Source organism: Megascapheus bottae, chromosome 10 (genome assembly GCF_031878675.1).
Source record: "Megascapheus bottae isolate mThoBot1 chromosome 10, mThoBot2.hap1, whole genome shotgun sequence".
In the NCBI taxonomy this organism is placed as follows: domain Eukaryota; kingdom Metazoa; phylum Chordata; class Mammalia; order Rodentia; family Geomyidae; genus Megascapheus; species Megascapheus bottae.
The window spans coordinates 31,242,002-31,385,255 of record NC_143518.1 but is presented as its reverse complement, the minus strand read 5'-3'; the positions used below and the strand labels follow the sequence as shown (position 1 = coordinate 31,385,255).

The following is a 143,254-nucleotide window of genomic DNA, read 5'->3' as shown; positions in this document are numbered from 1 at the left end:
GAGGAACAAATTAGGGTAGGAATGGACCTGCCTCCTCTGAGGTTTGAATACTCCAAAGCAGGACCTTTCTATATCCAAGTATATGTTTATAGAGAGGTGAAGGATAGAGAATAGGAGAGAACAGCAGCTCAAAGTGATTCATTCTTACCGCAGGCCAAAGCCGGAGCTGATTTCCAGCAAGCAATCTGGAAGGGGTAGTTCCATGCTCCTATCCCCACACAGACCCCAAGTGGTTCTCTTCTAGTGTAGCCAAAGGATCCACCTTGGAGCTGGATGTGTTCACCTAAGGGGAAAACAGAGGAGAAAGTAGGATATGGCCTGTAGGAGGAAGGCATGGTAGCCCATGCCTATAATCCCAGCACCGAGTTAGATTTGGGAGAAACTCAAGTCCAAGGGATGGCCTGAATCCAAAAAAAAGTCCTGTTTTAAAAGAAGACAGGCTTAGTAGAGTGCTTACCCAACATGCACAAAGCATTGGATTCAATTCCTCAGTACTATACACAGAAAAAACTGGAAGTGGCGTTGTGGTTCAAGTAGTAGAGTACTAGTCTTGAGCAAAAGAAGCTCAGGGACAGTGTCCACGCCTGAGTTCAAGCTCTGGGACTAACAAAAATAAATAAGTATAAGATCAACAGCCACAAAAAAAAAGAAGAAAGAAAAAGAATTCAGGTCCATGCTCCAGAAGATTTTTACCATCACATGTTTACCTTGAACTCAGGGATTAAGTGCTATCCCTTGCTTTTTGGCTCAAGGCTGGCTCTCTACCACTTAATCCATAATTCCACTTCCAGCTTTTGGTTGGTTAATTAGAGATAAGAGTCACAGACTTTTCTTTCAAGATTGGCTTCAAATTGCAATCCTCAGCTCTCAACCTCCAGAGTGGCTAGGCATAAGGCCCTGGCACCTGGATTTCATTACTCAATTCCCCAAAAAAGTTTCCAGGGCTTCTTTTGTATAAGTTAAATGAAATAAAATGAAAACAAGGAAAAGACTCAGCAGCAAAGAAGTGTGGCGACAATAAAATGTTGAACTTCTGGCCCAGCTGGGTCCTACTAACCATCAAATATGAATTGCTTTCTAAGCTATGAAGGTCTTTTGCTAATCCATAAAAACAAGCACATACGACACACTCTTTCTTGCCCACACATGTACATGCTAGGTGGTTTAAATGTAATAGCTCATTTAGTCCTTAAAACATCCCAAGAGGTATAGGGTATGCTCTCTAGATAAGACAAGATAAAGTAGATCCTGAGCACCCAAGTAGAAAGCAGTGACCCCTACATTTTAACCCAGGCCTGTGTTAATTCAAAGATGCTTGCTCTTCATGACTAGGCTCTGCACCTCCACATCCTTATGAGCAGAGTTTCAGGCAAAGGCTTACCAGCCATGGATCCAGCCAAGCCTGCAAAATATTCCAGGGTCTGCCAGCAATTTTCAATGTCTAAGCGGGCCTCAAAGATAGACTTCCCGTTGTTGATGGTCTCCACATTGGCAATTTCATTTGTCCGCTCCTTTGAGTAAAATAGAAGAGTAGATATAAGACACATTAACACACATGTAATGCTTACATAAAATACACTATTTGATTTCTAAAAACAGCTTGCATTTTAAGTGAAAACAAAAGTGCTTAGGGATGTGGCTCAGTGATAGAGCACCTGCCTAGCAAGTGCAAGGGCCTTTTATTTTTTTATTTATTTATTTTTACCAGTCCTGGGCTTAAAGCTCAGGGCCTGAGCACTGTCCTTAAGACTTTTTCAAGGCTAGAGCTCTGCCACTTGAGCCTCAGCATTACTTCCGGCTTTTTTCTATGTATGTGGTACCGAGGAACTGAACCCAGGTCTTTGTGCATGCTAGGCAAGCACTCTACCACTAAGCCAAACTCCTGGCCCCGACCTTCTATTTTTTAAGGAAAAAATATGATTGAATTGCATTTGTAACAGATAAAACTGATTTTTCCAGAGGAGCCCTGTTCTTAAACAGGGCTTGAACTTAGGACCTGTGTACTCTCCGAGCTTTTACTCAAGGCTAGTACTCTACCACTTTGAGCCACAGGATCACTTCTGGTTTTCTGGTGATTAATTGGATCTCAGCCTCGTGAATAGCTAGGATTACAAGCCTGAGCCACCAGGCCCAGCTTCCTTTTAGATTTTTGAACCTGTAGTTCTAGCTGACTTTAAACATATGATCATTATACAAAGATGCTGGGATTAGAGGTATGTACTACTGTGCCTGTCATGGGAAAGTTCTGAAGAGGACATGACCACCCTAAATGCTCATGGAAGGTAAAAATAATAAAGGACAGATTAAAATTATTACCTTAGAATGATCACTTTTTCCCTATCAAACTAAAAACAATTTCTTGGCAGTACTAAGGTTTGAACTCAGGGCCTTGTGCTTGCAGAGGCTAGCTTCAGACCATGACCATCCTACAAATGTCTCCCATGCAGCTGGGAATCACCATGCCTGCCTGTGCTTAAACTGCAAACCTCATTGTTACTTCTGGAGTAGTTGGGATCACAGACACGAACCTCTACACTTCCACAATTTAATACAGAGGTTCCTCAAAAGACTGACCCCGCCATACAACTCTTGGACATACATCCAAAGGAGAATGAATCAATATACCAGACAGACACCTGCATATTTCATGTTTATTGCAGCACTGTTCACAATTACCAAATGATGAAATCAGCAAAGGTGCCCAACAATAACTGGGTAAAGAAAATGTGGCATGTGAACATATGTTCAAATCTAGCCTAAGCAATAAAGTCAGTCAGACTAGCTCCAAATTAACCACCAAAAAAAAAAAAAAAAAAAGCTGGAAGTAGGGCCATGGATCAAGTGGTAGAGTGCTAGCCTTGAGCAGAAATGGTGAGACAGTACCCATGCCTAATTCAAGACCCAGGACTGACACAAAACAAACAAACATGCTATCATTTTTTCACTTTTGCATATTCACTTGACCTTGCTTAGGAGGCATCATGTGCTTCCTGGAAGCAAATTACAACAAGGAAAGACTTAGAAGATCATATAATTACAACCCAACTGACAATAACAGAGGGCTTTGTGCTCTCACCTTTTTTACTCATGGATGATATATTACCACTTAAGGCATCAAAACAATGTAAGAGGAGTTTTCTGGAAGGTACAATATTAATACACACCCTTATTATCCTGGCAGCTTCCAAAAGGATTCGGGACCTCTCCATACCAGATTTTTTACTCCATATTTTAAAGGCAGCCTTTGCATTTTCAACAGCCAAATTAACTTCCTTTTCTCCAGAGCATGTGAAAGTAGCTATCACTCGACCTATTAAAAAAAAAAAAGGAGAAGCAGTTTTAGCTCAAATTATTGCAACCCATTTAATTAAGATCACTATAAATCAACATATATAAGCATATATATATATATATGCTCCCTTTATATATATATATATATATTTTTTTTTTTTTTTTTTTTTGCCAGTCCCAGAGCCAGAGCATTGTCCCTGAACTTTTGTGCTCAAGGCTAGCACTTTACCACTTGAGCCATAGCTCCACTTCTGGCTTTCTGTGGTTAACTGGAAATCAGAGTCTCATGGACTTTCTAGTCCAGGCTGGCTTCAAACCACAAATAATCCTTACATCTCAGCCTCATGAGTAGCAAAGATTATAAGCATGAGCCACTGGTGCTTGACTACTTTCCTCCTTTTTTAAGTATACTGAATTGCCAGCGGGGGAGGGGGGAAAGCCATGTGTTAAAAGTCCCAGTACCAACTCACACAAAAAAGGTATGGTCTGGGGGCCGGGAGTTTGGCCTAGTGGTTAAAGTGCTTGCCTAGCATGCACAAAGACCCGGGTTCAATTCCTCGGTACCACATACTTAGAAAAAGCCAGAAGTGGTGCTGAGGCTCAAGTGGTAAAGTTCTAGCCTTGAGAAAAATCCAAGGACAGTGCTTAGGCCCTGAGCTTAAGCCCAGGACTGGCAAAAAAAAAAGGTATGGTCTGATTTAGTGACCATATTAGACCATAAGTTCTTAAATCTGTATGTGTGTCTGTGTGTGTGTGCCCGTTCATTTTGAACTATGATCCACAGATCTCAGCCTCCTGAGTAGCAAGGATTACAGGCGAGAGCCCAGCTCTGAACTGTTGATTTTAAATCTCTTTTCTATGTTGTAAGTTATGCCATACTGCTAATACTAATAAGCAAAGGCAGCAGGAAAAAAAAGGACTCTAAAAGAAAATCCTTTTCTCAAATTAAAAAACAAAAATTGTTTCTTCAACTTTATGCCCTATTTCTACCATTTAACAAAATATAAAAAGATGTTTTTCTAGTCCTATATCCCAAGAATTTTAAACAAAACCAACTCCATCAACAGAAATGCAATACTTAAAAAAAAAAAGAAATGGGGGGTGTGGGGGGGAGGGAAACAGGTACCAAGACATGTGAAAGGGTATCAATGTATGTGAATTAATGCACCTTCTATCTGGCAAATATCATGTAACCCTTTTACTAATTATAATAAAAAAAAGTAAAAAAAAAAAAAAGAATATTTGCCAAGCACAGTGGCTCACTCACGCCTGTAATCCTAGCTATTCAGGATGCTGAGATCTGAGGATTGGGGTTCAAAGCCAGTGTGGGCAATACAAAGCTGAGAGACTCTTATCTCCAGTTAATCATTAGAAAATGGGAAGTGGGGCTGTGGCTCAGGGGTAGCTGAAGAGCTCAGGGACAGCACCCAGGTCCAGAGTTCAAGCCCCACAACAGATAAAAAAAAAACCAAGAATATTTGTCTTTAAGGAGTTATACAAAGTGTAGGAATTCTGAAGTCGAGCTATGAGACCTGGAAAGGGTTAAGATGGAAGGCCATCTCAAACAGCTCTCAGGAGGCTGGTTGCTGTGCCCTGGAAAAGTCAAGTAGTCAAGGCACAGCAGATGTATAAGTTACTACCCTAGGTATGTTTAAGTTAGAGCAGTTTGGATTCTAAAAGACTGCCAGGTGCTGGTTACTCATGCCTGTAATCTTAATTACTCAGGAAGCTGAGATCTGAGGATCATGGTTCAAAGCCAGTCAAGGCAGGAAAGTCCATGAGACTCTTAGCTCCAAATAATCACAGAAAAAGCCAGAAATAACACTGTGGCTCAAGTAGTAGAGTGCTACTCTGCACAAAAAGAACTAAGGGAGGGGGCCAGGAGTTTGGCCTAGTGGTTAAAGTGCTTGCCTAGCATGCATGAAGACCCGGGTTCGATTCCTCGGTACCACATACATAGAAAAAAGCTGGAAGTGGTGCTGAGGCTCAAGTGGTAGAGCTCTAGCCTTGAGAAAGTCCAAGGCCAGTGCTCAGGCCCTGAGCTCAAGCCCAGGACTGGCAAAAAAAAAAAAAAAAAAAAAAAAAAAAGAACTAAGGGACAGTGCCCAGGCCCAGAGTTCAAGCCCCAAGACTGGCAAAACAAACAAACAAACAAAACTTAAGACCTTAGAGGTAAGATCAATGTCTGTGTTATGGCTGGAATGTTTATTGCTCCTTTACAATAAGGGAGTCAATTATCACTATGTATACAAACTATACTTCAGGTTAATTGTAACCTCAAGATAGATTGATGCCCTAGTTTGTGCATACACCTGTAGCCACCCCCTCCCCCATATTAAACTGAATAAAAAGCTTGTTAGGCAGGATCTTTGGATTCAGAAGCCAGGGATGAGCTTTTGTGTCCCCTGGCGCCCTCTATATATCTCAGTTCTTCTGACCCATAACCGGTCTTCATCACAGTGTTCCAGATTGCAGCTAGTGATAACAAAGGGTTTTTTTTTTTAAATCAGCTTATAAGTACAGTGTATCTTGACCAAGTACAAGTATATAAATACAAACCATCTTGACTTCCCCAGCCCACACTTCGTTTTCACAAGAACTCCCAGAGAAATGTCACAAAACTACCACTTCTGTTATCAAATGGACTAAGTACTTGGTAAAGACAGTAAACAAAAGGCTACACCATACTATGGGTAATTAAAACAAAAAGCAACTTTTGGGGGTGAGGTTCCTGTCACTTGGCTTTCTCCACTCAAGGCTATGCCCTATCACTTGAGCACAGTTGGCTGGTTTATTGGAGGAAAGTCTTGCCCAGTCTGGTTTCAAATGGTTAATTCTCAGATCTCTCTTGAATTACTAGAATTATACTCGAAAGCCACCTATGCACCCTGCCAAGTTCCCTTGAGGAACTTGGAATATGGAAGGGAAGGCAGAGAGGAGTGGACTCCTCTCACCAAAGGAAAGCTATCCTGGACGCTGAACTGTGGCTGGGTGCACAAGGTCAATGGGAAACTGCACAGCCCCCTCTGCAGCCCGTGATTGCTCTGACAACACACGCCCTTCTCGCTTGCACCAAACGCCATTTTTCTGCCCAAAATATTCCATAAAAGTCCGCCAAACAATCCCCAAAGGCAAATAAAGCCACTCCTCAGTTTAAGCACACCTTCTCTGCCCTGAGTGAAGAGGCTCCCGTTATACAGAATGAGTCCACTGTGGAGAACTAATTAACAACCACACAACACTGTCTGGTATATTAATCTGCGCAGAGCTCTATCAAGAGCTGGCGACCTGTGAAGAGGGGATCGCCGACTGTGGCAGGAACTTCGCCAGGTCCACCTACATGGACACGTTCACACTCCACATTTTCACCAAGGCCCCAGACAAGCTTGGGGCGGGAGGGGGCGCGCTGAACTTTCGTGGGTTGGTTTGTTTTTCATTTCTCTCCCCAATTTCTAATCCACGTACAGACGGGGGTACACTGGCGAGGTGGGATTCGTGCCCGCTCGGCCCCCCCCCCGGGCGCCCTGCACACGCATCTCACGTCATCGCCGCCCCCCCTGCCGTCCCCCCCCCCCGTGGAACTGCCTCCCGTGCTCCCAGCGGACGGCGGGCCCCGCACCGCACCCCGACTACGGGCTCCGCCCAGACAGTGCGACGGGTACCCGAGAGCATGCCGTGCATCCAACAGGACACCCCGTGCACCCCCCGCTTTGCTCCCCGGGCCCGAGTGAACGCAAGGCCCAGGCCCGCCGGGCGCACGGAGTGCAGGGGCCGGGAAGGAACCTCTCCACCAACTCTATCCGGTTACCGGTGGCCGGCTCGAACGCCTTCTCCGTGCCCGAGGAGTCTGCCGGCTCCACGCGGACTCCGCCGCGGTAATTGAGCGGCTGCGACACGACGAAGCTGCCAGTGCTCATGGCGGAAGCGAGAACCCTGTGGAGCAGACGCGGAGCGGGCGCCACTAGCGCCGGGAGATTCATAAGGGGGGCCTTGGCGGGTCGGGGGCGTGAGTCGCGAGTTGGCTGGCCGCGAGGGGCGGGGTCGTGACGTGTAGGGAGGCGGGAAGAGAGCCCAGGATTGGCTGGCCACGAGGGGCGGGGTGGGGCCTGCGGGGGCGGGGTCATATATGCCGGGAATGGAGTGGAGGATATGCAGGCCAGCTCCGAGCCTCCACGCTGGGGGCGGGGAGGGGGAGGGTCATTGGGTCTCTGGGTGCAGATCAGTGTGGCTTCGAGAGGGTGGATCTGAATACTAGGGTCTTCAAAGCACACAAAGCCCCCGCTCCCCAAAGAATGAGAGGAATGTAAAACAGGTCCTGTCTAGAGTGGGGGATGGATACTAGTGGAGACTGGAGATGTGAAAGACAGAAAATATAGTCCAAATACTTCATGTACACTTGAGAAAACAGAACAAAGCTTGTTGAGGTTGATCTAGGAAAAGAGGGTAAGGGTTGGAGTGAGTGCACAAGGGGTGAAGCTAATCGAACGACTTTGTATGTATATATGACCATATCAAGATTTAACCCCCTGTACAACTGATGCTAATTAAAAATGTAAAAAAGGGGGGGGAGGGCATTTACCCAAATGTTCAGAAACAAGGACATACTAAAGCCACTAGCACAACAATGTTCATTGAAGCACTATTTACCATAGCAAAGATATGGAACTAACCCAGATGCCCCTCAGTAGATGATTGGATCAACAAGATGTGGTATTTATACACACATACATACGGAATTCTATGCTGCCATCAGAAAGAATGACATTGCCCCATTTGTAAGGAAATGGAAAACAATCCTATTAAGTGAAGTAAGCCAGACTCAAAGGAACATAGGCTCAATGGTTTCCCTCATTTGTAATAATTAGTACACATCTTGGACTCTCCTAGCTGAGGATTACAATAGCACAAAACCGAGGTACATAAAGTTATGTGAGATTAAATGAAAGAAACTCTAGGATGTGGAAACAGGAGCTTTATCTTGTATGATTGTTGTTCTTAATATTCTATGATATTTCTCTTCTCTTTTGTTGCCCTTTGGTTAATCTCATACTGTACAGAATCTGACTTTGCTACCTGGTATCGTGTATATCCATTTATTTGTTTATTTGAAATAGGGAGTGGGAAAAACAAGATGACTGGGGGGGGGAGAAATGGGAACAAAAACATGAGAAGGGGTATCAATGTGTGAGAAGTAATGCACCTACTACCTGGCAAATGTAACTGTACATTACCCCAACAGTAGTGTAACTATACATTACCCCAACAATAAAAAATGAGGGGGAGGGGCATGTGGCCTAGTGCAAAAGAGTGCTTGCCTAGCATACATGAAGACCTGAGTTTGATTCCTTGGTACCACATACATAGAAAAAGCCAAAAGTGGTGCTGTGGCTCAAGTGGTAGAGTTCTATCCTTGAGAAAGTCCAAGGACAGTTTTCAGGCCCAGAGTTCAAGCCTGGGGACTGGCAAAAACAACAAAAAAAAGCAAATGCTAAAAACAAAACAGGCAGGCAGGAGAGGGAGGGCATATCATTACTGGATCCTATTGGAAGGAATTTAAAGCTAGAAGGAATTCAAAGCCTTCACTTAATTGCACAAATGATTTCCCCTAGGTCCAGGTCAGTCTGATCTAGCAGAAATAGTTTCCACACCAGGGTCCTTGACATTTGCACTTCTCCATCCCCTAGGAGTTGGTGGAAAATGGATGAGACTCCCTTCTTTTGGGTCAATATTTGAATATTACTTCCTGTCCTCTCCAGAATCCAGGGAACTCAAAACCTTCCATTTGTCAGGCAAGTTTCCTACCACTAAGCTATGTTTCAGCAGTGCATAATACTTTAAAATCATTTTCAGGGATGCATTATTGCATTCAAACATCCTAGGATCCCACTCTGAATGTTACCACCTAAACAGAGCTGGAAGATTAATAAGTCAACTTTCGGTGGTTATTCCACTCTTTAGCTATATATATGCCAGGCACCAAAGGCTCATGCCTGTTAGCCTAGCTTCTCAGGAGACTGAGATCTGAGAATCATGATCCAAAGCCAGCCTGGGCAGAAAAAGTCAGTGACACTCTGTGTGTGTGTGTGTGTGTGTGTGTGTGTGTGTGTGTGTGTGTGTGCCAGTCCTGGGGCTTGAACTCAAGGCCTGGGCACTGTCCTTGAGCTTCTCAAGGCTAGCACTCTACTACTTGAGCCACAACACCATTTCTAGCTTTTTCTGTATATGTGCACCCAGGGCTTTGTGTATGCTAGGCAAGCACTCTACCTCTAGGCTGTACTCCTGACCCTCAGTGAGACTCTTCCCTCCACTAAACAACCAAAAAAAAAAGTAAAAAAGCAGAAGTGGAACTATGTCTCAAGTGTTAGAGCACTAGCCTGAGCAAAAGAAGCTCAGGGACAACGCCCAGGCCTTAAGTTCAAGCCTCAGAATTAGCATGTGCACGCGCACACACACACACACACACACACACACTCACATCTGTATAAAGCAGTACTGTGAAAATCAAAGGAAGGACTGTCAAGGAGATATAGGTTGTGTCTTTTAAGTTCTCAAAGAACAGTGGGAATGCTATTAGTGTCAAACTGGTATGAACAGAAGCCTTATTTCTGCATAGGATATAAAAAGAGGCCACAAAAACAGTATAGGCTATGAAGCCACCATAACAGAAAACTGCCAGCCAAGATGTCTGGAAACAGAGGTGGTCTTGTTCATTCTTCCTGAACTCCCAAGAATCTGCCATAATAAAGTTTATGACTACAAATTCATCTTCAATTTGGATGCTTATCACAGCCTTGTTTCTTCTGGCATGACTGACATGGTCCCTCCTCGTCTCTACCAGCCTACCTGCACCACATTAGGGAATATGGATTTAGAGTAGAAGAAAACTGCCTTGGTCAATGTTATCTGTTCTTCATACCAACTCCTTGGTCCTCTCTGTACTATTTTTGAGCCTCCTTAGAGTCTGTAATATTTCAAAATTAGTAGTAAAAATTAAACTAGCCAGAGCTATTTCTTATATCTGTAATCCGAGCTACTCAGGAGATGGTTATTAGGGCGTCTAGGAAGATCAAAGTTCAAGGCCAATCTGGAACAAACATTGCTTTAAAAAAATAAAACAATAAAATCTGGGTGTGGTAGCTGAACTGTGTGGTCTAGGCATGGCCTGAGTGTAAAAGGACTAGGGCTATGGCTCAAGTGGCATAGCAAGTAGCAGGTCCCAGATTCAATTTCCAGTATAAAATAATTGTATTGCTCGCTCTCTCTCCCTCTTATTCTCTCTCTCTCTCTCCCTCTCTCTCTTTCTCTCTCTCCACAGGGATGCTATAGGAATCACATTCTTCTTCTTTTTTTTTTTTTTAATGTGCCAGTCCTGGTGCTTAAACTCAGGGCCTGAGAACAGTCTCTGAGCTTCTTTTGATCAAGGACAGTACTCTTACCCCTTGAGCCACAGCACGACTTCTGGCTTTTTTTGTTTAATGTGGAACTGAGAAATTGAACCCAGGGCTTCGTGCATGCTAGGCAAGCATTCTACCACTAAGCCACATTAGCAGCCCAGGAATCATATTCAAATTTGAGGGCTCTGTTTCCTTTAGCAACTTATTGCTATAGCCAGGAGGCAAGTTCTAGACAACAAGAATTTCACAGGTCTCCCATTTAAGAGTTCCTTGAGCTAGACATAATTCTTCCCTAGGTAGGATGGTCAGATCCACAGAAAACTGCTGTGCCTGCACATTTAGAGTCCCAGCAGCCTGTTCTGGCACTTCTACTCTATGGCTCTTCTACTGAGCTTCTTCACTGCCAGACATCTAGAGCAGCTGCCCTCTGGTGGTCTCAGCTGCCTCTAATGGTGGCTTCTGCCAGATAGATGCTGGTGGCTCATGCCCACAATACTAGCTACTTAGGAGACTGAGATCTGAGGTACACAGTCTGAAACCAACCAGCGCAGGAAAGTCTGTGAAGCTCTTATCTCATTCTTATTGTGATGATAACTTATTGTACTCAAAGTCTTTCAATTATAAATATTTCTCATATCTAAAGAAATGCCTGGGGGGAGGGAAATGGGGACCATGACATGAGAAAGGTTATCAATGTTTGTGAAGTGATACACCTTCTATCTGGTGAATATAATGTAACCCTTCTATTAATCACAATAAAAAATATATGAAAAAAAAGAAATGCCTGCACATCGACATTTAGAGCATTTGGTCTAATCAAGCTGACATGTGAAAAGAGGCATCACAGATACCAAGTGTTAAGTGGTCACCTTTTGGAACAGGAAGAAAGAGAAAAGTCAGGATAGCATAAGGTAAAGAATCATAGATTTTAAAATTTTATACCTAAATATCATAGACTTTTAAATTTTTATATCTAAATATTTGTATTTTTACTGTGTGTGTACATATTATTTTTTTAAAAAGAATTTTTGTTGTTTTTGTGTTGATCCTGGGGCTTGAATACAGGACCTGAGTGCTGTCTCTGAGCTTTTGTGCTTAAGGCTAGCACTCTACCCCCGAGCTCCACTTCCAGCTTTTTGGTAGTTAATTGGAGGTAAGAGTCTCACATACTTTCCTGCCCAGGCTGGCTTCTGGCTTCTATCTGCCATTCTCAGGTCTTAGCCTGAGTAGGTAGGGTTACAAGAGGGAACTACTGATATCCAGCTAAAGCACTTACTCTAAAGAAAGAGCTAAAATGTTACATACTGGCAATATCAGGCTGAAAAGACAAGATAATGGGAAGCTAAGAGCGTATCAGTCCTGCTGCTTGGTCCTTAGGGAAGGAGCAGCTTTGCTCACAAGGGCTGTGACTGCCATGTACCAGTGACTCATGTCTGTAATCCTAGCTTCTCTGGAAGCTGAGATCTGAGGATTGTGGTTCAAAGCTAGACCTGGTAGGAAAATATATGAGACTCTTATCTCCATAACCACCAAAAGCCAGAAGTGGGAGCCCTAAGTTCAAGCGCCTAGGACTCTGATTCTCTCTCTCTCTCCTCTCTCCTCTCTCCTCTCTCTCTCTCTCTCTCTCTCTCTCTCTCTCTCTCTCTCTCTCTCTCTCTCTCTCTCTCTCTCTCTCTCTCACACACACACACACACACACACACACACACACACACACGGTGATGGGGATATGTATGGGGATTGATGAGTATGCCAGAGGGAGAGAAAGATCTTCCCAAGTCTACTTATTCTTTTTCACATGTGATTGAGGTTCAAAGCCAACCTGGACAGGATAGTCTGTGAGACTCTTCTCTCCAATTAACCACCAGAAAACTAGAAGTGACACTGTGCTTCAAGTAGTAAAGTCAGCAAAACGAAGTCAAGGACAGCACCCAGTTTAAGCCCTGTGATCGACAAAAAGAAAAAGAAAAGAAAAAGCAGACCAATATAAGAAAAAAAATTGAGGCTGGTCTGTGGTAGTGGCAAAAAGAAATATCCCTGCACCAGGTGGCAGCAAATGGCAAGATACGGTGAAATAGAAGTTGACAAACCATAGGAGCCACAGGCCTAATTATCCCTCAGGTGGCCAACTTCCACCTGGAATGGCCTACACCATTTGTCCATACCCTTTTCTATCTGTATTCTACCTTAAAGTCATTCCTACCATTCCCCAAGACCACAGAACCCCAATTCTAATACAGCTGAGGGAGATAGCCAATGAGATACCTAATGGGCTGTTTTTATTCCCCTTACCAGGGTTACACCTATGACTCAGACATAGCCAAATTAGCAGTGGAAACACTGGACATCTTCTAGGAATAGATTTTTTTCTTTTTCTTTTTCTTTTTTTTGTCAGTTCTGGGACTTGAACTCAGGGCCTGAGCACTGTCCTTGGGCTTTCTCAAGGCTAGGGCTCTATTACTTGAACCAATGCACCACTTCCAGCTTTTTCTATGTATGTGATACTGAGAAATTGAACCCAGGTCTTCATGCAAGCACTTTACCACTAGGTCAAACTCCCAGCCCCTAGGAATAGACTTCTTAGCTCTTAAAAAGTCCTAGGGTTAACAGGTGCCAGAAGCACATGCCTGCCTATACAGTAATCCTAGCTACTCAGAAGGCTCTGATCTGAGGATTATGGCTGGAAGCCAGATTGAGCAAGTATGTCTATGAGTCTTATCTCTAATTAGCCAGCAAAAAGCTGGAAGTGAAGTAAAAACTCGAATGTTAGAGTGCCAACCTTGAGTGAAAATCTAAGGGAGAGGGAAAGGGGGGCAAAAACATGAGAAGGGATATCAATGTGCGAGAAGTAATGTTACCTGGTGAATGTAATTGTAACCCCTCTATACATTACCCCGACAATAAAATAAAATAATCCACACACACAAAAAAGAAAAAGCTAAGGGACAGCACCCAGATCCTGAGTTCAAGCACGCACACACACACACACACACACACACACACACACACACACACACACACACACACACATTCCTAGCACTGGACATATATCTCAGTGGCATTACTCATGCTACACAAGTACAAGGACCTAGGCTCAATCCCTAATATCAAAAGTTACAACAAAAAGCTCAAATAAAACAGCAGGAACTTTCTTTTTTCTTTCTTTCTTTCTTTTTTTTTTTTTTTTTTGCTGGTCCTGGGGCTCAAACTTGGCCTGGATGCTGTCCCTGAGCTCCTTTTTGCTCAAGGCTAGAACTCTATCACTCAAAGGACAGTGCCACTTGCAGCTCCTGAGTAGTAGCTAGCTAGGATTACAGGTGTGAGCCACCAGCATCCCATGTCCTTTTTTCTTTTTTGTATGATACATCTTGTTATTTAACTCAGGCTAGCATTGGACCAAGATCCTCCTGCGTCTGCTTTTGAAAGGCTCAGGCTACAAGCATGCACACCTACCTGCTGTGCTGATGTGTTGCTGTGCTTGCTCCTTCTCTAGTGCTGAGGAATTGTTCTGACATTGCTGAAAAACCAGCACAGTATGGAAGTGACCGTGCTGAAACATTCCAGGATTAGGTCAGATCAGAATCATGTAATCATAATCTCCAAACCATCACGTACTTTTTGAAAACAGAATGATTGTATTCCTGTTATTTAAAGACTTCTAATTGTTTTGATCTTTCTTTGTTCATCAGTAAATGGTATCTACTAAAATAAATAGGAATGGGTTTTATTATTTTTCATTGGAGGAAAAGATAAATTTTGTTTGTTTGAATTCAGAGCCTGGACACTGTCCTTGGGCTTTCTCAAGGCTAGAGCTCTATCCCTTGAAGCCATGTCATCACTTCTGGCTTTTTTTTCAATGTATGTGGTACGGTAGAATCAAACACAGGTCTTCGTGCATGTTAGGCAAGCACTCTATCACGAGGCAAACTCCTGGGAAAGATAAGTTTTTTTAAATTAAATGGTTTACTTTAAATTTTTCAGTGAACACAATCCAATAAAGACCAGAATGAAATTTGTTTATCCACAAGTCTTAACACTTTATCAATAACATTTTACAAGATAAAGCTTTCAGAAAATATATTTTAGAAAGATAGCTGGGCACGGTTGCTCATGACTGTAATCCTAGCTACTTAAAAGGCTGAGATCTGAAGATCAAGGTTCAAAGCGAGCCCAGGCACTAAAAGAACTGAGACTCTTATCTCCAATTAACTTATAGAAAATGGGAAGTGGGGCTTGGTTCAAGGGTAGGGTGGTAGACTTGAGCTGAAGAGCTCAGGGACAGCACCCAGGTAGAGTTCAAACCCCATGACCCACAAAAAAAAAAATCATGTTATTATTGAACCAACCCAAAGAACAAGAAATATCAGATTCCAATAAAACATATCCAATTCCAAAGAGTGCTGACATATACCTGGAAAAGAATAAGAAGACGGGGAGTTTGGCCTAGTGGTAGAGTGCTTTCCTAGCATGCATGAAGACCTGGGTTCAATTCTTTGGTACCACATACATAGAAAAGAAACCAGAAGTGGTGCTGTGGTTCAAGTGGCAGAGTGCTAGCCTTGAGAAAGCCCAAGCTGAGGACTGGCAAAAAAAAAAAGTTAAGAAGACAGTGACCTTGATACAGCATATGCCATTTCAAGAACAATTCCATTTCAATACAGAATGATCCTTCAGTGTCTCTTCTTGGAGTTGTATCTGCTTTATTGCTAGTGCCCATCTGAATCCATAGGGCAACAGGACAGTTTTGCCTTTGTTTCTTGGCCAGGAATCATTTGATTCTGTGTCTTTGTGAGAAGTCATGGCAAGAGATGGAGAAAAACCCTAAGGTAGGTTTTTAAGTATCTGGGTCACTCCAGGAACTATCACCCCTGCCTGCTAAATGAGAAAAGATTTCTGAGCACAGATTTCTACTTAATTCACTTCTGTGTCTGTAGTGCCCCAAGCCCCAAGGCTTGGCACAAAGGTGGTACTAAGTGTGCTTGTTGCATGGGTGACTGAGTGTATGCAATTATACCTTTATATCATGTTAAGTTCTTAAAATATTCTGGTCTTCTAGATAGTATATTCCAAGCAGAGTGCTGGCTGCTCACAACTATATTCCTAACTACTCAGAAGACTGAGATCTGAGGATCACAGTTTGAAGCCAGCCTAGGCAGGAAAGTCCATGAGACTCTTATCTCCAATAAAACATGAAGAAAAAGCCAGAAGTGGTTCTGTGGCTCAAGTGGTAGAGCATTAGCCTTGAGCAAAAGAAGCTCAGGGGCAGCACCTAGACTTTGAGTTCGAGCCCCAGGACCAGCAAAAAAAAAAAAAAAGTATATTCCAGCATGTTTCCTGGAAGATGGTCATATTTCTTGCTAGTCAATGCCTTTCTAGATGGTTCCATCTTGCATTAGAATATAATCCTTTCCCAGAATGGAACAATCTTACATCAGATCAAGCAGGTTTCAGTTTTTTCTTTTCTGTTTTTTTCCTTTCTTCTTCTTTTGCTGGTTCTTGGGCTTGAACTCTGGACCAACACTGTCTCTGAGCTCCTTTTCCTCAAGGCTAGCACTTTACTACTTGAGATAAAGCTCCACTTCTGGCTTTTTCTGTGATGAATTAGAGATGAGAGTCTCACAGACTTTTCTGCCTAGGTTGATTTGAACCATGATCCTCAAATCTCAGCCTCCTGAGTAGCTAAGGTTACAGACATAAGCCACCAGCACCTGGTCTTTTCAACTTTCTTGATATGACATCTGTTTAAGATCAAATTGACTTCAGAAAATGGTTAGAATAATTATAAATCAAAAAGTCATTTATGTTTTTAAAAATAAGGCCTTTGATAATTACACTGAAGGAGTTCTTGAGCAGCCAAATGCATGTTGGATCCAAATACAAGCTTTGAATGAGTTTAGCTTCCATCTGCAGAAGGCAGCCATTTGAAATACCTTAGTGGACCTTTTTGCCCTCTTCCTTCCCCATTTGGTAACAGCTGAGTTTTATATTTATTCTAAGATTTGAAATATCTTCTTAATATAAACTTAGTGATACAGAAATGAGGGGTTTTGGTAAATGGAATAGAGAAAGTGACAGTCATTTAGTCCTTATAAACTAGTATTTATTTTAAACACATTTTACATGTGGGCTGACAGGTCCCAATAGTTTTACATTGTAGACACCAATGGAGTCAGATTTCTTTGGAAAATTCTTTCAAATCTTGCACAAAATGTACTTGAAAGCCCTGGACTCACCTTATAGCACCTAGGAAGGATAATACAGAGACAGCTAGGGTGATAGGGTAATTCAAGTGTATTTGGGAGTCAAATTAAGGCACTAAGCCAAACTATTGTCAATACTGTCAAACAGTAGTGAGCAGGGACTTTGTCCCTGAAGGCTTTCATCTGCCTGCCATCTTAGGCTCCATCTCCAGGCTCAATCTCCTTTGCTTAGTGGCCTCAGTTGTTCCATGCAGCCTCTGTCACCTGTGACATGTTAGTACCATGGCAGAGGATCCACAGAGAGGACATCTTTTAGTCTAACATCCTAGAAGCCAATATATGGTTGTTCGATTTTTTGTTGTTTTGTTTTGTGTATGTTTTATCGGCTTTTGTTGTTATTGTTTTGTGTATGTTTCATCAGCTTTTTTTTTTTGGTCAGGGTATTATGTATAGAGGTGTTATGGTTACACTCGCCAGGTAGTGGGTGCATTACTTCTCGCACATTGATACTCCTTTTTCATTCATCAGCTTTTTTTTTTTTTTTTTTTTTTGCCAGTCCTTGGCCTTGAGCTCAGGGCCTGGGCACTGTACTGTCCTTGGGCTTTCTTTTTTTTTTGCCAGTCCTGGGCTTGAGCTCAGGGCCTGAGCACTGTCCTTGGACTTTCTCAAGGCTAGAGCTCTACCACTTGAGCCTCAGCACCACTTCCGGCTTTTTTGTACGTATGTGGTACCGAGGAATCGAACCCGGGTCTTCATGCATGCTAGGCAAGCACTTTAACCACTAGGCCGAACTCCTGACCCCTGTCCTTGGGCTTTCTTAAGGCTTCAGCTCTACCACTTGAGCCACGGCACCATTTCTAGTTTTTTTCTACGTATGTGGTACCGAGGAATTGAACCCTGGTCTTCATACATGCTAGGCAACCACTCTACCACTAGGCCAAACTCCCAGCCCCTCATCAACTTTTTTAAAGCTCCTGTTGTGTCCTCCTGGCTCATGTCAAAAAGACAAGAGGGGGCCAGGTGCCTGTGGCTCACCCCTGTCATCCTAGCTACTCAGGAGGCTAAGACTGGAGGATGGAGCTTCAAAGCCAATGCTAGGCACTAAAGTCAGTGAGACTCTTATCTCCAATTAACCACTAGGAAACTGGAAGTAGTACTGTGTAGATATTTATTGATAGAATTATTAGTCCACAAAGGCCTTCTAATTCCATTGATTATAGGAGGAAGATTGCAGGGTAAAAATTAAAGGTCTTTGTGACTCAAAGGAAGTTATGCCAGATTAACTGCACATAACTACAATCTCAGAACAATCACAGAATGCAGCAGATTGTAAAAAAAATGAAAGGAACTACCGAGATTTTTCTTTTATTTTTTTTGCCAGTCCTGGGCTTGAGCTCTGGGCCTGAGCACTGTCCTTGGACTTACTCAAGGCTAGAGCTCTACCACTTGAGCCTCAGCACCACTTCTGGCTTTTTTTTTTTTCTTTCTATGTATGTGGTACCAAGGAATCAACCCCGGGTCTTCATGCATGCTAGGCAAGCACTTTAACCACTAGACCAAACTCCCGGCCCCCGAGGTTTTTATTTTTTAACTCCTGAGTCATTACTTTCCTTGGTTCTCTTGCCTTCCGACTTCTACACTGGGATAACCATCATTTGTACACATGAGAACGTATTAGTACTAGTAAAGAAATCCACTGAATGTTTCGATTCTTCTTGGCTAACTCTTATCTTGATATTCAGATTAATGAGAACATGTACTTTAAAACAATATAAAACATGATGTGCACATCATGGATGACATGATTAAGCGGGCCCTGGATTTCCCAGAGAGCAAGGAGGCGGAGCCCCACCCACTGTGGGAGTACCCCTGTCACAGCCTCTCTGCACCCCAGCGGATCCTGACCTTTGATTTTCAGCAGCCTATCCCCCAGCAATCTGTGCATGCTGAGGGCTACTTGGAGCTGAAGATGCCTGGAAAGAGCCACGGGGCTGTTCTTTGGATGGAATACCATCTGACACCAGACAGCACAGTCAGCACTGGCCTCCTGGAACCTTTGGAAGACAAGGGGGACTGTTGCTGGAACCCCCATTGCAAGCAGGCCGTGTACTTCCTTAACACCACCCTGGATCCTAGAGTGCCGCTGGATGGCCCTGAGACAGTCAGCTATATGGTGGGGTTTCACCCTCACACTGGAGATGTCACCATGGAGTTCAGGCTCACTCCACCTCCGATCTGACACCCCCAATCCCCTAATTGAGAAATAAATTCTGTGGGCTCTGAAAAAAAAAATAACAATATAAAACAGATATCTTTGTAGATGAAATAGCTAAAAATTTGTCTCTTTATTGATCTCAATTAATATATTTTGCTTTAAAAAAAAACACAACAAATAGTTCTAATTAAGTTTAGTTACACAAACTAAATTGTTCTCCAAGCTCTCTTAATTGCGCATAAGGGCCAACTTCCATGGCACATAGCATATACATATTGCCTTGAGTGTCAGTCCCACAGAAAACACGTAAGAGAAACAAGAAAGATACTTGTTTTTGATTATGTAAAAAAATTAACAGAACTTAAGTATTCAATCCACCTACAAAAAAAAAAAGTCTATGACTTTTTTGTTGGTGCCATTCTCATTATATCCAAAATGCTGAGAAATAATTCAAAACTAGAAAACAGCCCAAGTACTTTTGCTGCCCATGGCTGTTGCTACGAAATAGTTGCCAGTCTGAATTGAGGGACTAAAAAGAATGAAAAGAATTAAACAATTCTTCTGTGTGAGGTCAAGAGAACTTCCCAGAAGGAGGTGGTGGGCCAAGAAATCCACCAGCCTGCTTGGTGGCAGCTCGTGAAGGGGCAAGACCGAGAATCTTCTGGATGTTCTGTGAAGAAAACATAGTAAGAGTTTTATTTTAAAATGAGATTTAAAAAAAAGTGCACAAATTAAAAGTACTATTATGATATACAACAGGATGACTGTTTTATTATAGTTTTTTTTTAATCCTACAGCCTGTGATGGCTCATGCCTGTGATCCTAGCTACTCAGGAGGCTGAGATCTGAGGATCAAGGTTCAAAGCCAGACCAGGCACAAAAAACCTGAGACTCTTATCTCCAATTAACCTCCAGAAAATGGGAAGTAGGGCTTGTCTCAAGGGTAGGGTGGTACCCAGGCCCAGGGATAAGGCAGTAGCCTTGAGCTGAAGAGCTCAGGGACAGCACCCAGCCCCATGACACCCAGACCAAAACCAGACACCAGACACCAGAACCAAAAAAAGCACTTTTAACTTGATGGGATCTTGTGCCTACTAATCAAAGCTGATTTGTTAAAGTGGCAAATTATTAACAGAGTATTTTATGTATGCTTTTTAATTGTTTTAATTTTTCTTTATTTCGTAGTACTGAGGATATAGACAAAACCTAGCGCCTTGTTCAAACATTCTACCACTAAGCTGTAACTTCAGATTCCAAGTAAAAGTTTTCTTAAAAAGGGGGAAGGGGCTATGAATGTGGCTCAGTGGTAGAGTGCTTGTTTAGCATGCATGAAGCCCTAGGTTTGATTCCTTGGCACCATATACATAGAAAAAGCTGGAAGTGGCCCTGTAGCTCAAATGGTAGAGTGCTAGCCCTAAACCAAAGAAGCTCAGATACAGTGCCTAGGCCCTGAGTTCAAGCAACAGGACTGGAAAAAAGAAAAAAAGAAAGTATGTGGTGGGGAGAGAGGGAGAGGGAGAGTGAGAGAGAAGAAGAAGAAGAAGAAGGAGGGAGGAGGAGGAGGAGGAAGAGGAGGAGGAGGAGGAGGGAGGAGGGAAGAGGAAGAAGAGGGAGGAGGGAGGAGGGAAGAGGGAGGAGGAGAAAAAGCTGAGCACCAGTAGCTCACATGTATAAGCCTAAATAATCAGGAGGCTGAAATTTGAGGATTGAAGTTTGAAGCTAGCCCAGGCAGGAGTCTGTGTGACTCTTATCTCCAATTAACCACCAGAAAGCTGGAAGTGGAGCTGTGGCCAAAGTGGTAGAGAGCTAGTCTTGAGCAAAAGAGCTCTAGACAGCACCCCAGCTATGAGTTTAAGCCCCAAGACTGACAAGACAAAAAACAAAAAAGGAAACAACTCATTAGGCATATAAAGTATATTCATTTGTTATTTCTTGTATTATGTGCCTTCTGGACAGATTTAGTCCACAATGCTCAGACTAAACTTCTTTAGAGTGCTAAAAGAACCTGAAGGGCCGGGAGTTTGGCCTAGTGGTTAAAGTGCTTGCCTAGCATGCATGAAGACCCGGGTTCGATTCCTCGGTACCACATACATAGAAAAAAGCCAGAAGTGGTGCTGAGGCTCAAGTGGTAGAGCTCTAGCCTTGAGAAAGTCCAAGGACAGTGCTCAGGCCCTGAGCTCAAGCCCAGGACTGGCAAAAAAAAAAAAAGAACCTGAAGACTATCAAAGCAACTAGATCCAGAATCCTTATAGATTTTTAAGGTATTCCCATTCCCTCATCTTTTTTTTTGGTTGTTGTTTAACTTATATCTAATCCAATAATATAACTTACTTTTTTATTAAAGAATTTATTAACATTGATTTTTACATCATATTTCAAATGACAAGTTTAACAAACAAGTGTACCTTTTTTTTCTTTTTTGTCAGTACTAAGGCTCGAACACTGGGCCCGGGTACTTTCTCTGGGCTCCTTTTGCTCAGTGTTAGTACTCTACCACTTGAGACACAGCACCTCGTCTGTCTTTTTCTGTGATTTAATTGGAGGTAAGAGTTTCACAGAATTTCCTGCCAGGGCTGGCTTTGAACCACAATCCTCAGATCTCTGCCTCCTGAATAGCTAGGATTACAGACATGAACCATTGGCGCCTGTTTTTGTTGTTTGTCTTTGTTTTATTTGTATAGAGGCTTCAAACTCTGGGCCTCTGGGCTCCTTTTGCGCAAGGCTAGCACACTACCACTTGACCCACAGCTCTAAGTGTTTATAGACTTTCCTGCCTGGACTGGCTTCCAACCACGATCCTTAGCTCTCCTCCTCCTGGATAGCTAGGATTACAGACATGAGCCACTGCACCGAACTAGACAACTTGCCTTTATTTTTTTTCTTAATTTTTGTAGCTTTTATAAAATGACTATTTTTGTCCTCTGCTTTCAATGGTTAATGTAACATTTAGTTAAATCACACAATTACAATAACGAGTAAAACCAACATAAACAGTTTTGAACAAAAACAATGACTTGGAAGGTAATGACACTGGTGGGAGCAGACAGGCGTGGGTGTACTAAAGAGCACTCATGTAAACAGTGTGACGGGGCATCCATGGGCACACGCTTTAAAGAAGATGGAGTAGGTTCAGAAATGTGCAAAGGTTAAGTAAAGGCCAATTCTTAAAAATTTACATGCCTGTAATCCTAGCTACTCAGGAAACTGAGATGTGAGGAACAAGGGTCAAAGCCAGCCAGGGCACAAAAGAACCTGAGACTCTTATCTCCAATTAACCTCTACAAAATGAAAAGTAGGGCTTGGCTCAAGGATAGGGTGGTAGCCTTGAGCTAAAGAGCTCAAGGACTGCGCCCAGGCTGTTTGTGGGCCCCATGACCCCACAAAAAAAAAAAAAACAAAAAAAAAAAAAAAAAAACTTTACACCGCATTTTAAAACAAAGACCTGAGATTGTCTGATTACTCTTACTCTATCCCTTAATTTTCAAATTGAGAAAACTAAAACTTAGAAATAATATAATGGGGCCAGGCCCTGGTGGCTCACATCTATAATCCTAGCTACTCAGAGGAGGCTGAGATCTGAGAATCATAGTTCAAAGCCAGCCCAGTAACTAAAAAGTGCAAGAGACTCTTATCTCGAAAAAAATCACCAGAAAACTGGAAGTGGCACTGTGGCCCAAAGGTAAGAGCAGTAGCCTTGAGCTGAAGAGCTTAGGACAGTGTCCTGAGTTCAAGTCCCATGCTGACGTAAATAAATAAATAAAGTAAGTAATATAATGCGGGCCAGAAGTGTGGCCTAGTGGTAGAGAGCTTGTCTAGCACGCACGAAGCCCTGGACTCGATTCCTTGGTACCACAGACACAGAAAAAGTTGGAAGTGGAGCTATGGCTCAAGTGGTAGAAATTCAAGGACAATGCCACAGCTCCACTTCCAGCTTTCTGATGATTAACTGAAGACCATGATTCTCAGATCTGAGCCTCCTGAATAGCTAGGATTACAGGTATGAGCCTGGCTGAGCTATCTTTATAACAAAAATGGCTCACTCTTGCCATCTCTAAAAACTCTAATTGTACAGAACAGTAAGAAAGCCATTTCCAATCTTTTAAATTTTTCAACAAGTATTTCTTGAGCATCTACAGCACATTTAGTACTAAGTTGAAGATTATGGAAAATAAGAATAAGTCTGAAATAAGGCATTACCAAATGTATGATGATAAATCTATTTGTCCGCTTAACAAATATAATAATATATAATCAGGACAAAACATGCAAAGGATCCTTGCTTAACTATTCTACAGAGATGTGTCAATCAATTACCCTTTTAGAAATTTTAAACCATTAAAAAAAATCTCTGATGTCTTTTAAATTGTAGGTTTACTGTAACTTAAACCAGGAAACTGAAAGGAAAATAAATAAAAATAGTCTTGTGGTGCTGTGGCTCAAATGGTAGAGCATTAGCCTTGAGCTGAAACGATCAGGCACATGACCCAGGCTTAGAATTCAAACCCCACAACTGGGTGGGGTAGGAAGGCCTGAAGACACAACACTGGACTGCTGAGAGTTTCCTATTAACTTGAAGCATATAAATGTCTATTGCATGTAAGCTACAGCCTAACTGCAAATAACTTGAACAGCAACTAAAGAAATGTTAAAACTGAAGCCAGAGTCAGGCACAGTGGTTCATGCCTGTAATCCTAGCTACTCAGGAGGCAGAGATCTTAGGATCTCATTTCAAAGCCAGTCTGGGCACTAAAGAACCTAAAGCACATGAGACTCTTATCTATAATTAACCACTAGAAAACGGGAAGTGTGGCTGTGGCTCAAGGGTAGCCTTGAGCTGAAGAGCTCAGGGACAGTACCCAGACCCCATGACCTAAAAAACCAAACCAAACCAAACCACAACAACAATAACAACAACAACAACAAAAACACAAAAAACTGAAGCCAGGGCCAAGAGTGTGACTTAGTGGTGGAATTCTGGCCTAGTCTGCATGAAACCCTGGGTATCACATACACAGAAAAAGGCAGAAGAGGTGCTGTGGCTCAAGTGGTAGAGTCCTACCTTTGAGAAAGCTCAAGGACAGTGCCTAGGCCCTGACTTCAAGTCCCAAGACTGGCCAAAACAAAAACCAAAAAACTGAAGCCAGATGCCAGTTGCCCGTGCCTGTAATCCTAGCTACTCAGGAGGCTAGGATCTGAAGATCACAGTTCTAAGCCAGCCTGGGCAGAAAATAAGAATAAAGTCATACTATCTTCATTCAGTTAGCCAGCAAAAAGCTGGAAGTGGAACAAAGGAATAACAGCACATCCACAACACATTTAAACAACAATAAAAATCAACACTGATTCTCTACAACTGCCAAGACATAATAATAATAATAAGCTAGCTATATCAGGAAACAGGAAGAAAGCTGTATGCAGTTGTATATACCTGTAATCCCACAGTAATCAGAGGCAGGTAGATTTTGAGCTTACAGCAGGCCTAGGCGAAATTACCAGACTGTCTCAAAAACAGACAATTCTCTTCCACCCCTACGCACTGAAAACAGTACTCATACTTAGAATGGGACACAGTCCAAATTCTAAATTTAGAATTAGCACACTATGTATTTAAAGCAGCTAAATAACTATGCCTGAGTACATAAAATAAAATATAATAAACAGATAAGAAATCACAACAGAGGAAAGAAAACACACACACACACACACACACACAGCCTGAACAAAAAAATCTCAGAACTGAAAAATATAAGGTCTGAAATTTTAAAATCATTGTATGGGTTTAAGGCTAACAGATATTGCAGAGAATTTCTATACAATATAAAGACTAAAATCAATCTTTACCAATGACAGAGAATTAGTCTCTAGTGCCTTGAAGCAATACACACAGCCAGAAGCTGCCCAAGTAATGCATTTTGGGATTAGTAGCCTTACTTCCTAAGCCACATACATCCTTCAAGTAGTATGAAGCTTGAAACAAACAAACAACAACAACAAAACACATGTTTGTAAACTACAGACACTGGTGCTGCTTTTTTTTTTTTCTTTCAAACTTGTTTAGCATCCACAAAACTCGGTGCCCTAGGAAAGCCATAAAATAAAATTTCTTTTTTTCAGGGCACCAGTGGCTTAATACTTGTAATCCTAGATACTCAGAAAGATTACATGTGAAAAAATTAGTTACCAAAAAAAGCCAGAAGTGGCAGGGTACCAATGGCTTACATCTGTAATCCTAGCTGCTCAAGAGACTAAGACCTAAGGATCGCAGTTCAAAGCCAGCCAGGGCAGGAAAATCAGTGAGACTCTTCAACAAACTGCTCAGAAAAAGCTGGTAGTAGTGCTATGGGTCAAGTGGTAGAGTGCTAGCGTTGGATACAAAGAAGCTCAGGGACGGTGCCAGGCCCTTGAGTTCAAGCCCTAGAATCGCACATGCATGTGCGCGCACACACACACACACACACACAATTTTTCAGTGTCCTTATCACATATACATCTCCAGTAGACAGTGACTCCCTAAGCATTTTCAGGGTATACACATATATACTAAATGTGTGATAGGGCTGAAAATGTGGCTTACTGGTATAGTGTTTACTTAGAATGGGTTCAGTTCCTCAGTACCACATAAACAGAAAAAGCCAGAAGTGGCGCTGTGGCTCAAGTGGTAGAGTGCTAGTCCTGAGTAAAAGAAGCTCAGGGACAGTGCCCAGGCCCTGAGTTCCAGCCCCAGAACTGGCAAAAAAATAAATTAAGAAGTATAATCAAAGAAAAAAGATAGGCCGGGAGTTTGGCCTAGTGGTTAAAGTGCTTGCCTAGCATGCATGAAGACCCGGGTTCGATTCCTCGGTACCACATACATAGAAAAAAGCTGGAAGTGGTGCTGAGGCTCAAGTGGTAGAGCTCTAGCCTTGAGAAAGTCCAAGGACAGTGCTCAGGCCCTGAGCTCAAGCCCAGGACTGGCAAAAAAAAAAAAAAAGAAAAAAAAGAAAAAAGATAAACTCTTTCTTTGACTTTTCCTCAGAATCATTTACTAACCCTTTTTTACTTTCAAAAAAAGAATTCTGCTCATTGCTCTAACAGTCATAAACCAATTTTAATAGACCAGTTTTCCCTTACGTGTTACCTAGTAAACTGGCTGGGTTTACTAAAGTTTAGACCACCCATACAGAGAAGGTTACCATATATTCAATCTACTACTGATTCAAAATAAAGGGGAATTTTGTTTTTTTTCTTTTTGAGATAGTCTTGCTGGGATTGTAGACATAAATTACTACACTGGCTTCCTTGTATTCTTTAATTCCACCCCTACCTTGATCTAATTTAACACTTCTGGAGGAAGCCACTACAAAATTACATGGAGGAAACAGCTGTGGTGTGAAGGTCAAGGTAGCTAATTACTAAACATTAAGGAAGTAAACAAAAGTTAAAGAGAAAGATAAAATAAGAGATAATTACACTTATTTTTAGTTGATAAAACATGTTTTCAGCCTTAAAAAGAAATTGCTCCTATCTGGGGATGGAAAATAGTTCTAATATTAAAGTACAACCTGAAGGCTAATAATTACTGTTTGCATTCATTGTTACCCTCATTAATGTAACATGGTAAGATTATATATCAATCTTCTTTTCAGCCTTAATTATAAAATTAAGACTAAGAGAGGTCATCTTGACTTTCTAAAGGATACTCAGTCAAGAAGAGGGCACTGGAGGCTCATGGAAGCCTAGTTTAGATCTCAAAGAGCTGAGATACCAAGGATGCAAATTAAAAGTTAGTCCTAAACCAGGCACAGGTGGCTCATGCCTGTAATCCTAACGACTCAGGAGGCTAAGATCTGAGAATTACAGTTCAAAGCCTGCCCAGGCAGGAAAGTATGTGACACGCTTATCTCCAATTCATCACAGAAAAAGTCAGAAATGATGCTGTGGCTCAGGGGTAAAACACTAGCCTTCATCAAAAAGAAGCTCAGAGACAGTGCCCTGCCCCAGAGTGAAAGCCCTAGTACTGGCAAATACAATTAAATAAATAAATGTTAGCCCAGAAAAGTCCTTGAGACTCCATCTCCAGTTAACTAGCAAAATGCTAGACTGGAGATGTGGCTCAAGTGGTAGAGTGCCAGGCCTGAGCAAAACAATTGAGAGCCAGTTGTCCTGAATTTAAGCTGCAGTACTTGCAGAGGAAAGAAAAAAAAAAGCAAGGGGATTCATATCTAGGAATTTATTTTCTTTTTGGCCAGTACTGGGGGTTGAACTCAGGGCCTGGGCACTATCCCTGAACTTCTTTTGCTCAAGGATAGAACTCTACCCCTTAGTCACAGCGCCACTTCCGGCGTTTTCTGTTTATGTGGCTCTGAGGAATCAAACCCAGGGTTTTATGTATGCTAACCCACATTCCCAGCCACTCTAGGATTTTTTTTTTAAATCTCCAACTATTGTGTTTCCTCAACCTCAAATCATATTCTTTTCATTAGTGTTTTACCCTTCTTCTTCTCTTTTCACCATTTTAAGATATCTGAAATAGGAGTGAGTCTGTCAACTTTATAATCAGTGAAATATTGACATCATATTTTTATTATCTTTGGATAGTTGTATAAAGGAGTTATCATTCAACAAATCAGTGTATGGACACCATTGTAGCCATGTCACCTCCGTGTCTTTCCAGCTTAACCCCTCTCCTCAATTTTCCTAGAATAATATGGATTATTATGACTGCATTCTCCCCACTTTCTCTTCCACTCCTACACTGAAAACACTATCCATACTTAGAATGGGATACAGTCCACTTTCTCTTTATTCATTTACCTCTGTTTCCTTGACTTCCCCTGCACTTTTCAAGTATCCATTAGTGGAATATTACTTCTGCTTTGCCTTGAACGCTCTTAAGTCATTGGCATGTATATAATCTATAACATCATAGACATGGAAAAACATAAAGGAAGAAACACATAATACCAGGTGCTAGTGGCTCACACCTGTAATCCTAGCTACTCAAGAGTCTGAGATCTAAATATTGTGATTTTTAGCCAATTCAGGCCTTAAAAACTATGAGGCTTTTATCTGCAATTAACTACCAAAATAACTAAAGTGGAGCTGCAAGCTCAAGTGATAGAGTGTAACCATTGAGAGGCAAAAAAAAAAGCTCAGGTTCAGTACCCAGGTTGAGTTCAAGCCTGAGATAGACACACAAATAAAGAAACTGGGAATGTGGCTTAGTGATAGACTGTTTGCCTAGCATGCATAGAGTCCTGGGTGGATTCCTCAGTAACAGATATACAGAAAAAGCCAGAATTAGTGCTGTGGCTCAAGTGGAAGAATGCTAGCCTTGATCAAAAGAAGCTCAGGTATAGTGCCCAGCCCCTGAGTTCAAGCTCTAGGACTGGCAAACAAAAAAGAAATACATAATAGGTGATAACCAGACTCTTATGCTTATATGAATTAGCAATACTTACAATGCTTATAAGAATTAGTAATAAAAATGGTTTTAGTTTAGGGTTAAAGTTTAATATGCTTTAACAAAAAGACATTTTGGTACTAGAGTTTAATAATAATTGCTAAGCAAAGCACTCTACCACTGAGCCATATTTCTTTTTTTTTTTTTTTGCCAGTCCCGGGCTTGGGCTCAGGGCCTGAGCACTGTCCTTGGACTTTCTCAAGGCTAGAGCTCTACCACTTGAGCCTCAGCACCACTTCCAGCTTTTTTCTATGTACATGGTACCGAGGAATCGAACCCGGGTCTTGGTGCATGCTAGGCAAGCACTTTAACCACTAGGCCAAACTCCCGGCCCCACCATATTTCTTTTTTATGGGTCATGGAGCTTGAACTTGGCCTGGGCACTGTCCCTGAGCTGTTCAGCTCAAGGCTACCACCCTACCCTAGAGCCACAGCCCCACTTCCTGTTTTCTAGAGGTTAATTGGAGGTAAGAGGCTCAGTCCTTTTTTTTTTTTTGCCAGTCCTGGGCTTGAGCTCAGGGCCTGAGCACTGTCCTTGGACTTTCTCAAGGCTAGAGCTCTACCACTTGAGCCTCAGCACCACTTCTGACTTTTTTTTCTATGTATGTGGTACCGAGGAATCGAACCCGGGTCTTCATGCATGCTAGGCAAGCACTTTAACCACTAGGCCAAACTCCCGGCCCCCCTTTTTTTTTTTTTTTTTTGTGGGTCATGGGGCTTGATCTTGGCCTGGGCATTGTCTCTGAGCTCTTCAGCTACCACCCTACCCAGCCTGAACCATATTTTTAGTCATTTTTAGCACTGTTTTTGTGGGTCATGGGGCTTGAACTTGGCTTAGGTAGTCCCTGAGCTCTTCAGCTCAAGGCTACCACCCTACTCTTGAGCTAAGCCCCACTTCCCATTTTCTGGAGGTTAATTGAAGATAAGAGTCTCAGTTCCGGGGCCGGGAGTTTGGCCTAGTGGTTAAAGTGCTTGCCTAGCATGCATGAAGACCCGGGTTCGATTCCTCAGTACCACATACATAGAAAAAAGCCAGAAGTGGTGCTGAGGCTCAAGTGGTAGAGCTCTAGCCTTGAGAAAGTCCAAGGACAGTGCTCAGGCCCTGAGCTCAAGCCCAGGACTGGCAAAAAAAAAAAAAAAAAAAAGAGTCTCAGTTCCTTTTGTGCCCATGCTGGCTTTGAACCTTGATCTTCAGATCTCAACCTCCTGAGTAGCAAAGATTTACAGGCGTGAACCACCACGCCCAGCTAGCACTGGTTATTTTTGAGATGCGGGTAATCCACCTATTTTTTACTTCCTAGCTAGTATGATAGTCTTGTGCTACCCCACCCAGCTTCCTAATAAGAGATGAGGTCTCCTGGATCTTTCGGCCTGGACTGACTAAACCTGTAATCCTCCTGATCTCAACCTCCCAAATAGCCAGGATTAAAAACGTGAGTCACCACGTATTCCTTTCACTTCTGAAGTTTTATCTTATCCATCTTATTTTAAGTAATACATGCCTGTATTCCCTACTGCTCAAGAAGATGAAGTGAAATGGGGACCATGACATGTGAAAGGGTTTCAATGTGTGGAAATTAAGGCACCATTTATCTGGCAAATATCATGTAACCCTTCTATTAATTACAATAAAAATATATTTAAAAAAAAAAAAGAAGATGAAGTGAGAAGATTGCTGGAGCCCAAAAATGTGAGACCAGCCTGGGCAATACAAATGAGATTCTTTCTCCAAATGAACATTCATCTCAAAGGCCACTTAATTTCATTTCCTTTGGCTTTTCGCTGTTAATGTCCAGGATTTGTCTCAACTGTAAATAACCTTAAAATACCATTGGTGCTCCTGAACTGCAAAAGGACCCTGGTGTATAATGAAAAATATGATGCTGGGAAATGCAAATTCACTCTATTTTTTGTAACTTTAGGTAGATGCAATGAACAAGGAACCTGTGAGCTCTATGAGCAGAGTATGAAAATCATATCTGAGCCAGACACCAATGGTTCACTCCTCTAATCCTTGCTACTTAGGTGGCTGAGATCTGAGGATGATAGTTTAAAACTAGCCCAGACAGAAAAGTCCCTGTGACACTAGGCACAGTGGCACACGTCTCGTAATCCTAGCTACTCAGGAGGCTGAGATCTAAGGATCTCAGTTCAAAGCCAGCCTGGGCACTAAAGAATGCAAGACTCTTATCTCCAATTAACTATAAGAAAAACAGGAACTGAAGAGCAAGCTCAGGGACAGCCCCCAGGCCCAGAGTTCAAGCACCATGATCCCCCCACCAAAAAAGAGAGAAAGGAAGAATGAAAAAAAGAAAGGGACTTTTATCTCCAATAAATTACTCAAAAAGCCAGAAGTGGCATTGTGGCCATCCTTGAGCACAAAGAGGCCGAGGGACAGTACAAAAAAAAGAGAGAGAGAGAAAGAGAAAGAGAGAGAGAGAGAGAGAGAGAGAGAGAGAGAGAGAGAGAGAGAGAGAGAGAGAGAGAAAGAAAGAAAGAAAGAAAGAAAGAAAGAAAGAAAGAAAGAAAGGAAGAAAGAAAATCATACTTGGTTTTATATCACTTCTCTTCCCTAAGGATGAGAGTTGCCTGTGTTTAAAATAGTTTTGGGATAATCTCTAGAATTCTAAAAGTAACTGAAAGGCTTCAGTAACAATAGAAAACATTTCCAGTATTAGGGAAGGAAAAGCTAAATTTAGGTATAAGTACAGGAAGTATACACATATTAAATATTAAATAATAGGGGGCCAGGAGTTTGGCCTAGTGGTAGAGTGCTTGCCTAGCATGCACTAAGGCCCAGGTTCAATTCCTTGGTACCACATATATAGAAAAAAGCCAGAATTGGTGCTGAGGCTCAAGTGGTAGAGCTCTAGCCTTGAGAAAGTCCAAGGACAGTGCTCAGGCCCTGAGCTCAAGCCTGGGACTGGCAAAAAAAAAAAAAAGAAATTAAATAATAGATACTCACTTGACGAATTGACATAGTGCACAGAATGTACAGGAAGATGAAGGAGCAGTCTGTGGTGTCATCTCCCAATAGGTTTCGGTGAGACAGGCCTTGAATGTAGGAGAGTGGGGTGAAAGGGAGCTTTGCCACCACTCTACCATCAAATCTAAGAAAAGCGGAATGAAAAAAAAAAATTGTTATTTACTGACACGTCTAATGTAATACATATTGAGAGCTATAACTACACTAGCAAAAGCTTTTAGATAAGATCGCAATAATTTGTCAATATGTGAAGTCTTTATATCAGAAGGATTGGGAAGCACCAATTAAGAGATTGGTAGGGGTCCAGGAATTTGGCCTTGTGGTAAAAGTGCTTGCCTAGCATGCACCAAGGTCCTCAGGGTTTGATTCCTACCGGTACCATATACATAGGAAAAAGCTGGAGGTGGTGCTGTGGCTCAAGTGTAGGTAGGGATCTAGCTTTGAAAAAGCCCAAGGACAGTGCTCAGGCCCGGTTCAGTCCCCACAACTGGCAAAAAAAAAAAAAAAAAAGAGAATGGTGGGGTTGGACCCGGGAGCATATCCTAGTGGTAGAGTGCTCACCTAGCATGCATGAAGCCCTGAGTTTGATTCCTTGGTACCACATACACAGAAAAAGATGGAAGTGACACTGTGGTTCAAGTGGCAGAGCGCTAGCCTTGAGCAAATAGTGTCCAAGAACAGTGCCCAGGCTCTGAGTTCAAGTCCCAGGACTAGCAAAAAAAAAAAAAAAGAGAGAGAGGTGGGGTTAATCTAGGCCCATTACTGTCACTATCCTTCAGGTTCATGATAGTTTAGCATATCACCCTTCCTTGTTATTCGGAGATCAAGGGTATTGAAGTTCTACTTATGTTCCAGATTCTTCTCTAAAAGTCAGAGGCTTGCCAGTTTTCCAATAAATAACAATTTTTTGAGAGGTGTTTTGGACTTGAAAGACTTCCCGAACAGATTTGCAGAAAAACTCAAACTATATTTTGAGAAGTACTGTTCTAAACTATAACATTAAATGACTTTTTCTTTATGGCCATATTAGCATTTGAACTCAGGGCTTTGTGCCTGCTACAGGCATTCAATCACTTAAGCCATTTTTTAGCCTTGTTTTGCTTTGTTTTTCAGATAGAGTCTTGTGCTTTTTCTCTCAGGACAGCCTCACACTGTTGTTTTTTTACCCATGTCTCCTGCTCATCTGGAATCACAGAAGCACAACCGTACCCAGGTTGTTGGTGAGATCCTCCCAATCTCTACCTACATAGCAACTGCGATTATAGCTCTACATCACTACTGCTGGGCCAGTATGATTTCAGGAACCTTCTTTTTGTCTGAAAGATCTCCAGTACCCACGTTAAGTAGAGTAAAAGTCACTGACAGGGGGTGGGAGGGGTATGCTGGCCTTGGAGCTTAAACTCAAGACCTGGGCACTGTTTTTCGGTTTTTTTTACTCAAGGCTGGTACTCTACTGTTTGATCTACAGTTCCACTTCCAACTTTTTGGTAAGAGTCTCCAGGACTTTTCTGCCTCAGCTGGCTTTAAACCACAATCCTCAGAATCCTCAGATCTCAGCCTCCTGAGTAGCTGGGATTATAGGCCTGAGCCATCAGTAACTGGCTTAGGTTTAGAGATGCACACACGCACGCATTTTTTTTTTTTTTTTTTTGGCCAGTTCTGGGGCTTGAATTCGGGGCCTGGGCACTGTCCTTGAGCTTTCTTGTGGCTAGCACTCTACCTCTTGAGCCACAGCACTATTCCTATGGCTTTTTCTTTGTATGTGGTACCAAGGAATTGAACCCAGGGCTTTGTGCATGCTAGGTGAACATGATCCCACTAGACTACATTCCTGGTCCTTTAGAACTATTAAGACAGAAATTATGGGACATCTAGATATCCTGGTTATGTTAGTCATTTACACACATGCCTATTAAGTCAAAATTTTATATTAAAATCATTTTGAATAACCTAAATTTCTCACCAAAATAAAACTTTCTCCCCTACTATACCTCACACCAATAAGGTAATGCATATCTATAACCCTAACACCTAAGAGAATGAGGCAAGAAGACCATGAGCTTAATTCCAGCCTGGGCTAAACAGGAAGACTCTGCCTCAAAAATTAAAACAAAAACAAAAAAAACAAGGCACTTAAAACATTTAAACACGGCTGAGGGTGGGGTCACCTTTAGTTTGTTATTTTCTGATGTCTGGTAAAAAATCTGCACTAAGTAAACAGGAAGGGAAAGTAACATTGGGAAGGTGAGTCTGAGATAGACAAAAAAGCAGAGAAAGAAGAATAAGTAAAAGAGAAGGAAAAGAGAAAGTAAAGGAAATGCTAATCCATGTGATACACTTCAGATGATCTCTGAAAAGGTAATAAATGATGTTATCTTTGGACATTTTCCTAGCTTCTGTCAAAGGTAGCTTAACAGTTACTTGGGTCTGCTATATTGTAGTTCAGGCAACAGTAACTGACCTTGTCATTAGTCAAAATTATAGTTGTTAAAGCTATTTTAAGAGTCAAAGAATCTTTGTGAATTTCAACTTGAAGAAACACACTACTAAGTAATTTACAACTACAGGGAAGAGCCTGGAGCTAGTGGCTCATACCAGTAATCCCAGTTACTTAAGAGGCTGAGATCTGGCAAATCACAGCTCAGAGATAGCACAAAAGTTCAGTAGCCTTCATCTCCAAGATGATCAGCAAAGAAGCTTGGCCTCTTTGCCTCTGGAATGGCTCAAGTGGTAGAGAGGCACTACCTAAGCAAGCTAGCCAAGTGAACATAAAACCTTTAGTTCGAACCCCAGTGTTGAAACAATAAATAAATAAATAAATAAATGGGAAGATATTCATTTCTTTTTGTGTATCTGTGCCTGAGTGCTAGAATATAAATTTGAAATTAAATAAAAATGATATTACCAAAGTTTATTGCTCACATCTATGCAAATATAGAATACAGTTATTAAACAAGAGCATATAAAAGGTTACTCACATGGAATTGAACATTCCCATTAGGGCAGTAAAGCAAAAACCAATTGCAAACATAGATTTCATTCGAACCTATAAGGAAATCAATAAATTGTCATTTTATACTAAAGAAAACCATCACTAAAACATATTGTACTCATTATGTGACTTGTGAAATGCTCACCCACACCTTAATAAGAATAACAAAACTATATTAAAAAAAAGTTTTAGCCGGGCATGGTAGGTCATGCCTATAATCCTAGCTACTCAGAAGGCTGAGATCTGAGGATCACAGTTCAAAGCCAGACTGGGCACTAAAGAACATGAGACTCTTATCTCCAATTAATCACTAGAAAATGGGAAGTGGGGCTGTGGCTCAAGGGGTACGGCAGTAGTCTTGAGCTAAAGAGCTCAGGGACAGTGCCCAGACCCAGAGTTCAAGCCCCATGACCTACAAAACAAAAAAAGTTTTGTGGCTGAGAAGGTGGCTTTGTGATAGAGTGGTTGCCTTTTTCTGTTTATGTGGTACTGAGAAATCGAACCCAGGGCTTTGTGCACGCAAGGCACGCACTCTAACACTGAGCCAGATTCCTAGCCTATCTACCCCCTTTCTTCCTCTACTTCCACACGTCCCTACTCAGGTTTGAGCTATACCTTCACCTAAGTGGTTAACATTAAGGCATACGCCACCAGCACCCAGCCCACATATTATGTATAGCTTTCCTCAGTGACAAATTTCTAGAAAGCCAAGTGCAACGCAGTTGATGCAAATCAGACATTTGAAGAAAAAAAAATCTTTATATGGTTTACTATGACGTTATAGTTAAGTCTTACCATTGACAGATCTCTGTTGTTATTCTTCAGTTTTTCTTCTTGTCTCTCTAAAAGAAGTAGTAAACTTGTTAATACAAAGTGCTGAGCACACAGCTTTTCTATAATTGGCACTGACTAGGAAATGCAAAAGCATTTTGCCTCAGTGTCAAATTATAAGTTGTATATTATCGGTATTTTATAAACAAATTTATATTCTAAATTACATAGAAAAAAAAATATGGGGAATGTGGCTTAGATGGTAGAATGCTTGCCTACCATGCATGAAGCCTTGGGTTCAATCCTTTAGTACTACTTAAACAGAAAAAGCTGAAGTGGTGCTGTGGCTCAAGTGGTAGAGGCTATCCTTGAGCAAAAAGAAGCTCAGGGACAGTGCCCGGGCCCTGAAAGCTCAGGACCAGCAAAAAAAAAAAAAAAGCCCAAAAAGCAAACAAAATATATAATTAATATATATGTCATTATTTCTCACAGCAGGTAAAAATTATTTGGTAGAAAATTTCCTGTCCCTACTTTGATTTCCATCAATAGTGAGGTCTCAATAAGAATACTATGGCAACAATAAATACAAATGATTTAGACTGAACTGGACACAACCACCTCAAATGTAAAATATAAACCTTATTAGATTATGCCAAGAAACCTCAGCAAAATCTAAACCATTGGCCAGGAGTGTGGCCTAGTGGTAGAATGCTTGACTAGCATGCACAAAGCCCTGGGTTTGATTTCTTAATACTACATATGCAGAAAAAAATAGAAGTGGTACTATGGCTCAAATGGTAGAACACTAGCCTTGGAAAGGCTCAAAGACAATGCCTAGGCCCTGTGTTCAAGCCCCAGGACTGGCAAAAAAAAAAAAAAAAGTAAACCACTTTACTAAAAATCAAATTTCAAATAGGCCTGGGCAGAAAAGTCTGTGAGACATTTTCTACGTATGTGGTACTGAGCAATCAAACCCAGGGATTCACCTATGCTAGGCAAGCACTCTACCACTATGCACATTCCCATCCCTGTGAGACTTACTCCAATAAACAGCTCAGAAAAAGACAGAAATAAGCCTGTGGCTCAAGTGGAAGACCATTAGCCCTGACCACAAAGAAGCTCAGGGAAGGGTCCAGGCCTTGAGTTCAAGCTCCAGGCCCAGAAAAAAAAAAAAAAAAGTTTGAGAACCAAGTGTGACAAGGTAGACAAGGGTTTTATGATAAATTATACAGGGATGGGAGTATAGCCTACTGATAGAGTGCTTGCCTAGCATGCATGAAGCCCTGGCTTCGATTCCTCAGTACCACATATACAGAAAAAGCCACAAGCAGCGCTGTGGCTTAAGTGGCAGAATGCTAGCCCTGAGCAAGAAAAGTGTCCATAGTGTCCAGGCACTGAGTTCAAGCCCAAGGACTAACAGAAAAAAAAAATTATACAAAGATGAGCTATCTTTACATTCACTACATTTTCATCTAAAAACTTACATTTTTCCAAAAATTTTTAAATTTTGTCTAGAGTAATATCTCACCTATTTTCTTTTTTTGCTGTCGACCAGCTGACTCTGTTATTGTTTCCTTTTTCTTCTCCACTGTAAACAACACAGGAATATAGTGAACATTAATTATGCACTATCCTAAGGAAACAAAAGATGCTCTATCACAGCTGGATGAAGAGAAGAAAACTCTAGTCAGGCACTGGTGGCTCACTCCTGTAATCCTAGCTACTCAGGAGGCTGAGATCTGAGAACTGTAGTTCAAAGTTGAAAAAGCCCAAAGTGGTGCTGTGGCTCAAAACAGTGTTAGCACTGAGCAAGAGAAGCTCTGGGACAGCACTCAAGTCTTGGCATTCAATCTTCAGGACTGAAACAAAAGGAAAGAGGAAAGAGGAAAGAGGAAGGAGGAAAGGAAAGGAAGAAGGGAGGGTGGGAGGGATGGAGGGAGGGAGAGAGGGAGGGAGGGAGGAAGGAAGGAAGGAAGGAAGGAAGGAAGGAAGGAAGGAAAAGGAAGAGGGAGGAAAGGAGGGAGGAAAGAAGAGAAGAAAGGAAAAGAAGCTGTAAAAGAAAGTTACACTTACTGATGATGACCAAAAATGACCTGTTCCCAATTCTGCTGAAAATTAAAATTGATACAACATTCTAAGATTAATACAATAATCAAGTTGGAGGATGCTTGAATGGCATGTTTCTGGGTTCATTATTAACAGTACAAAAAATAATAGTAGGGGCTGGGAGTTTGGCCTAGTGGCAGAGTACTTGCCTAGCATGCATGAAGACTGGGTTCGATTCCTCGGTACCACATACATAGAAAGAAAAAAAAAGCCAGAAGTGGTGCTCAGGCTCAAGTGACAGAGCTCTAGCCTTGAGAAAGTCCAAGGACAGTGTTCAGGCCCTGAGCTCAAGCCCAGGACTTGGAAAAAAAAAATAGTAAACATCAGTATTATATTGAGGTTGGGATTGTGGTATAGTGGCAGAGTGATTGCCTAACATGCATGAAGCCCTAGGTTTGATTCCTTAGTACCATATAAGCAGAAAAAGCAGGAAGTGGCACTGTGGCTCAAGAGGTAGGGTGCTAGCCTTGAGCACAAGAAGCTCAGAAACAGTTCCCAGGCCTAGAGTTCAAGTCCTAGGACTGGGAAAAAACAAATTATTATACTGAAATAATATCTAATCAAACCTAAGGTTATGTTTCAAAACATAAGCTGAAGATAATTACCTTCACTACTTCACTGTTCTATGTGCACGGGACACATAAGGTGGCCACAAAGATCAGGATCTAGGTGGTGTTTTCATCGTAACAAGTGGAAATAAATTATATTAAAAAAAAAAAAAAAGCCAGCAAGCACATCTTACATGGTATTCTGAAATGTTACGAGGCATGGCAGGTAAGAGCAGAGAGGGTAGAAAGGAAATAGGAGGAGGATAAGGGAAATTAGTAGTAGTAAAGGGAGGGCAAGTTTTAAACAGAGTGGCCAAATGAAGACTCAGAAGTGATCTGTGTGTGGCCAAATGCTAGTAGCTCACATCTATAATCCCAGCTACTAAGGAGACTAAGATCTGAGATCATGGTTTGAAGCCAGCTAAGGCAAGAAAGTCTGTGAGCCAGAAGTGGAGCTGTAGCTCAAGTGATAGAACACCAACCAACCTTGAGCAAAAAACTAACAGCACCCAGGCCCTGAGTTTGAGTCCCAGCACCAACCCACAAAGAAAGAAGTAACCTGATAAAAATTACAAAGCTAAGAGGCTTACCAAGCAGTTATTACAGAAAACATTTCTAGGCAGAGCAAACCACCCGCTAGAGAGATCTCAGCACAGCTGTGTGGCTAGTGTATGTGAATAGAAAGTAGGCCAGTGATGGTAGAACAGAGAGAATGGGAAGGAGAGAATATGAGTGGCAAAGGGTGAATACTTAGACCACTATAAGGACTTGGGCTTTTCCTTTCAGTGAAAATGAGATACCACCACAGAGTTGTGAGCAAATAATGCACATAATCTGAAAAGCTTTTAAGATGATCACAGTAATACTAGTTGGCAACTATTGTAATCATCCATCCAAAGCTTATGGTGGGTGGGCAATGGTGGGTACCAGAGGAGGTAGTAAAAAGTAATCGAATCCTTAATTTATCTGAAGGCAGCCCAATAGTATTTGCTAATAGACTGGACTGTAAGAGAAGACTCAAAGGTAAGCACATGAGTTTTATGATATGAAATTGAAAGGATAGAACTGAGAAGGACCAAGCTCAAAAAGATTACAAATAAAATGAATCTAGAAGTAGAGAATAAATATGAAATTTTGGACAAGCTGGGTTTGACTATTTGTCACATTAAGATGGAAAATTTTAGCTGGGCGCAGTGGCTCATGCCTGTCATCCTAGTTATTCAGGAGGCTCACATCTGAGGATCGCTGTTCAAAGCCAGCCTGGGCATTAAGGACCATGATACTGTTATCTCCAATCAATCACTAGAAAACAGGAAGTAGCGCTGTAGCTAGAGTGGTAGGGCAGTTGCCTTGAGTTGAATAGCTCAGGGACAGCACCCAGATCCAGAGTTCAAGCCCCATGACTGACCAAAAAAAAAAAAAGGAAAATTTTACAGTTGGAATATTCAATATTATACTTTACACTAAGAAGAGGGAGCTAGAGATACAAGTTTGGGGCAGCCCCAAAATAAATTAATTGAGGCAATGACTGTAAAGCAAATTAGGGTCTAGGCTGTAGCTTAGTGTTAAGAACGCTAGCCTGTGAGGCCGGGAGTTTGGCCTAGTGGTAGAGTGCTTGCCTAGCATGCATGAAGACCCGGGTTCGATTCCTCAGTACTACATACATAGCAAAAAGCCGGAAGTGGTGCTGAGGCTCAAGTGGTAGAGTGCTAGCCTTGCTCACAGTGCTCAAGCCCTGAGCCCAAAACCAGGACTGGCAAAAAAAAAAAAAAAGAATGCTAGCCTGGCAAGAAACAGAGGTTTTAGGTCCAGTCCCTAGTATCACTACTTATACATGAAAAAGAAAAGGAAAAATTATAAAATGTTACCTCCAACAATCAACAAGTAGAGAAGAGAAATCAACAAGAAAATTGCAGAAGAATGCCCCAAAAGGAAAAGCAACATCATGAGTATGGTGCCTAGAAGCCAAATAAGAAGTATGACAAGGTTTCTGTCTTATACCACTGGAAGCTAAAAGATTCCACTCACCTAAGATAAGGGCATTCTGGAAGAGGATCACATTTCCAAAGGAGAAGATAATTGGTAAATTGTATTACCAAAACTGAATATAAAATGGTAAATTGTAATTTCATGACTTAGTTTGGTCTCTAAATCTTTGTTTGCTCTATGATGAAAGTATATTATTAACTTTGAGTAACCATCTTCTTTCCCATAATGTGGAATTAACATTTATTCAACTGACCACAAATGGTTACTATGTGGATCAAATGAGAATTTTTTTGTTTGTTTTGTTTTGCAATACTGAGGATTAAGCTCAGGGTCTATGATTCTATAAAGAATCAGTCACCAACCTAGCACTCAGGAGACTAAAGCAGGAGGATTGTGTTCAAAAGCCAGCCTGGATGACATAGCAAGATGCTTTCTCAAAAACAAGCAAAACTCCATTCGTAGTGGTGGTAGGTCATGCCTTTGACTACTCAAGAAGCTGAGAATTGAGGTTCAAAATCAGCCTGGACAGGAAAGTCCATGGGACTCTTATCTTCAATTAAATAACAAGCAAAGCAAGAAGTGGAGTTCTGGCTCAAAGTGGTAGAATGCTAACCTTGAGCAAAAAAATTCAGCAACAGGGGCCAGGAGTTTGGCCTAGTGGTAGAGTGCTTGCCTAGCATGCACAAAGACCTGGGTTCAATTCCTCGGTACCACATACATAGAAAAAAGCCAGAAGTGGTGCTGAGGCTCAAGTGGTAGAGCTCTAGCCTTGAGAAAGACCAAGGACAGTGCTCAGGCCCTGAGCTCAAGCCCAGGACTGGCCAAAAAAAAACAAACACAAAAAATTCAGCAACAGTGCTCAGACTCTGAGTCCAACACCCAGGACACATTGCACCTTCCATGATGTTCTGCTTAATTTCTAAAGTTTTATCAGTTCTCAAAACTTTTCTCAAACTTTGTTAACCTGCTCACCCAAATGAAAGTTGGTGTATCCCTAAATACAACACTTTATTTTTTATTTAGTTATTTATTTATTTTTGCCAGTCCTGGGCTTGAGCTCAGGGCCTGAGCAATGTCCTTGGACTTTCTCAAGGCTAGAGCTCTACCACTTGAGCCTCAGCACCACTTCCGACTTTTTTCTATGTATGTGGTACCGAGGAATCGAACCCAGGTCTTCATGCATGCTAGGCAAGCACTTTAACCACTAGGCCAAACTCCTGGCCCAATACAACACTTTATACTGGATATAATGATTTCTCATTCTCCAAATACACTTTACAATTTAAATTTCCATACTTTTGCCTGTATGGTATTTCCGTTAATTGGAACTGTCTTCTTTCCCATACCCATTCTCTATCCAACTTTTAACTGTCCATAAGGGACTTATATGTAGTCCACCTGCTTCAGGAAGGTTTGTATTATCCTTGACAACCTCTTCTTTTTTTGGGGGGGAGGGGTCATGGAACTTGAACTCTGGGCCTGGGCGCTGCCCCTGAGCTCTTCAGCTCAAGGGTACTGCTCTATCCCTGGGCCTAGGCGTTGTCCTTCAGCCCTTCAGCTCAAGCCTACCGCCCAACCTGGAGCCAAGCTCCATTTCCCATTTTCTAGAGGTTAGTTGGAGATAAAAAGTCTTGGGTCCTTTTGTGTCCTGGCTGGCTCTGAACCTTGATCCTCAGATCTCAGCCTCCTGACAAGCTAGGATTATAGGCGTAAGCCACCATGCCTGGCTTGACAACCTCTTCTTTAGAGCAATTATAGCATATAATACATAACTGCTATGTCCTTCTTTTACTTTTGTTTTATTGTACACGTTGTATAAAAGTTTTCCATTTCTGCAGGGTACTGATGCATATCTACAATCTTAGCTACTCAGAAGGTGAGATCTAGGACTCAAAGTTAGAAGCCAACTCTAGCAAGAAAGTCAATGAGATGCTTCCATCTCTAATTAACCACCACAAAGCTGGCAATACAGCTGTCACAAATAGTAGCCTGCAAGCATTGGGCCACAAAGCTCAGGGACAGTGCTGAGGCCCTGAGTTCAAACCACAGAACTGATGCAAAGAAAAATTTAAAGTTTTCCTTTTTTTTTTTTTTTTGGGTAGGTCGTGGGGCTTAAACTCGGCCTGGGCATTGTCCCTGAGCTCTTCAGTTCAAGGCTACTGCCCCACCTCTTGGGCCACATCGCCACTTTATTTTTGGGTGCCAGGAGTTGGCCTAGAGGTAGTGTTTGCCTAGCATGCACAAAGATCTGCGTTCGATTCCTCGGTATCACATACACAGAAAAAGCCAAAGTGGTGTGGTGCTATGCTTCAAGTGGTAGAGTGCTTGTCTTGAGAAAGCCCAAGAACAATGTCCAAGCCTTGAGTTCAAGCCCCAGGACTGGCAGAAAAACCAAACCAAACCAAACCAAACCAAAACCTCATGGACTTTACTGCCTAGGATGGCTTTGAACTGTAATCATAAGATCTCAGCCTCCTGTTAGGATTACAATCATGAGGGCTGGGAGTTTGGCCTCGTGGCAGAGTGCTTGCCTAGCATGCATGAAGACCCTGGTTCCATTGCTTGGTACCACATACATAGAACAAAGCCGGAAATGGTGCTCAAGTGGTAGAGCTCTAGTCTTGAGAAAGCCCAAGGACAGTGCTCAGGCCTTGAGTTCAAGGCCCAGGATTGGCAAAAAAAAAAAAAAAAAAAAAAAAAAAGTTACAGCCACCATACCCAGCAAATTTTCCATTTCTTAGGAGATGTCGATTTTTTTTTTTTTTTTTTTTTTTTGCAGTTGGTTGAGACAGAATGTTCCTGTGTATCCCTGGATGGCCTAGAAGGAATCATTTTCCTCCTTTTCCCCGGGGGGGTGGGGGGGCGCGGTGCCAAAAATATGTACGTACTAGCACACCTGGAAAGCTAAATTAGTTATAACTTTTTTTCTGTCCGTTGGTGCCCTCAAAATATTTACTGTGAACACAGACTCGGTGAAGTTGGCGTGTGGAAACTATTTCTAACGAGTTACCATACTCACATTTTTTACTCTGTTTTTCCACTTCTGCCTTCAGCCTTTTGTACTTGTCTGTCCGGTAAACCAGGACCCAGGTTATGCCTAAAACATGCAAAGCAACGTGATAATTGAGCAGTGATCGGCCTGGTGAGAACCAACTCTTATTAGTGGTTATAGTCGTAGGGATTTCAACAGGTCCTTCATCTTTACTCGTACTGAACTTTTCTCAAACCGACACACAACGGACTCTTCTACCCAAACCAACCGTCAGGTGTCCAAGTGTCTCTCCACAAGCACGCCGGTGAAATCCACCTACAGCAGAGGCAGGGGACGGACTCCACCCTACCCGCCTCCGGCTGCCGTCCACGAGCGGCTCGGGGGTTTCCAGGAGTCCAAGTCCTCCCCATCGCCCCATCAAGAAAGGCCCTCGAGCTTTGGAACCCAGGCGCCCCACCTCTCAGAGACCCCACAAACAGCCGAGAAGCAGCCGCTCTCACCCTCGGCGAGCAGCGCCGTGCACACGGAAATGAAGACGATGAGCAGGGTGTCTGCGAACATGGTGCTCATCTTGCGCCCACGTCCCCGCGCGTCGGCTCAGCAGGGACAGGGCCAGGGCGCTCCGCGGCCAGCGGAGGGGGAGGGAAAAAAAATAAACGAGGTCTCCAGACCACCGAGGAACTCCGCGACTTTGACAGGTCACACTTCCGCTTCCGGGGCACGGCGCCGGAAACGCACGCTCTGAGACGATGTGGTTATGCAAATCAGCCCCAATCCTCGGAGGTACGCGAGGGGGGTGTCGGGGGAGAGATTGGCGGCCCAAGGGCCAAATCTCGCGAGAATTGGAACTAGCTGAGCTAGAGAGCTCGGTGGGCTTCTAGGTTCACTCGACCCCAGAACCAGGCCCCTGCTGCTTCCTGCACCACAGCCTGGTTATTTCTGACTCTTCTGGGAGTCATTTTCAGCCTCACTTCTTATTGCCGAGGACTGACTGACACGAACACCTACTGACGGCAGCGGTTAGGGGGCCGGCCAAGGCCCGCAGGATGTGCGAACTGGAGTCCTAGGAGATCAGGTTATCCCAGAGGAGGGAAACTCCGGTAGACGGAGGTAGAGCTTTGATGGAGGTGTGGCCACAAGTCTGCAGTGCCTGGGTTGATGGGATAGTCCGGAAAAGCCTGAATAGTTGCATGGCTTTTTTTTTTTTTTTTCCCCCACAGTGAAAGACAAAGAAACGGATGCTAGAAAGGACTGGGTGTGTGGGACTCGGGAGTGGCGGAAGAAGGGATGAGACCATTTGCCTAGCCTGCAAGAAGTCCTGGCTTCCATCCCCATTGGGATGAGGGGAAGGAGGAGAAAAAGAAAAGCATTCATGCCGTGTAAAAGAGCAGCGAGTTATATTACAAACTCAAATGCCTAAAAAAGTCTGGTCAGGGGTATCCTGATGGACAAGCTATGGCCTTACCCTTGAGCCAAGCCCCACTTCCCGTTTTCTAGAGGTTAATTGGAGATAAAGACTCTCAGGTCCTTTTGTGTCCAGGCTGGCTTTGAGCCTTGATCCTCAGATCTCAGCCTCCTGAGTAGCTAGGATTACAGGCGTCAGCCACTGTGCCTGGCTTCTCTGAGCTTCTTTGCACAGGTCTTGGACTCTGCCACTTGAGCCACAGTTGTACTTCTAGGTCTTTGGTGGTTAATTGAACATAAAGAGTCACAGGCTTTCCTGCCCAAGCTGGCTTGGAGCTTGGATCCTCAGATCTCAGCCTTCTGAGCAGCTAGGATTACAAGGGTAAGCCCCTGGTGCCTGGCTTCTACACAGTCTTAAGACCTGAAGCCTAAAATCTGAGGTGATTTTGCCTTTCGCAAATTCACACTTTCACGTTTACTCAGTATTCCCAGGATATACTGTTGGCCAATCATCCACTTTTACTCACTTTTTAGACTTTTACCCTTCACCTTGCTGATTTACTATGCTGACAAAAAGTCATTGATTTTGTTCACAGAGGGCTATAAATACCCTAAACAACACCTGAATGTCCATAGCTTCATATCCCTCATGCTGGGCCTATTCAGGAGCTCAGTCTCTCAAATTACAGCATAAATCCATTGTTTATAGAGGGTACTACAAATACATGTAAAAAGGAGTGAAGTGAAGATGCTGTATATGCAAGCATACCACTAAAGCCCAGGGACATTTCATTTTCCACAGTGGGAAACAGTCCACTTTTTCTTTCTCCTATGCTCTCTGCACAACTAGGTAGACTTCTCTCCTTCCTTTCAACATGATTCTCTCTTTTTTTTTTCCTTCAGTGTTTTGTCTTGAACCTCATGAGAATAATTCCTTCCATGGCTTTTAAACATGGAGAGAGGCCAATTAGCTACTTCAGATAAAACACCCAGATTTCCTTTCTGAGATCTGATCTGATGCTGATATGCCTCTTGGAGAGTTAACTGAGAGATCTTATCACTAGCTTAAACAAGTGCCTTCAAATGAAGGTGCTATAGAAAATATTTATTAATGACTGAAGAGCATGATTTTGTATATAGAAACTTTAAAAAAATGTATGACTGAATTGCAGAGAAATGCAAGAAAGTTCCAACTTTACTCAGAAGACAGTGAGAGTGGTTTCTTTGAAAATTTGGGCGTAAAAATATAACATGATCCAAGTGATACCTTAGGAAGTTAATTTGAAAGTATAATTCAGGCTGGATGGCAGGTTAGCAGAGTATTACTGAAGTGTAGATATTCAGAAAGAAGAGCAAAAACTGAGGTGTCATTATTGAAAGGAGAAACGAATAGGGAAAGCAATGAAAGGGGTTATTAATTTGACATAGTTTAGAGACTAGAGAGGGAGAAAAATGTTGAAAATTATTCTAGTGTTTCTAGTGTGTCTCATGGGAGAACAAATCCATAAATACAAACTAAGCTTCATCTTTGCCAATCTTTTTTTATCTCTTTTGTAAAAGCCATTATCTATCCTGGTTCCATTTTTGTTTTTCAGTACTGAAGTTTGAATTCACACATGATGGGCAGGCAACTTAACCACTTGAGCAACATCCCCATCCCCATTTTCTTTTTGGAATTTTTTTCTGCACTCTCACTACCATACCTTTCTCCATAGTAGTGAATACTCTACCACTAAACTACATTCTCAGCCTGTCCCTGAGCTTTTTCACTCAAGGATTGTGCTCTACTACTTTGAGCCACAGTGCCACTTCAAGTTTTCTGGTAGTTCATTGTACCTCACAGACTTTCCTGCCCAGGCTGACGTTGAACCTCAATCTTCAGATCTCAACTGCCTAAGACTCTAGGATAACAGGCGTGAGCCACATTTTGTGTATCATCTAAGTTTCAACATGTAGTTATTTATCTAGTTTCTTCACCATACAAAACACAATTTAGCTGGGAATTTGGCCTAGTGATAGAGTACTTGTCTAGCATGCATGAAGACCTGGGTTTGATTCCTCAGCATCACATATGTAGAAAAAGATGGAAGTGATGATGTGGCTCAAGTGCTCAGGCCCTGAGTTCAAGCCCCAGGACTGGCAAAACAACAACAACAACAACAACAAAAAACCCACACACAATTGAGCTGGGTGCTGTGGCTCACGCCTGTAATCTCAGGAGGCTGAGATTTGAGGATTCCGGTTCAAAGCCACCCTGGGCACAAAAGTCTGTGAGACTCTTATCTCCTATTAACCACTAGAAAAGCGGAAGTGGTGCTGTGGCTCAAGGTGTAGGGCAGTAGCCTTGAGCTGAAGAGCTCAGGGACAACACCCAGGCCTAGAGTTCAAACCCCATGACCAACAAAAAACAACAGTAAGAAAACCCCCACAGTTGACTCTTGATTTCCATGTATATGTGTGTGGCCCCAAGAAGACCATCATTGAGGAAAAACCATGAATGCTCAAGATATGTAGTTAGCTAGAAAAATTCCACTTAAAATAACACTATTGCAAATCACCTGTGGTTCACACCGCTAAGCTTAGTTATATAGGAGGCTGAGACCTGAGGATCACATTCAAAACCAGCTAGGGCAGAAAAACCGCTGAGAGGAGCTATGGATTAAGTGGAAGAGTGCTAATTTGGGGCAAAAATACTAAGGGAGAGCTCCCAGGCTCTGAGTTCAAGCCCTAGAACCAGCATACACACACACCACTAGGACACTATTTCTCATCTATGAGTTATCTCTACCATCTATTATTTGTCTCATTTTCAAATTGTCAGAAAGCCTAAACTTTAATAATACATCCAGTGATCATAGCTGTAAACCATCAAGGAACTCTCAGATATCACTGGTGACAATGCAAAATTGCATAATGCCGGGCCAGGAGTTTGGCCTAGTGGTTAAAGTGCTTGCCTAGCATGCATGAAGACCCGGGTTCGATTCCTTGGTACCACATACATAGAAAAAAGCTGGAAGCGGTGCTGAGGCTCAAGTGGTAGAGCTCTAGCCTTGAGAAAGTCCAAGGACATTGCTCAGGCCCTGACCTCAAGCCCAGGACTGGCAAAAAAAAAAAAAATTGCATAATGCCATGCAGGGAAATTGGCATTATCTAATACATGCAAATCAACTTGCAGGACATTACCCTGAAGAGACATTCCCACATATAAAATATATATATATACCCTTGTACTTTAAAGGTTGTCATTGCAACATAATTCATAATAGCAATGTAAGTTAGAAACCACCTAATTGAGATTAAAGAAGTACCTCAGTAGCAGAATGCTTGACTACTTTCAAGAGGCTTTGACCTTGGATTCTCTACCACAAGAAAACAACAAGCAAAAAAAAAAATCACTTAAATATATGTCAGCATGGTATTATTGAATAACTTAAGGCAGTCATTAAAAGCTTTAATTTACCATACAACACCTGACATTATGTGCCTTTCTTATTTGGTGGCACTAGAATTTGAATTCAGGGCCTCACACTTGGTAGGCAGGCACTCTGTTGTTAAGTTAAACCTCCAACCACTTGCTTGCACTGGTTGCTTTTGAGATAAGATTTCACTTTCTGCCTGGACACAAACTGGACTGCAATCCTTCTCTTTCCTACTTCCTGCCACAGAGAGGATAACAGATGCGCAACAATTCACTCCGATTCTTCAGTTGAAATAGAGTCTTGCAGACTTTTTGCCTGGGCTGGACTGGAACTATGATTCTCCCAATCTTAGCCTTCCAAGTAGTTAGGATGACAGCATGTGCCACCATGCCACCAGGTCCAGCCATTTGTTGAGAAGCGATCTCACATGTATGCCAGGGCTGGCCTCAAATTGTGATCCTTCTGATCTCAGCCTTCTGAGTAGCTAGAATTACATATGCAAAGGACTGGTATCCTGCTTATATATGAGCCTTCTGATAAGATACTTTATGAAGTACAGAACAATCCCTATAACAAAAGTCTTGCAAAGCTTATTTTCATTTGAATTTAATCTAGACTTCAGACCTTCTAGTTTTCAGGAAATACAGAGGATAAGGTTACTAGTTAATGCTACCAGGAAGAAAACTAGATTCAGAATGTGAGACATTCTGTGAGTAAATAGTCATAATTTCCTCAAAAAGTTAATTTTATGAAGGAAAAAGAGAGGCTGGGCCAGGAGTTTGGCCTAGTCATAGAGTGCTTGCCTAACATGCATGAAGCCTTGGGTTCAATTTTTTGGTACCACCTATACAGAAAAGGCCAGAAGTCATGCTATGGCTCAAGTAGTAAAGTGCTAGCCTTGAGAAAGCTCAAGGACAGTGCTCAGGCCCTGAGTGAAAGCCCCAGTACTGGAAAAAAAAAAAAGTGGGGCTATGTTCTGGACTGTAAAAGTTTAGAAAGACAATAGAATTCAATGAGAAAATTCATTAGATCTTCATTCATATTAAGCAGATATTAAAGAAATCTTGAACTGGGCTCATATCTGTAATACTAGCTACTTAGGGAGCTGAGATCTGATCATTTTGGTTCAAAGCCAGCCCAGGCAGGAAAGTCTGTAAGACTTTTATCCCCAATTAACAGGCAAAAAGCTGAAAGTGGAGCTGTGGCTCAAATGGAAGAGAGCTAACCTTGAGGGAAAAAAAGCTCAAAAACAGTGCCCAGTCACTGCCTTCAAGCCCTAGGGCTGGCAAAAAAAAAAAAAAAAAAGAAATCTTAAACCAATGTGATGACTCACACCTATAGTCCCAGTATCCTGGAAGATCAACAAGGGAATCAATAGTTCAAGGCTAGCCTGGGCTGCGTTTTGAGACCCTATTTTGTACAGATTTATTTTGCTGTTTGTGGAGCCCACACATCCATTCTCGCACTCCAGCCTTTCTGGCTGTACAACTGGTAGAGACTGCTAGGGTTCCAGCCCTGTAGCAGGCCACATTTGCCAGTATTGTATTTCAGTGGCAGACAATGCCTGTCAGTGTTGCATCTTCATTGTGGACTGGCTAATGCTGCCTTCTGCAGTTCTTGTCTAAGGAATTCAAGGAATGAAGCCCAGGACAATGGAAGGTGAAATTATTTAGCAGTATCTTTCTCTGCTGGGTGCTGGTAGCTCACTTCTGTAATCCTAACTATTCAGTAGGCTGAACTCTGAGGATCATGGTTTAAAGCCAGCCTAGGCAGGAAAGTGCTTGAGACTCTTAACTCCAACTAATCCCCATAAAACTGGAAGTGGTGCAATGGAAGTGGTAAAGTACTAGATCTGAGCAAAAAGATGTTCAGGGACAGCACCCGGGCCCTCAGTTCAAGCTCTACAACTAACAAAAACAACAAAGAAACTGGTCATCATGAAATCTTGAAGCTCACTTTTCTGCTATCTCCTAGCACTTTTTTTTTTTTAAACAATTTGAGGTGAGGGATGGTAGGTTGGAAAATAGAAGAAATAGTTGGAGCCAGCTAGTCTTAATGCACCTGTAATGTCTTCTCCTAGGCTTTCACACTTCCCCAATATTGCCCAGGCATCAACCTCCACTGGAAGAAGAGGCATAACCTAAGTGGAGCTTAGGGGTTGCTTTTTGCTGCTAAATGCTGGTGCTTCACCCCTGTAATCTTAGATACCCAAGAAGATCTGAGGATTGTGGTTCAAAGCAAGCCTGGGCAAAGAGTCCATGAGACCTTTATCTCCAATAAACTACTTAGATAAAGCTAGAAGTGGTGTTGTGGACCAAGTAGAACCCTAGCCAGAGATCAAAGGATCACAGTTCAAAGCCAGCCAGGGAAGAAAAGTCCAATTAGCCAACAAAAAGCTGGAAATGAAGCTGTAGCTCAAGTGGTAGAGCACCAGCCTTGAGCAATAGGCTAAGAGTGTGCCCAGGCCCTGACTTCAAGCCCCAGTACCAGCACAAAAGAAAACCACTCAGTATGCTGTCTGCATTTTGCATTGTCTCTTGCTGTATATCATTGTCTTTTGAGGTCACCTTGGATTTCAGGAATGCAGGGTCTTATATAAACATCTTGTGACAATAATCAAAACTACTTTTTTAGATTACAGGGTCTTTATTGAAACAAGATACCACCTAAACAAGCTGGAGATAATGGTAGAGAGGACCACACCTTTCACTGGGGCTTCTTAGTAATATGCACATCTCTACCTACCACAGTTCTTACTCTATTTAAACCTCAAGTTCAAATCTATTTTTCACAGAGGGATTACATAATAAATCTCCTTTTTCTGCTCTTCACCATTCTGCCTAATTAGTAGATGTGGGAGTGATTGGTCATCACATGTTGAAAGTCCTGGAGTTAGGCCTCTGGCTTAGAACTTTACATTTGTGTGAATGTGTGTGTGTGTGTGTGTGTGTGTGTGTGTGTGTCCTTTGGCTTCAACATATGGCCCACGGCTTGCACTCTACCACTTGAGTCATACTATCCACTTCTGGCTTTTCTGGTGGTTAACTGGAAGGAAAAGTTTCATGGATATCAGATGTCAGTGGCTCATGCCTCTCATCCTAGCTCAGTAGACTGAGATCTGTGGATCAAGGTTCAAAGCCAGCCAGAGCAGGAAAGTTCAGAGACTCTTATCTCTATTTAACACCAGAAATAGTGTGGCTCAAAGTGATAGAGGATTAGACTTGAGTACAAAACTTCAGGGACAGTACCCAGACCCTGAGTTCAGCACGAAACAAACACAAATCCACAAGAGTGTCATGGACTTTCCTGACCCAGCTGGCTTTGAACTGTGATCCTTGAGGATTGAGTCCTGCCTTATTCCCCAGGGTCAAGCAAAGCACCAGGTCACATGCTTGTCCACAGGCAGTTCATTCTGACCATGGCCCCCAGAAGATAATAGCCACCACACCCAAGCTGGAGCATTCCACTGTGGTCCAAGCCAACTACATTTCCTTGGTCCTCCAAGAGACCATAACCCGTTTTCTGTTTTCTACTTCCTTGTTAATCTTTATGTAAGCCTATCCCAAAATCCAGTCCTGGGCCCAACCTCTAATCCTGGGCCCCTTGCTGTTCAATAAACCGTTCTTGCCAGTTGAGGATTGAGTCCAACCTATTTCTTTTCCATTCGCCTCCATTTTCCTAACAATCCGCAGATCTCAGCGTCCTGAGTAGCTAGGATTATAGGTATTGGTCACTGGTGCCTGGCTTGGTTACATCTTCCATGTGTCAGAGCTAGGATCACATACCAACCACTTCCCAGCACTGCTGGCACATACGTGTAATCCTAGCTGCTCAGGAGGCTGAGATCTGAGGATCATGGTTTAGAGCTAGCTAGAGCAGAAAAGTCCCCAGGAGTCACTTATCTCCAATTAACCACCAACCAATCAGTGAATAAAAAGCCAGGAAGTGGGCCGGGAATTTGGCCTAGTGGTTAAAGTGCTTGCCTAGCATGCATGAAGACCCGAGTTCGATTCCTCAGTACCACATACATAGAAAAAAGCCAGAAATGGTGCTGAGGCTCAAGTGGTAGAGCTCTAGCCTTGAGAAAGTCCAAGGACAGTGCTCAGGCCCTGAGCTTAAGCCCAGGACTGGCAAAAAAAAAAAAAAAAAGCCAGGAAGTGAACCTGAGGTTCAAAATTTTAGTGCCAAGAGGCTAAATTCAAGCCCCATGACCCTCCCCCACCACACACACACACACACACACACACACACACACACACACACACACACGCACACATTCTCACCTTCCAAAATCACATTCATTTGAAGTGCCTGACTTCCATTTCAGATCATCATGAGCTGCTTTTAGCAAATATTCAGAGAAATAAGTTTTTAAACTCTGTGGCCCCTAATCATGACCCTGGGTAAATTCTAGCTGAATTAAGAGTGCCTTTCCTTTCCCTTTTTTCTTTTTTTTTTTTTTTTTTGCCAGTCGTGGGCTTGAGCTTAGGGCCTGAGCACTGTCCTTGGACTTTCTCAAGGCTAGAGCTCTACCACTTGAGCCTCAGCAGCACTTCTGGCTTTTATCTATGTATGTGGTACCGAGGAATTGAACCCGGGTCTTCATGCATGCTAGGCAAGCACTTTAACCACTAGGCCAAATTCCCGGCCCTTTCCCTTTCTTCTTAATGCTCACTTTGAACTATTTGAGATACATCTGTCTGATATAGAAAGAATTGGATTTCTTTCTTTTGTCTTTTTTTTTTTTTCTGGAGTCTCTTCTGAGCCACTTCGGTTCTTCTGAACTAATTCAGATTTCTGGCATTTGTCTAAATTCTGTAACTTGATGTTGGCAATTATCAGGGAAGGGATGAATGTAAGGTTTGAGACAAACCAGGGTATTCGAAGAGATCTGTCAGGATTTGCATAAGAATGAAAAGAGCTAACTATCTTGATGTTCCCAGGGAGAATTCTAGGTGATTAGTCTATAAATATAAAGCAATGGTGGGAGGGGAGTTGATAGCATAGCTGACTACTTTAATCCCAATCCCAGCTACTTAGAAGGTAGTGATCTGAAGCCAGCCCAGGGAATAATGAGAAAGCCTATTGAAAAAATAACCTAAAGCCAAAAAAGGGCTAAAAGTGTGTCTAGAGGGATACAGCTCAGCAAGTGTGAGGCCCTGAGTTCAAGCCTAAGTGCCACCAAATGAATAAACAAACGAATATTAAGAGAGGCAGGTGTGTTTGTACATTCCTGGCATTAAAGCATACAAGAGAATGAGGAACGAGCCTCACTGTCTTAGAAGAGAGGGAGAGGGAGGAGGGAAGAGAGAGAAAGAGACTGAGAGAGATGTAGAGAGAGAGCAGGAGCAAGGTGCAAAGGAAGTGCATCTGGAAAAGTAGAGTATTATCAGTATTTACCTCTGACTGCAGCCTTAAGGTTGATTCTATCTCTACTGGTTGTTTTTTTTTTTTTTTAACTAGGGCCAATGAGGAAATAATAAAAAGTCAGTTCAATGTTGTAAAGCTCAACATAAAGAAGTACTCAGATGTTGCAACAGAGAAGTCTTACTTGATGAAGTGCACAAAGACTGCTGTGCACACCAGCCAGTCCTAATCCTTATAGACCATCACAGCCAAATGCTCCTGGAACCAATGGGTAAATTATACTGTGCTCCATATAACTCACTTATTCTGGGCACATTTTTGGAAGTGGTACTGGGTCTCAAAGTGGTAGAGCACTAGCTTTGAGCAAAAAAGCACAGGGACAGTACCCAGGCTCTGAGTTCAAGCCCCACAACTGATTTAAAAAAAAAAAAAAGTAGTATGGTGCTGGTTACTGTTGGCTCATACCTGTAATTCTAGCTACTTAGGAAGCTGAGACATAGAGGAACAATTGAGGTTTGAAGCTAGGCAGAAAAGCTTGAGACTTTTATATTCAATTAACTAGTAAAATGCCAGGCTGGAGACGTAACTCAGTGGTATAGTGTCAGCTAAGCAAGCTGAATAGGAAGCCTGGCATTTGTACATAAAAACATAGTAAAAATAACAGTAATAATCTAGTGGATCCCTCCTGTAATCTAGCTACTTAGAAGGCTGAGATCTAAAAATTGCTATTCAAAGCTGGGGCAGGAAAGTCTATGAGACTCTTATCTCCAATTAACCAGCAAAAAGGCAGAAGTGGAACTACAACTCAAGTGGCAGAGCACTAACTTTGATCGAAGAAGCAAAGAGACCTTGCCCAGGCAGTGAGTTCATGCCCCAGTACCCTCTAGAACAAGATCTGGTTATGCATTGCTAACATGAGACACGTTTTCATATTTTTAGGTCTATAAGCTCAAACTGATCAAAATGGAAAAATGAAAATTTATACACTCTATAAATAGTCGACAAAACAGGTCTTCTTTCCATCTCTCACCCCTTCTTTCCCTCCCACCTTCCTTCCCCGCTTAGTGCTTGGATGGACACCCCAGCTCTTACATTGCTGCACAAGTACTCTATTACTCAGCCACATCCCCAATCCATAAGTAGACTTTAGAACATAGTGTATTACTGAAGACAAATTGGAACACTTCATGGCTGAATCAATACATCAAAATAAAAAGTAACAATTATAAATGCATATATACATAACAGAAGAGCCTCAAAGAGCAAAGAGCAGGGCGTGGTCACACACACCTGTAATTACAACACTGAGTGAGGAAGCTGAAGCAGGAGGTAGACAGAAAGTTCTATATGTACCTGGGCTACTCAGAACAACTCTGCCTCAATGGGGAGGAAAAAAACCATCAAGCACACAAAGAAATTAACTGCAATATTTGGAAGGAGCTGGGCTCCTGTGGTTCATGTCTATAATCCTAGCTACTCAAGAGGCTGAGATCTGAGGATCGTGGCTTGAAGCTAGTCTGGGCAGGAAACCCCATATGTCTCTAGCTACAATTAACCACCAGAATACCTGAAGTAGCACATGGCTCAAAGTGGTAGAGTGCTAGCCTTGAGTGTAAAAGCTCAGAGACAACACCTAGTCCTTGACTTCAAGCTCCAGAACTGAGAGAAAAAAAAAAGTAGAAAAAAATGAAAAAAAAGTTGACAATTGGAGATTTTAGTTGGAGATTTCAGTACTTGAAATCCTCTTACTGGGCTAGGAATGTAGTTTAGTGGTAGAATGCTTGCCTACCATGCATGAAGCCCTGTGTTAGATTCCTCAGTATCTCATACATAGAAAGAACTGAAGTGGTGCTGTGGCTCAAGTGGTAGATTCTTAGTCTTGAGGAAAAGAAGCTCAGGAATAGTGTCCAGGTCCTGAGTTCAAGCCCCAGGACTGGCAAAAAAAAAAAAAAAAAAAAAAAGAACAGGCCATGAGTTTGGCCTAGTGGTATAGTGCTTGCCTAGCATGCATGAAGACCCAGGTTCAATTCCTCGATACAACATACATAGAAAAAGCTGGAAGTGGCGCTGTGGCTCAAGTGGTAGAGTTCTAGCTTTGAGAAAGCCCAAGGACAGTGCTCAGGCCCTGAGCTCAAACCCAGGACTGGCAAAATAAATAAATAAATAAATAAATAAATAAATAAATAAATAAATAAATGAAGGAAGGAAGGAAGGAAGGAAGAGAGGAAAAAAGGAAAGGAAGGAAGGAAGGAAGGAAGGAGAAGGTCAGGAAAGGGAGGGGAGGGAGGGAGGGAAAGAAAGGAAGGAATCCTTTTATTGTGTGGTGGCCAGTAAAGACAAATGTCTCTAGTAGACATAAGATCAAGATTCCAAGCTAATTTGCTGGGCCATCAACTGCTAATTCCTCATTGGCTCTCCTTCCCATAGGCCACTCCCTGCCCGTAAAAATGACTGAAGAACTGTGGTGGAGTAGTTGGTCAAGCACATTCCTGGGTGCCATGTGGTTCTTGTGATTGTCAACAACTTTAACTTGCAGACTGCCAAAAGACTTGCTCAGCCTTAGTTTGCACAATAACCTATACTTTTACCTAATCTTGCTTAACTCTCCCTTTCTAATTCCCATTACAGACATTTCTGGGGCTGAAACTCAAAGCTCATGGCTAGTGGTCCATCATTTGAGCCACAACTTCCCACTTTTGGCTGTGTGCTGGTTAATTGAAGCTGAGAGTCTCAGGGACTTTCCTGCTCCAACTGTGAACATTGATCCTTGGATCTCAGCCTCCTGAGTAGCTAGGATTACAGGAATGAGTCATTAACACCTGGTGGCATCTGTTTCATGGAAGGTACAGACTAATAAAGGTACTTGAAGTGATCTGACAAAATCAATGACAAAATGGGAATTTAGAAGTGGCTCACCTACTAATAAGCATGTAAGAGAATGCTGCCAGGATAGGAATGTATCTTAGGGTTAGACTGTTCACTTAGCATGCATGAAGCCCTGGGTTCGATTCCTCACTAAACCTAAAAATAAATAAAGCTGAAAATGGTGCTGAGATCAAGTGGTGGCATACTAGCCTTGCGCAAAAGAAGCTCAGGGACAGTGCCCTGGCCCTGAGTTCAAGTCCCAGAAGTGGCAGAGAGAGAGAGAGAGAGAGAGAGAGAGAGAGAGAGAGAGAGAGAGAGAGAGAGAGAGAGAGAGAGAGAGAGAGAGAGAGAGGGAGGGAGGGAGAGAAAGAGAGAGAGAGAGAGAGAGAGAGAGAGAGAGAGAGAGAGAGAGAGAGGGGGGGGGAGATATGGGGGGAGAGAATTAATGCTGTCTAGGTTGGGGAGTTGGGCATTGCACATGGTGGTGGCTGAGTTACTGAAGACTTCACCTGTGACCTGGAGAAATGGCACCACTGGAGAATGCTGATAAAGGGAAATGCTGTAGCAGGTGCAGTATTTCAGACCTTTCAAAAACATGTGGGACCAAGGCTCCCAAAGAAAGGGAGGATGCTGTTTGCTATTATGTTGTAGTGATGCTTCAAAGAAGAATAAATAGAGAGTGGGGACTGCTAACAAGAAGATACACAGAACCTCTGTATTAGTTTGCACAAAAGCCCTGAATTAAAGCCAGCTGCCAGTGGCTTATGCTGGAAGACTGTGGTTTAAAGCCAGCCTGGGCAGGAAAGTTATCTAGTTAACAACTCCCTTCCCATACACACACACACACACACACACACACACACACACACACACACACACACACACACACACACCGATGAAGCTGGAAGTAGGACTGTGGCTCTAGTGGTAGAGGGTGAACCTTGAACAAGAATGTGGAAGGAATATGCCTAGACCCTGAGTTTAAGTCCCAGTACACACATGTGCACTTGTGTGCGCACATGCAAACGCACACACACACACACACACACTCACACACACACTTTTGACCTCTGCGACTACAACTAATAGAATGAAAATGACCAGCTTAGAGCACAATTAACAAACCAGGGATCCAAAGCTCACTTTTATTGAATACTTGTAGCTGGCTAGGCAAGATAAATGAATTCTTGACTTAGAGTTCATTGTGTAGAATCACGTTAGAAATTATAACCTGATCCAGGCCCTGATGGCTCAAGCCCGTCATTCTAGCTACTCAGGAGACTAAGTTCTGAGGATTGCACTTTGAATAAAAGGTAGGCAGAAATCCTAGTGAGACTCTTTTTTTTGTTGTTGTTGCTGTTGGTTGTAGGGCTTGAACTCTGGGCCTGGGAGCTGTCCCTGAGCTTCCTTTGCTCAAGACCAGTACTCTACCACTTGAGCCACAGATCTACTTCTGGGTTTTTCTGTTTATGTGGTAGTGAGGGCTTTATGCAAGCTAGGGAAGCCCCCTACTACTAAGCCACATTCCCAGACCAGTACTTTTAAAATTCTCAATCTTTTCTTTGTGCATTTACTCATTTCTGTTCCTAATTCCTAATTTCCTCCCTTCTAGCCAACTGCTGACTATTAAAAATTTAAATTGTTATTATAAAGGAGAGGTAGAGAGGTGTTAGAACCACATAAATGAGGTAATGAGTGCATTTTTTTGTCTCTCCCAGTTTTTCCCTCCAGTCCTCACAATAAGTTGTAGAGTTCCATTTCAACGTAGTGTCTAGTGAGTACCTCTACTTAATTTGCTCACCCTTTATTGATTTATGTTTACGTTTATTGAGATTTGTCCAAGTGCAGAGGCCCCATATTCATAATCCTAGTTATTCAGGAGGCTGAGATCTTAGAACTAGAGTTCAAAGCCAGCCGAGACAGGAAAGTCTGTGAAGCTCTTATCTCTAATTAAAAAAGGCCAGGATTGGGGCTGGGAGTTTGGCCTAGTGGTAGAGTGCTTGCCTAGCATGCACAAAGACCCGTATAAGAACACCAGCCTTAAGTGAAAAACCTGACACTTCCTCCCTTCTCCACCAACTTCAGTAGCAACACACTAAATAAATAAATACATACGTAAATAGCCTTTGGGGGTTAGGAGATCTTACTTTTGGAATGCCTAGTCCTGAAATGGCAGACTTCTGTGATATTTAAAAGATAAACATGAACAAAAGGGAAATGATTTTTACCAACTACTATTTGCTAATGTGTGTTTGTTATTTTCAAAACCATTCTTCCAGCTTGCTATCATTTAACAGCTGAAGTAATTTAGGTTTTACAGAAATCAAGTAATCTGTCAAATGTTACACAGTTACAAAGCAAGAACTTGAAGCCCAGTGTCAGTGGCCCATGCCCCGCTACTGTAGAGGCTGAGATCTGAGGATTGCTGTGCACACAGCCAGTCTAGACAGGAAAGTCTGTGAGACTTTCATCTTCAATTAAGCACAAGAAAGAAAGAAAGAAAGAAAGAAAGAAAGAAAGAAAGAAAGAAAGAAAGAAAGGAAGGAAGGAAGGAAGGAAGGAAGGAAGGAAGGAAGGAAGGAAGGAAGAAAGAGAAAGAAAAGCTATCACTCAACTGGTAGAGTATTAACTTTAAGCAACAAAGTTTAGGGATTTTGTCCAGGGCTTGAGTTCTAGCCCCTATCACACACACACACACACACACACACACACACACACACACACACACACACACATACACACAGATCAATGACTTGAACCTTGGTTTTCTGATTAGAGCTTCCTACTCCTTGCACATGAATAATGGCTCCTCAACTCTAATGAGCCTTAGAATGACCAAGAAAGCCCATAAAACACAGAGACTGTTCTGCTTTACCCACCAAGTTCTGAATCCAGTAGGGCTGCTGGTCTGACCATGCACAATGTGGTATTGCCTAACACTGTCTGAGAATGTGACTGATTCTGGTCACAGAGCCAGACAGGGCTACACCTGTGCTGTCATATGGTCATCCTTTCTCAACAGTGCACTGGCCAACCTACTGTGTATGGTAACAGTACATACAAAGAAGAAAGGCACAATGGAGGACAGAAATGCCTTGCGCACAGCCAATGTGTGATGACGTCTAGAAAGGACAATGGAGGCCAGACACTGGTGACTCACACCTCTAATACTAGCTACTCAGGAGGCTTAGATCTGAGAATTACAGTACAAAGCCATCCTGGGAGGTGGGCAAGGTGGTTCACCCTTGTAATCCTAGCTACTCAGGAGGCTGAGATCTGAGGATAAAGGTTCAAAGCCAGCCTGGGCACTAAAGAATGAGAGATTTTTATCTCCAATAATCACTAGAAAACAGGAAGTGGGGCTATGACTCCGGGGGTAGGATGGTAGCCTTGAGCTGAAGAGCTCAAGGACAGTGCCCAGGCCCTGAGTTCAAGCCCCAGGACTGGCAGAGTTAACCGGAAGTGGAGCTGTGGCTCAAAGTGATAGAGTACATTAGTCATAAGCAAAAAGAGCTCAGGAGCAGTGCCAAGGCCTGGAGTTCAAGCTCCATGACCAGCCATCTTCCCCAAATAGATAAACAAACAAAACTGGCTACTTAAGGTCAGAAGGCAGAGAACAGAGACAAAAACTTGTCAGGGGCAATGTCCTTTCTTGTTCCTTGGATACAGCTGCAGTTGCATATTTATTCTGACTGCATCTCCCAATGTTAAAAGGCCAGAACCTGATCACACTCACAACTGTATAAAGATAACAAAGAGAATGATAACAAACACCAAGAAAATGTCTTGGGGAAAAAAGGAAGAAGAAGCAGCTCAATTAGTGGAAGAAGAAGAAGAAAGCCAGTTCAGAATCACTTAATTCAGAATCTGCTGTGTAATTGCTGCAGTAGCTCCGATGTGACTTGAGCATCCCTAGCTCTGGGATTTGGTGACCAGGTTCCCAAGAGAGGATGACACAGCACAGGGAATAGCAGTTTGCTTTGCTCTGCAGACAGTGGAGATGTGAGTCTTTGCTGAGGTCACTGGTGCTGAGATAGTCTTAATAATTTAAACAGACATGAGTAACTACCGTGTAAGTAAGCCAGCCCTAGAGCTAAAGAAGGGAAAGAAAAGGAGCAAACTGAAGCCAGGAAGTGCAGAGTGCAGTTAGATGTCATCTGCCAACTATGCCTTATCTTTATATAGAAAGCTTTTTGTGTATATGTACACTAGTACTGAGGCTTCAATTCAGGGCCTAAATGATGATGTCTCTTAGATTTGTTTTTGTTAGTTTTCATTGAAGGCTAGTTCTCCATCACTCACTTGAGCCACAGCTCTACTTTCTGCTTCTTGGTGGTTAGTTGGAAATAAGAATCTCAGAGGCGGGCCAGAACTTGGCCTAGTGGTTAAAGTGCTTGCCTAGCATGCATGAAGACCCGGGTTCCATTCCTTGGTACCACATATATAGAAAAAGCTGGAAGTGGTGCTGAGGCTCAAGTGGTAGAGTTCTAGCCTTGAGAAAGTCCAAGGACAGTGCTCAGACCCTGAGCTCAAGCCCAGGACTGGCAAAAAAAAAAAAAAAGAAAAGAATCCCAGAGACTTTCTTGCCTAGGCTGGCTTTGAATCTCAGTTATCAATCTCAGCCTCCTGAGCAGCTAGGACTATAGGTGTGAGCCAATGATACCTGTCTAGCTTTTGATACTTTTGCAAGCATTTCCATGGATATTAGCTCATGCACAGAGGTGACTATTATAATCGGTATTAAACAAGGGACAGGAGATTATAGTGAGTTAGCTTAGTAAGTTCAGCTGGGCACTGCTGACATGCTAATAATTCCAGCTATTCCAGTGGTTGAACATCAGGAAGATGGTTGTTGGAGGATAACAGGAAAATGATTGTGATAGCCTATCTCAACCAATAGCTGAGTACAGTGGTATACCTCTGTCACTTTGACTATAGCTACCCCACCCACCGATTTTATAATGGTTCAAGTCTTAAGAGAGTTCACCTAGAATGTGTAAGGCCCTGGGTTCAATCCCCAGCACAAGGTAAAAACCAAACCAAATTGCACCAAAACAAAACAAAAACAACAGATGAAGATATGATAGATATTTATATACATGCATATATATACACATATATACCATATATATGTACTATGGAATATTACAGAAAGAAAAAAAGTCATGTAATTCGCAGAAAAATGGATGCAAATGAAGTACATCATATTGAGTGAGACAAGTCAAACTCAAAGACCCAAGTATCTCAAGATGCTTGTAGTTCAAGCCTATGATTCTAGCTACTCAGGAGGCTGAGATCTGAGCCAGCCTGGGCAGAGAAATTCTTTATCTCCAACTACATACAAAATGAAACAAAAAGCTGGAAGTGGAGCTGTGGCTTAAGTAAAGGACAATACCCAGGCAGGTCCCTGCTAAGTTCAAGCCCCAGTACCAGCGCGTGCACACACACACACACACACACACATACACACACACACACACTCGTGTTTTCACTCATATGTGGAAATTAAACATCAAAGACATAATGAATATTTATGGATATCTACACCCATGTCCATATCCATATACATGATTACTTTCATGAATAAAAATATGTGAGAAAAACTATCTTTTCTATCAAAGTGTAATCCTGAAAGATTCCTGCTTTGGCTTGGTGGCTTTGGCCCTTGCTAAGAAAATGGAAAACTGCTTGGGGATAAGAAAGAATTTGTAAAATGTAAAGTTGTCCTTTTCCAGATGGAATTAGGACACACCCTACTGTTGAAGAAATAGCAAAGGATGTGGGTATATTTTGAGATTACTTGTGAATTTAATCTTATTTCAAAGTCACCTATGTAAATACATTTGGTCCTTTTCAAGCTAGCTATTCAGATTGTGAAAATGAGCTCAACCAATGTGAGTAGAGGGGCAGGGCCTGCTGTGTTAGGAATAAATATCTGAGCAGACTGCCTGTTCTGTGTGCTTGCTTGCCAGATTGTTGGCTGACAATGCTCCCTCTGCGCAGAAGTAAAATTTGCCTTGCTGAGACAATTATTTTCATATCTGTTGTGACTCCAGTGGTTCTTGGGCAGCATATTTATAACACTTAGAACATGAATCAAACAAAGGAATCACTTAGGAGGGGAAGGGGACAAAGAAATACATAGCAAGTATAGATGAAAACAGTGCACAGAACCTTAGTGAAAACTGCTCATAGAACAGGGATGGGAGTGAGGAAAGAGAAATAAACTGGGAGGAGTAATAGTAGGAGGGAGACAAGCTAAAAAAGAAGATAAAGATTGAATATGATCAAATTAGATTTGCTACTATGAAAACAGAACAATGAAACTTGCTTGAATTGTTTTGGGGAAACCAGGAAGGGAACAGGGAAAGTAACAGACGGGAAGAAATTGAATGGAAGACATTATAAACATGTAGAAATGTAACAAAGAAATTCCTGTTTGTGGGCTGAGAATGTGGCTTAATGGTAGACTGTTTGCCTAGCATGCGTGAAGCTCTGGGTTTGATTTCTCAATACTACACAAAGAGAAAAAACCGGAAGTGGCGCCATGGCTCAAAAAGGTATAGAGCTAGCTTTGAGCAAAAGCTCAGTGAAAGTGCCCAATTCCTGAGTTCATTCATCAGGACTGGGAAGAAAAAAATTCCTGTTTAATATCAGCTAGTTAATTGCAAAAGAAGAAGAAGAAGAAGAAGAAGAAGAAGAAGAAGAAGAAGAAGAAGAAGAAGAAGAAGAAGAGGAGGAGGAGGAGGAAGAAAACAAAACAAACCCACAATTGGGCTGGAATAAAAGTGAAAAGGAAGCACTGAGAAAAAGGACTGTTCTCAAGCACGGTGTCCAACTTTCCATTTCATCACAACGTAGGGTGCAGATATCTTATGATGCAGATGCATGTGGAAGAGAAATATTGTCTGAGAGGAGGCAGAAGAGAGCTAAGGACCCACACTCCCCATAATCCACTCACTTTGAGAGGTTCTACATGAATGTCTTCGTGAGGATCCAGTTCCATGATCTCATCTTCCTATTAAGTGTCCTATGAGCCTATGACTTCTCAACAATGTTATGTCAGGAATTGTCAAGATGAGTTTTAGTGGGGACAAAACACATCCAAACCATACCAGCCAGATGAGCGAAACATCCAGAAATGAAAGTAGTCACCATACAGTTACAATCAAGGGAACAACACTTTACCTTCCATACTGTATAATGCTGGCTTGTTGGCGGCTGCTGCTTCTTTCTTTTTTCTTTCTTTCTTTCCTTCCTCTTCCTCCTCCTCCTCTTCCTCCTCCTCCTCTTCCTCCTCCTCCTCCTCCTCCTCCTCCTCCTCCTCCTTCCTCCTCCTCCTCCTCCTCCTCCTCCTCCTCCTCCTCCTCCTCCTCTTCTTCTTCTTCTTCTTCTTCTTCTTCTTCTTCTTCTTCTTCTTCTTCTTCTTCTTCTTTTGCCAGTCCTGGGCTTGAGCTCATGGCCTGATCTCTGTCCTTGGGCTTTCTCAAGGCTAGATCTCTACCACTTGAGCCAGAACACTACTTCCAGCTTTTTTTTATGTATGTGGTACTGAGGAATTGAACCCAGCTCTTTGTGAATGCCAGGCAAGCACTCTACCACTAGGCCAAACTCCAGGCCGCCTGGAATCTTTTTACATACTTGTTCATTTGATCTTTCATATACTCAATAGTTACATATTGAATTCTCCCTGGTTGCTTATCATTCTTAGTGGGCTTTGGGCATGCAGAAATGAGCCAAGAAATGTGTACTGGATACTGCCTTGTGCCACACACTCTTCTATGTTTTGGTGACTTTTTTTTTTTTTGATCTGGTGATTTGTTAATTAGGACAAAAGGGCAGAGATGTTTAAATCAGCTCAGAATAAGCCAAAGAACAAAGAGGTCCTATGAGAAATTTAAAAAAAATGTATGCTAGCATCAGGCCTAGAAGTAAAGGCCTCATTACTCTCCTTAGCTTTTTCACTCAAGGCTTGTGCTCTATCACTGGAACCACAACTCTACTTCTAGCTTTTCAGTGTTAAATTGGAGATAAGATCTCACGGACTTACCTGCCTAGGCTAGCTTTGAACAATGATCCTTGATTTCCTGAACAGCTAGGATCATAGGCTGAACCATCAGTATGTGACAAGTATGATAGTCATAGGGAGAGATGTATGACTTCGTACTTGATAAAGCAATGTTAGTTACTGGGGTATATTATTTACTGTAAGATAGCCATGCCCGAACCTATTTGTTGAGTTTGGCCTATTGGTAGAGTGCTTGCCTAGCATGCACGAAACCCTGGGTTCAATTCTTTGGTACCACATACATAGAAAAAGCCAGAAGTGGTGCTGTGGCTCAAGTGCTAGAGCCCTAGCCTTGAGAAATCCTAAGGACAGTGCTTAGGCCCTGAGTTCAAGCCCCAGGACTGGCAAAGAAATTTTTTTAGTCGATTGTGGGGCTTGAACTTTGTGCCTGGGCACTGTCCCTGAGCTCTTCAGTTCCAGGCTAGCAATGCTCCACCACTTTGAGCCACAGTGGTGGTTAACTGGAGATAAGAGTCTAATGGACTTTCATGCCTGGGCTAGCTTTGAACCACAGCCCTCAGATACCAACCTCCTGAGTGGCTAGGATTACAGGTATGAGTTACCAGCACCCAGGATGTGTTCAAATATTATAGAAAAAAGTCTTAAACCACGTGCTGTGTGCCTCACACCTGTAATCCTAGCTACTCAGGAGGCTAACATCTAGGAATCACAGTTCAAAGCCAGCCCAGGCACTAAAGAATGAGAGACTCCAATTAACCACTAGAAAATAGGAAGTGGGGTTGTGGCTTAAGGGTCAGGTGGTAGCCTTGAACTGAAGAGCTCAGGAACAGCACCCAGGTCCAGAGTTCAAGCCCCATGACCCATTAAAAAAAAAGAAAAAGAAAAAGAAATAACAAGAAAGGAGATTTGGGAAAGTTCAGAGAGAACATGGTAATTCCTTAATCTTTTCTCCAAGCATACAAACATCCAATTCCTAATTGTGGAAAGTTTTATAACTGAGCTATAAAGAGTTCTGCAAGAATCCAGAGGCAGTAGTACATGCCTTTAATTCTATCATTTTGTAGCCAGAGGCAGGAGTATTTTGAATTTCAGGTCAGTCTAGGCTACTATGAGACTCGCAAAAGCAAAAACAAAAACAGAAACAAGGAAGAAAAAGTTCCACAGAAGTTCTTGAGGAGTAGACGACTATTAGGTCTATTGATGGAAATGAATTTTAGGAGAAGAGGCAGACTGACTCCAGGAACTGAACTCTGCAGCTGTTTGGTAAAGTGACCCATAGCAAATCTTTCCCTAATGTCTGCCTTTGGATACCGGGCAGCCAACTCTGCAGGCTTGGCTCTCCAAGCTCCTTCAGTGACATAAAATACTCCAAAACAGAAAGTCTATGTTCCCAGATGCTCTTAATTTTCTTTAATGAAAATAATTTAATACAATTTAGTACATTTTAAAGAGGGATACTATTGACTTAAGCTTCATCCATTCAGTGCTATTGGTGCCAAGTTCATAGGAACAGAGCCGGAACTAGTTAAGCAGTTCAGTCAAGTTCCACCTTTTTTTTTTTTTTTTCAAGTGTGCCCAGCCAAACTTCCCTTTCCACTTCATTTTTTAAGGAGACTTTCTCTTCAAATCCTAATACAGTATAGGGTACAGATGTTATTCAGTATTCCAAAACTTTACACCTGGAATTGCCATCATTATTAGAACTTAACCTAGAGGAGCACTTAGATAGAGAGTAGTACCCAAGGCCCTGGTGTGAGGCAGAAATCAGGCTTCACAGGTTGAGGCTGGTCTTAGTGTTGGGGGTTGCTTTCCCAACCAAGTGACTAATTGCCAATCTCTGAAAAACCAGTTCAATGAAAGATACCAACGGATCAAAATGGCATGGCTAAAGAACTTAATTATTGCGGACTGGAGTTCTTGTGGCGTGGGAAGGCACCTCAGAATAAGCTCCTAAAGCCATCCTTTTCTGGGGAGTCATGTTGGAGAGGACAGGCCTGCGAAAGAGAATGGCACTTGGGGGGTTTCCTAGACGGGAAGTGTCTAACCCGGCGGCGGCATCTGGAGTATGGGGGTGGGGTAGGAGAATTTCATTTTCTGAAAAGACAATTAAAAAAAATAATTGTGTGTGGGGGGCTGGGTAAGGGGGTTAAATGACACTAGGTCTTGATTTCATTTCAATCTTTCCAGCTTGTGCTAATTTTGCTTCTCCTCCATATTATAAAATCTGCTGATGAGTCCCTTCTCGCTTTTTAATCCCTTCCGAAATAGGTGGCAACAAACCACGCTTCACACACCGAACCGGCCTGTTGGTTGTTTCCAGCCAGGGTCCGCCGGAGGGCGTCTGGGAAAGGGTTAAGCGGGCGGGCGGGTGGGGTGCGCCGAGCCCGGTTCACACCTTTCCCAGAGACCTCGGGCGGTGGGCGGCGGCGGCGGCGGCGGCGGCGGCGGGGCCCGGGCGGGGCGGAGGCTGGGGCCTGACTCGTCGGCGAATAGCAGCGCGCTGCCCGCCCGGATTGGAGGCGCAGCATCACGCTGCCCTCGCCCTGGGGGGGATGTAAACCTCGCCGGCCGCCGAGGGCACCAGAAGGCTGTCAGCTCCTCCGGGAAAGCCAACTCATCTCCCCAGCTCCGAGCGGGGCGGTCGGCAGCACTTGCCGCCACTTCGACCTCCGCATCGCCCAGCGGCTGCTTGCGGGAAGCAGAGGGAACCCCGACGCAGACGCGGGCAGGGAGCCGGGGAGCCCGGGAACCGGGGAACCGGGGAGCCGAGGAGCCGGGGACCCGAGGAGCGTGTGCGCCCGTCCGTCCGTTCGCACAGGCAGCGGGAGACAAGGGGCGGCGCGAGCCATGGCCGGGGACAGCGAGCAGACCCTTCAGAACCACCAGCAGCCCAACGGCGGGGAACCCTTCCTGATCGGCGTCAGCGGGGGCACGGCCAGCGGCAAGGTACGGCCGGGCCGCGCTCCCCTCCTTTCCCTCCTCCCCGGCCCGGGCCCCGCGGCGGCGCATGTGGCCGCGGGCCGTGTCAGTTGCAGCAGCCACCGCGTGGCGCGCGCGCCTCGGCTCACGCCGCCGTGTCCTGGCTCTGGGGCCGCCGCAGGATGGGGGCGGGGGGGAGGCCCAGGGTGGGTGGCTGGGTGGGTAGGGGTCGGCGAACGGAGACCTGGGCCGTGGAGGGTCCCGGAGGGGTACCTGGCCGCGATCGCAGGGCCGGCGCGCTCCCGGCGGCTAGGAACTCGTGGCCAAGGTCCTGTGGGGGATGGGCAGCAAAAGCGGATGCTTTGCTGTTTTGCAAGTCCAGTGTTGGAAGCCTCTCTACTCGGTCTTCTCCCACCTCCCCACAAGCGCCTCCCACACCCCCGTGCGCCCCTTCTCTCGGCCTCGACCCGATCGGCTCTCTCCGCTGCGCAGCCCGGCTGGCCAAGGGCGGAGCGAGCCTGAATGCCTGACCCCAGAGGGTTGGCGAGGGTGGCGGGAACGCGCGAGGCGGCGTCCTCGGGCAAGGGGAGCCCATCTGGGGATTGCAGGGCTTTCCGGGGTAAAAACCAGAGCCCCCCGCCCCCATCCCACTCCCTACTAGGTGCGGTGACACTTACGAGTCGATCGTTGGAGCTTCTAATCTTTTATGATTGAAAGAGGAAATGGGGTTGGCTTCCAGGAGAAAGTTGTACTGGCTCGGTGCTCTTCGGCGTCCGCGCCTTAACGCGTCTTGGATCGGAGGAAAGGGGTCCCCGCGTGGGACTCTCCCAGGAACCTCTTTGTTTTAAATCAACGAGGCCAGAAGGGACGCTCTATCTTCATCTCGGGATTATTTTTTTTTTAATTTTTATTTATTCCCCTGCAGGTGAAGGGTGGAGCCCCTCCCCAGATGATTCTTTTACTGTCCTGTCTTTTTTTTTTTTTTTTTTTTTTTTGAGATGTGGGTCCTCATTTCCCCTTTGGTTTAGAAGCCTCCAAGTTGACCCGGAGCTCGGGCTCCACGAGGGGAGCCAGTGGGAGCGGGGCGCTGCGTGCTGCTGCGCTGGGGAGGCGCAATGATGTCTCCAGGGCTGGGAAACGCGGAGTAGGAAGGCTGGTTGGCGCCATGAGAAGCGAGCCACGAGGTTTGGGCTCCCTGGCTGACTCCACCGTGGGCCCCTCCTCCATTTTGCTTTTATATTTTCCCCTCCACGCCTGGACTACTTTGGCACCGTGGGCCCCAGTCGGCGATGGTTGGCGCTGTGGACCTCCTTTCGGGATTAAGTTAAATCTCATTCCTAGCTTCCATTTATGTTCCATTTGATCTTTTTTTTTTTAAAGTAAGTTTTGGAATGCGTTCTTTACTACTAGTTATAATAATTCAGAGCAAAACTAGGTGTTCTTCTAGGAAACTTTACTTTTTTTTTTTAAGAATTATTTCTGACCTGTTTGCATAACACATTCTTGTTGTATGGAGACCTTTTTTTCTTCATGGCTGTATTCCCAGCTCTAGGCCTGGTGTACAAGTCTAGCCCGTCTGGGGGAAAAGGGGAGTGGAGCATTTGGAAACAGTGAACTTGATAATTCAAATAATTTAGTCACCATAGACAGGAAAAGCGAGACAAAAAGAAAAAAGGTGAAATTGCTCCACCTCTTTATTCCTGTCCATCTGTGGTCAGTTGGTAATGAGTATCCATTTTGAGTATTACTTGGGTACTTGAATGGGTGGTCACTTTGAGCCCTTATGGTAGTAGCTAATTCTTATAACAAAAAGCAGCAGGGGACTCCCAACAAAAGAAGTGTTGGTTTGCATGCAGACTCAAATCATGCTGTACATTTTGGTAATATGATATGGTTTGTTACCATTTAAAAGTTTTATACACACTCATAGCCTCCTGTGAGTGTACTTAATTTCTTAATCCTGGTACTAAGGAAGCTGAGGCTCCAGAATCAGGAGTTTCAGGCCCACCAGGGCAAGTTCTAGGCTGGCCTATTTTACATTCTAGAAGATCTCATCTAAAAAGCAAAACAAAGCTTGGTGCCTGTCACTCACGGGTCTGTAACCCTAGCTACTCAGAAGTCTCTGAGGTTTTTCGTTCAAAGCCAGTCTGGACAGGAAGTTTGTGAGACTCTTATCTCCAATTAATTACCAAAAAGTCTGAACTAGAGCTCTCTAGTAGTAGCTCAAGTAGAGTACTAGCTTTGAGGGGAAAAAAAAGCTTAGGGACAGTGCCCAGGCCCTGAGTTCAAGCCCCAGGACAGGCAAGACCCCAAAACAACAGATCAGTGTTTTTTGTTTTTGTTCCCAGTCCTAGGCACTCTACCACTTGAGCCACAGTGCTATTCTTCAGGCTTTTTCTATGTATGTGGTACTGAAGAATCAAATAAGCACTCTCCAATTAAGCCACATTCCCAGCTCCAGAACATAGTTTTAAGGAGCATTAAATGCCTTAAGTTCCAACTTGTAGTCATTTGGCTGCAATTATTTTTTTTTTTATTTTATTATTCTGGCCTCAGTACCTTTCTGCTGAGGAACTGGAAGACTGTGTTTCCCTTTCTTTGGTGGTCAGCATGAATACACTACCTCCTGTGATAGTGATGCTCGAGGGCCTGGGAGGAAGGCAGGTGGATAGTGTGCTGGTTAAAGGAATTTGGAATAAGACAGGTTAAGAGCATTGTTAACACACGTACCTGACAGTTTTAGAGCTAGAAAGAATCTTAGCTTCTGAAGTACAATAGTCTTTTTTCTTTTTGCCAAGTCCAGGGCTTGAACTCGGGGCCTTTTACTGTGTATGTGGTACCAAGGAATTGAACCCTGATCTTCCGTGCATGCTAAGTGAGCACTCTACCATTAGGTCAGACTCCCAACTTAAACTACAACAGTCTTAGCACCACTTTTTTTGTTTTTTGGCCAGTCCTGGAGCTTGAACCCAACTCTTGGGCACTGTCCCTGAGCTTCTTTTGCTCAAGGTTAGCTAGCATTCTACTACTTGAGCCACAGTGCCACGTGTGGATTTTTCTGTTTGTGTGGTACTGAGAAATTGAACCCACATTTTCATTGTATGCAAGGCAAAGATTCTATCACTGAGCCACATTCAGCTCACTATTTTTTAATTTTGTTTTTTGGTATTGCTGGAGGTCTCACCAAAGGGCTCACATGTGCAGTGTCATCACTTGGAGAGGAGAAAAATGAGGCCTGAATTAATAAAGTATTCAATTCATGCAGTGGCTGAGCTAGGACTAGGCCAGTGCTTTTCCCTTTACTCCTGTTGGTTCAAGAACTAAGACCAAAGGCCATAACACAGAGTTCTTATTTTTTTCTTTTGTCTTTCTTTTCTCCCCCCCCCCTCTTTCTTTCTTTTTGTGGACTTGGAAATAGTTGTGAATGAATATTGAGGTTTGCAGGTCCTTAACTCCCCATCCTTTGATCCTCTTTGTGGGAAAGAGTAGTTTCCTTGAGGGGGTCAGAGGCCTTTTTCTATGTTGCTATAATTTGTTTCAGTGTTGTGGCTGCTCAGATAGTTTGGTTGTAGGAGGCAGGAATATTGGCTACAGCTCCATGTATCAGCACATTTTAAGTTCATTTTGTATATGAAGATGAATTAGTGCTTTCGTGTAAACTTGGCTAGGCTGATACTGCAAATCATTATTAAAATTCATTTTAAAATGGGCTGGGGCTGGGTGCAGGTGGCCCACACCTGTAACCCTGGCTTCTCGGGAGGCTGAGATTTGAGGATCGGAATTCAAAATTAGCCCTGGCAGGAAGGTGTGAGACTTTTATTATCTCTTATTAGCCACTGAAAACTTAGAATGGTAGCTCAAAGTGGTAAGAGCACTAGTCCTAAGCAGAAAAGCTCAGGAAGAGTGCCCAGGCCTTGAGTTCAAACCCCCTCGCCTACAAAAAAGAAAAAAAAAAGGGCTAGGACTAGGAATATAACTTCTTGGTAGTTCACTTGCCTAGCATGAAGTTTGAAGTCCTACACAAGAGAGATAGAGAAATAAAGATAGTGGATAGATGCAGAAACAAAGAGACAGAAAATGAACCCTGACATTGACCCTGACATTGTAATGGATTGAATAAATTATTCTGACCTACATCACAAGAGATTCTCAGTCAAGATGATGGTTCAGGCCTTTAATCTCAGCTATTTGAGTGGTAGAGTCGGGAGGATCTGGAATTCAGGGCCGGTTTGGGCGAAGTAACAGTACAGGAGGTTAATAAAATGCCCCAGCACTCATAAGTGTTAACTTTGCTTGCATGTATATCCATGACATTTAGGTGCCATTCCCTCTTTTCCTTTTGACTTTTGCTCTTGCCCTAGGCCACTTATGACAATAATGGAGTCCACTTCTTTCTTCACAAAGCCACTTCTTGTCTTGGGGATAATTCTCCCCCCCCCCACCTGTTAGCAAGTATATAGATAAAAAAAACCCAAAAACAAAAACTTAATAGGGAGCTCGGAATGTGGCTTAGTGAGTAGAACACTTGCCAAGCTTAAATAAAGCCCTAGGTTCAATTCTTAAGTACCACAAAGACAGAAAAGGCCAGAAGTGGCACTGTGGCTCAAGGGATAGTGTGCTAGTTTTGAGCAAAAGAAGCTCAAGGATAATACCCAGGCCCTGAGTTCAAACCCTGGACTGGCAAAAACCAAACAAAAGAACTTATCCAGAGGCTGTTTGAGGATAGCAGTTTAAAGCTAGCCTTAAAAGTCTGCAAGATTATCTCCAATTAACTACTAAAAAGCCAAGAAAGTGGAGATGTGGCTCAAGTGATACAACTACCAGCTTTGAGTGGGGAGGGAACTAGAGGTTAGCTCCCAGGCCCTTTATTCCAGCCCCAATACCAGCACAAATGAAAGCAAATAAAACAACCCCAATTCATTCAGCACAGTGTACCAGATGTGTCTTTTCTACCAGGTGTGTCTTTTCCGGGCGGGGCGGGGCAGGGAGTCAGTCCTGGAGATAAAAATCTCATGGACTTTCTTGCCCAGGCTGGCTTTGAACCATGATCCTTAGCTGCTCAGCCTTCGGAGTAGGTAGGATTACAGGCATGAGCCACGGTTGCCCAGCCTTAGACTTTTCTTTCTAAATCAGTGCCTGTTTAGAGCATTCAGCAATCAGGGACCAATCCTGGTAGGTATTTTTAGGGAGATGGGTTTGTGGATGAGTAATGCAGCACCAGGAGATATTGCCATCCCCTCAGAGGTGTGTGTTGTCACCTCGCCTCCTTCAGCTTGACTGTGAGTCAGCAGCTGCTTCTGGAGTGCTTCAGCATGTGCTCTGGACCACGTCACCTTGGCCTCCACTGCCCTGTTCCTGGAACCTCAGTAGCCCAGCCACCTGGCTAGATTGCATATTCTCTACCCTCCTATCGGGTGCTCCCAGAAACCGGGGACTGATTTGGTCCTTGAGCTCTGTTTTTCCAAGCAGGCACTGTATATTTTCCATCACTTCAAATTGCTGCCTTGACTTGGAGGGTCTGGTGTGATCTGTCCCTGCTGCCCTCCTCTCACTAGTCTCCGCCTTGCCGTTTATGCCATCCCCTCCCGCTGCTTGGAAGGTCACATTACTTTCCCCTGTCCAAGGATGTCCGCACTGCTGTTCTGTCTAGTTCACTGTGTCACTACTGGGCCACGCCTAGCACAGCCCCTGGTGGGAGGAAGCAGCTGCTGCAGGTCCTGCTCTCCCAGCCTCTGGTCATTCCTCTTCCTGGCTGCCTCACTCACTTCAGAGTCTGTTTCTTTGTTCCTTGTTTGGATGTCTTTGGAGTGGTTTCTGATGCTCACTCTCCTTGTCTGGTCGCCTTACTCACTGTACAGCATTTGCTTGGTTTGGGTCTTAGGCTTGATGCTATTTCTCTGTTGAGTCTTGCTTTTATAAGGTTCTATGATGCAGGCAGACAGATTGTCCTTGTCAAGTCCTCTACTGAAGACCTGACCTTTTTTTGCTAGGAAACTCTTTGATGGCTCCTATTTCTATTGTTCTGGCCCATGGTTTTAAAAATCAATAGAAAGGGGGTTGGTGGCCTAGTGGTAGAGTGCATGCTTAGCATGAATGAAGCCCTGGGTTCCATTCTTCGGTACCATAATAACAGAAAAAGGCTGGAAGAGGCATTGTGGAGCGCTAACCTTAAGCAGAAGCAGCTCAGGGACAGTGCTGAGGCCCTGAGTTTAAGTCCCAGACTGACCAAAAAAAGAAAGAAAAAAGAAAAAAATCAATAGAAAGGCAAGTTTGAGAGTATGCTTACATTCTCAAAATATGTATACTTTTCCTTTGAGCTGTTTTTGCTTTTATCATTAAGCCAATTTATCATTAAAGCATTTAATGTCTCCATCTAGATCTATGTCTGATTTTTTTTTGAAGTATGCATAACCCATCTATCATGAAATTAAAAAAAAACAAGGATTAGGAAAGGCTGAACATAAGAAAAACATTTAGAAAAATGATTTCTTCAAAAATATAAACCAGTTTGGCTCTTATTTTTTTTTTTTTTTTTTTGCCAGTCCTGGGCTTGAGCTCAGGGCTTGAGCACTGTCCTTGGACTTTCTCAAGGCTAGAGCTCTACCACTTGAGCCTCAGCACCACTTCTGGCTTTTTTCTATGTATGTGGTACCGAGGAATCGAACCCAGGTCTTCATGCATGCTAGGCAAGCACTTTAACCACTAGGCCAAATTCCCGGCCCCAGTTTGGCTCTTATTAATGTATTGTTTGTGATTCAAATGTTTTATTTTGAAAAATCATGTGTAATATTTGGTGATTCTTAGATGAATTCTTGGTGTTGTAAGGCTAAATGTTTGGGTCTAAGTTAAGTCAGGTCTTGGGTTTTGATTTAATGACATATTTGAAAAAGTTATCCCATAAAAAGATCCAAGTAGAACAAAATCATTCCCCTGGCTTACCAGATCATGTTCCCACCCCCCAAGTATGCAGTGGCTTTTGTTAGAAATCTGCCAGCACAGTTTTTTCTTTAGAAGTTTTTATTTTCTTCCCTGTATCAATGATGATAGTAGATTCAAAATCCTTTGAAATGTCACTGGGACTATTTTAAAAATAGGTTAGAAAACTATATGTACGAGTAAAAGTATGTTTAAGAGAGTTAGAAATTATACTTCTTTTGACCACATTACAAAACATCTGAAAATAAATTTAAACAGATAGTGGCTGACATTTTTTTTTGTTGTTGTTGTTTTGCTAGTTCTGGGTCTTGAACTCAGGGCCTAAGTACTATCCTTGGGCTTTCTCAAGGCCTAATTTTCTTTCTTTTTTTTTTTTTTTTTTTTTGCCAGTCCTGGGCTTGAGCTCAGGGTCTGAGCACTGTCCTTGGATTTTTCTCAAGGCTAGAACTCTACCACTTGAGCCTCAGCACCACTTCTGGCTTTTTCTAAGTACATGGTACCACGGAATCGAACCCGGGTCTTTGTGCATGCTAGGCAAGCACTCTACCACTAGGCCAAACTCCCTCAAGGCCTAATTTTCTACCACTTGAGCCACAGCATCACTTCCAGCTTTTTTTATGTATGTTGGTATCGAGGAATCGAATCCGGGTCTTTGTGCATGCTAGGCAAGCACTCTACCACTAGGCTAAACTCCTGGCCCCTGTTTTTTGTTTTCTTGGTTGGTTGTGGGGCTTGAACTCAGGGCTCGGGAGCTGTCCCTGAGCTTCTTTGCTAGTGCTCTACCATTTTGAGCCTCAGTACCACTTCTAGTTTTCTGGTGGTTAACTAGAGATAAGAGTCTGAGGAGCTGTGTGCTGGCTCTTGTTCATTCAGCCTGAAATCCTATTTACTCAGGTGGCTGAGATCTCAGGATCACAGTTAGAAGACAGCCCAGGCAGGAGAGAGTTCATGAGATTCTTAGTTCCAATTAATCACACAAAAAAAGCTGAAAGTGGAGCTGTGGCTCAAGTGGTAGAGCTCAGGTCTTGAAAGTTCAAGCTTCCCCTACCTCCCCGCTCCCCCCAAAGAAAAAAAAAGAAAGAAAAAAGAAAAAAAAAAGAAGACCGGGCTGGCCTTGGTCTTGAACTGCAAGCCTCATTATCTCAAGCTGCTGCTGCTGCTGCTGCTTCTTCTTCTTCTTCTTTAATTTTATTTTATTGTTGGGGCAGTGGATAGAGGGGTTACAGTTACATAATGGGTACGTTACTTCTCGAACAATGTCAAGCTTCCTTGAGTAGCTAGGATTAGTGTAAGCTACAGTTCCCAGCCATAACACTTTTATTAATTTTTTTTTTTATTTGCCAGTCCTGGGGCTTGAACTCAGGTCCTGGGCAATGTACCTGAGCTTCTTTTGCTTAAGGCTACCCCTCTACCACTTAGGTCACCACTTCCAGCTTTTTCTGTTTATGTGGTACTGAGGAATCAAATCCAGGGCTTCATGTATGCTAGGCCAACCCTTTACCACTAAGCCACGTTTCCCTACCTGGTAGCGTTTTTTTTTTAGTGACTATTTAATTAATTAATTGCCAGGGCAGGGAATACTATCCTTGTGCTTCTCCAGGCTAGAGCTCTACTACTTGAGCCACCGCACCACTTTTGGCTTTTTCTATGTATGAGATATGGGGGAATTGAATCCGGGTCTTTGTGCATGCTAGGGGTCTTTGTGCATGCTAGGCAAGCACTCTATCACTAGGCCAAACTGCCGCTCTTTATTATTTTATTTATTTATTTTTTTGGTCAGTCATGGGACTTGAACTCTGGGCCTGGGTGTTGTCTCTGAGCTCTTCAGTTCAAGGCTACTGCCCTAGCCCTTGAGTCACAGCGCCACTTCCAGTTTTCTAGTGGTTTATTGGAGATAAGAGTCTCGAGGACTTTAGTGCCCCAGCTGGCTTTGAATCATGATCCTCAGATCTCCTAGCCTCCTGAGTAGCTAGGATTACAGGCATGAGCTACCATGTCCAGCCTAATAACTATTTTTTTAAGTCCACTTATTTGCTCTTTTTAAAACTGCACAAAATGTGTTTTGATTGTTTCTGTGAGTGCTTACACAGTTAACCATTTTATTCTGTACTTTAGAGAGCAGGTGACCAACAGTATTTTTTCCTATTTTGTGGCTTTAATTGGTCCTTTTGTTTGTGTGTGTAGCCCTTTGGGAATGTTGTTCATTGCTGTGGTTTTTTTTTTTTTTTTCGGTGCCAGTCCTGGGCCCTGAACTCAGCTGTGGATCTGTCTTGAACTTGGCTCAAGTCTAGTACTCTACAGTTTGAGCCACACCTCCACTTCTAGCATTTTGATTAATTGGAGATAAGGGCTTCCTGGACTTTCCTGTTCAGACTGGCTTTGAAACAGTATCCTCAGATCTCAATCTCTCCTAAGTGGAATCTTTGTTTTCAGTGATTTTTTTTTTCTCACCTAGGTAACCCCGATACTGTTTCCTTTTATGCTTTTTCCTGTCCTTCCTGGCTAGTTGTGGGAAGCCTTCCCTGCCCAGCTTGGGGTTTCCTTCTGTGTAACTGAAGCATCCTGAACAGATTCAGTTCCAGAGTTCTTTCCTTGTCTTTCTTTTCCTTTCTTTTTTTTTTTTTCACCAGTCCTGGGGCTTGAACTCAGGATTTGGGCATTCTCTCTGAGCTTCTTTTGCTCAAGGCTAGCCCACTTCTGCCTTTTTCTGCTTGTGTGGTACAGAGAAATCAAACCCAGAGCTTCTTGCATGCCAGGCAAGCACTCTACCATTAAGCCACATCCCCAGTCCCAGTTCTTTCCCTTTCTGCTGTGCTTGTTTAGTTTGCCTTCTCCAGGCTAAGCTCTTAGAGATCAGGGGATCAGTCATTTAGTTGTTGAAGGTAGCTCATGGTCTAAAACCATTTTCAATAACAATGTTTCTGTGTATGTCTTCCACAAACTCCACAAATTCTAGGAACTTGAACGTGTTCAATGCTTTGTTCTGCATTTACTCTGCATACTCCTTCACAGGTGACTACTATAGTCTTTGGTTTGCATTAAATCCCTTAGGGGATTTTAGATTCCTTACCTTTACAACATAGCCTCAATCTAATTGAGTTTTCTTCCACCTTCATTGACTCATAGTAAGAATACCCCAACCTTCCTCTCTTTCTCCCTCTCTCCATTCTTCCTTATACAGCCCCCTTCTTCCTCTCTCTCCCTCCTCAGCTATCTTTGTTCTTATATATTCTAATCTCATCATAGCAGTCATAGAGTGAAACCTATCAAAATGGCAGTTGGATTACATCTCCGCTCTGTTTTATTGAAAACGTAGCTGTGCCTTCCTATTTTACTTCTCATGAAAGCCAAAGTCTTTGGTGTGGTAGTGTACACGTGTAATCTCAGCCCCTGAGAGACTAAGGAATGAGGATTATGATGTGAGACTGTCTTCAAAAAAGAGAATGTGATTGCAAAAGTCCTACACATGACATCTTTGTGCTGACTGTTAAGTTTTACCCAGGATATGGCTTCCTGTAGATGAAACAGGTAATGTGAACATGGTAATCTCAGTTACTGCCAATATTAACAGTTAGTTCAGTATGGTTTAGAGTGTTCTCATGTCTCCATCTTGTGTAAAAGCACAGAGAGCAGATGCTGGACTATCTGGTAAGCAAATGCCCAAAGTATGCATGGTATTTTTGCTCAGTTTTCAGCCTTTGGCATTGTTGGGAGATTTGAATAGCTGTCCTTTTACTGTTCATATCTGTGTTCCCTTTTTTTTTCCTTCTGGTCCAAAAGGGCTGGCTGGTCCATTGTTGATCTCAGAACTTGGTGTAAGTGTACTTACTTGATAGCTTAGATATTTGTTTAATGACTCATTTAAAACACATTTAAGCCAGGCACAGTGGCTCACACCTGTAAACCTAGCTACTCAGGAGGCTGAGACGTAAGGATTGGGGTTCAAAGCTAGGCCAGGCACTAAAGACTGTGAGACTCTTATCTCCAGTTAATCATTAGAAAATGGGAAGTGGGGCTGTAGGGCAATAGCCTTGAGCTGAATAGTTCAGGGACAGTGTCCAGGCCCAGAGTTCAAGCCCCATGACTCCAACAACAACAACAACAAAAAAACCACACACACACACACACACACATGTATGTGTATATGTATGTATAATATATATACATATATAATCAGCTGGATAAGGACTTTAAACAACTTTTTTTTTTCTTTTATTGGTTGTGGGACTCCTTTTTTTTTTTTTGGTCTGGGCTGGCTTTGAATCTCAATCTTTAGATCTCAGCCTCCTGAGTAGCTAGGATTACAGGCATGCGCCATCATGCCTGGCCAACTCTGGGTTTTTTTGTTTGTTTTAATTTAAATTTAAATTTAAATTTATTTTTTTTTGCCAGGCCTAGCACTTGAACTCAGGGACTGGGCACTGTCCTTGGACACTTTTTGCCCAAGGTTAGTACTCTGCCACTTGAACCACAGTACCACTTCTGGCTTTTTCTGTATATGTGGTACCAAGGAATCAGACCCTTCGTGCGTGCGAGGCAAGCACTCTACCACTAGTAGGCTATGCTCCTGGCCCTGTTTTTTGTTTTTGTTTTTTTAAACCAGATTGTATCTGTTTGGTTAAGGGTTGTTAATATGGACTAAATCTTTAGCAAATACAGGCACCAGGAGATACCCTGGTATCTTAGGAAAGACAGAAAATCACCTCCAGGCCTGGGTATGTGGCATAGTGGTAGGGTGCTTGCCTAACATGCATGAAGTCCTGGATTTTATTCGGGAAGCAGTGCTGTGGCTCAAGTGATAGAGTACTAGCCTTGAGCAAAGGAAGCTCTGAGACAGCATCCCTAAGTTCCAGCTCTAGGACAGTCAAAAAAATAAAAAAATTAAAATACAATCACCTTTTGAAATTGGGAGGGTGTTAAGCAGTTATGCTGTGGTAGCCTGGAAGGCTGTGTGTGTGTGTGTGTGTGTGTGTGTGTGTGTGTGTGTGTATATATGTATGCGTGCATATGTGTGTGTGCGTACCCTAGTAGTAGGGTTTGAACTCAGGGATTGAGTGCTGTTCCCCTTAGCTTCTTTCTTTCTTTCTTTCTTTCTTTCTTTCTTTCTTTCTTTCTTTCTTTCTTTCTTTCTTTCTTTCTTTTTTTGTGCCAGTCCTGGAACTTGAATTTAGGGCCTAGGTACTGTCTCTGAGCTTCTTTGGAGCAAGGCTAGTGCACTACCACCTGAACTACAGCTCTACTTCTGGCTTTTTTGGTGTGCAATTGGAGGTAAATGTGTCATGGACTTTCCTGCCCAGGCTGGCTTTGAACTATGATCCTCAGATCTCAGCCTCCTGTGTAGCTAGTATTTATAGATGTGAGTCACTAGCACCTAGTCTGATAGTGTTTGTTTTTTTTTTTTTTTAATCTTGTTGAGTTTCCTGTGTTTCTGGGGAACAGGACAAAATTGAAGATTTCAAAAAGACATGTCATACACACCTTACAAAACTTTATGTCATTTTGTATTATTCTATTTGATTACTACTGTTCTTCCATCCAGAAGGAAGATATGTAATTATAAGTCTTAAAAGCTTGTGTTAAGAATTATTTAAAATACTGTTTTTGTTGTTGTTGTTGTTTTTGGTTGTTCGTTGAGCTTGAACTCTGGGCCTGGATGCTGTCCCTGTGCTCTACCACTTGAGCCACAGCACTACTTCATTTTCTGGTAGTTAATTGGAGATAAGAGTCTCTTGGACTTTCGTGCCCTGGCTAACTTTGAACCATGATCTTCAGATCCCAGCTTCCTGAGTAGCTGGGATTACAGGTGTGAGCCACTGGTGCCTGGCTCTTTTTTTTTTTTTTTTTTTTTTTAATGAAAACCCTGTGTAAATTATGAGGAACTTAGATTTCCCACCCCACTGAATGTGTAGTTTTGACTGGAGCTTAAAACTCTGGGCAAGTACTGGAGTAGCACTTGGTCTAGCTGTGTGGCTCAGGAGTTGGCTGTGTGGCTTAGCAGGTGTGTTGGGAGAAGTGTGGCATGTATTAAAGTAGGGGTGGGGTAACTGGCCCATCTCATTGGCTGTGCTTCTTTGTGTTATCTGAGGGAACTTGATCTGTACTTCTTCAGTGAGGAAACTGGCTCAGGCCTTGCAGTTTTCTATGAAGTTCATCTGCTAACCTGTTGGGTTTTTCTATTGCAGCTTTAAATTGCAGCTTTAATACAAGCTGGTTCCTCCCCGCCCCCATCCCGGGGCTTGAACTCAGGGCCTAGGCACTGTCTCTAAACTTCTTTTATTCAAGGCTAGCATTCTACCACTTTGAGCCACAGCACAACTTCTAGTTTTCTGGTGGTTAACTGCAGATATGAGTCTTACAGACATATTCTGCCTTGTTTGGCTTTGAACTTCAGTTCTGAGATCTCAACCACCAGCACCTGACTCAGACAAGCTGTTTTGAATTGCTAGTGCCTACATGACCCTTCAACTCTTGTAAAACAAGCAAACATTTGAGAGCAGAAGCAGAATATGGAGTGGCAGTATTTGAACTAGCTAGGCAATGAAAGTTCTTGTATCAGGGAGAGCAAGCCTTCCTTGTCTGACTTTACCTCAGCCTTGAGTAAAGCACTGGCTTAGTGTTGTATTTTGGAGGAGAGGGGAGGAGGAGATACGTCCATGCTTACAGTGGGAAAGCCTGGGTTATACAGATGTCCTCCAGGAAGCACTCCTACTACAGGACTACCTTTGCTGGGTCTGGTGGGGTTGGCTGTTTAGTTAGGCAGATCTAAGGCTTTATGATGAGTCTACTTGCAGTTAGAGTTCAGAATCATTTGCTTGTTTGGAAAATGCTTTGTGAATGAGGCAGGCCTCACCTGCTTAGTGGACTGAGCTGTTGGTTGCTCTACCACCTCTAGTCTGCTTCGTTCCACCCCCCTCCCGCATCTGTGAGCCAGAGATAGTGTCTCCTTTGAGAGTAGTTAGGACAAAATGAAAATGTGTGTGCAAACATATATGTAGCCACACTTCTACAGTGGGCAGAATCTGCTATTGCTAGTGCTCTTAGCAGTTTTCATGAACATAATCCTTTGCAATTAATTGTGGTCAGTGTTGTGTGGGAGTTCTCTCAAATAGTAGACTCCCATCTGCCTTTCGTCAGTCTGACCATCCTTTTAATAGGCACAGCCCCGTGGTGGATGCCTGGGAATGGAACATTGACAGGGATAAGGACACTAATTAGGCTTATCATTGTGTAATGGGATGGCAATCACTTAAGATGTGGCTTTTCGTCTTTGCTGACAAGCACCGAGTCTTAGGTTAGGTACTCTTTTCTAGAATTAACTTTTTTTTTTTTTTTTTTTTTTCCAGTCCTGGGCTTGAGCTCAGGGCCCGAGCACTGTCCTTGGGCTTTCTCAAGGCTAGAGCTCTACCACTTGAGCCTCAGCACCACTTCCGGCTTTTTTCTATGTATGTGGTACCGAGGAATTGAACCCGGGTCTTCATGCATGCTAGGCAAGCCCTTTAACCACTAGGCCAAACTCCCGGTCCCTAGAATTAACTTTTAAGTTTTCTCTCTCTTTCTCTTTCTCTCTGTCATCATTTCTGGGGCTGGAACTTGGGCTGAGCCCTGTCCTTGGGCTTTCCCAAGGACACCTGAGCCACAACATCACTTCTGGCTTTTTCTATGTATGTGATACCAAGAAATCAAACCCAGGGCTTTGTGCATGCTAGGTGATCACTCTACCACTAGGCCACATTCCTGGTCCTTTAAATTTTTTAAAAGTAGATTTTTTACTATAAATTTGTAGCATAAAATACACATTTTGAATCGTAATTCTCAGATCTCACTTCCTAAGTCTCTAGGATTACAGGTGTGAGGGACCCAGATGTTGTGGGAGGGCCTGGGATGCTGAGGTACATTAGAGGAGTGTCTGTATGTAGATCTGACTCACCTCCATGCAGAGTATATTACCTGTCTCACAGGTAATTCAGTGTGTTCTTAAGTGTCTGCTGAGCTGGGCTACAGTCCATCCTTTCTTGGTCTTCAGGAGCACTGTCCCCCTTGTGTCAAGGTTGGCTTCTTGCTCCTTCAACGTGGAGATTCCATAATGTTGGGATATGAGATATGTTTTATGTTCCCTGCTTCTCGCCTGGAGAACACTTCGGCACGATTGTTGACAGTGTGATGAGTGTCTAGTAAGTGGTCTAGTCAGTCAGTGCTCCAGTAGGTCAAGAGGAGCTGGAGAGCATGAGTAGCTATGCTGAACTTTATCTTGCTTAGAATCACAATAACCACTCAGTCTGCAAATTCTGTTAAAGCTGTCCATTCTTCATGTCACCTTCCTGTGTAACGTTTGACAGTGCTATTCACCTGGGAAACTCTGCTTGGATTTATCATTTTTAGCTGTCTGATTTTGACTTCTTGCCTCTCACCATTCCTTCCCAGCCACCTCTTTGATGATGGTGGCAGCAGCATTTGATTTCTTCCTCCTTATTCACCTCTTTCTCCTCTCTTTTTTATGGGGGGGGGGGGCTAGTCCTAGGGCTTGAACTCAGGGCATGAGCATTGTTCTTGAGTTTTCCTCAAGGCCAGAGCTCTACCACTTGAGCCACAGCTTCCAGCTTTTCTATGTATGTGGTACCGAGGCATCAAACCTGGGTCTTGGTGCAAACTCCCAGCCCGTGAGCTTCTTTTGATGAAAGCTAATACTTTACCACTTGAGCCACAGTGCTACTCCCAGCCTTTTCTGTTTATGTGGTACTGAGGAATCGAACCCAGGGCTTTATGCATGCTAGTCAAGCATTCTACCACTAGGCCACATTTACCCAGCTTCTGGCTCGCTAGCTTTCTACTTGCCTCTTCTTTGTTATCATTTGTTAGTGATTTTCTGGTCTGCTTGAGCTCTTTTTCATTTACTCAGACACCAGTAACCTCTTTCCCCCAAGCACATTTGTTCAGAAGTAGATTCTTGATTCCTAGCTGTACCTTGTTCTTCACCCATAGACTCTACCGCATACTATGCATTTCTCTTTACCCCTCCACCACAGGATATGTACCTAACAGTCCATTGTCATTCTCTTATGCTTTCACCTCTCCACATCCATCCAGTCAGCTGAGGCTTTCATTCTATTCCTTCTTTCTAATTTCTCTTGGACTCGTCTTCACTTCTTTACCTTTGATCCCTCACTTACTGCCTAGGGAGCGTGAATGGTTGCTTTCGCAACTCTCCACCTGGACCTCCTCCAGAACTTTGTCTACATTGTTGTTGGAATGATTGCAGCTCTGGTTATTGCTATCCCACCTGAAGAATTCTTCAGTGGCTCTTGTTTGCCTTGAGCCTTGCTACCAGCATTTCTTTCCAACTCAGCCATGAGGTTTAGTCTCCCTATCCTCTCTCCTGCCAGTCACTTGTATGATACATGTGCCCTTTCTTATTGGGTGCAGCTACTTTTATTTAGTCCCCCGATCTCAGCTCAGCCTTCTGCCTTTGCCTCTGCTTCTCCTTCCCTTTCATCTGCTGTCTTCGGCTTACCCTGCAAAGCCTGCATTGGCTGTCTCTTCCATTTGGAACATCTGACAGTCTACTGGCAGTCATCTTGGTATTCCCATCTTAGGTGTTGCTTCCTCTACCACCCTGTGTTGTTTGTCTTCCCAATAGGCTGTGGGATTTCAGGGCACTGCCTTTCATCTCCATCTTTGAGGCCGAGAACGTAATAGATGCTGAGAAGTACTTGAACAAGTATGTCGAGTCTGGTCCCCCATGCCCTGTCATTTTGGAATGGGCCACATAAGTGTGTCTGGGTCTTCCTTTTCCTCCATATTCTATCATTTGAGGTCTGTAGCTCTGGGAAAAGTCAGCTTTCAAATAAATTTTGTGTCATAGCAAAGACCTTTACTTTTCTGTTGAGCAGATTTTTGAGTTTGAGGCAGTTGCTGGCTCACAGGGTTTGAGGTGTTCACATGCCTTTTTAGTCCATTAGAAGAGCTTTGATCTCATTTTGCCACATTGTTTCTCCTTACTCAAAAGTAACTCAGGCTGGACGTAAATAATAGTATCTGGGTAGCTTTTATCACTCTTTCCTTTACTTTGTTTTCCTTGTATCACTAATACTACCCCAGATTGGGTATGCTTGTGTTTGTTGCTTTTGCTTGCTTTCTGTCTTTAATGTCCCTGCTACTAATAGCAGGCAATTTTCTGAGCACTAAGCACTTGCTAGGTATAGTTGTTATGTTGTACAAGTGTTACCTCCTTGGCTCTCTCCAGGAGGTGAGATTTATGTGATTAGCCCCATTTTCCATATGAGACTGCAACACAGGCAAGGACAAGGCAAACTTCCCCAAGGACCACAGCCAGCCATTGAAGAGTGGGACTGGAATGGAAGCCCAAGCAGCCTGACTCTGGAGTTCAGACAACTCATCCTGCTCTGCTTAGCAACAGTGGGAGCTGACTTGGGCCTGTGTGCTTGCTGTGCTGTACCTGCAGGGCCTGGGGCCATATTGCCCCATAGATGAACTACAGGTGTGTACTACCATACCTAGTCAGATAGGATACTTTTTTTTTTTGGCCAGTCCTCAGGCTTGACAACTAGGCTTGGGCACTGGACCTGAGCCTCTTTGGCTCAAGGCTAGAGCTCTACCATTTGAGCCACCGCACTACTTGGAGCTTTTTCTGAGTAGTTTACTGGAAATGAGAGTCCCGTAGACTTCTCTGCTGGGACTGGCTCTGAGGGAATCCTCAGATCTCATCTTCCAGTGTAGCTTGGATTCCAGGCATGAGCTATCAGCATTCAGGGATAGAATACAACCTCCTCAGAACATATATTTTTCCCTCCTTGACTCCTGTGTGAACATGTCCCTTGAGATGTGACATTATCCTGAGTGTGACAATTAGATGGATCTGAGCTTGTCTTTACATGAGCTAATAAGTGTCAGTCTTCTTGAGATTTGGGAAACATTTTAGTCTCATCAGTTAATATTCTGGGAGAAATGTTCCTGCAGGTGGCTGTGCCCATCCAGATTCTGTTCATTGTTATTAAAAGATGATAGCTCCTGTGAAGAAAGTTAATGTTCCTGGATAATTGAGAATAAACCATTGGAATTTGGGACATCCAGGACATCCGTTTACCGACTGACTTGGAGTATTTTTCATGGTTAGAACAAAATACAAGAGGTTAGGCAGTGTTTAAAGAAAAGGGGTTTATTTAGTTTCTACCAACAGGAGCTGAAAGTTTAAGGTCACATGGTCCCATCACTTTGGCCTTTGGTGAGGGTCTCTTGGCTCACTTCTTATTTATTTTTATTTTTTGCCTATTCTTGGGCTTGAACTCTGGGCCTGAGTGCAGTCCCTGAGCCTCTTTGTGCTCAAGGCTAGTGTTCTACTACTTGGTCCACAGTGCCTCTTTGTAATATTTCTGAGTAGTTAGTTTATTGAATGTTAGAGTCTGACAGGACTTTCCTGCTGGCTTTAAACCTTGATCCTCAGATTTTAGCCTCCTGAGTAGCAAGGATTATAGGTGTGAGCTACTGATGCCTGGCTTATGGCTCATTTTTTTATTTTCAAAACAGTTCACTGTTGCCAGGCACTGATGTGTTAGGTTTGTAATCCTAGCAGCTCAGGAGGCTGAGATCTGAGAATCCAGGTTCAGAGCCAACATAGACAGGGAAGTCTATAACTACCAAAAGCCCAAAGTGGAGATGTAGCTCAAATTGGTAGAGTGCTAGCCTTGAGCAAAAGAAGCTCAGGAATAGAGCCCAGGCTCTGAGTTCAGCCCCAGAACTGGCAAAAACAGAAACAAAAACAAAAAAATCACAACCTCCCCCCCCCCCCCAAATCCCAATAAATAAAGCAGCAACAACAAAATACAAAATAGAACCTACATGACTCACATCTCCATAATCAGGAAGCTGAGATCTGAGAATCTTGATTCCAAGCTGGACCAGGCAGACAAATCTTTGATTCTAATCCTTAGGCAGTGAAAAGCTCTGAAAGTAGAGGGATGGCTTAAACAATAGAGTGCCAGTCATGATAGAAGAAAACCACAAGACAACTTGAATCTCTGATTTTAAGCCCCAGAATTCACACAGAAATGCCAAAAATCTCTGTGGGACTTCTCTACTTTTTCTATTTTTACTGGTTTTACTGGCATTTCCTTACTCCACCAGTGGCTGTCCCCTTCTGATGCAATTATACAAAGTTATGGTTAAATTGACATGTACTGTTTATATCCTCACGAACACGTTAACTACTAATCTGAGTTGGAATGTTGTGGATTGGCCTTGTATCCTGAGGAGTTAACGGTTGTCATGCATTGTGGTCTGAGGTTTTTTGGTGACTTGTTCCTTTATGTCCTCAGGTGCTGAGTTTTGCCTCTGGTTTGTTAATACTGTCAACGTCTTAAGGAAGAATGTAGTCAGAAATCCACCCCCCGCCCAAGTTCTTGGTCTTGAACTCAGGGCCTACACACTGTCTCTGTGTTCAAAGCTAGCACTCTATATGACTTGAGCCACAGCACCATTTCTAGCCTATTGGGAGTATATTTTTGGAGATAAGAGTCTCATGGGGCTGGGAACGTGGCTTAGTGATAGAGTGCTTGCCTAGCATGCATGAAGCCCTGGGTTCAATTCCTCAGTGCTATATAAACAGAAAAAGCAGAAAGTGACGCTGTGGCTCATGTGGTAGAGTGCTATTCTTGAGCATAAGAAGCTCAGGGACAGCGCCCAAGCCCTGAGCTCACTTATCTATCTCAAAATCTAACACCACTGTTTCTTCAGAAGATTAACCTCATTGGGCATGTGTGTCCATGGGGCAGGAGGGTCTCAACTTGTGGGGAGGCCATTCTGGGCCACACAGCAACACAAAAAATGTATATATGTGTAACAAACAAGTATTCAAGAAGGTAATCTCTATATACAATCACTGGCACATAGATTTCAGAACATAATTAAAATTAAGCTGAGGGTTTGTATGTCATAGTGTGGTGAGCAGGCGAAGTAATTCACCAGTAGGCAGATAATATGATGCAACATAGTTGATTGATTTAACATAGCTTAGCAGAGTTGACAACACTATATTCTAGTTCCTATCTTCTTGTGCTAACTTGCCTAATCCTAATCTGCCTATCCAGCACACCCGCTGGACTTAACCTTTCCAACATCTCTTAGTCCCGAAGTCAAACAGGGCCTGCCCATCAGATGTTAAATGCAACTCCTAGTTCTGCCATGGTGTGAGCGCCCAGGCTGCATGATGAGTCTCAGTCCATGCCGGTCTTCTCTTGGGCAAGAAGCAGCTTCTGCATGGCCAAAGATCCTGGAACCACAGTCTCAGTTAAGGCCAGCAGAAATGCCACTCCCCATTCTGGTTCCTTGGTTTATATTGATCCTTGGCCTGCTCCTCTCCAGCCCAAATTCCTTTGTGCTTGATTTGGATTGGTTATGCCTTGGTCCTTGCTCGGTCTGGATTGGTTATACCTTTTGGTCAGTGGTACCCAGAGATGTGCTGGTTGCTTGCTCTATCTATCTTGCCCAGGTATCTGGGCTCCTATGATACTTCATCTTGTAAGCCGCAGACTCCTGGCCATTTGTATGGTTACAGTCATATGTGTCCTTATATCATTTTTCTTTTATGTCCACAAGCCTTAGGTACAAGTTTGTATTGGCAATATATTTTTTTAATTAAAGAATTTATTTATTAATGTTGATTTTTTTACATCATATTTCAAATGATGTATTTAATAAATAAGTATTCAAGTAGGGAATCTATATACAATCACTGGCACTTAGATTTTAGAACATAATTGAAATTAGGTTGAGGGTTTGTATGTTATAGATACATATTAATCTATGTGATAAGACATGATATCTATAGAATCATAAATTTTTATGTCTATATAGTTGTGTTTATATTTCCAATGCCATGTCCATAGCATTGGGTACGCAAATATTGAGTCCTTGCTCTTGTACTGTTTGGATCTAAAAGCCATGTATTAAGGATACCATGCGCCTTTTGTTCCTTTGGTATTGACTTGTCTCACTCAGCATGATTCCTCTAGATTCATTCATTCACTTCCCTGCGAATGCCATTATTTTATCTTGTCTGTTGGCTATGTAGAATTCCATTGTGTATATATACCACATTTTTTTGTATCCATTCATCTGCACTAGGGCATCTGGATTGTTCCATTGCTTGGCTATTGTGAATAGTGCAGAGAAGAACATAGCTGAGCAGGTGTCCTTATCGTATCTTGGGTTATGATGTTCAGGATAGATGCCCAGGAGTGGTATGGCGGGATTGTAGGGAAGGTCTATTTTCAGTTCTTTAAGAAACCTCCAAACCGCTTTCCAGAGTGGTGGAACTTGCTTTCAATCCCACCAGCAGTGCAGTAGGGTTCCTTTTTCTCCACGACCCCGCCAGCATCTGTTATTGTCTGAGTTTAAAATCTTGTCCATTCACTTCCAGATTTTAATTTTAATTTTTTTTTTTTGGTTTTTTTTTTTGCCAGTCCTGTGCTTGAGCTCAGGGCCTGAGCACTGTCCTTGGACTTTCTCAAGGCTAGAGCTCTACCACTTGAGCCTCAGCACCACTTCCGGCTTTTTTCTATGTATGTGGTACCGAGGAATCGAACCCGGGTCTTCATGCATGCTAGGCAAGCACTTTAACCACTAGGCCAAACTCCCGGCCCCAAGATTTTAATTTTTTTGGGGGGGGGTGTCATGGGCATTGTCCCTGAGCTCTTCAGCTCAAGGCTATGGCCCTACCCTTGAGTCGAGCCCAACTTCCCATTTTCTAGTGGTTCATTGGAGGTAAGAGTCCCAAGTCTTTTTGTGTGCCCGGCTGGCTTTGAACCTAGATCCTCAGATCTCAGCCTCCTGAGTAGCTAGGATTACAGGTGCGAGCCACCACACCTGGCTCACTTCTGGATTTTTCTATGTATGTTGTGCCAAGGAATTGAACTTGAGTCTTCATACATGCTAGGCAAGCATTCTACCACTAGGCCAAACTCCCCCCCCCTTTTTTTTTTTTTTGCCAGTCCTGGGGCTTGAACTCAGGGCCTGGGCTCTGTCTCTGAGCTTTTTTAAGCTTAAGGCAACTCTACCACTTGGGCCACAGCACCACTTCTGGCCTTTTCTGTTTATGAGGTACTAGGGAATCAAACCCAGAGCTTCATGCATGCATGGCAAGCACTCTCGCACTCAAACACATTCTAAGTCCTACATTTGTTTTTGGGAAGTGTCATTCCCCTCAATTTCCTACCAGATATTTCCCTCCTGACCTCTCTTCACCCCTCCAAGTTATATAGTTTATTTCCAACATAGTGTCTAGTGAGTATCATTGCTGAATTAGTTCACCTTCCCTCCGCCTTCCCCCCACTTTTTTTTTTGCCAGTCCTGGGCTTGAGCTCAGGGCCTGAGCACTGTTTTTGGACTTCCTCAAGGTTAGAGCTCTACCACTTGAGCCTCAGCACCACTTCCGGCTTTTTCTATGTATGTGGTACCGAGGAATCGAACTCGGGTCTTCCTGCATGCTAGGCAAGCACTCTACCACTAGGCCAAAATTCCTGTTCCCCACCCCCCCCCTTTTTTTTTTTTTAAAGACAGGATCTCTTCTGTGAAAGCCAGGTTGTCCTTGGTTTGGGATTTGTCTACCTTCCTAGTGCTGTGATATAGGCAGGGGCCACCAACACCCATCTTTTATTTTATTTTCCCTCTTCAGTGTTGCGGTCTATTGAACCTTTTGATGCTATCTACCCTTTCTCTCTTTGTCCTTACCTATTCTGATGTCATCTGAAGTTAGACAGCCTTCAGTATGCCAGAAAACTTGGTGAGTTAAAAGAAAGCATACAGGGGACTGTACAGTTGACTACTGGACAAATCTGAGACCAGTGTGAGGAAAGACAAGTCAATATGATTAGGGAAAGTAAAGAAGAATGACAGCAATGAAGAACAGAACTTTCTCAGAGGTGCACTCAAGGAAAGGACCAGGCAGATTGTCTGAGTTGGAGTGTCAATATTGATTTACTTACAGTTTACCCATAGTGGAGGAGGGGCAGAGGATCAAGACAAAGGGGGAGTTGTGGCTTTGTGGATTTCAAGTGTTTGCCAGCTAACAAATCAACCTGATGGGGGAGGTCAGGTGGTAGAGAGTGCAGGTCTGGGAATCCAGCTGGAGGCCAGGCACTATCTCTTGTGTGGTGCATGGATGGTTGTGGTTTCTGGGTCAGGGAGGGGGTGGGGAAGCCACAACTGAAGTGGAAATTTCTTCCTGGGATTTCAGTGCAGGTAGGTACCCATGTGAACCTAGACTAGAGTTCTCTGGCTTCTTCTGCAAGATGGATTGAAGTTGAGTGGGGTGGAAAGCGGAGCAGGGCTAGGCAAGGCAGGACAAGACAGGACAAGACTGGAGGTGAGGAGAGTTAAAGCCTTTTCTTCCGAGGAACCTAGACATTGGGCACTAATAAGTTTGACAAGATGACAGAATTGATCAGAGATAAGCATGAAATGATTATTTAGTTGTGCCAGTCTTGGGGCTTGGACTCTGGCACCCTGTGGTGTCCCTGAGCCTTTATGCTCAAGGGTAGTGTTCTACCACTTGAGCCATAACTCTCCTTCCAGCTTTTTTTTTGTCGAGTGAATTAATGATAAGAGTATTACAGATTTTTCTGCTGTGACTGGCTTTCAAATTGTAATTGATTCTCAGATCTCAACTTCCTGAGTAGCTAAGATTACAGGTATTAGCCATGGACACCCAACTTAAAATTAGTTTTTGCTGAACACACAGTTCTCTTTTTCCATCATTATCCCTAAACTTTTTAGGAGTTAGCAATTTGGGAGTGTTTATAAAGAGGGAAACTGGAGAAACTGGAAAGGCTGCTCTTGAGACTGGAGATGCGGCCTGAGCTGCATCTGTTTTGTGCAAAGCAGTTGTCTTCCCTATGTATTCTTTTTGGTTGGTTGTATTGCTTGAACTAGGCCTGGATATTGTCCCTGAGTCCTTTTGCTCAAGGCTACTGCGCTACCACGGTGAACTATGTAGTACCACTTCCAGTCTTTGGTGGTTAATTAGCGATAAGAGTGTCATGGAGGGCCAGGAATATGGCCTAGTGGTAGAGTGCTTGCCTAGCAAACACAAAGCCCTGGGTTCAAGTCCTGGGTACCACATTCCTAGAAAAAAACAGAAATAAGTGGTGCTGTGGCTCAAGAGACAGAGCTCTGGCATTGACAAAACTCAAGGACAGCGCCCAGACCCTGAGTTCAAGTCCCAGGACCAGCAAAAAATAAAAATCTTATATATATATATATATATATATATATAAAGAGTGTCATGAACTCTTCCTCCCCCAGATGACTTTTAACCTTGAACTTCAGATCTCAGCTTCCTGAGTAGCCAGGATTACAGGCATGAGCTGCCAGCGCCTGGCTTCTCTGTGTGTTCTTGTGTGGTCTTTTTTTTTTTTTTTTTAAATTCAGCTCTGGTTCCTGGTAAGTCTTAGCCTCCAACTTGGCCACTGTCTTTGTAAAGTAGGGTTAATCAATCATACCTACTTCCCAGAGCCTGGCTGGATCTACAGGGAAGGTATTTGATTGGAATGTTCCAGAAATTGCTTGAAATAGTGAGAAGAACCAGAGTTTTCTATCACTTGGCAGCTACCTGAGTTACATGACAATTGGAAGATTCTATTAGCAGACTTGAAAGTCCCTGCTAGCTCCCCTAGGCTGTCTTTGAGAAAGTAAGCTAGGTTCTATTCTTCTTATCTATGAGTCATTTTTGGAACTGGCTTAGTGCACTAAGGTAGGAAAGCTTTTGCCCCAGAGGCAGCAGGAGCCAGATGGACTTGTATAAAAGGTTTTCTTAGCTGGGAGTTTTCCCTATGGTTTATCCTCTTGTTTTTTGGCTCCGCCCGCAAGCACAGGTCTTGTCTCTTGCTTGTCTTCTTATTATGTCCATTTTGGAATTAATTTAGTGTCCCTATTTTTTATCTTGGATCTGGGTACAGGTATTTTTTTTTTCCTCTCAAGGCTGTCTACCACTTGAACTATAGCTCACTTTCCTTCCGCTCCCAGATTTTTGGAGATAAAGAGTCTTTTGGACTTGCCTATTCAGGATGGCTTTGAACTGCAATTGTTAGAGCTCTACTGAATAGTTAGGATTACAGGCATGAGCCATTGGTGCCTGGCTCTAGGTATAGTTCTTAAGGATGATCTCAGGCTACCTGAGATCCTACCTGGATATCTGGTGAAATCTGGCTAATTCTAGGAAAAGTTCTAGGATGATGAGAATCAGAGCCAAGCTAACAGTGTTGCTGTTGTTGCCTTCTGTACCCTTCACCCATATTTATTAAAAAGGAAGACACTGGAACCTCCAACCTGGGAAGCATGCTCTTTAGTCACTTGAATGTGAAGGTTATCATTTTTCTGCACTGGGTCTTGAACTCAGAGCCTCTTGCTTAGCTTTTTTTTTTTTTTTTTAAGTTTGGTGCTTCGCCACTTGAAACCCTCCTACATTTTCAGCTTTTTTGCTGGTTAGTTGGAGGTAAGAGTCTCAGAGCTCAGCCTCCTGAGGAGTAGCTAGAAATAGAGGCCTGAGCCATGAGCTCCTTGCTAGGATATCATTGCTGTTTCCTTAGTAGTTTGAGATGCGTGGTTTGCTGAACCTGAACTAGGTAGAGACAGGAAGTCTGAAGGTTGAGGAACCCTTCCTTCATCTCTCCTTTAATTGTGGTTCAAGCACTATGCCTGAGGAAGGTCCCTAAGGGAAAGGGTAGGAAGTCATGTGGTAGGCTAGTGAGCACCACCCCTGGTTTTTCCTGTTTATGTGGTACTGAGGAATTGAACCCAGAGCTTCAGTGCATGCCAGGCAAGCATTCTACTACTAAGCCACACTTGTAGCCCTTGACCTCATTTTTAAATACATCTGTTAAGTCTCTTTAGATTTAAAAGTAAATCCTATATTTGTTTTTTCTATGTTTATATCCAGATTTTTATTCCATCTCTCCATTCTTTTTTTTTTAAATTTTTTTGTTTTTTTTGTTTTTTGCTAGTCCTGGGCTTGAGCTCAGGGCCTGAGCACTGTCCTTAGACTTTCTCAAGGCTAGAGCTCTACCACTTGAGCCTCAGCACCATTTCTGGCTTTTTTCTATGTATGTGGTACCGAGGAATCGAACCCGGGTCTTCATGCATGCTAAGCAAGCACTCTACCACTAGGCCAAACTCCCAGCCCTCCATCTCTCCATTCTGAGGCTGCTCCCTTCACCTCTCTAGGCAGCTTACTTTATCCCCTCCCTCCCTCCTTCCTTCCTCTTTCTTGTGCTGAATCTACAGCTTGATCTTAGGGTCTTGGCACTGTCCCTAAGCTTTTTTGCTCAAGGCTAGGGATTGGGTATTTAATTGGAGATAGTCTCACATATTTCCTGTCTGTGATGACTTTGAACTGCAGCCCTCAGATCTAAAACTCCTGAATAGCCAGGATTTTAAGACTGAGCACTAGTACCTGGCTTCCATCATCCTTTGCTAGCAAAACAAGTACTACATTATATTCTCCATTCTGGTCTTATATCTGGTTTATCCTCATGATTTTCCCACAAATTTTTAGCACTTACAGAAGCTACTTTTAGGAGAAATGGTTAATTTGAGTCTGAAAAATAAGTTCCTTTAGGTGTCATCAACAGTCAACTAGATCCCAGGTAGATAGATGTGGACACAGAAACGGAAGGGACCCAGTCTATACAGTAGCTCCCTGCGTACCCTCCCCCACCCCCTTGATTCTTTTTCAGTCTTTAGTGGTCAATGCAGTTGTTTTTCTTAACCATCTTTTGGGACGCTGATTTCAGCTATCCAGGGACTGAAAATGTTAAATGAAAAATTCCAGAAGTCAGTAATTTACAAATATAAAACTATACATGCCAGTTAGTGTGATGAAATGTTATATTTGCCCATTCTTCACTGCCAGTCCCTTTATTTCCTGCCACAGGCACTGTGTTATCACACCTGGTCACATGAGCCCTGAGCACAGTAAGATCTTCTGAAAAAGACCATATTCATATGACTTGCAGTAAGGGTTATAATTGTTCCTTTTATGAATAGCTATTGTTAATCTGTGAGGGTGCCTAAGTTACACATCTAAGGAAAAATAGTGTTTATGGGGTTTGGTACTATCTGCATTTCCAGACATCTACTAGGGCTTTGGACCATAACCCCCACAGATAAGAGAGAACCAGTACAGCTCATGGTGTTTGCCAACGTTTTTTTTTCCTTATTGTTTTTGTGTTTTATTTATTTATTTTTTTTGCAGTGCTGGGGGTTATACTCAGGGTCTTTGGTAGCAAGTACTCTACCATTGAGCTATATATCCAGGTTTGTCTATTTTAAGCTATCCTACTTGTGTGTGTGTGTGTGTGTGTGTGTGTGTGCCAGTCCTGGGTTTGGGCTCAGGGCCTGAGCACTGTCCTTGGGTTTTCTCAAAGCTAGAGCTCTACCATTTGAGCCACAGCACCACTTCTGTTTTTTTTCTATGTATGTAGTACCAAGGAATCGAACCTGGGTCTTCGTGCATGCTAGGCAAGCACTCTACCACTAGGACAAACTCCCAGCTCCAAGCTATCCTACTTTTAAATACTTGAGAAACTTTTCTTTTTTGTGAAGTCTGAGCCTGGGCACTGTCCCTGAGCTCTGCCACCCTACCCCTTGGCTTGGGTGTTGTCCCCGAGCTATTCAGGCTACTGCCCTGCGCATGGAGCCCCAGCACCACTTCTGGTTTTCTAGTGGTTAATTGGAGATAAGAATCTCAGGATCTTTAGTGCTGGGGCTGGCTTTGAACTTTGATCCTCAGATCTCAGCCTCCTTAGTAGCTAGGATTATAGGTGTGCACCACTGGTGTCTAGTTTATGTTTTTTCCAATATATAATAAAAGGAAGATCCACAGAAAAGTTACCAAGTATACCACTAGTTAGACATAGCCAGTACTTGAGTTCAATTCCCTCCTAATCCTTTTCCTGTGCAGGTGATCAGAGTCCATCAAGGCAGTGGGTGGACAGTATATAAGCTGTAAATAAAACTTGAGTCATTATTCAACCAGCGGAGAGTACCCTGTTGTATCCCTAGTTCCTGGCACACAAAGATGCAAAGATGTGTAGGGCATTAGACAAACCACTGATGTACCAGTGACAAAGTAGAGCAGTAAGTGGCAAATACCGAATGCAGAGCCCTGTGGGAACACCATGAAGAGGCAGAATTGCATGGGGGTAGGGGTGGAGGGTTGAGGAAGTAGAGAAGGCAGACAACAGATGGTAATGACTGAGTTGGGATTGGAAGGATGAGTTAGCCAGGATGATGGAAGGGAGGTGGGTGCAGGCATGTTGCAGAGTGGCATGTGAGAAGCAATGTGTGCTCACACAGCACGGCAGGAATAGCAGTTTGCAGCCAGTTTGACAGCTGGGTACCAAGCAGCAACATTTGAAAGATGTGCCATTGTCCTTGCATGCCTGCATATCATCCTCTGGGCTCTAGCTGACATCTGATTGTCTTTCTGCTTTTTCTTGTTGCTTTACGCTCCTTTTTTCTTTTCTTTTCTTTCTCTTTTTTTTTTAATTGGGTCATGGGCCTTGAACTCTGGGCCTGAGCGCTGTCCCTGAGCTCTTCAGCTCAGGGCTACCAGCCTACCCCTGAGCCACAACCCCACTTTCCATTTTCTAGTGATTAATTGGAGATAAGAGTCCCAGGTTCTTTAGTGCCTGAGCTGACTTTGAACCGTGATCCTCAGATCTCAGCCTAATAGGTAGCTGGGATTACAGGCATGAGCCACTGCGCCTGGCTACTTTCCTTTTTTTTTTTTTTTTTTTTTTTTTTGCCAGTCCTGGGCTTGGGCTCAGGGCCTGAGCACTGTCCTTGGACTTTCTCAAGGCTAGAGCTCTACCACTTGAGCCTCAGCACCACTTCCGGCTTTTTTCTATGTATGTGGTACCGAGGAATCGAACCCGGGTCTTCATGCATGCTAGGCAAGCACTTTAACCACTAGGCCAAACTCTCGGCCCCATACTACTTTCCTTTTTACACCCCTGTGCTTTCTCCTTAAGAGAGTCACTGTTGACTCACCCTATTATTTGCTGGAGGACTGAGAGTGGGTCAGAAGTTTTACAGTCTGCAGTTGGTACTCTGGAGGTAGTGGGGGAAGTGAGTGTGAAAGTGATGGAGATAGGTTTGCTCCTTCCAGAACATTCATAAAACTTAAAAGAATTGGCATATCATGTATATGGGTTGGGAAGAACCCATAGCACTTATTGATTATTCTAGCCACTGTGCAAGGTGCTCATAAAGATGATGATTCAAACCGGGTGGCTCACAACTGTAATCCTAGCTACTCAGAAGGCTGAGATCTGAGGATTGCAGTGTGAAGCCAGGAAGGCAGGAAAGTCCACGAGACTCTTATCTCCAGTTAACCAGCAACAAGCCACAAGTGCAGCTATGGCTCCCAGACCGCTAGCTTTGAGCGGAAAAGTTAAGTGGCACCACGTAGGCCCTGAGCTTGAGCCTTAATTCTGGTGTAAATGCACCCCCCTACACACATGTGCGCGCGTGCACACACACACACACACACACAAGCATTGAGTGCATGTCCAGCACACATACATTCACACACACAGAAAGAGAAGGAACGAAGGGTGAGAGGGGAGGGAAGTAGGGAGAGAGGAGAGAGAGGAGAGGGAGAGAGAGAGGGAGAGGGAGAAGGAGAAAGACCTCTATAGAAGAGAAACTAGAGCTAAGAGAGGTTAGCCAACCAGCCCAAAGTTTGCTTGGCTAGTAATAGATGGAACTGTTTTGTCTCTGCAGTTCTTCTCCCAGCCTTGTGCTGCCTATCTGTGTAGTTAGGAGAGTCTGTTAGTATTGCCCTGGAAGCTACACAGCATGGCTGTGGTTTCCCATCTGCCTCCTTGGCAGCCTTGTCTATAGCAGTGTAATTTGGTGACAGGTGAACAAGCAAGCTGCCAGCTGCTCTGATTGGCCCTGGGAATTGGTCTTTGGAGAGATAGCCAAGTCCAGAAAGGTTATGCCAGGCTTTGCAGTAAGAAGTGTCTGGACATGTCACAGATTCTGCTGAGCCAGCAACTCCTGTTTCACATCCCATTTTATAGGGCTCTTGTGCTGACTCTGCTCCATGTATTTGCTCCTTCCTGAGCCCAGGAGAGGTTCAACTGGAGGAGGCAGAGGGTTAGCACCTTTGCAAGTTGCCATAGCAACTTCTCCTTTCCAGTGCTTACACGGACATGGCTAGAGATGCCTTTTGCAAGGAAGGGGATGCATTGCTGCTGAAGGTGGAAGTGCTCCATGGTTCTGTGTTATGTGTTCATCATAATGAGACCTGTCTTATTAGCAATAAGTAGGTATTGGAGCTGGGCAAACTACAAATCAGATTCTCTAGATTGGTACCTGCTTGATGACTCCTGCTGGGTTTGCCTTTTATGGCTACATGTCTAATACTTATGTGTGTTGGGGAATAAAAACAGGTGAACAAGTTCAGACTTGCAACATTTACAACAAAGTTAAATCCGCACCAAAGAGGCTACATTTTCTCTGTGTACTTGGAACTTCTTGATACAGGTGTAGAGTTGGTGCCAGTCCTTCCATTGTCCCATCCTCTCTGGCAGAGGAAGACTTCTGGTATCCTTCTGGGTAAGAGCCCCTCTAGTCTAGAGTCCTCAACTCCCTCCCTTGTTAGAGAGCCACTGCCTGTTTTTGGCTGCTGTCTGACTTGGGTAACTTAATACCCTCTTTCTGGGTTTCAGCTTATTCTTCTTGTGACTTTTGCCCCAGTTCTTTTTTAATTGGCACATGACCCTTTGGTTCCAGATCCCTCAACCTTCCCTGCATTTAGACCTAAATAAAACATCCTGTCCATGCGATTTTCTCAGACCTGGGAGGAAGCCCTTGCCTTTAGTTTGGATGCTGCCATTCTCCCTTGCTAACCTTCTATATCTTCCATAGCTGGCTCCTTGCTCCAAACCAAGCATGCGCCATCAGGTCATGAAAGTCTCAGGAAAGCGAATCCTTCTCTGGCATGTGTGTGTCTTCATGCTGCATTACAAAGAGTGGAAAAGCAAAGTCACTGTGGCCAGAGGACTGGGGCCAGGTCAGAGCCCTGTGCTGAGAACTGCCACAGGGTATTGGCGGGCTCAGTCTTGAAGTCAGGCAGTAGTAGCTGATGAGCATGGAGAAGGCAGCAGTGTTTCATTCACAAAGCGTCTCCCTCCTTAATTGCTCACCCTTCCATTCTAGGGCTTGAACTCTGGACCTGGGCACTGTCCCTGAGCTCCTTTTGCTCAAGGCTACCACTCTGCCTCTTGAGCCAAGGCTCCGCTTCCAGGTTTTTCTGTGATTAATTGGAGATAAAAGGTCTCAAGACTTTCTTGCCTGGGCTGACCTTGAACTCTCAGATCTCAGCTTCCTCAGTAGCTAGGATTATAGGCATGAGCCACCAGCACCTGGCTTTTTCAGCTTTTTTTTTTTTTTTTTTGGCCTGTCATGGGGCTTGAACTCAGGGTCGGAACACTGTCCTTGGGCTTTGTCAAGGCTAGAGCTCTACCATTTGAGCTACAGTAACACTTCCAGCTTTTTCTATGTATGTGGTAATTGAGGACTTGAACCAGGGTCTTTGTGCAGGTTAGGCAAGCATTCTACCACTAGGTCAAACTCCCGGCCCTTTTAACTGCCAGCCCTTAGGACAGCTTCCTTCCACACACCTTGTTGCCATCAGGAACGGTTAGTGTCTGATGTCAGTGTTTGTGCTGGTTACTGTGTATCTGATGTCAGTGTTTGTGACTTGTGACGTCTGTGCAGGTGGCCTGTGGCGTCAGACTGCCTCCAGGTGTGTTTAGTTGCAGCTCATAGGTCAGCGTCATTGTCAAGTAACACTGAGCCGGACAACTAAACACTCAAGTACCCTCCCTGGATGCAAAGAGATTCTCAATAAATGTCATACACCTTCTTTTCCCCATTTGTAACTTTTGAAATGTGCCACAGAAGCAAGTTAGGTTTCCATGAGGAAATAGAAGAAACAATAGGATTTCCCGGTTCAAGCCCCAGGAGTGGCCATTTTTTTTTTTTTTAAAGAGGCAGATTTTGCTCCATCTGCAAGTAAATTTAATACTCTTCCTTTCTTATATTTTTGATGTATAGCAGTTTTATTTTCATCAGCACTGAGGTAAATTGACATTAGAAGTAATTATCACCCGTGGCTAGGATGTTGCGCAGTGGTAGAGCACTTGGTCCTTCCAGCATTGAGGGAGGTGGGAGGGGATAGTTATTGCTGAGAACCTGATCATGTTCATTTGCATAAGGGGAAAATGCTCCTTATCCACAGTGAGTGAGCTTTCCTGTGATGATGTATTCTGTGTTCTGTCAAGAAGCAAATGGACACTGGGTGTTGGTGGCTCACCCCTGTGATCCTAGCTACTCAGGAGCCTGAGATCTGAGGATTGAGGTTCAAATCCAGGACAGAGTCCAAGCCCCATGACCATCCCCCACCCCCCAAAAAAAGGGCAGATGGTATTTTTTGTTATTGTTGTTGATCATGGGGCTGGGTATTGTCCAAAGCTCTTCAGCTCAAGGCTACTGCCCTACTCCTTGAGCCACAGCGCCACTTGTTTTGTTTTGTTTTTCTTTGGGGGGAGGTTATGGGGCTTGAACTCTGGGCCTGGGTGCTGCCCCTGAGTTCTTCAGCTTAGGGCTACCACCCTACTCCTGGAGCCACAGCTCCACTTCCTGTTTTCTAGTGATTAATTGGAGATGAGTCTCAGGTTCTTTAGTGCTGGGGCTGGCTTTGAACTGTGATCCTCAGATCTCAGCCTCCTGAGTAGCTGGAATTACAGGTGTGAGCCACTGTAACTGGCTACTTTCAGTTTTCTAGTGGTTAATTGGCTACTTTTGTGTGTGTGTGTGTGTGTGTGTGTGTGCTGGTACTGAGGCTTGAACTCAAAACTCAAGGTCTACACTATCCTGTATCTTTTTCATTCAAGGCTGGTGCTTTATCCATTTGAGCCACAACTCCATTTCTACCTTCAATTTATAATGCATGCACGTGTACATTCATACATATAACTTTTTCTTTCGTAAACCTGAGATTTTACATAGTTATTCTTCAGTAATGCATGCTATGATTTTTTTTGTGTGTGTGTGTGCCAGTCCTGGGGCTTGAGCTCAGGGCCTGAACATTGTCCTTGGGCTTTCTCAAGGCTAGAGCTCTACCACTTGAACTACAGCACCACTTTTGGCTTTTTTCTGTGTATGTGGTACCGAGGACTTGAACCCAGGTCTTCGTACATGTTAGGCAAGCACTCTACCATGAGGCTAAACTTCTGGCCCCAAGCTATGAATTTTTAAGTTAAATATTTGTGAGTGAGTGAATTGAATTCTATATTTAAAAAGGGGTTAGGGGATAGACCTCCCCTCACTGTCATTTCAAATATGATTTAGGACTCAGAACCTGGAAAACATCTGTTTTAGTGATTTGTACCTGTGGAGTGTCACTTAAGTCCTACATACTTCTATAGAGGGCTTAACTCTGTTATGGGCATCCAAAGGTTTGTAAGGTAAGTCCTTGCTTTGGTGAGAAGTGGAAGGATGAGATAGGACATTAATTAATACATTGTTCCTAGTCATTCCAACCCTCCATCTCCAGAAAGAAATGGAAAGAAGAGGCTCAGCTGCTGCTTAACAATTACTGAGCTTCAGTACTTGGCAATCAGGGTTCTCTGTTGGATGCGAGAAGAAGCAATTCATGCTCCTCATTGCGTTATGTATAGACAACCCTGGACAGGGAGCTTCCTCGGCATTGCAGGTGAGATGAGGGAAGGAAGAGGAGGAGATGATTGTCAAGGGGAGATCAGGACAGAGTATTTCCAGTGTTGCTTGATTTCGTGTCTTCAGTTGTAAATGTTATTTCATAGAAGGCTTATCTGGGCACAAATTTCCCATTGATCTTAGTAGAGGGTAGCATTTTTTGGGGGGTGAGGGTAGAGGTGGTGGTGGTGGTGGTTTCATATACTTGTGTGTGTGTGTGTGTCCATATACACACTTACTTTAGGTATTTGTTCTGTCAGGGTTAGACAGAATCTCACAGTTTCATAGGAGATCCCTTATGGGGTGGGAAACTACAACTTTGTATTTGAAAGCAAAACAGTGTTGTAGAGGACCATCCAGATTGCAGGTTTCTGCTCATCAAGTGGGCCTCAAAGCTTCCCCCATTAGTATATGTGCAACTGTGCTACAGGGTTGAAAGCAGAGTCAGTGTCTTTCCTGATCAGTTCCAGAGGGACACAGCTGCTTCTTTGTGTATCAGTTTGTGTGTGCACAGGAAGTTCCTTAGAACCTGCTCTCAGATCTCATTTCCTTTCGGTTGCTTGCCCTCTGCTCTCAGCTGTCTGGCCTATCTTTAGTGGGCTCAAGGAACTCCTGTATTGGTGTCCTCTTGTGGGCCTCCTGTGATCTATTTGCTATCCTGGAAGTTGAAGAGAAAGGAAGAATGAGAGAATCATATAACAGAGGGGAGGGCAGGTAATGTGGCTTAGTGGTAGAGTGCTTGCCTAGCATGCATGAAGCTCTGGGTTTGATTCCTCAGTACCACATAAACAAAATGTGGGAAGTGGCTCAAGTGGTAAAGTGCTAGCCTTGAGCAAAAGTTCAGGGCAAGTGCGTGGGCCGGAGTTCAACCCAAGGACGTGGGTAGGAGGTGGGAGGGTATGGGAGGGGGAGGAGGTGTGCAGGTGGGAAAGTGAGAAAAACTAGGGAAACTTAAACTTACCTTTGGGTAAAGAATTTTTTTGTTTGGTCCTGGGTTCTTGAACTCTGGGCCTTGGTCCTATCCCTGAGCTCATCAGCTCAAGGCTAGCGCTCTACCACTTTGAGCTACAGCACCATTTCCAGTTTTTTGGTGATTAATTGGAGATAAGAGTCTCATGGACTTTTGTGCCCAGGCTGGCTTTGAACTGTGGTCCTCAGATCTCAGCCTCCTGAGTAGCTAGCATTACAGGCAGGAGCCACTGGTGCGTGTCATGGGACTTGAACTTGGCCTGGGTGTGTCCTTGAGCTCTACAGCTCAAGGCTACCACCCTATCCCTGGGCCTAGGTGTTGTCTCTGAGCTCTTCAGCTCAAGGCTTCTACCCTTGAGCCAAGCCTCACTTCCCATTTTCTAGAGGTTAATTGGAGATAAGAGTCTCAGGTCCTTTTGTGCCTGGGCTGGCTTTGAACCTTGATCCTCAGACCTCAGCCTCCTGAGTAGCTTGGATTATAGGCATGAGCCACCTATGCCGGGCGTGCACGCATGCTATGGGTTTAGATATGTGTACACTGTTATAGAACCATACAGACAAGTTTCATTGTGTAAATTCACCTTGTATCACTCATTCTTTCCACATGACCCCTGGCAGCCTATTATCTTTTTCTTTCCATATTTTGCCTTTTTCAAAATGTGAGTCAATTTTTCCAAGAGATTTAAAGAGGGTTCATCTGGATTCCTGGCACAGGCTATGTCCCCTCCTTGCTGCTCCATACTTGGTATGAGGTTCAGGTCTGTGTGGAGGACCAACAGGACATTTGGCAAACACTTCTGGGTGATTAGTCTGATTTCGGGTCTTTCACTGATGGGGACTGAAATACACTTTGTACAGTAAAACACCAAGTGCTACTAAGTCCACATTAAATATTTATCCACGTGTCCTTCAGTTGGGAAAGATTGTGTAGAGGCTCTACCAGCACATGGAGTGCCTCCTTTTCCATTCATTCGCTGCCTGCTTTCTATTAGCATCTGTTATTTAAAATAATGGGTTTCAGCTAGGCACCAGTGGCTCACACGTATAATACTAGTTACTCAGGAGGCTAACATTTGGGGATCATGGTTCAAAGCTAGCTCTTTGAGACTCATATCCCATTAGTCACCAAAAGGCTGGAAGTGGAGTTGTAGAGTGCTAGCTAGCCTTGAGCACAAAAAGCTCAGGGATAGTCCCTGGGCTTTGAGTTCAAGACCCAGGACCACACACACACACACACACACACACACACACACACACACACACACACACAGAAGAAGGGGTCTTGGGAACTTTTTTTTTGTCCAAGATAGCCTCAAACTGAGATCCTCCCAATCTCAGTCTCCCAAATTAACTAGGATTGTAAGTGTTCAGTCACCAGGAATTGGCTACAAGTTTTCCGTTTTGATCAGTTTGTTATTCAGAATTTCCCTGTTCATGTGTACCACATTCTACAAAGTAATGTAGTATTTTCACCGATCTGTGTGTCTCTTACTCTTAGAGTTATGTAAGACACTTCAGCCATCACTAATGGAAGCTCGTTATGTAGTCAGGGCAAGGGTTGGGGATGATGCACTTCTGCTTACTGTACTGCTTTCTGAACAAGGTTTGCCAGTTTGTAGTCCAGTGGCCAGGGTGAGTGTGGCAGTTTCAACACTGTCTGCTCATTTCTTTCCCAGTGACTTATCTGGGCTTACCTGCTTTTCTCAGCATATGAGTCCCAGGCCCTTTAAGGATGTGCTTGGTCAGGCTTTCCTACCAGATAATTAATTGTTTAGAATCAGAAGCATCTTATTTTTCTTTCTCTTGTCCTAATATTTATCAGAAACATCTAAAAGAGTCCCAGCCAGCACTTTTGTAGTGCCTGTAAAGGGCTGGTTAGAGGTCTTGTTTTGCTGAAAGTTTTCTCCTGCTAGGTTTACACATATGCCACATGCAGGCCACCCTGCACATAGAGGCACAGAACTCTCAGAAGTGAGCCACCCCCATTGCCTTTGTAGCCTGTGTAGTGGTTAGGAGCATGCATCCTCCAGGCTGCCTGTTGGGGCTTGCAGAAGGGCTCAGCTGTTTTCCAAATGTGGGATCTTCAGCCAAGTCACTTTATCTGCCGCTTTGTGACTCAGTTTCCTGTTATGCAAGATAGGGCCAACAACACCCACGATACTGGTTTGAATTGGCTCCATACCTGCAGGTTCCATACTCTGTGTTTTTAACCAACCTCGTTGCAAATATGTTTCTAGAAGATTGCATCTTTACTGAACACATCCAGATCCTTTCCTTGTCAATATTCCACAAACAATACAGTGTAACAACTATTCATGCAGCAGTTGCATTGTATTAGGTATTAGAAGTAACCTAGACAGAAGGATAGATATATGCAAAACTATCCCTTTTTATAAAGGATTTGAGCATCCAAAGAACTTTGATCCCTTTGTGCATTCCTGAAATCAATCCCACCCAGGATACTGAGGGATGACTGTATATAAAAGCCTTACAACAGGGGCCGGGAGTTTGGCCTAGTGGTTAAAGTGCTTGCCTAGCATGCACGAAGACCCGGGTTCGATTCCTCGGTCCCACATACATAGAAAAAAGCCAGAAGTGGTGCTGAGGCTCAAGTGGTAGAGCTCTAACCTTGAGAAAGTCCAAGGGCAGTGCTCAGGCCCTGAGCTCAAGCCCAGGACTGGCAAAAAAAAAAAAAAAAAAGCCTTACAACAGTTGCTTGCATATAGAATGTTCTGTGTATGTGTTAGACATTGTTTGTTACCCTTAGTTGATTATGAACCACTTCAGTTTTATTCACTTGTTCATTCATTCATTTGCTTGTTTGTTATGGGGATTGAACTCATGGCCTAGGCGCTCTTCACTGAGTACTTTTTGCTCTAGGCTACCTAGTTCTCTGCTTCTTAGAGCCACAGCCCTACTTCCCGTTTTCTGGTGGTTAGTTGGATTCTCACGGACTTTCATGCCTGGGCTGGGTTTGAACTGTGATCCTCAGATCTTAGCCTCCTGAGTAAGATTGCAGCTTGCTTGCTTGCTTCTTTTTTTTCTTTCTTTCTCCCCCTCCCTCCTTCCCTCCCCCCTTTCTGTTAATAGGGCCTAATGAGTCTGTCAGTTCCTTGAAGAAGCCTAGGAATGTATTTGTGTATTTGGGAACTATCAGCTATCAGATAGATGTGGCCCAACTCTTTCTATATGGAAGACCTGCAAATTACCCACACACAGAGATTAGGGACCAAAATGGCAGCTGTTCAGATGTAATTATTTCCTAGGACCTGCTTCTTCCACGAGGGCCTGATCTTGGCATAGCAGGTGCAGAAGGGGTGCTATTCTGACACCTGGACAAACACATAGAGGCTGGTGGGTGAGAGGGACATGCCCAGTGGCTTCGGGAACCTTGGTCCAGGCAGATATACTACTCACTATACCTTTGAACACTCATGGAAACAACGACTTATTTCTTGAAATACTTGTGGCATCTGTGGTGACGGCAATTTCTCTGATAAAGACCAAAAGGGTTTCCCCAACGTTCAAGAGAACATGCACACTGAGTCTCACTAATGTGGGCTGAGTGAGTGGGTGTAGACTCTGGTGTCAGGATCTCTCACCTCGAAAGTGGCAGAAAAACCTCAAATACCAGGGTGGAAACAAGATAACCTTGCCCATTGGTGCCATAGTAATTCATGAATGGAAATAATAGCATTCTGGAGGCTGGGCATCCAAGTTGATGGCATTGATATCTGTAGAGGGCTGGTTTGCTTCCAAAATGGTGCCTTCGTGCTGCCTTGTCTGGAAGAATAAGCCAGAATAAAACTCCCTGTAGGTGTCCTAAAGGAAACCATACACCTTAACACATGCTCCACCTGGCACCATTACATTCCAGTGAAGTTTGAATACGAAAACTGGAGGACGCCAAAACTGGAACTTAGCATACTCTCATTTCTGTCAGCCTGAATATTCGGTTCTTTGGAAGCCAGCATATTTAGTTGCTACAAGGTGGCAACTTGAGCTCCCTGCTCTCATAGCTTTACCCCAATAATTAGGAAGAGGGGCAAAGAAAGGAGGGGCAGTTAGTTACTTAAGGAGTTCCCAGGAAGCTGTCATTTCATAACTTTGTCTTAGAACTTAGCATGGTCCCCAAGATGCTGCAAGGAAGCCTGGGAAATGTCAAGTGTGCAGTGAAGCTTGGGTGCTGAGATTTAGGGTCCACCATCAGCCATTCCTGTCATGTATCTCCTGAAGTTTTGTCTGAAATCCATGGAGAGTCACAAAAGGTCCTCGGGCTCCAGGAGCTCTTATTGTGTTGATCTGTGACTGCCTTCCAGTATTAGAGTTTATTTAGTGAGTTTCTAGTTCAGATCTTTCCTGCTTATGTTCCTTATTTTGTGTCTAGTAGAGTATCCTAAGCAACACATGCATCTGGAGCCATCTGTTCTTAGAATGGCCCATTTCAGGGGTACAATTTGAGCAATATCCTAGATGCTATCACAGAATAGTTTGTTCTGGGGTGCAGCTTGCAGGTTTAAACTTTGTTTTTAATTTCCCCCAGGGAAAGTGATTGGTACTTTGCTTTTTCTCACGCTTGTAAATTAGAGTGTCTGAGATATGTGGGGGACCAATCCCTGATCCCCCCGCTCGTCAAGAGGAGTGAGGTAATGTCTGAAAGTCCTGGTGGTTTTCCCTGTAACTTAATGGTATATGTTTCTTACTTAATGACAATGGCAGGGAGAGCCTTTCCTGTATAATGCCGCGACTTGCTCCCAGTCCCACAGCAAAGGATCTGGCTGGGTGCATCTTTATGTGTGAAGCCAAGTGTCTGGCCTTCTATTATTACTAGCTGGTAGGGTCAGTTGAGTTCAGGGCAAATGTTCACTTATATCTAAAGCCCGTTGGGAAGAGTGGTGGGGGAAGTAGTTAGTCAGTGGGTCTTCCCAGGAGCTGACTGGCTCCTTTAAACCTGGCTGAACCATCACTGTTTGCCCCTCCCTCTGGGTCTGTAGCACCACCAGAACGGCACCACAGACCACTAGGCAGGATTCTGGGATGTTGGGCAGTGTGGCTCATATTACCAGCCCATTTCTTTAGGGGTGCAGCCAGGGCAGAGATGCTTTAGCTAGCCACTCTTAGATCCTGTTGAAGCTTCCAGCAGTTGTGGAGGTGGTGCACAGGACACAAGGCCTTGCATTCCAGCGCACTCTATGGTTTTACTCACCTGACAATACTGGAATCTGGCCAGAAGCAGATTCTGGAAGACATGCTTAACTAGAAATATGGTAGCAGCATGGAGTCATGGATGTTAGAGCCATCTTCTCTATGTAAGGATGTTTTTAGAGAAGAAGCCTAACAGTGCAGGAACCTGTGTGGGCCCAGTAGCCGCTCCTGTGGGAGCCGCCAGCTGGAGAGTTCTGTGAGATAATCTTGGGTCTCCCCGGGAGTCGGGAGTCTCCAAGAAAGGAGTCCATTGTTTAGCACATCTGGTTAATTTGGCTCACAGCAACTGGCTTCTAACAGCTAGATTGTTTTGAAGATAATAAACAAATAAAAGGTGAACTTTCAAGCTTTAAAAAAATATATAAATCACTGTCTCCTTTATTATAGCAGTTTTATTTAAATGCTGACTAAACACAAGAGGGGGTGGGGACTTTTCCCGGTGTCTCCCTTTCCTGTCATGGTTCTCTGGAAGTGGAGTAAATTGATGGAGCACATGGTATCTGATCCAGGCCTCCTTTCATTCTGGAATAGTGAGGAGAACAGTTTGAGACTTGGCTCTGTGGCTGAGTGAGTCATTTTAACTTGGTTGAGTCCCTAAGTGTCTTTTCCTCTTTAGGGGAGAAATAAATCTGCGTGATCTCTCTCCCTTTCTTCCCCTCCTCTCCGTCTACCACATCCTGAGCTTAAACTTGGGCCTGAAAGCTGTCCCTGAGCTTTTTCCAGCTCAAAGTCAATGCTCCACTAGTAGAGCCACAGTTCCACTGCCAGCTTGCTTGCTTGCTTACTTGCTTTATTTATTTTTGTGGTTAATTGTATATGACAGTCTCATGGATCCTCCAACTCGGGCTGGCTTTGAACTGTGATTCTCAGAAATCAGCCTCCTGAGTAACTAGGATTATAGGCACTGCCTTCAGACTAAGGCCACAAGCTCCCTGCTTTCTTTTTGAGAAAAGGTCTCACTGTGTAACCCAGGCTGGCTTCAAACTTGGAAATTTCCTTCTTCCTCCTCGAGCAAAGAATTAGAGGCATTGTATCACCTCAGTCTTAGTTCTTTTTTGGCAGGGGATGGGGGATGGGTGGGTAGGGATGGATGGACTGGAAATCCATTCTTAGCTGTTCATGAAGTAGTGTTAAGTGTGTTGTATTTACACATAGTTGGACAACCCCACCTCTAGAACCTTCGCATCAAATGAACAGTGTCCATTAAACAGATCCCTATTTTTCCTGCCCCCAGCCCCACACACCCACCATCAAACTTGAGCATCCTATGAACTTTGTAAGTGGAACCACACAGTGTTTGTCTTTTGGTTACAATAAGTCTTAGCTCAGCATAAGTGATTACATCCATTTCCTTTCTGTAGGCTCACAGTTGTCAGCTGTAGCTACTACAACTACTAGTGAGTTGCTTCATAAGGGAACAAGACAGTACCATTCCATCCTTTCAAAGAGGGGCAAAGAATTGGTGAAATGGAGAACATAAAGTGAAGGAGATAGAGATGTGTTTTAAGTAAGGAAAGAGTTACTCACCCCTGGGAAGAAGGAAGCCTCTGTAGGGCTCGCTCCCTTCCTTCCTTCCTTCCTTCCTTCCTTCCTTCCTTCCTTCCTTCCTTCCTTCCTTCCTTCCTTCCTGATAACATTTATTTGTATTTTTTCTTTACCTTTCTTTCTTTCTTTCTTTCTTTCTTTCTTTCTTTTCTTTTCTTTTCTTTCTTTCTTTGTCTTTCTTTCTCTTTTCCCCTCCCTCCCTCCCTCTTTCTTTCTTTCTTTCTTTCTTTCTTTCTTTCTTTCTTTCTTTCTTTCTTTCTTTCTTTCTTTCTTTTCTTTCTTTCTTTCTCCTGGTCCTGGGACTTGAACTCAGAGCTTGGGCTCTGTCTCTGAACCTGTCGAACTCAAGGCCAGCACTCTACCACTTGAGCCATAGTACTGCTTCTAGCTGTTTCTGTTTCCATGGCACTAAGGAATGGAACCGAGAGCTTTTCATGTATGCCACTATCACTAAGTCACACTCCAAGACCTTTTAGCTGGATTTCTAAGGGCCCATATGAAACATGACCCAGAAAAAAGGCAATAATCTTAATAATCTAGACTGACCTAGAGGCAGGGTGTTTGTTTTTTTTTTTTGCGCGCGGGGGGGGGGGGGTTGTTAATGTAGTGGTATTCCTTCTGCCCAGGGCTTGGTCACTGCCTTCAGGTAAAGGCCAAGAGGGAGCAGGACTGGTGAGGGTGATAAGTCACTTAGCTCTGGTTTCATCATCCTTGAAGGAGAGCACTCAGAGATAATGGAGCATTTGACCTGAGGCAGTTTTAGCATTGGTTGTTGTTGGGGGTGTGACTAGAAGGGAAGGGTCACCAGCCAGGTCTTTAAGAACACTGAATGCCTACATAGACTGACAGAATACCCAGATTTCACCTTTGATCAAGAATTATGTTAGTGGGCCAGGAGTTTGGCCTAGTGGTAGAGTGTTTGCTTAGCATGCACGAAGACCTGGGTTGATTCCTCGGTACTACATATATATAAAAAAAACAAGCCGGAAGTAGTGCTGAGAGTCAAGTGGTAGATCTCCAAGGATAGTGCTCAGGCCCTGAGCTCAAGACCAGATCTGCCCGGCCCCCCCACCCCCCCAAAAAAGGTTAAGTGCATGACTTTCTAGAGTATATTATTTACTATGTTACTATGTAAATGGCCAGATTCAGTGGCCACTGTATTACTGTTTGGTGTTCTATGTTGTAGCTGGGTTAAAAGGTAAAATTATCATTAGAAATGCATATAAAAACCTTTAAAGGGTTTTAACAGAAACAAAAATATTTTAGTTACCCATATAGAAAATATTTAGCTAGTTGCATGGATACTTCTTTTTATTATGTTCTTTAGGCACCTAGAAGGAATTCTGTGTATTAAAATCTACAGGTAGCGGGGCTGGGAGTTTGGCCTAGTGGTAGAGTGCTTGCCTACCATGGACAAAGACCCGGGTTCGATTCCTTGACACCACATACATAGAAAAAAAAAGCCAGAAGTGGTGCTGAAGCTCAAGTGGTAAAGCTCTAGCCTTGAGAAAGTCCAAGGACAGTGCTCAGGCCGTGAGCTCAAGCCCAGGACTGGCAAAAAAAAACCCACTCCCGGTAGGGCCGGGAGTGTGGCCTAGTGGTAATGTGCTTGTCGAACATGCACAAAGCCCTGGGTTTGATTCCCCGGGAACCACATACACAGAAAAGGTTGGAAGTGGCACTGTGGCTCAAGTGCCCAGGCCCTGAGGTCAAGCCCAGGACTGGGGAAAAATAAAAAAGGCTACAGGTAAAGGCTATGCTCCCATAACCATAGTATGAAAGAAATAGATGTTAGCTAGGAAAAAGAAATTATAGGCCTATAGTCTGTAATCATATAGAATCTCTTTACTTTGTTGTATTTATTTTTACTCTTTTTGAGGCAGGATCTTGCTGTTTTATCTCAGGCTTGAACTGGTGATCCTTCTTCCTCAGTCTCCTCTAACTGCTAGGACTACAGGCATGTTTTTTGGTTTGAATCAGTCTTGCAAGTTTTATTTTCCTCACAGACCAATGTAGTTTTAAATGGGTAATATGTAAGTGGGTCATAAAAGCAAAGGATATAACAAGTGTATAGAAATGTTGTTCCTTGACAGATTCTTACTTGGTTTTTGTTACAACTTGTATAATAGAGAATAGTATGTGAAACAGTTTAATTTGCATGGACCAGTACAGCAAGAATGACCAGTTTTTCTTAAGTATAAACAAATCAAACAATTTCATATGAATTGTAACTTTAAAACAATTTATTTTGGCCTGTGTTTAAAAAAAATCAGTTGAGGGGCTGGGAAATTGGCCTAGTGGTAGAGTGCTTGCTTAGCATGCACGAAGACCTGGGTTCGATTCCTTGGTACCACCTATATAGATAAGTGGTAGAATGCCTTGAGGAAAAAGCCCAAGGGCAGTGCCCAGGCTCTGAGTTCAAGCCCCAGAACTGCCCTCACCCCAAAAAAATCAGTTGATAAAACCCAATAACAAGGTTTCTGAGCTTCAGCCCCCTGCCCCAAACCAGTCCCCTGAAACATGCTAACTTTTCATCTTTTCTAATTTAGGTCAAGTTCTACAAGAAGCCTTGACTTGTGGCCTCTGTAGTTTTTCTGATACAGACATTTTTGGGTCATTTGTAAGGTGATAGTCGTTTTTAACACAACCATGACATTAGTAACACAATTGTATTAGCTTTTAGCTTTTATTTTAGGCATTCTCTAGAAGAATTAGAAGAATGGAAGACAAGGGGAGAGTATTAAGTGTGCTAAATTAATATTTCACAGATATGCCTGAATTTGGAGAGGGATAGAAGGAAGGAATAAAATTATAGTGATATGATAATATGAATTAAATAAGTATTATTACTACCAGTAGAGAATATAAAGTTGTTATGACAAATATAAAGCCAAAAAATAGGAAAAAAAAAAGAAATGGGCTCATAAATGTACTATCTTCTCCTCCTTCTCCTCCTCCTCCTCCTCCTCCTCCTTCTCCCTCTCCCTCTCCCTTTTCTTCCTCTTCCTCCTCCTCTTCCTCCCCCCTCCCCCCCCTTTTTTTTGCCTGTCCTGGGGCTCCTCAAACTCAGGGCTAGGCACTGTCCCTGAGCTTCTTTAGCTCAAGGCTAGCACTCTACCACTTGTCCCACAGAACCACTTCTGGCTTTTTCTGGCTCCCCCCGTTTATGTGGTACTGAGGAATTGAACCCAGAGCTTCATGCTAGGCAAGCACTCTACCACTAAGCCACATTCCTATCTCAGGTCATCTCATTCTTGTGAGTTCCTTTTTCTTTTCACAGACTATTTTGTTGTCAAGGGATCGGGGTAATACACGGCTCCCTCCTCTGCCAGGATACCCTTACAGTTGCTTTAAATGTTAATGATGTTTGTGCCCTCTCCACTCCATGCATGTTGGTCCACATTTGTGAGAAGGAATAAAACTAACCAAGGTGGAACTGCCGTCTTGGCTTGTGCTAACTAGCTGCACATTTGGCTATATTTTCTAATTCTGCTGAGAGATGGGTCAGACTCTAGATGTATGAGTATATTCACTTTTTGTTTTTTGGGTGCTGAGGATGGAACCCAGGGCCTTGTACATGCTAAACAAATCCTCTACCACTGAGCTACAGTCCCACCCCTTGGTTTCTTTGAAACAGCACTCACTTATGTTGCTTAGAGTGGCTGTGAACTTGCTGTGTAAGTTAATCTTCAACTTGCAGTACTAACTCTGTCTCTAACACCTCACAATCAATTTCTTGGCTCGTATGGCCCCTGTTCCCACTTTTGGATACCCTTTGTGTGTCTGCAGCAGGGTACAGCAGAATGAATAAGTGCACCATCCCTTCTCAGTGGCTTTGGGGAATCCTTTTGTGGAAGCTGAGTAGCACAGTTAATTTGCCTCACCGCCTTTTGGCGACAGGGACATTAGGGAGTAGTAACTTGTGCTAAGCTGAGCTGGGGGAAGAACTATTGAATCTGTCATGTAACAGCAGCCTATGGATGCTTCCCTTAGCTCTTCTCAGGGAGCAGGTGCCAGCTTAACAAAAGCCCTGAATTTCCTTTTTCTTCACGCACTCCCCTTCTCTTATTCCCCAGTGTCTTCTCTTCTTACAGTCTTCCGTTTGCGCAAAGATCGTCCAGCTCCTGGGGCAGAATGAGGTGGACTATCGCCAAAAGCAAGTGGTCATCCTGAGCCAAGATAGCTTCTACCGCGTCCTTACTTCGGAGCAGAAGGCCAAAGCTCTGAAAGGCCAGTTCAACTTTGATCACCCTGGTGAGTGGGGAGTTGAGTAGGTGCTGGTGTGTGCCTGCACGTGCACATGTGTGTTGGGAGATGGAAGGGGTAGTTTTGTACTGCTCACCAAACATCTGGCTTCTCTCGAGTTTGCTTTGCTTCCACTCTGTGAAACAGATCTTATGCAGGGTTATGTGAAGGTAATGGGACACAGTATATAGTACTTGGCTTATTTAGTATTGAGTCAGTACCAAGGATGACCCATGGAAGCTTGGAACTTGAGATGGGCCAGCCCCAGGAGAGTGTGAGTGTGCATGTGCACTAACACCTGTACAAACATACACAAATACACTGATCTGTAGCAGCCAATCACCTCTCCTCTCTGCCCCACGTGTGAGCTGGCTTGTGTGTGCTCAGCACACTGAGTGAGCATCTTGAAGGGAGATGGGGACCTTAGTATGGCTGCCTAAATGAGTGTCTGGCAGCCAGGTCCACATTACTGTTCCTACAGCTGGTTGGTGTCTTTATTATTCTTACCAACCCTTCCTCTTCCCCCTCCCACTCCCCCTTGGTGTGTGTGTGCAAGGACTAAGGCTTGAATTATGCCCTCCCTGCCCCCACATGCTTATTAGCTTTTTCACTCAAGGCTGGATGGAGCTCTACCCTTTGAGCTAATTTCAGGCTTTCTGATTGTGAATTGGAGATAAGAATCTCTTAGACTTTACTGCCCTGGAAGGTGTCCAACTGTAATCCTTAGATCTCAGTCCTCTGTGTAGCAGATGTGAGCTACTTAACACCTGGCTTGTCCTCCCCTAGTGGTCAGAAGCAGGCATTCTGGCTAACATGTGCCAACTTAGGTCAACAGCTGAACTTAGAGAAAGAGATGGAATGCCAGAAGGAAAACAAGTCATTTTGTTAGAACTAATTTGTGCATCCCATTTTAAGATCTAGGGCTTTGGGTAGACATGGGTTTTGGGCGTGAGCAGTAAGCTACTTTAGGGTGTGATATGCTTCTATCAACCAGTTTCTGGGGTTGTCTTGCATATGATCGTAGGAAATATTAGTTGGGGAAAACATTTACACAACCTGATTTTCTTCAGATGCCTTTGACAATGAACTCATCTTCAAAACACTCAAAGAAATCACAGAAGGGAAAACAGTCCAGATCCCTGTGTATGACTTTGTCTCCCATTCCAGGTAAGTTGATATGTGAGCTGGCTGGGCTAGAGATGGATATTCCTCATAACCCATAGCATCCCTGGTGGGTGCTTATACCCCCTTCTCCATCCTGGGTACTTAGGCCTTGATCCTGACCTGGCCCTGTGCTACTGCAGCTGTCTACAATGCAGAATAGGTTTGGGGGTGTACACTAAGGTGGTGGGTAAGATCATACAGGTTTTGTTTTTATCCTGGAAACATCTGGCCTTTCTGGAAAAGGAAGACTTATCTCTAAGTTTAATAAATAAAACTCTCCTAAAAGCTTCCCGATGAAGGTGAAGGTGAAGTGGTGATCCTGGTTAGGAATAAAATAATGGCTAGACTTCTAGTTTGTCTTCTTCTCCCTGAGTGGGGGAATGGGTTCCTAGAGCATTGATCTTGTTGGCCACACCCCCAGGGTTCTTGAGTACCAGGCAAAGTTCTCTGCTCTGTTTTCCACTATTAATATGAAACTGCTTAGGACAACCCAGCTAGCTAGATGCTGAGTTCCTAAATGGCCTATGACACAGGTGTGGTTTCTTTGCATAGTTTGGGTTTGTAGCCACTCACTCCAGGAGTGTTTTTAACCTATAGGCCATTGTGAAAGTTTTTCCTGTAGGATTCCTCGATTCCATTATCTCATTCTTCTTGAGTTGCAAGTTGTTTTTTTTTTTTTTTTTTTTTTTGTCGGTCGTGGGGCTTAAACTGTGGGCCTGGATGCTGTCCTGGACTGGCTTTGAACTGTGCTCTCAGCCTCCTGAGTAGCTAGGATTATAGGCATGCCGGACTGAGTTGGAAGTTTTTAAAGTAGGAAATTGGATCTTTTACATGTCCCTTACCAGATGCTCTTATTATAAATCCATTTTTTTTGTCTTAATAGGCACATCCTGTACCTTTCTCATGAGTAGAGCATGACAGTGTGGAAAAGATTACACCGGAAGAGAGAGCACCTCAGATGCGTAGAGGGGCTGCGTTGTTGCTCCGCCCATTCCTTGCCTGTATCTCCTGAAGCATGTCATCTGAGACATTCGGGAGGTCCCAAATCCCCAGATCTCCTGTGCCCATCTTTAATGAATTACAGATTATAGAAGAATAATGGGGTTTGGTGTAGGGACTGGAGTTGCCTTAAATCCTAGAGGAGCAAGTGCTCTCCCACTGAGCTACATCTCTAGATCTGGATGTTAGATCCAGGTATCAACGGATATAAATATCCATATTGTCCTTGTAACCCTGATTTTGATGTGTACCTAAGCTACTTCACCATTCTAGAGAATCTGTTTTCCTCCAGCAGTGACTACCTTCAGCTGGACACAAAGCCAGGGATTAGACCTCACATGGAATCAGAGCATCTTTCTGAGGGGATTCTGACCACATGTTCATTAGAGGTTATTTTCTACTGGCCTGTGTTTGCACAGAACTGTTATCTTAAGGTACTTAAGAAAACTTGACTTGGTTTTGTTTTACATGTTAGCTTATCTAATAGGGTGAGTAATGAACCTGGTAGTGAATTTGGAATCCCAGAGGCAAGAAAACCATAAGAAGGCTAGAGGGTCAGGATTAAGGGACATAAATACAGTAAAAGACCTAAGTAGGCCTAGCTCATCCTTCAGCCATTTCACAACATTTTACCCACAGTTTGAGAAATCAGGTTTATATTAATATTTGCCATGGTCTGCTCAACTCTGGTGTGGGTGGACTGGATCATGTATCGTGCCTGCCTGCCTGCCTGCCTGCTTGCCTGCCCCTCTTTCCCTTCCCTCCCCATTCCTTCCTCTTTTTATTTTTATTTGTGTGTGTGTGTGGGGGGGGTGGTACTGAAGCTTGAACTCAGGGCCTTGTGCGTTAGCATTTTTCACTCAAGGCTGGAATTCTGCCACTTGAGCCACACTCTACTTGATGGTTAATTGGAGATAAGAGTTTCAGGTCCTTTTGTGCCTGGGCTGGCTTTGAACTTTGGTTCTCAGATCTCATCCTACTAAATAGCTACAATTACAGGCATGAGCCACCATGCCGGGCTGTTTTTTTTTTTTTTTTTTTTTTTTTTTAATTGGTCATGCAGCTTGGACTCTGGACCTGAGTGCTAACCCCTGAGCTCTTCAGCTCAAGGCTGCCATCCTACCCCTTGAGCTACAGCTCCATTTCTGGTTTTCTACTGGTTAATTGGAGAAAAGAGTCTCATAGTCTTTAGTGCTTGGGCTGGCTTTGAACTGAAATACTCAGATCTCAGCCTCCTGAGTAGCTAGGATTACAGGTGTGAGCTACTGTGCCAGTAAGATGCTGTACTTTCTTATCATCTTCTAGTATATTTTTTTCCCCTTCCCTCCATTTAGTTTAGGTCTGGAGGAGGGGTTGGGCTGTGAGAGAGAACAGAGTTTCTGTCTTCTACAGTTCAGAGTTAGGTTGCAGAAATGCCAGGCATGAAAGCATTCTTGGGGACGCCTTCAGAGAGTAAGAGCTCACATCTGCTTGTGTCTGTCTGAAGTCTCATTCCAGAAGTTTTTTTTTTTTTTCTTTTTAAAGTATAGCTAGGAGAAGTATGTTTGCCTCTATTTCTGCTTGGTGGCAAAACCTCCAAAGATCTGGGCAGAGGAGAGCCATTGTCTTAGTTGTGCTCACTTCTCCTTGGCCCTTTGGTGATCTGAGGCCTCTATGAGGCTGTGAGCCAAACTCTGGTCCCCACTTTCACTCTGGAGGGCAGGGTCCCGGCAGCTGCTGCCTGGCACAAGCTCTGCCTCTTGCCATCCCATTGCTCACCCTGTTGGCCTGCCCATTACCTGCCCTTTGCTTTACAGGAAAGAGGAGACGGTCACTATTTACCCTGCGGATGTGGTGCTCTTTGAAGGGATCCTGGCCTTCTACTCCCAAGAGGTTCGAGACCTCTTCCAGATGAAGCTCTTTGTAGATACAGATGCGGACACCCGGCTTTCCCGAAGAGGTGCGTTCTGAAAATCTCCAGTGGTCCTGTCGGGAGGACCTTGGGAGGAGAAAGCTGGATGCCTGCCCACAGAGACAGCTCATACTGAGACTGAAGCCTGGCCCTTCCCGAGACAGCTCTGCTGTCCTATCACCCAGCCTGGCTGTGCCAGTTCAGCTTCAGGACATCCTGTTACCTAAATGTTTGATGACATTTGAGAAGGGATTAGTCACGTAACAGTTTTGGATAATGAAAGGCCTGTGAGGTCACTCAAATGAAATAAGAAGTTGACATTCACGTTTTGCTAGGGAAACTTTAGTGCCATGCCCAGTTCCTATGGTTTTCTCTACATTCAAGACATCAAGATTAAAGATGCCTTGGTTTGGGGGCTAACTGTAGGACATCTGGAGGCAAGAGTCTCTGTATGTGTCTGCCACACTGGTGGTGGCTTATCTTATCATCTGCTTCTCCTGTGTGCTGTCATTCTCTACAGCCAGCCCAAAACAGTATCCCTGTGGGCCTTACCCAGTATGCACTTGTGGTGCGCGTAGCCCACTGAGGTTGCAGAAGTGCTGTCTAGTTGGGAGTTTGAGCTGCACAGGACCCTAAGGAGTTTGCTTCTACTAGGAAAGACTGGAGGCTTCTGGGAGGATACAGAGGGCTGGAGAGGTTTGGGAAGTAGCTAGCCCTAGTTGTAAAGAGACACAGTAGCTGTTTGGGTCTGGACTAGAGGTGGGCTGTTGTAAGTATGTAGGAGGGAGGGAGTATAGGGATGGGATGAGATAAGGAAGATATCAGCAGTTAGTGCTGCCAGGGGCTCTCAGCCAAGGCAGCAGGAGGGAGGAATGAGAGGTGACTGATGTTTAGGATCTCCATTGTGTGAAACAGGGAGAGTTACAGGAAATGGTGAGGCTAGCGCCTAGCCATAGAGCAAATTACTGGCAGATTCACATTTTGTAAGCTCCAAGTCAGAGCCTTCTGACTTCAAGTTCTGTAATTTTTTTTTCCTTCTATAATATTTTTCTTCTTGGATCATGAAACAAATCTGCAATTTGTCCAGTTTAGCAGTATGAGCACAAGAGCTGATAATAGAACCCGTAGATTGTAGAGAAGTACATCTGGTATTTGCCTTCCTAAGGAGTGATACAATCCACATGTGTGCGTGCATATGTGCGTGCTACTTACCCATCTTGCTAGTACTGGGGCTTGAACTCAAGAGCCTTGCAACTATGTTGCCTGGCTCTTTTGCTCAAGGCTGACTTTGTATCATTTGAGCTATATAACCACTGGCTTTTTGCTGGTTAACAGGAGATAAGAGTCTTTCTGGTTGAGGGCCAGGAGTTTGGCCTAGTGGTAGAGTACTTGCCTAGTGTGCCCGAAGATCAGGGTTCTATTCTTCAGTAGCACATACATAGGGAAAAAAAAAAGCCAGAAGTGGTGCTGAGGCTCAAGTGGTAGAGCTGTAGTCTTGAGAAAGTCCAACGATAGTGCTTAGGCCCTGAGCCTCAAGCCCAGGACTGGCCCCCCCCCCCAAAAAAAAAGTCTCTTGTTGATCTGCCTAGACTGGCTTTGAATCCCTGATCCCTGTCCTCCTATCTTAGTTAGCTAAGATTACTGGCATGAGCTGCCGGTGTCTGGCCATCAACACTCTTGTTAGGTTACCAGGAGGCTCACTTCCATACTAGCTGGTGAGGGACACAGGTATGATGAGGAAAGGGGTGGAAATAGGCCATTGCTTTCAGACCCTTGAATTCAGGGTCTGTATATTGTCCCTGAACTTCTTTTTGTTTAAGGCTAGCACCCTACCACTTGTGCCACAGTGCCACTTCCAGCTTTTTCTGTGTATGTAGTTCTGAGGAATCGAACCCAGGGCATTATGCATGCTAGGCAAGCACTCTACCACTAAGCCACATTCCTAGCCTTATGTTTATAATTCTTGGGACACTCAGGCTTGGATTTCTTTATGGGGACTGTGAGATAGGTTTGTTTTTAGTATCTTGGCTTTGGCCTGGGCTAATCTCTTTTGGCAGTTGATTGAAACCTTAACACCTGAACCTATACTGCTTTTACCCTAGGTTTGGGTTTTGCCTAGCTTAAGTGCTTAATGTCACTGTTAGGTACTAACTTAGGCAGGTAGCAAAGTGCATTGAGAGAAATAAATTTTGGATTCAACCAGTTACTGGTGGTTCATACCTGTAATCCTAGCTATTCAGGAGGCTGAGATCTGAGGACCGCAGTTCAAAGTCAGCCTGGGCAAGAAAGTCTGAGAGAATCTTACCCGTAATTAATCACCCCCAAATCAGAATTGGAACTGTGTCTCAAAGTGGTAGAGTGCTATCCTTGAACAAAAAAGCTCAGGGATGGTGCCTGGGCCCTGCATTCAAGTCCCAGAATCAACAATAACAACAACAATTTTTTTTTTTTTTATTCAGATGAGATGGGCTGAGATCTTTGTTTTTACCACTTCCAATATTTAGCTTTGAGCAAATTGTGTCTTTATGCATTAGTCTATAGTCATCAAACATTTAATACTTCTGGGTTAGTAAGATGATAAAAAGAGTAGAGAACAACCCAGATTAGTTGACAGATACTTACATGGAGTATCACTAATCAGCTTCTGATCAGGAGGCTGGTGACTTTCTGTCTCTGTTGGGCTGTCAGGGCCTCTGAGTGGCTCTAGCTGGGCTATGTCCTCAGGCCATGTCCTTGGGGCTGAAACCAGCACTAGTCCAGCACTAGACTTGCAGAAGGTAGTACATACAAGATGATACCCAGGGAGTTATAACCAGGCTTGGAGTAGGATCAGTGTTGTTGGAGCAGAGAATTGACATCTAATCATGTTCTAAATAAAAAGAACATTCTTCCTTTCTTAGCCTGGGCTTATTATATGAAACGAGGGGAACCGGAGAGATTCTCATCCCTCCCAGCCCTAGGAATGGGACCAGTTCTGCCAGGCTGCCTACACAGGTCCTTGCTGCCTCATTTTGGATCTGCTGCCTTTACAAGTCTTCTTTATAAGAGGACTTATCACTTTCCAGGTAGTCTTAGGGACTTTCCTACATGTTATCTCAACAACTGTATCCTGTCTTCACATGGGACAAAAGAACCATGCTCGACATGTGTTGGGTGGGGTGTGGGCATGCTGCAGAGCAAGGGAAGCCAGGAATAGCTGTTAGAGTGGAAGGACATTTCTGGAGATCTAGCTTCATGATTTTGCCCACGGGTTTGCCACCTTCTCCTAGGTGTATAACCATTAGATCCTAAGATGATTCTGATGGAGGAAGGATTTGTCTTGGAGTCATATAGCCCTGGAAGGACATGGCTCTTTCCCATGGAACTCCCTGTTTAGGCACTGTTTCCACAATGCCTTCTACTCTGCACTCTTTATCCTTGTCTGCCCTTCAGGTCAGGGACAGGGAAAAAGGGGGCCCAGGGGCTTAGTTAGGGCTAGTGACCCCTTGTTCTTCCCCTGTAACCTGTCAGGAGACATTGCTTTCCTAGAGCCTTCTCATAGGAATCATGGCAGGGCAGGTTTATTTACTGATGTGTATATCAGCTGGTGTGCACAAGAGTGAATGCACCTTCCTGTTTTCCAGAGAATAATGTTATGAGGAAAGTATTGTCTCTGTGTTGAGGAAATGGAGATAAGTCATTTGTCTAAGTTCAAAGAAGGAGGGGTTACTGGGGTTAGCATTCAAATCTAGGTCAGTTTCTCCATAGGCCCTTTCCTTAGATAGAAACACAAGAAACGGCCTTTGGACTGCAGAGCAGACTTGATGTGACCGTCACCTTCTCCAGTAGCTTTCTGCATGGCCACTTATTTGCTTCTCTAGGAAGTTAACAGATCCCTTACAGACCTGAAACTCAGGATTAGTGGGGCCTCATGAAGGAGTGTGGGGAAAATGACATGGCACTAGGTGCCGAAGCCAGTGGCACATCCAGCAAAGCAAATCCAGCCTTAGGTGTAGACAAGAAAGTAAAAGCTGTCCAGGTACTAGTGTGTGTTTTTCCTCTTGCTCAGATATCCTTTGGACCTATTTTCCTTTTTCTTGGGGCTTTATCAGGAGGCCAACTTGGCTGTGTATTTTGGCCTCTATATGTACTGGAGTGCTGAGGATGTATGGAGGTGAGCCACGTGGCAGTTCCGCAGGGCTCCTTCTTGGCTGAATCTCCACAGCAGGTCTGTGGGGATGGGCGAGCGGGGACCTGTGTGGTAATACTGGGGAAAGGCGAGTCCTAGCAGCAGGAGGCTGTGCAAACTTGATATACTTGGGACCAACCATTTTTCATTCCCAGGGCGTTTGTAACTTGAGGAGCTGGCATAAAGATCAGTAGTGGTAGCATTGGTATCCAGCTCTTAGGTCTTCCTTATACCTTCAGGTCTTAGAGTGGTCATATTTATCTAAATCATAACCATGGTGTTCTCCCTTTCTTCTGATTTTGTGGTATGTGTGTGTGTGTCTGTCTGTCTGTCTGTCTCTGTGTGTGTGTCTGTCCATGTGTCCATATCTGCAGATCTGTAGGGGTAAGAGAGAAGATAATTATTAGATTTCTGCCAGTACTGGGCATGAACTAAGGGTCTGAGTGCTGTCCCTTAGCCTTTTTACTCAAGACTGGAGCTCTACCACTGAATCACCAGCTTCACTTCCAGCTTTTTGCTGGTTGTTGGAGCTTAAGAGTCTCATACACTTTCCTTCTCAGGATGAATTCAATCTGCAATCCAAGTAGCTAGGATTATCAGTATGAGCCATTGGTGCCAGTCAGAATACAATCACTTAGAACCAGCTCCCCCATTTGTTTGTATACTGTCGTTTCACCCTGAGAAAACATTGGGAAGGGATCCTGGGGGCCAGAGCCCAGGTTGGGAGGGGATGCAGTCACCTTAAAGGTTGAGAGGGAAGGATCAGCATATTGTTGACAGATGAATGTGACAGTGGCAGGAATCACTGCTACAGCCTCGCCCCACCATCCCCTTTCTAGCCTTGGGGGTCCCTCACTAGAATAGAGCTGGCAGAGATGGTTGATGACAGAAGTCTGGGTCCATTGGGGCTTTTCCTGATGTGTGATTTTTCCTTTAACGTTTCCTGCCCTCTCCTGGTCTGCTCCCCACTGACCTTCAATTTGTCCTCCATACCCCAGGGGAGTGCAGGAGCACTGGGCAAGGAAGGGGCTGTTCCACTTGACAGGTGAGTGTAAAGGGGCAAGTGAGCCTATCATCACTTTAGGCTGACTGCTTCCAGCTACCATGAGCTCTCCACACAAATCTGCTCTTCCGGTTCACATTCAAAATGCCGTTGAGATGAGAAGTGGTTGCCAGCCTAACATCAGAGATCATTTTGTGGCAGAAGTTGATGGCTGGTCCCTAACACTTTAAAGAAAAAAAGTGATTTGTTTTTGTGAAAGCTTCTGTTGACTGGGTCAAATCTCCCAGGAATCTGGCTTGTGAACCATCCAGTTGACTGTCAGCCAGCAAGAACCCAGGTCTCCCGTGAAGGCAAGTCTGTGCTGGTTCTCATACCTTTTTTTTTTGATTCTTGTTTTTCCTTCTCTTATAGTATTAAGAGACATTAGCGAAAGAGGAAGGGACCTGGAGCAGATTTTATCTCAGTACATTACGTTCGTCAAGCCTGCCTTTGAGGAATTCTGCTTGCCAGTGAGTTGTGTTCTTCATTTGTTTTTGCTGAATGTAGAACTTAAAAACATGACTTTCTTTTTGAGGGGGTCAGGAGTGGTGGGGGAGTGGGAAGTGGTGTTGGGGTTTGAATGTAGGGCCTTGTGCTTGCTAGGCAAGTCCTTTTATCATTTGAGCCACACTTCTAGCTTAGAACTTAAAATGTGATCATTGATCTAAGTTTCTAAGTTGTCAGGGACTCTCCTGTCTGACTGACCTCCTGTCCTAAGCAGGCAGCCTGGGGGTACTTAGAGTTCTGTCCTGCCGTTCTCTCTTCTAGTAGTCCTTTAGAGACACACTTTACTTTGGCTGGTCACATCATAATTCCTAGCTTGAGCTGCATTTTTTGCATGATGGGGTCCTGGCATCACCTTATTTGAAGGCATGCCATGTCTCTGCCGAGGTCCTCAGAAGGTGTGTAAAGTACAGGAAGGGCTCCCGGGTTATCCCCATTTGGGAAATGCTGTGTTATACCAGAACAAATGTTCTTATTTTCACCCAAAACATGCTTAATCAGGCTCTCTTCTCTCCCCCGCCCCCCTTCCACCCGCTGTGCAGCTGGGGGTTGTCAAGTGAAATGGCTTTCAGAGAATGGAGACTAGTCCTCAGCCAAGGATACATACACTTTCCTTTCCCAGGGAGGGAAGCCACCAGAGACTGTGATGGGTGGGACTGTGGTGTAGGGTAAGACGTGGAATATGGCCTAGTTTTGGAAGGATAAGGATTTAACCCATTAGAACCATAACACTGAGTCATCCTTTCTTCCCAAGCTCAGCTAAACTGTAGTCTGACGTCTTAGCTCTTTATAATTTAAAAAGAGAAGGGGAAAAGAGGAAGTAAGTAAGGGAGGGGAGGATGGGGCTTCACCTGGTTTTGATGCTGGAATTGGAGAAGGCCTTGAGAATAGCTTTAGGGTAAGACTGGCTATGGGAGCATCTCTCTTCATGCTATTTAATGTCTGCCATTCTCTTTTCAACAAGACATCTGTTTCTTTAAGTCTGTGAAGAAGGTATTTGTCAAACTACACTTCCTGTTTCCATTCTGGGATAGGTACACTTATTTAGTCAGCCTGAGTAGCCTTGTGGCCCTTTTCACTGCCCTGGCAAGAATTGGGTTGCAAGATTAGGTTCCTGAGAAGAGAGGAGGCTGAGAAACTGTGAAATCCTTTGTCTATTTACCTATCTGAGGACCTTCCTGCTCTTTTTAAAACTTAATATTAAAAACACCAAGTGAATATTTTATTGGGTCAGTCAGAGTTAACTGGAAACTTTCCTGCTGTTTAACTTAGCTGTAGTGGTGCTAAAAGCTCAGGCAAGTATTTTCTTGGCCTTTTCTGATGCTTCCCACTGTCCAGCTACTCTTGGCTGAGGAAGACCGGCCCAGTTCCCTGAAAATCAGGAACCTAGGACCTAGTAACCCAGACGTCCAGCTGCGAGCCTAGGCCTGATGGAACTGTATGTCATTAGTGTTGGTGGTACAGATACTCACATACACTAGGTTTGTGGATTGATGGTACAGGCAGTGTGGTAGACTAAACTCAAGTCAGAACCAGGATGTCGTAATTTGTAGAGTCCACAGAATCTCATGAAATGGAAATAATGCAGAAACACAGAGACTATGGAGTAGGTGTAATTGTGAATAGAGTCCAGGAAACTGGTCATCAGTGGGGATCACTTTTTTCAGCCATATCTCTGGGCTTGAAGGGAATCGTGTCAACTTTCAGAATGAAAAAAATCAGTGCCTGAGCACCATCCTTGAGCTTTTGTGCTCAAGGCTAGAACTCTGCCGTTTGATCCACTGCTCCACTTCTGGCTTATTGGAGATCAAAGTCTTTCAGACCTTTTCTGCCTAGACTGGTCTCAAACTGTAATCCTCAGATTTTGGCCTCTTGAGTAGCTAGGATTACAGGAGTGAACAATTGGCCTTGGCCATGAATCTCATTTTAAGTTTGAATTGTTGTTCCTTTTAATTTTTTTTTTTTCTCAAGGCTAGAGCTCTACCACTTAAGTCTCAGCACCACTTCCAGCTTTTTTCTAGGTATGTGGTGCCAAGGAATCAAACCTGGGTCTTCATGCATGCTAGGCAAGCACTCTACCACTAGGCCAAACTCCTGGCCCCTCTCTTCATTTTTAAAAATGAAAATTACTTTCACTTAAGTAGTTGTGCAGAGGAGTTGCCATTCAACAAAGCAGTGTATGAAGACATACGTTTGGTTTTGTATATTTTCTGTGTAGATTAAACATTAATAACAAGAACTCAAGCTGCTTTATTATAATCTGGATAGAGTTCCGGGTGGATAATTCAAAGTTCAGTTACACATTGGTTTTACACAGACCTCTGAGTTGAGACTCCCTTCTCCTCACTGTCACATAAAAGCCCTCCTTCCTCCTTCTGATTCCCTTTTTCCAGTCACATCTCTGTAAGCGAACAAGTTGCCTTCTTGGGCTTCCCTACAGTTTGGGACTATTTCCCATGACATGGTAAGCAGTAAAACAGTATTATACTCAAGCCTTGAGCTGTGCCTAAATTCCGTCTTCCCCCATATTGTTTTGGGGTAGCCTCGGGCCAGTTTTTCCTGAGTTCCTCTGTTAAGGTATTATAATTTACCTTTTTTTTTTTCCAGACGAAGAAATACGCTGATGTGATCATTCCAAGAGGCGCAGACAATCTTGGTGAGTCCCAGGTCGATGTCTCTTGTGGAGGGAAACTTTTGGCATTTGTCAGTCTTAGTTTGGGCAGGATATCACCAGAGATCTGTGGTCCGCATCTGACTCAGAAGCATTCCTGTCTACATCTCTGGTGTTGGGACAGGCCCCTAGGCACATGAACATGCATGCATAGAACTATGCTTTCCCACAGAGAGTCTGTTACAGACTGCCTCCTGATGTCACCCTTCAACAATGACACTTTGTGTCCATCATGCCATTCTTCTGCAAAACTGGACTTCCTCCTTAATCTGTCAATGTGGTAGACCCTGAGGAGGAGCTGATCAGTTCTAGGCATTCATATGTGTTTTGGCTTGTCTGGCAAGTCTATTTCCTGACTTCTTGATATGGCAGTGGTGATCTGTAAAATGAGACTGGATCTTGTCTTTTTTTTTTTTAATAAATCTCTTGTCTCCATATCTTGGAGTTTATTTCACTTAGCATCATCCTATATGGCCATATGCACATAGCTTTTTTTTTTTTTTTGAGTTTTTCTTATTTTAATGTATAGAGGGGTTGCAGTTATATTTGCCAGACAGGAGGTCCATTTGGATCTTATCTTTTTATTCTTCAGATAATTCCCCCCCCCCCCCTCCAGTCCTGGGCTTGAGCTCAGTGTCTGAGCACTGTCCTTGGACTTTCCTCAAGGCTAGTGTTGTACCCTGAGCCACTGCACCACTTCTGGCTTTTTCTATGTATGTGGTACTGAAGAATCAAACCTGGGTCTTTGTGCATGCGAGGCAGGCACTCTACCACTAGGCCAAACTCCCGGCCCTCTTCAGATAATTTATTTCCTATTTCCTCCTTTTAACAAAAAGGTTGTTGCTGGTGACTTTAGCCTATAATCCTGGGAGGTTGAGATCTGAGGATGGTTTGAAGAATTAATCACCAAAAAGCTGGAAGTGTAGCTATGGCTCAAATGGTATAGTGTTAGCCTTAAGCAAAAAGGCTCAAGGATGGTGCACAGGCCCCTGAGTTCAGCCCCAGAAATGTCAAGAAAAGGACAAAAGAAAAGGGATTGCTAAGTTTCTCCCAGTGATCACTATTTCACCATGTCTTTTTGGACAATGACATCCTTATTCAGAACAATATAGCAGTCGTGGAATTCAGAACCATGTCCTTGATAAGATCTCCCACTAACTTGGATAATTTCCTCAGCTTGTGCCTTGGTTTTCATATTGGCTTGTGTGTGCGCGTGTGTGCATGTGCGCATGCACATATGCATGTGAGTGCACTGGCCCTGGGGCTTGAACTCAGGGCCTAGACACTGTCTCTGAACTTTTGCTTTGTTTTCCTTTCAATTTTCTTTCTTTTATATGGTATGGAAGAATCGAACCCAGCACCTCATGCATACTAAGCCACATTCCCAGACCATGTTCCTGAACTTTTTTTGCTCTAGGCTAGCCCCCTGCCATGTATGGAATTGAGTCACAGCTCCATTTACAACTTTTTTTTTTGGTGCTTAATTGGACATAAAAGCCTCACAGACTTTCCTGCTCTGGCTGGCTTTGAACCTTGATCCTCAGATTTAAGCCTGCTGATAGCTAGTTATTATTACAGGCATGAGCCACCACTGCCCAGCTGATAGAGGCACTTTTAAGAGCACAGGTCTATTGTTGGTGGGTAACTCTTACTTTGGATCTGCCCCTTATGTCCTTGAGATTGAATTCAGCGTATATGATTTGGGTATATAATGCCACAGGAGAAATACTGCTGTGTCTTTGTGCATTATGTCTGAAGGCACTTGGTGTTTTCCCACTGTTGGTGATGTGAACATTGAGATGTATAGTTTATTTCTGGTGCTTTTATAAAACAGCCCTACCTTGAACTTTTTGTGGGAGGAGAGAGTCATCTTGAAATAAGTTCCTTAGGAAACTCAGGGTGGTGCCAAAACCATGGCTTGTCCTTAACTGGGTTTTGATTGATTGCTTTATCCAGAGAGGACTCTGGTTGATAGTCTCTTGGTAGGATGTCCATCAAATTAAGCATTCTTTCTTAGAGTGCTCCCACATAGGGCATTGTGTTAGTCCAGCCCCAGGCACAGGACTGGTGACTGGCTTGCCCTGGAGTAGTGGGGCGCTTGCCAGGAGGTGTCTGTCTCTGGTTCCTGTGCTCACAGCCCCACAGCCCTGCATGTGTGTCTCTATCCCTCCCTCTGTGCCTTAATACTGCCGGTCTCTGCCCCACAGTGGCCATCAACCTCATCGTGCAGCATATCCAGGACATCCTCAATGGAGGGCTCTCCAAGCGGCAGACCAATGGCTGTCTCAATGGCTACACCCCTTCACGCAAGAGGCAGGCGTCAGAGTCCAGCAGCCGGCCACATTGACCCCTGTCTTCTTCCGACCCCAGCCTTTAGCTCCAAGAAACAGGAGGGGCCAGGAGGCATCATTCATCTGTACATACCTTTTCCTATGACATGACCGTATTTAAGAAAACACCAGAGATGAAATGCCTTGATTTCCAAACCCCCTTTTTGTACTTTTGAACAGCGAATCAAACAGAACTTAACCCTGAGCTTAATGACGGACCGTGCCAACAACTACTGGTGATGCCTAATTATGAATCCAACGTGTAACCAGTTATAAATACATACATACATGCGTACATATATATATATACATACATATATATATAAAAGGATCTATTTTTGTGTAAATGTACAAATACTGTAAAGCTGTTTGCCGTAAGTATTCTACAGGGCCCTGAGCTTGTGTATTGAGCCTAAAGGCAGAGCCCCTTATGCTCTAGTGGGGTCCAGCTCAGGCATCTGGAGAGATGTGATTGGGAGGAGGGGAGGAGGGCAGCTGAGGTCTCATTGCTCTCAGTTCCGGGGCAGCTTGAGAGGAATGGAACTGGAACCTCTCAGTGCCACCTCCTTGGAGCTAGTTAGAGCTCATTAATGTGTGGATGAGAGGTACTCTTTTGTTTCTTTTCTTTGTTTCTTTGTTTCTGTTTTTTTTTTTTTTTTTTTTGTGGGGGGTTGAAATAAGGTAAGATCTCAACTCAAATCAAACTCAGGGAAGAGGCCCACTGAGGAGAACAAGTTTGCAGTTCTTGTTGGATGGCTTGAAGACTCCTTTTTTTTTTTTTTTAAGTCTTGCCTTTTCTGAGTCTCTCCAGAAATCCAGAGCTTCCCTCCCTTGCTTCCCTGGTGGGAATATATATATATATATATATATATATATATATATATATATATATATATAATGTTTCTTATGAGGAGTCACCTTCCTAAGTGAAAAGAATGAGGGGACAATGCACTGGTACTGCCTGTCGGAATATCTGAAGCACCGGTCCTGCACCTTCCAAGAAAGCCCCTGTCAGCTTCCCCTGGGTACACAGCTTCCCTTTGCAGTCCGAGCTTTGGTTGAAGATATCGGTGACAGACCCAAGGACTGCTAGCGGTTGCTCACAGGGTAGCCAGGGAGTTCTGGCCATGGAGGGACAGTAAGTGTGATTCCCCCGTGACACCTCTCACCCCAGAGTTCTTCCTAATAGCAGCTGGGCCAGGACCATTTCTTTGACTATAGCAACATTATGGGAATATGGTTGCTGCCAAGTAACAAGGGACTGACTGAAAGAAAGTATTTAAAAGGAGGATATTTAAATCATGGCCACCTAGGTTGGAATCATGGGTAGAAAACACTCAACTCAACATGGAGCTTCCTTGTCCAGAGGAATGTTGGAGGAGGGCTGGGGGAACAGAGGGACCACGTGGGAGACAGGGCAGGTGTGAGGTAGACCCTGTCCTCAGTCTCAGTGCCCTGCCCAGGAAGAGCCAGAAACTCATGTGAAGCACTTAGCAGGCCCCACTTTGACTTGTGCCGCTGTGGCTGTCCTGGCTGGAACACTGGAGTGCTGCTTTCCCATGTGAGCCATTTGGGTGAATGAGATGCTGTCACTGTTTCGTCACACCAGTTTCCCTCTCAGACTTGCCATGCGGCTGGAGTTCCCCCTTTATGGGTTCCGTTTGTCTCCAAATATGTTTTTGCTAACTCACAAAGCCAACCCTGGTACTCGAGAGCTTTGCCACCCAAGATGCCAGGGAGCCATGGCACAGGCTCTACAGGGGTGTCCCCATGATGGCAGCAAAGGGTGATTCGGTGGGGAGGAGGTGGGGACCTGTGTTGAAAGCCATTTCTCAGCAAAATGTGGGTTATGCCTCTCCAGTTTGGAGATGAAGGATGGAGGGCAGGCCTGCGTTAGGATCCTGAGGATATAGGGTCCCTGGCTTTACCTGTGCACAGGTGAAGCCCATCTCCCTATCCAGGAGAGCCTTGGCCTTTCAGTGGGTAGCATGCTCAACTATACTTGAAGCTCCCAGGTGCCAAACCATTTAGTGCCTTGGCTGTCTATCCCACTGCCTTGGAAGATGGATTCTTTTCATCTCTGAGCCTCTACTTACTTAGCCGCTTCCTCATCTACCTGTGGTGTTGGGACCAAGCCTCCAGGATCTCTGAGCAGTGCCCCCTCCTAGTTAGGACACAGCTTCCAGCTGTCCTGCCCCCGCCCCTGGGGAAATGATCATCAGTTCCTGGTGGCTTGGCAAATGTTCTGGATCTGTGGTGTGTGGACCTGAGTACTGTGACACACACTGTGTCTGGGGAAGGATGTAGATGGGACCCTGGATTTAGACACCTGTGTATCTGTATTTGATCTTCCTCCAGGACACAGTGTGATCTGACTCTTTAAAGAACCTCTGGCTCTCCGATTCCACTGGAGAGGCACGGGTAGAATTATTTGGGCAGAAACCATGACAGTTGTTTCCACGGCACTGAGCTATGTGGGGGAGGGGGTGGAGGGGAAACAGATGAGCTCAGCTGGGCCATGGCAGTCACATGTGCATAGGAATTCCTTGGCTTCAGAGCCACCCAGTGGTGCTCCCTTTCCCTCCCTGCGCACTTGTCTGTGATCCAAGTCTTTGTCATGAGAAGATTGACCTCACACTCACACTAATGCCACTTCGGATCCAAATGTCCCATCTGCAGGTAATCCTAAAGAACAGGCCAAGGGGAGGAGTCTTCAGCTCACATGTTCTTGGAACTAATAAATACCTTTGATCCTGGCTGCTTCCTGATCACAAGGAGGGTTCTTCCAGCCTCTCCTGGGCTTGGAATTGGATCCTGTCACCACACAGCCATCGGGACTGGAGTCTTGTGTGCTCCTCAGAGCAGCCAGGAATTAGAGATACTTGAGCCTAGTTGGTTGGTAGTATTACCTGCCTTCTAGGGGTCTCACTTGAATTAGCTTGATCTTTGATAGTACCCAAGACTGTCAGAAGTCTTTCTGCAGGGAAATGTTCTCCGCTACCCCCAAGTCTCCCTTGTACCTGTCAAAGATTCCAGTGCCAAGGAACGAAAGGTGAGGCTGGGGGTTGATCTTGCCAGATTAGGACCCATGCGCCTGCTCTACCTCCCTTCCCCTTTGCACTTTTCTCCAGGCAGAATGTGTGGGGGGGGGGGGCTTACTGACATCAGACAAGACAAGGAAGAGGACTGGTTTCCAAGGGCACAGTTGAGACTCCTCTGGAGCTTGAAGTCTCCTTACCGGCTTTGTGTCTGTGGGCGTTCTGTGTCCTGGTGGCAGGTGCAGGAAAGGCAGCCAGGGCTGCCGCAGGAACCATGACGAGCAGCTGAACACTTGGGCTTTCCTTTCCCTTCAAGATGCTTGCTCTATCCTTCTTCTTTTTACTACCATACCTTTATTGTTAGCACTTCCAAAAAAAAAAAAAAAAGACCACATACTCTGTACTTTGCTGTAAATAAAGAAGGAATGAAAAAGATGATATAATCTATTGCTTTTTTGGTGGGGGTGTGTGAAGAGGCAGGGAGGAAGTTTTCAGTCAGGATTGAATTGAGGTACTGGGTGCTGTTTGCTCACGGCGGCTAACACTGTATTACTTTGAACTACAGCTCCACTTCCCGTTTTCTGGTGGTAGAGTGCAGGTAAGGGTCTCATGGAATTTTCCTGCCAAAGCTGGCTTCGAACTGTGATTCTCAGATCCACAGCCTCCTGAGTAGCTAGGGTGACTGACAGGTGTGAGCCACCAGTGCACCCAGTTTTCAGTGCCTGCTCCAAATCAGCCACTTAGGCCTGCTGGCTGTGAGGTCCTAGTGGTGGAGAGAAGGTCATGGCTTGTTTCTGCAAGTCGCCTAGCCTGCTGTGATTCTGCCTCAGTTCTGGTTGGAGCGATGGGTAGGTCCCAGACTCCCATGACACAGGAAGACTGGGCCCCAGTTCCTGGGGAGCCTTCTGACTTCTCCCACTGGTCTTCCACTATATGCAGCCTCCAATAGCCCTGCCTTTTTGAGGCCAGTGGCCCAGGCTGTTCAGTTTCCACATTGAAAAACACAAAGTTGCTAAATGGAGCACACTTGGGAAGGGGCTGTGTAATGAATGGAGGACAGTTTACATAACAGTGCAAGCAATTTCAGGTTGGGTACACAGGTACGCATTGTGACTTTTTTCCTTTTTATTTTTATTAAATTTTTTGCTAGTCCTGGGGCTTAAATTTGGCTTGGGCGCTGTCCCTGAGCTTCTTTGTGCTTAAGACTAGGGCTCTACCACTTCTGAAATATATGAAGCAGCACAGGGACATACCACATTGTGTACCATAGAATAAATATCTGTTCTTGGTTTTGAAAGACCTGAGCCAGGGACTTAAAAAATATTTGGCTTTAAATTTTCATAATATGTCACATAAGCATGAGTTACTATTTCCCCTTTAAAAAAAAAAAAAGGCAGGACCAGAAGTTTGGCCTAATGGTAGAGTGCTTGCCTAGCAGCATGCACGAAGACCCAGGTCCGATTCCTCAGTACCACATACATAGGGAAAGCCAGAAGTGGTGCTGTGGCTCAAGTGGTAGAGCTCTACGCACAAGGACAGTGCTCCGGCCCCGAGTTTAAGCCCTAGGACTGGCCAAAAAAGGCTCTTGGGGACTAGAGGTATGGCTTAGAGACAAGTACCAAACTAATAAGTACAAATCTTTTAAGTTCAAACCCCAATACCATTGTAAAGAAAAAGCTTTTATAGTTTTTTTTTTTAAGCACCCTGGCCCCTACCGGCTCTGACCTCTTAGTTTCCCTTCATTGACGACCATTGCCTATGGAACACACAATGTTGACCTGAAATCAGTGAGCAGAGCCCAGAGCCCATCTGCTCCTCCCAGCCACACATTCTGTTGTTACGTGTTTCACTTCATCTTAGAAGTTAGCAGACCTTTTAAAGGTGAAGAACCACAGTTGTTGCTGGTTTATTTCCTACTTGTGCCAGTCCTGGAGCTTGAATCAGGGCCTATACACTATACCTTAGCTTATTTCTTGAGCCACAGCTTTAAGCTTTTTGCTGGTTAGTTGGAGATAAGAGACTCACACACTCAACTTCCTGGGCTGGCTTTAAATCTGTGACCCTCAGGCTGGGTACGGTGACTCCCACCTGGAACCTTAACTACTTAGGTGGCTAAGATCTAAGGATCGTGGTTCAAAGCCAGCCTGGGCACTAAAGACCATGAGACTCTATCTCCAGTTAACACCAGAAAACCAGAAGTGGTACTGTGGTTCCAGGCGTATGGTGGTAGTCTTGAGCTGAAGAGCTCAGAGACAATGCTCAGGTCCAGAGGTAGGGCAGTAGCCTTTAGCTGAAGAACTCAGGGATAGCATTTAAGCCCCATGACCAACAACAACAACAAAAAACCCCAAAACAAAAACAACAAAAACCCAACTGTGGCCCTCAGATCTGAGCTTTCTGAGTAGCTAGGTTATAGGCATGAGCCACCAGCACTGGCATGTCCCTCAGCTTTGTATGCTCAAAGCTGTTATGCTACCACTTGAGCCACATATCTGCTTACAGTTTTCTTATGGTTCATGGGCTCACCCCACATTTCAGGCTAGCTTTGAATGGCAATTCTCAGATCTTAGTCTCCTGAATAGCCAGGATTACTGATGTGAACCACTGGCACAAAATTTCTCTTTCTTCCTCCTCCTCCTCCTCCTCCTCCTCCTCCTCCTCCTCCTCCTCCTCCTCCTCCTCCTCCTCCTCCTCCTCCTCCTCCTCTTCTTCTTCTTCCTCTTCCTCTTCTTCTTCTTCTTCTTCTTCTTCTTCTTCTTCTTCTTCTTCTTCTTCTTCTTTCTTCTTCTTCTTTCTTCTTTCTTCTTTCTTCTTTCTTCTTTCTTCTTTCTTCTTTCTTCTTCTTCTTCTTGTGGGTCTTGGGGCTTGTACTCCGCCTAGACGCTGTCCCGGAACTTTTTAGCTCAAGGCTACCACCCTACTCTTGAGCTAAGCCCCACTTCCCATTTTCTGGAGGTTAATTGAAGATAAGAGTCTCAGGTCCTTTTGTGCCCAGGCTTTGAACCTTGATCCTCAGCTCTCAGCCTCCTCAGTAGTTAGGATTACAGGTGTGAGCCACCGTGCCACATAAAATTTCTTTTCATTAGGGTTTTACCCTCCTCTTCTGTCCCTCTCATGTCCACCCACTCTTCCAGCCTCCGCTAAACTTTCACTTTATCCTGAAGACAGACTTGCAAACTATGTAAGGAATGTGGTCCATTCTTCGTGTTGGATGAGCTGCTTTCACTCCAAACAATTCCCACGAAAGGCAAGCTGTGTGAAGTTATCTGATATACCACTGCCACCTAGTGGCAGATTCAGATAGCAATAGAGGATTGCCTTAATCTTTGCTTTACTACCAAAGTGCCCTCTCAAGCCTTTCTGGGAAATATTTATAACCTTCACTAGAGCAGATAGGAGTTGATCCTCTTAATCACTTCTTTGCTACATTTTATTATAGTGGTTCTATTTGATGTGATCACAAACAATGGGGTGGGGGCAGTAGGGGGGTCATTAAAAATTACTGGGCTCAGAGCCTAGTGGTAGAGTGCTTGCCTAGCATGCACAAAGACCCAGGTTTGATTCCTCTGTACCACATACATAGAAAAAAAAAGCCAGAAATGGTGCTGTGGTTCAAGTGATAGAGCTCTAGCCTTGGGACAGCTCAAGGACAATGCTCAGGCCCTGAGCCCAAACCCAGGACTGGGAAAAAAAGAAAAGAAAAGAAAAAAAATTATTGGGCTCTGAGTCAGGAGTATGACCTAGTAGTAGAGTGCTTGCCTAGCATGCATGAAGCCCTGGGTTGGATTCCTTGGTACCACATACACAGAAAAAGTCAGAAGTGGTGCTGTGGTTCCAGTGATAGACTGATATCCTTCAGCAAAAGTGCTCAAGGACAGTGCCCAGACCCTGAATTCAAGCCCCAGGACTGACCAAAAAAACAAAACAAAACAAAACAAAAAACCAAGAATCTCCATGTAGAAGACGGTTAAAGCTGGCAAGGGAAAGGGGAGGGGTTAGAGTCTCACCTCAGCCCCTTCCATGACATTTCTTAGCGTTTTCTTAGAAACCATGTAAGGCCAAGTACTTCCTCTTTCCCAGATGAGGAAATGAGCCCAGAGGTAAAGTGTCTGTGTCAAGGCACTACCGTGAATTAGACTGAATAGAATTTAGTTGATGTCAGTGAGTTCTGCCATGGAACCCCATCTTTTATATAAGGATTTAGTATAAGCTGGCCTGAACTAATGGGGAGGCAGCCTGTCTGGGAGAAATAGCACTGGATCAAAACAGACCTAGACTAGGAATTTGGTTTCTGCTTTAAGAACTTCAGTCTTTTTATTTATTTAATTTTATTTTTTTTTTTGCCAGTTCTGGGCTTGAGCTCAGGCCCTGAGCACTGTCCTTGGACTTTCTCAAGGCTTTTTTCTTTTTTTTTTTTTTCACATATTTTTATTGTAATTAATGGAAGGGTTACATGGTATTTGCCAGATAGAAGGTGCATTAATTCACATACATTGATACCCTTCCACCTGTCTTGGTCCCCATATCCCTCCCCCCACCCCACCTCTCATCTTGTTTTCCCCCCTTCTCTATCCAATTTCAAATAACCAAATACAAAAATATCCGATATATCAGGTAACAAAGTGAGATATTGTAACAATATGAGATAACCAAGGGACAGCCAAAGAGTTGAGAGGTAACATAGTACCTTTAAGGACAACAATCATTCATTATATGGCTTATGTTTCTATATCCTAGAGATCCTTTCATTTAACATCATACTATATGGCCTTATGTATCAAGGCTTTGCTCTATTGCAAATCTGGGCTAGGAGAGCCCAAGGTTTCTACTGATTATGACAAATGAGGGAAACCATTGGATAGGGAAGGGGGGAAAACAAGATGAGGGGTGGGGGGGGAGGGTAATGGGGACCAAGACATGTGAAAGGGTATCAATGTATGTGAATTAATACACCTTCTATCTGGCAAATATCATGTAACCCTTTTACTAATTACAATAAAAATATTTTAAAAAGATACTGTGGTCTTTAAGTGGTATTGTGGCTCAAGAGGTAGCCTTGAGCTGAAGAGCTCAGGCCCAGAGTTCAAGTCCCATATGGACCAAAAATAAAAAAAAGAAAAGAAAAGATATTGTAGTCTTTGAAGAGACTCTTGGGGGCCACATTACTAAGGGACTTTGCCCAGATGCAGTGTCTTAGTATACTGGGGCTTGAGCTCAGGACCTGAGCATTGTCCCTTAGCTTTTTGGCTCAAGGCTAGTGCTCTACCACTTGAACAATATCTCTACTCCCAGCTATTTTGGTGGCTGATTGGAAAAAAGTCTCTTAGACTTTCGTGTCTCGACTGACTTTGAACCTCGGTCTTCAGACCTGAGCATCCCCACTCCCATCTCTAGGGGGAGCTGGTTCTGACACTTGAACTCAGGGATTAGATATTGTCCTTGGATAATAATAATAATTATTATTCTTTTGCTTAAGGCTAGCACTCTATCACTTGAGCCACAGCTCCACTTCTGGCTTTTTGATGGTTAATTAGAGATATGAGTCTCAAAGTTCTGGCTCAGAACTACAATCCTCAGATCTCAACTTCCTGAGTAGGTAGAATTATAGTGTGAGCCATCGTTGTCTGGCTAGATCTCATCCTCTTGAGCAGCAGGGACTGCAGGCCATGAGCTACTGACATCTGGCTGTTTGTGTGGTCTTCGATGTTTATTTTGCATTCAGAATGTAGATTAGACTAGCCACATTTCTAGGGCTCAACAGCTTATGGTTGTGGCTCATGTAATTAGGCAGCAAAGGTCAATATAAGTTAGAATTTTCTTGTGTCTGGGCTGAGCAAGGGCTCCAGTTGATGTGGCCAAGGGAGAGAAGTTAGCTTGCCCAAGCTCAGCTGGAGAGCAGGGCTTTCATTAGCATTGGTCTAGCAGCAGCTCTATCATCAAGCTGTCTTTCTGTGGCTGGAAGAAGACCACGATTCCTTCAGGAATAGCTCAGGCTGTAGGCTGCGCAGAACAATAGTGAAAGATGAGGCTAGAAAATGGCTTAAAAGAGCTGAGATGGGGAGAATGCACGGGGAAGGGTTGGAGAAGATTCAGCAATGGAGAGCAGTTCATCTCCCTGTAGGAACAGTAGTTGCTGGTTTTGCAATGAATTAGGAGAAAATGACCTTTCTCAAAGCAATTCAAGGTCGAGAGAAATAAGAAGACTGCTGTCTATAAGGAATATGGTAAGGCAAAAATCTTCAGGAAGATCACGAATAGACATTTTTAATCTGGAACACATTAAAAATCTGTTCCATAGAAGTTGGAGATGACTACGAAGTGGAAGTTAGAAGTTACTGCCATCTGGAGAAGAGAGGAGGCAATGTCAGACGCGCTAGTTCTTAGGAAATGAAAGCTAATACAATTTTATCCTATTTATTTATTTTGGAAGTTCTGGGGATAAATTCAGGTTCTTGTATAATTTTATTTGTTTTAAAGCAACCTCACTGAGGTATAATTGGCATATAATAATATATATGTATATATATATATTTTTTTCACTCTAGTATTGGCATTTGAACTCAGGGCTTTGTGCTGTTCATCAGCTTTTTTTTTTCATCCATGAACGGTGCTCTAGCTTTTTTGTTGTTGCTCTAATTCTTTTGATGTTCTTTAATTAGTTGTGAAGTGGTGAAGTGTGGACTTATTTTTATTTATCCTACTTAGACCTAGTACTCCCCTCCCCTGGGACTGGGATTTGAATTTAGCACTTGCCAGGAAAATACTCTGTCATTTGAGCTGTACTTCAGCTCAGGCCTTGGGCTTTCTGAATGGCAAGATCTATGTGTTTTAATTATTGAAGAAATGAATAGTTATTACTTTTCCTAGTCTTGCCTGCATAACTGCTTTTCTATTTTCTCCTTCTATATCTATAGTTTCATGTATATAGTCCCCTTTGCTCTTTAATCTCTTTTTCTCTCATTTTATTTTTCACCCCTTATTTCTCAAAGCTACATTTTAGCTAAGTTACTTAGAATTTTCAGTTTAGTTATTTTCAATCCAAACATGTTTAGTTTGCTGTTCAGAACTGTTAAGATTTTAATTTCATTGGCCATACTTTCAATACTTCAGAAAAATGATTTTTTATTATATTCAGGAAATGCTTATTGATTTTCTATAGATTTTTCCTTTTTCAGAAAAAACAGAAACACAGTTTCACTCCATAGACCACACTGGCTTCAGACTCCAAATTTTCTGCCACAATCTATACACTGAAATTACAGGTACATACCAGGACATCTAGCTTCTACAGTGTCTTAGTGTCTTATTCCCCCACGCCACTCTCTCTGCCCCCACCCTGGTTCTAGGGCTTGAACTCAGGGCTTGGGCTACTGTACCTGAGATTCCCTGCTCAAGGGACTCTATTACTTTGACCCACATTGCCATTCAGCACTGGCAAATCTTGTCTCCTTATATGTTCAGCTATGAGTGCATTAAGAATATTTCTTGGCCAGGTGGGGTGACCATGCCTGTAATCCTAGCTGAGATCTGAGGATCACAGTTTGAAGCCAGCCCAGGCAGGAATTTTCTTGTTGTTTTTTTGTGGGTCATGGGGCTCAGCCTAGGTGCTGAGCTCTTCAGCTCAAGGCTAACACCCTACCTGGAGCCAAGCCCCACTTCCTGTTTTCTAGAGGTTAATTGGAGATAAGAGTCTCTGGTCCTTCTGTGCCTGGGCTGGCTTTGAACCTTGATCCTCAGATCTCAGCCTCCTGAGTAGCTCAGATTACAGGTGTGAGCCACCACACCCTGTGAGTCTCTTATCTCCAATTAACTACCAGAATACTGAGGCCCAAAGTGATAGAAAGCTAACCTTGGGCAAAAGAGCTCAGGAACAGTGTCCAGGCCCTGAGTTTAAGTCCTATGACCAAAACAACAACAACAACAATTTCATCTAGAATTTCTGTCATGGGAGTTTTCTGAACTATGATAGTGATAAAGGGCCTCATTGTTTTCCTTGAATTTTGTTCTCCAGAGAAATTAAGCTCTGACCTTAGGGTGCAGTTATTTGGACAGCTCAACCTTCCATTGCTGCAAATGTGCAAAGAGTTCCAAGATGCCCGAGTGCTATTACTTTGCATTAAATTGTAGGCACTTCTCCAGTCACAACTGTCAGTTGTGAACTGAATGCTGGAAGAATTGCAGTTTGAAGCCAGCCTGGATAGACAAATTCTTGAGACTATTCTCTCCACTTAACCAGCAAAAAGCCATAAGTAAAAGTGTAGCTTAATGAATAGAGTGCCAGACATAAAAAAGGTGGAGTTTGGCTTAGTGGTAGAGGGCTTGCTTAGCATACCTGAAGATCTAGGTTTGATTTCCTCTGTACCATATACATAGAAAATGTCCAAAGTGATGCTGTGGCTCAAGTGGTAGAGCTCTAGCCTTGAGAAAGCCCAAGGACAGTGCTCAGGCCCTGAGTTCAAGTCTCAGGACTGGCAAAAAAAAAGTGGAGCGAGAGCAAGGTGCCTTGAGTTAAAGCCCAAGTAGCAGTGTGTGTGTGTGTGTGTGTGTGTGTGTGTGTGTGTGTGTGTGTGCATGTGTGTGCCTGCATGTGCACACATGTGCACACACACCCACAAAGCTATATAACTAACTGTGGATGGTTTTTCTTGTATCTTTTTCTGTATCTTCATGTGCTCTAAAGAGTATAATAATCACAGCTGGCCAACATCTGGCTGAATTCCTTTTCTGACATTGCTTTAGAGCCAGGCAATGTGTTAGTGCCACACACACACACTAACACACACACACACACACGCACACACGCGTGCATGCGCTCACTTTAAAAGAATGTTATAATTATATGAATCGAAATTGCCTCTGTGGGGAACAGTGAATTGGGGTCTGGGTGAGTCAGAGCCTCTAGGTGAGCCCAGGAAAGTCAGCTCCATTTGTGGACTGACTTTTGTAGAGCTGGCCAGTAGCTGGTAGTAAAGTCTCCACACATTCACATACTATAACCTTCACAACAGCTGGAGGACAGTCAGTTACAAAACGTTAGGAGATGTCAAGCACTTACAAGGTGCTGGGTCAAGCCCGGCTTGTTTTCTGGAGAAAATGCAAGGAAAACAGTGAGGCCCTTTTTCACTACTATGGTTCAGAAAACTAGAAATAGAAATAGAATCCTAAATGAAGTAGTTTTTAAGAAATATTCTTTTCTGCTTAAGGGTAGCTCTCTACCACATTGAGCCACAATATCATTTCTGGCTTTTTGGTAGTTAAAGGGAGATAAGGGTCTTCCAGACTTACCTTCCCAGACTGTCTTGATTCTCCTATCTCAGCTTTCCATTAGCTAGGATTATAGGTATAAGCCACTGCTGCCCAGCTCATTTTATTTATTTATTTTCTTGGCAGGGGGGGGAGGATTTTTTTTTGTTCAGGTGTTCTACTACTTGAGTCATGCCTCTAGCTCTGTTTCTTTTATTTTTCTACTATGGTGTCATTTTTCTATGACATTAGCCTAAGACTGCAATCTTATTACTTGTGACTCTCTGGTTGCTGGAATCATACAACTTCAGCGAAGGTAAAAATTTCCATTGCAGGCATTTTGAGTGTGTGTGTGTGTGTGTGTGTGTGTGTGTGTGTGTATACTTGTGCATGCAGAAGATTGCTGATATAGGACTAGACACTAAAGGAAAGACTATTTTAAACAGAATTTTCCCTGAAAGGCTTCTAGTTGGGGCTCTGACAGCTGGTTTATGTTACAGATTTATTTGTTTATTCAAGGATCTTGCAGTCAGCAATGATGCCATCCGGTTTGCTAATAGACAATTTCTAATGGAGGTCATGGGCATGCTCAGACCTGGGGTTTTCTCTTGGTTGCATTTGTGTATGAGAGAGCACAGGGGTAGGAACTTAATGCATGCCCACCTCTGTTTGCTATGGTAATAGCAAGATGGATCTAGCCCAGGTAACCTCTCAGTTTTCTTTTTTATCTGGAGTGGGGCTTGAACTCTGAGCCTGGGTGCTGTCCCTGAGCTCTTCAGCTCAAGGCTAGTGCTCTAGCACTTGAGTCACCAGGCCACTTTGGCCAGGTAGGCTCTATGTATTTGTTGGTCATGACACACCCTTAGAATCATACCAAAGGCATCTCTCATTCGATAATGTGCTAGGCTTCAACATTCCACCAGAGGGCAGGATAGCAATTTCTTTCACTCATTTCATTCATGGAGTTAACCTTTCCTCAGCTAACCTTTCCTGTATGTTTGTCACAGCTTGTTGTTAAACCTCATGTGAATTGTGAAGAATATTGTACTACCCTATCTTTCCATAAAGGAAATTGAGGTTTGGGAGAGGTTAAGTAATGATGCTGAGTCAGCAATACCTGGAGAAGCTGGAACTTGGACCTGTGTTTTACTGATTGCAAAGCTTAAATCCTATCCCTTTACATTCCATTGTCTCTGTGTGTCATGCTGTCTTGAAGACAGAGTTGCCTTCTCGCGCCTCCCTGCAGCTGGATTTCTCTATGGTACCACTCAACTGAGCTACTCCCGAAAGTTCAGTTTGCTCAGCCAGCACACATTGGTACTTCAGAATCTATCTCATTAGAATGGATAGGAAGGACCAGGAAATGCAAATGAAATGATGGATGTGAAATCCCCTTGCACTGTGAAAGGGTCACCCCTTGGTTGAAAGAGTCATTCCTGCATGGCTTGTTCCTGCAGCAGCAAAGTCATTCACCTATTTCCTGGGCCTTGGTTTCACCTATATTAGTGGCAGGAGTCTGGGCTTTGGAATTAATTAATTTGGTTCAGATGTCAGTTTTGCAACTTATTCATTGTGTAAGCTTAGATAAATTGCCTCTTGCCTTTGGGTCTTTGTACTCTCTCGTGTGAGTAATAGCTACAAGTGTCAAGTCCAGTGTGTGAGTACTAGAGATGAAAATAGTACCTCCCTAGTTCAGTGGGTATTCAAAGGTTCCCTCTAGGCCAGGCATAATGGCACACTCCTTTAATCCCAGCACTTGGGAGGCAAAGGCAGAGCGATCTTGAGTTGGCCTATCCAGTGCAAACCAGCCAATGAATTTCTTTTTTTTCATATATTTTTTATTGTAATTAATAGAAGGGTTACATTATATTCACCAGATAGAAGGTGCATTACTTCCCCACCCCACCCCTCATCTTGTTTTCCTCCCTTCCCTATCCAATTTCAAATAACCAAATATGCATTTATCCAATATATCAGATAACAAAGTGAAATACTGTAACAATATGAGATAACCAAGGGACAGCAAAAGAGATGAGAGATAACTTAGTACATTAAGAACAACAATCACTCATTATATTTGCCAATGAATTTCTACCATCACACTTGTATTTAGGAGGAATAAACTAGAAAACTCCCTGGCCCAAACTCTAATCCACTTCACATCCTTTCTTTCTTTCTTTCCTTTCTTTCTTTCCTTTCTTTCTTTCTTTCTTTCTTTCTTTCTTTCTTTCTTTCTTTCTTTCTTTCCTTTCTTTCTTTCTTTCTTTCTTTTTTCTTTCTTTCTTTCTTTCTTTCTTTCTTTCTTTCTTTCTTTCTTTCTTTCTTTCTTTCTTTCTTTCCTTCTCTCTCTCTGTCTCTCTTTCTTTCTCTCTTTCTTTGTTTTGTGGGTCACAGGGCTTGAACTCAGCCTGGGCACTGTCCCTCTGTCCCTGGGCTCTTCAGATCAAGACTACTTCTTGAGCCTCAGCCCCACTTCCCATTTTCTAGAGGTTAATTGGAGATAAGAGTCTCGGTCCTTTTGTGCCTGGGCTGGCTTTGAACCTTGATCCTCAGATTTCAGCCTCCTAAGTATTGAGGATTACAGGCATGAGCCACAGCGCCCGGCTTTGTTTCATTTTTGTCTTTTTATTTGTTTTATTTTGTTTTTCAATTAGTGTTGAAGTGAGGAGGTAAAAGCAGGAATGTCATGGCTTGGGCCTCTCGCTGCATTTCTTATTCCACATCGTGGGATAAGGTGGGCAGATGTTCATTGCCTCCTCACTTCTCGGTGTATAAGCTGAGGCTTAGAGATGCTGTGTGGACAGGCCATAGCAAGTAGCAGAACTGGCAGTGTGGCTGAGTGTGCAGGCCATACAGTCATCACATGATGGAGGCATAGAAGGCATTCAGAACAATGGAGCTGGCAGGGATGAAGAGATGGAAAGGACTGATTGGGAGACAGAATCCAAGGCAGGAATGGGCTAGAAGGTGGCAGAAAGGACAGGAGGAGCCCCTCCCAGACTGGGGAGCTGGGAGGAGAGAAATTAGCTGGAGCCCTTGCTTAATAAGAAGTCAACTCAGCTGAAGCTACACTGCTTGGTCAGAAAGGACTCAGGCAGGGGACCCTGGAAGCCAGAGTCCTTCCCATTGCAATAGAAGAGAAACGAGCAGCAGCCTTGGTGGGAAAGCTCCGGTCAACACAAGAAAAACAGCGTTTGGAGAACCAAAACCTTTCCTGAGTCAAAGAAACGCTGTTCTTTGTTCCTCTCCTCCAGAAGTACATCTCTCTCCCCCAATGAAAATGACTTTTCATGTAGAGAGGACCTGGGAGGTCTGCCATTAGAGGCTCTTACCTGCTACATGCTTTAGCTGGTCAGTTTCTCTGCCAGTGGCCCAAAGTGGGACCTGGAAAGAACAGCTGTTTCTAATCTAGTAGGCCTGTTCAACCCTCTGAGCTTTCAGCTCTAGCTGCTCTATTCCTGTCAGGGAGCACCGAGCTGCTTTTGGTGTCATGATGAAGTCAGAATGGCCTGGCAGCTGGGCCCCCTTTTCCTAATTACTGCAGCTACACCCCCATAGACTAGGACTTTGGGGGAT

General features: G+C 43.7%; 3 protein-coding genes across 3 annotated transcripts in view; 1 reads left to right on the top strand and 2 right to left on the bottom strand.

The window, feature by feature from the left end:
* Positions 1-7,289, bottom strand: part of Aldh9a1 (aldehyde dehydrogenase 9 family member A1) — a 19,884-nt gene extending 12,595 nt beyond the window's left edge. Inside the window, exons 1-4 of the mRNA XM_090340550.1 lie at positions 7,100-7,289; positions 3,165-3,310; positions 1,382-1,511; positions 149-283 (exon numbers count right to left, since the gene is read on the bottom strand). Of these exons, the coding sequence (XP_090196676.1) occupies positions 149-283; positions 1,382-1,511; positions 3,165-3,310; positions 7,100-7,271 (583 nt within the window). The 5' untranslated portion in view covers positions 7,272-7,289. The remainder of the gene's footprint in view (positions 1-148; positions 284-1,381; positions 1,512-3,164; positions 3,311-7,099) is intronic.
* Positions 7,290-19,162: 11,873 nt separating this feature from the next.
* Tmco1 (transmembrane and coiled-coil domains 1) lies at positions 19,163-43,642 on the bottom strand. Its single transcript, XM_090340549.1, has 7 exons — positions 43,427-43,642; positions 42,954-43,031; positions 36,820-36,879; positions 35,316-35,362; positions 34,507-34,574; positions 31,508-31,652; positions 19,163-19,770 (listed from the first exon to the last, which is right to left on the bottom strand). Exons 1-7 carry the CDS (start codon positions 43,494-43,496, stop codon positions 19,672-19,674), a joined length of 567 nt encoding a protein of 188 aa, XP_090196675.1. The 5' UTR covers positions 43,497-43,642; the 3' UTR covers positions 19,163-19,671.
* A 22,917-nt stretch (positions 43,643-66,559) lies between these two features.
* Uck2 (uridine-cytidine kinase 2) lies at positions 66,560-128,014 on the top strand. The gene is made up of 7 exons (XM_090340547.1): positions 66,560-66,956; positions 112,478-112,637; positions 113,699-113,795; positions 116,588-116,730; positions 122,265-122,362; positions 125,004-125,052; positions 127,275-128,014. Exons 1-7 carry the CDS (start codon positions 66,858-66,860, stop codon positions 127,412-127,414), a joined length of 786 nt encoding a protein of 261 aa, XP_090196673.1. The 5' UTR covers positions 66,560-66,857; the 3' UTR covers positions 127,415-128,014.
* The last annotated feature ends 15,240 nt before the right edge of the window (positions 128,015-143,254 follow it).

What these genes read in the sequence shown, in the direction of transcription:
- Tmco1 (XM_090340549.1), bottom strand. Translation starts at nt 43,496, where the DNA reads ATGAGCACCATGTTCGCAGACACCCTGCTCATCGTCTTCATTTCCGTG. An exon ending in CACGGCGCTGCTCGCCGAGG is followed by an intron (nt 43,032 to 43,426) that starts GTGAGAGCGGCT and finishes TGCATGTTTTAG; the next exon opens with GCATAACCTGGGTCCTGGTT. An exon ending in ATGGGAATGTTCAATTCCAT is followed by an intron (nt 31,653 to 34,506) that starts GTGAGTAACCTT and finishes CGCTTTTCTTAG; the next exon opens with ATTTGATGGTAGAGTGGTGG.
- Uck2 (XM_090340547.1), top strand. Translation starts at nt 66,858, where the DNA reads ATGGCCGGGGACAGCGAGCAGACCCTTCAGAACCACCAGCAGCCCAAC. An exon ending in GACTTTGTCTCCCATTCCAG is followed by an intron (nt 113,796 to 116,587) that starts GTAAGTTGATAT and finishes TTTGCTTTACAG; the next exon opens with GAAAGAGGAGACGGTCACTA. An exon ending in TTGAGGAATTCTGCTTGCCA is followed by an intron (nt 122,363 to 125,003) that starts GTGAGTTGTGTT and finishes TTTTTTTTCCAG; the next exon opens with ACGAAGAAATACGCTGATGT.